The sequence below is a fragment of the Carassius carassius genome, chromosome 48, assembly GCF_963082965.1.
Source record: "Carassius carassius chromosome 48, fCarCar2.1, whole genome shotgun sequence".
In the NCBI taxonomy this organism is placed as follows: Eukaryota; Metazoa; Chordata; class Actinopteri; order Cypriniformes; family Cyprinidae; genus Carassius; species Carassius carassius.
This window is the reverse complement of record NC_081802.1, coordinates 22086538-22230716: the sequence shown is the minus strand read 5'-3', so window position 1 is coordinate 22230716 and position 144179 is coordinate 22086538. Positions and strand designations below refer to the sequence as shown.

Sequence of the window (144179 nt, the reverse complement as noted above, 5' to 3'; positions counted from 1 at the left end):
AGTTTTTCAAGCGTTTGTCAACGAGATCTTCAGAGACCTGCTCAATCGGAGTGTAATTGTATACATTGACGACATCCTGATTTATTCAGACAACCTTGAAACGCACGTTCAGGATGTGCGAGCTGTTCTCAAGCGCCTCATCGAGCACCAGTTGTATGCGAAGATACAGAAATGCGAGTTTCATCAGACTCGGATCTCGTTCTTGGGTTACATCATCAGAGCAGACGGAGTCGTAATGGATGACAACAAGGTACAAGCGGTGGTTAACTGGCCTCGACCCACGTCAGTGAAAGAGCTACAGCGCTTCTTGGGCTTCGCTAATTTTTACCGCCGATTTATCCGAAATTTCAGCATGGTTGTGGCTCCTCTCACTTCTTTGCTCCAAGGAGGAGGAGGACGTTTCAGCTGGTCTTCGGAATGCACTGTGGCGTTTGAAAGTTTGAAGAAGAGATTCACCACATCACCCATTCTCCATCACCCAGATCCCGAGAGAGAGTTTATTGTGGAGGTGGATGCTTCTAACACGGGCGTGGGTGCCATCCTGTCACAACGTCATGGTAATCCAGCTAAAATGTATCCCTGTGCCTTTTATTCTCGTAAACTCAATGCAGCAGAGCGCAACTACGATGTGGGCGATCGAGAGCTTCTGGCGATGAAGACCGCTTTTGAAGAGTGGAGGCATTGGCCAGAGGAGGGCGTAGCAGACCGTTCCATGACAGGAACAGCATGATTCTAATGATTTATGGAAGAATGATTCTAATGATTTATGGAAGAACATTACCAAACATAAATATTATCTACCCAGCATAAAAAGACAATCTCACAGGGATGTCCTCTCTAGACTCTTTCCAACAGATTATTCACAATCTGCTTAGTACATGAGTACCAAAAATACACATTTGGCAACATGATGGTCTTCAAAGAGAAGATTCCAGTCAAACCGCAAGCACCCATAAATACAGGGTGTTGATTTACTGTTATCTCCTGGAAAGAACGGCATGGTGAGTGATTTAATAATGCTGGTACGAGTGTGAAATCAAAAACAGATGAAAGCGATGATGACCTGATGCGGCTTTAAAGGAAGATGTTATGTTGCCTGTGTATGGAACAGGAAGCTCTGAAAAAGTGTTAATGCGGACCCAGCCTCAGAAACATAACCTACAATGTTCTGTCATGTTTTTTCTTATAGAAAGCCAGAAGGATTTCGGTTCATATATTCTGAGACGGTTTCCTGAAGTTTGTGCCCATAACGAGATTAAAGATGAGAAAAAAGCCACAGTTAAGGTGTGTCTCATTGATTTACAGTAGCCTATATTGTCTTTGCCTAGGAGTCTAGAAGTCTAATTTAGGGGCCATTTATTTATTTATTTTATTTTTCAAGTACATGTGAGTATCCAGTGGTGGATGTATAGATACTCTCATGTCATTTGTTTTTTTTCTGAAAATGTCTTGATTTTTAATGTACTTAGATTTTAAAGTAAAAAGTACTGATCAGTGAAACATGTTCATTTATTTTGCAATTGTATATAATTAATCCCAAAATAAGGAAGCTTAGTTGAAAGACATTGAATGAAATCTAAAAATAAGAAAACAATTTATTTGTTACGAAAACATAATCTGTCATATATTAAATTTAAATACATTGAGTTACTGATAATAATATTGTGAAAGCAAGTCAAAATAAGTCAAGTCAAGTCACCTTTATTTATATAGCGCTTTAAACAAAATACATTGCGTCAAAGCAACTGAACAACATTCATTAGGAAAACAGTGTGTCAATAATGCAAAATGATAGTTAAAGGCAGTTGATCATTGAATTCAGTGATGTCATCTCTGTTCAGTTAAATAGTGTCTGTGCAGTTATTTGCAATCAAGTCAACGATATCGCTGTAGATGAAGTGACCCCAACTAAGCAAGCCAGAGGTGACAGCAGCCAGGAACCGAAACTCCATCGGTGACAGAGTGGAGAAAAAAACCTTGGGAGAAACCAGGCTCAGTTGGGGGGCCAGTTCTCCTCTGACCAGACGAAACCAGTAGTTTAATTCCAGGCTGCAGCAAAGTCAGATTGTGCAGAAGAATCATCTGTTTCCTGTGGTCTTGTCCTGGTGGTCCTCTGAGACAAGGTCTTTACAGGGGATCTGTATCTGGGGCTCTAGTTGTCCTGGTCTCCGCTGTCTTTCAGGGCTGTATAGGTCCTTTCTAGGTGCTGATCCACCATCTGGTCTGGATACGTACTGGATCCGGGTGACTGCATTGACCCTCTGATCTGGACACAGACTGGATCTGGTGGCTACGGTGACCTCGGAACAAGAGAGAAACAGACAAATATTAGCGTAGATGCCATTCTTCTAATGATGTAGCAAGTAAATAGGGTGTTATGGGAAGTGGTTCCGGTTTCGGTTTACCTAATTAATGCAGCCTAAAAATCCTTTAACGGATTTGGATATTAAAAGCATATTAGTATGTTATGTGTAAGCCAGGTTAAAGAGATGGGTCTTTAATCTAGATTTAAACTGCAAGAGTTTGTCTGCCTCCCGAACAATGTTAGGTAGGTTATTCCAGAGTTTAGGCGCCAAATATGAAAAGGATCTGCCGCCCGCAGTTGATTTTGATATTCTAGGTATTATCAAATTGCCTGAGTTTTGAGAACGTAGCGGACGTAGAGGATTATAATGTAAAAGGAGCTCATTCAAATACTGAGGTGCTAAACCATTCAGGGCTTTATAAGTAATAAGCAATATTTTAAAATCTATACGATGTTTGATAGGGAGCCAGTGCAGTGTTGACAGGACCAGGCTAATATGGTCATACTTCCTGGTTCTAGTAAGAACTCTTGCTGCTGCATTTTGGACTAGCTGTAGTTTGTTTACTAAGCGTGCAGAAAAACCACCCAATAAAGCATTACAATAATATAACCTTGAGGTCATAAATACATGGATTAGCATTTCTGCATTTGACATTGAGAGCATAGGCCGTAATTTAGATATATTTTTGAGATGGAAAAATGCAGTTTTACAAATGCTAGAAACGTGGCTTTCTAAGGAAAGATTGCGATCAAATAGCACACCTAGGTTCCTAACTGATGACGAAGAATTGACAGAGCAGCCATCAAGTCTTAGACAGTGTTCTAGGTTATTACAAGCAGAGTTTTTAGGTCCTATAATTAACAGAAATTACTCGTCATCCAGTTTTTTATATCGACTATGCATTTCATTAGTTTTTCAAATTGGTGTGTTTCACCAGGCTGCAAAGAAATATAGAGCTGAGTATCATCAGCATAACAGTGAAAGCTAACACCATGTTTCCTGATGATATCTCCCAAGGGTAACATATAAAGCGTGAAGAGTAGCGGCCCTAGTACTGAGCCTTGAGGTACTCCATACTGCACTTGTGATCGATATGATACACTAAGTAGACATCCAAAAGGCCCTTTTTACCGCCGCACGTACCGCCGCGGCGGTGGTATAAAGTGCATTTGCAGCCTTTGACCGCTGAGTGGCGCTTTAACCACAAGTTATCAAACAAGCGCATCAAAGCACATTTTTGCTAATAGACATCAGTTTTGCCTCACTGATGTGTTAGATTTGATGGCTTCAGTCAGGGAAAATGAAAGAAAAACACTGTAGTTAAAATATTTAATATTTAATATCCACAGACGAAGGTTTGGTACTTATGAAGTTATGTGCATCTCTTAGAACGAATTCAAGCAGGATGTCAAGCCTGTGCCTGAACCTGTAATTATATTTTCTCTAATCTACATGGTATTAAACCATATTTTAGATTTGACACATTTAAAAGGTGTGCAGTATTATTTATATTATATTATGCGTTATATTATTCAAAAGAAATTGTGGTTTACTTTGCATCGGAGCATTAAAAGTGGTAGCCTATTTTAGGGGGGTTGGCTACATGGATTAATATGCAAAATGTCAATAAAAGGATTACTTTATCACAGAATCACTTCATCTACAGCGATATCGTTGACTTGATTGCAAATAAATGCACAGACACTATTTAATTGAACAGAGATGACATAACTGAATTCAATGATGAACTGCCTTTAACTATCATTTTTTCATCATTGACACTGTTTTCCTAATGAATGTTGTTCAGTTGCTTTGACGCAATGTATTTTGTTTAAAGCGCTATATAAATAAAGGTGACTTTGACTTTGACTTTGACAGAATATCTGTTTTCGGCGGCACTCGTTTAGTTTAAAAGTAGACATGTCAAGTTTTCTATAGATATCTCTCTCATGTCTCTTGGTTGAGTATTCACGGAGTTACAGTTCATTTTAATGACGTGTTTGTAAATGAAGATCAGCGCAGACAAAGGCTGCAGACAGCACACCTTGTTTGTGTGATGGTAATGAATGTGATAGGAAGCAAAAGCAGTGTGAACATATATTTATTGACGACAAATACGGTGAACACAAACTCCGTGAAGACAATGATGAACTCCGTGGGTGATGATGTTATCTCTCGGCTGGGTGGCGCAGTGGCTTGATGGCTGGTGATGATGTGGCGTGAATCTCCCGTGATGAATACAATCCAGTGACGATCAACGGCGAAATAAACAATCCAACACGAACAAGACCAAGACAACCCAACAAGACAGTCCAACATCTGGAACAACTATCAGACAAGGAAGGAGAGAATGAGGTGAGTATATGTAGCTGACGGTAATGTGAGACACCTGGTGCGGGGACTGATTAGCAGCTGATTCCAATGAGCATGATGTAACCACATGAAAGAAACCAAATCACAGGACCTGAGAACACAGCCGATCCATGCACCGTGACAGTACCCCCTCTCTTAGGAACGTCCCCTGACGTTCCCAGCCTCCTGTACCTGTTGATTGAAATCATCAATAAGAGAGTGATCCAATATATCTCTAGCAGGAACCCAACTTCTCTCCTCCGGACCGTAACCTTCCCAGTCCACCAAGTACTGGAATCCGCGTCCCCTCCGTCTAGAGTCCAGAATACGATTGACCGAATAGGTTGGTTCCCCGTCTACGAGCCGCGGCGGTGGGGGAACCGGGGCAGGCGGATTAATACGAGCAAAAAATACAGGTTTAATTTTTGATACATGGAACACGGGATGAATCCTCCTGTACGCTGGAGGAAGATTGAGGCGGACTGCCACCGGACTAATGATCTTGGTGACAGAAAACGGGCCAATAAATTTGGGAGCAAGTTTATTAGCAACGGATCGGAGAGGAATGTTCTTGGTAGAAAGCCACACTTTGGAACCAACGACGTATACGGGAGGCCTCGACCGGTGGCGATCGGCTTTGGCCTTGGTGCGCGCTCCCACCTGGACCAGAGTCTCACGGGCTCTGGTCCATGTGCGACGGCACCTCTGGACGAAGGCGTGAGCGGAAGGGACCGCGACTTCGGATTCCAGACTGGGAAAAATAGGTGGCTGGTACCCTATACTACATTCAAATGGGGACAGGCCCGTGGCAGACACTGGTAAGGAATTGTGTGCGTACTCCACCATCGACAGCTGCTGACACCAGGAGGAAGGATTTCGAGCGACCATACATCGTAGTGTTCTCTCCAAATCTTGGTTGGCTCTCTCAGTTTGCCCATTGCTTTGAGGATGGAACCCCGAAGAGAGACTAACAGTGGCCCCCAGAAGTTTACAAAACTCTCGCCAAAATTTGGACACAAACTGGGGTCCTCTGTCAGAGACCACGTCTATCGGGAGGCCATGTAACCGAAAGACGTGATCAATGACTGTTACCGCTGTCTCCTTGGCTGAAGGTAATTTGGGCAAGGGGATGAAATGAACCGCCTTCGAGAACCGGTCCACCACGGTCAAAACTACCGTGTTACCCAGAGAGGGTGGGAGGGCGGTGACAAAATCTAGCGCAATGTGGGACCAGGGTCTCGAAGGGATTGGCAGCGGTTGTAGGAGCCCATCTGGGGGTCTGTTAGAAGTCTTACCAGTGGCACAAACTGAGCAAGCCAAAACAAAACTGCGAACATCACGAGCCATGAGTGGCCACCAAAATCTTTGCTTGACCAAATGTAAGGTGCGACTTACCCCTGGATGACATGCCACATTGGAACAATGACCCCATTGGATAACTTCGGACCGAAGACTTTCTGGCACAAACAAACGGTTAGGTGGGCAACCGGCCGGAGGCGTTACCCCATGTAAGGCTGTCTTTACCTTCGATTCGACCTCCCAACTGAGAGTAGAAACAATAAGTGTCTCAGAAAAAATACTCTCGGGAGTGGACGGGCGATCGGAGCGGTCAAAAATTCGAGATAAAGAATCGGGTTTGATGTTTTTGGAACCCAGGCGGTACGAAAGTGTAAAATCAAAACGTCCGAAAAAAAGTGCCCACCTAGCCTGCCTAGAGTTTAGTCTTTTGGCAGTTCTGATGTATTCTAGATTCTTATGATCGGTCCAAACCATGAAGGGTACCCCTGACCCCTCCAACCAATGACGCCATTCCTCCAATGCCAGCTTGACTGCCAACAGCTCTCTGTTACCAATATCGTAATTTGACTCTGCTGGCGACAAACGATGAGAGAAAAACGCGCAGGGATGCATCTTGTCGTCCGAGGGTGAGCGCTGTGAAAGCACCGCACCTACCCCCACCTCTGACGCGTCGACCTCTACCACGAACTGGCGTGACGGATCAGGGGTAACAAGGATGGGGGCCGAAACAAAGCGGCGTTTGAGGTTGGCAAACGCAGCTTCCGCTGCGTCTGACCACCTGAACGCCGTTCTGGGAGAGGTCAAGGCAGTCAGAGGCGCGGCTAGTTGGCTGTAATTGCGAATAAAACGCCGGTAAAAATTGGCGAACCCCAGAAACCTTTGTAGGGCCTTACGGGAATCTGGACTTGGCCAATCTACCACAGCCTTGATCTTCTCGGGATCCATGCGCATACCCTCGGCTGACACGATGTACCCTAGAAAAGGAACAGACTGTGCATGAAAGTCGCATTTCTCCGCCTTGACAAAAAGCCCATTCTCTAACAGCCTCTGAAGCACTCGTCTGACGTGTTGAACATGTTCCTGGAGAGAAGAAGAAAAAATCAATATGTCGTCCAGGTAGACATATATGAACTGATCGACCATATCTCTCAACACATCATTAACGAGTGCCTGAAAGACACCTGGGGAGTTGGACAAGCCGAAGGGCATGACCAAGTACTCAAAGTGCCCCCTGGGGGTATTAAAGGCAGTCTTCCATTCATCTCCCCTCCTGATGCGAACCAAATGATAAGCGTTTCTTAAGTCCAATTTAGTGAAGATCGATGCTCCCTGCAACCTCTCGAAGGCTGAAGATATCAACGGCAAAGGATAAGTATTCTTTATCGTGATATTATTCAGCCCTCTGTAATCAATACAAGGTCGCAGAGATCCATCTTTCTTCCCCACAAAAAAGAACCCCGCCCCCGCTGGAGAAGAGGAGGATCGAATGAACCCGGCTGCTAGAGAATCAGAAATGTATTTCTCCATAGCCTCTCTCTCAGGAATAGAAAGTGAGTATAACTTGCCCTTAGGCGGAGACGTACCTGGCAGTAATTCTATAGCACAGTCATAGGGACGATGAGGAGGGAGAGAAGCAGCCCGAGACTTACTGAACACTTCCTTCAGGTCGAGGTACTCCGCGGGCACGTTACACAGATCCGCCGCCTTCTCCTGCAACACAGACTCAGATACAGACGGACAGGCAGACACAAGACAAGACTCATGACATTTAATGCTCCACTCAGACACCGATTTCAGCTGCCAATCAATCCGGGGGTTGTGTTTGATGAGCCAGGGATGTCCTAAGACCACGGGTGCGTGGGATGAGTCCAGGATGTAAAAGGAGATGCTCTCACGGTGGTTACCAGATACCGTGAGAGTGATGGGTTCCATGATGGTGGTGATGGTGGGAAGCGTCTGACCATTGAGTGCGTGGACTGCAATAGAACTGGTGAGGGGGAGGAGGGGAACATGATTTTGATGCGCAAAAGTAGAATCCATAAAGTTACCTTCAGCCCCTGAATCCAACAGTGCAGTGCAGTGCAGGTCCAGACGATGCCATCTAAGCCTGACCGGGAGGAGCGTGGAGGTAGATCTGAACGAGGACTTGATAGCGGAGATCCCACCCGACAGTAGCCCCTTCCTTACTGCCGGGCTGGCCCTTTTACCGGGCAGCTAAAGGCGAAATGTCCCGCCGCCCCGCAGTACAGGCAAAGGCCGTGAGATCTCCGCCTCTCCCTCTCCTCCCGAGTCAACCGAGCTCGACCCACCTGCATGGGCTCGTGATCCTGGAATGGGCCGACCGCGTCGTTGCCACTGGCTCGAACTGGAGGTCCCTCCCCAGGGGGAAACCGAGCGGTTAAACACCACCGCTCGGTTCGGGAGAGTCGAGCGTCTACCCGTAGTGCCAGATCGATGAGGCCGTTGAGATCAGCGGGTAGATCCAGGGCGTAGATCTCACGTTGGACACGGTCAGCCAGCCCATGCAGGAACATGTCCCACTGCGCCTCCTCGTTCCATCGGCACTCCGCCGCCAGGGTGCGAAACTCGATAGAAACTTCTGAGACGGATCTCTCCCCCTGTTTGAGATCCGTCAAACGCCGCGCGGCCTCTCTTCCAGTGGCCGCGCGGTCAAACACCCGCTTCATCTCGGCGGAGAGCGCCGAGAACGAGGCACAACACGGATCTTGGTTCTCCCATACCGCCGTGCCCCACAGTGCCGCCTTCCCCGTTAACAGTGTGAGCGCGAACGCCACTTTGCTTACCTCACTGGTAAACGTGCGAGGTTGCAATGAAAAGTGCATGGAGCACCTAGTGAGGAAAGCCCGGCAGAAGTTTGGCTCACCGCTGTAAAGCTCTGGTGGGGGAAGGCGGGGTTCGGGTGACTGGGCAGCCCCGGATGGTTCCTGGTGGGCGGGCGGCATGGGTGGTGGGGTTGGCGCAGTGGGTTGTTGCCAGTTCTGCATCCGCTGGGTGAGCTCAGATACCTGCGCCACAAGAGCTCGGATCGCTGTTCCCGTATCCGCCGAGCTCTTCTCCTGGGTCTCCAGCCGAGAGATGCAGAAACGTAAAGCCTCCTCAGCCGTGAGTGGGGTGGAGCCTGCTGCTTCCATAAGTGGTCTGATAGTTCTGTGATGGTAATGAATGTGATAGGAAGCAAAAGCAGTGTGAACATATATTTATTGACGACAAATACGGTGAACACAAACTCCGTGAAGACAATGATGAACTCCGTGGGTGATGATGTTATCTCTCGGCTGGGTGGCGCAGTGGCTTGATGGCTGGTGATGACGTGGCGTGAATCTCCCGTGATGAATACAATCCAGTGATGATCAACGGCGAAATAAACAATCCAACACGAACAAGACCAAGACAACCCAACAAGACAGTCCAACATCCGGAACAACTATCAGACAAGGAAGGAGAGAATGAGGTGAGTATATGTAGCTGACGGTAATGTGAGACACCTGGTGCGGGGACTGATTAGCAGCTGATTCCAATGAGCATGATGTAACCACATGAAAGAAACCAAATCACAGGACCTGAGAACACAGCCGATCCATGCACCGTGACAGTTTGTTATCTTTATTTTATAAGTGCACAAAGTTTTGTTGTTATTATGTCTGTATCCAAAAAAAAAGTAGACCCTTTACAGATTCGATTGATGTATTGCTCTTATCTGTACGATTACAACTGAAAGTGTAATTTAAGTTCTTTTCGGGGTTATCAGGAGAAAATGACTCATAACGCGTATCCGCGTTAATCGACTCCAGAGGGTTAATAAAACAACATCTTTGAAGCTCTAAAGAATTAATAAAACTTCCTCACAATTAAACTCAAGTTCTCTCATTATAATCAACAACATTCACACGAAGTAAAAAAAAAGCTTTAATAATTGACAACAAAAGTAATTTTAAAGGGAACCTTCTTTACTTGTTTTTAAAGTAGGGTAATATCATATAGCCTAAAAAAAAATCCCTGTTTTTTTTTTTATTTTAGAAAAAAAATCAGATTTATGATTTAAACCGATTTTTAAATCAATATTCAAATGATGAAGAAATTTTACAAAACAAGTTTTAATATAGTTCTTTATCATTCATTTAGCAGTCAAATTTATAACTGCAACAAGAGGATAAAAAAAACAGTACTGTTATTACCTTAATGCTGGAAAGATGCTATTTTTTTATACTAGCCCATCATGCATCTAACATCCACTCAGCTTTAAGAGCTGTTCAGATTAAAACTGCCAGCTCCGCAGTGAGTCAGTGTCATGGACGGAGGACCTGTTAATATTTTTTCTAGTTTATATTTCAATCTCGTTATGCCACTGGTTTAGATTTTTTATTTATTTATTTTTTTTCTTATAGAACTTATTTGTAAATAGAGCAGTCACTGTCTGTGTCTACACCGGACGCGAAAGTTGTCATCTGTGCCCCACAGCGAAAAGTGTGTCTAAACTTGATGACATCACACTATAGTGTCAAATCATCTGAACGCAGTGTCAGAACAGAACAAGCTAACACCATGTTTCCTGATGATATCTCACAGGGGTAACATGTAAAGCGTGAAGAGTAGTGGCCCTAGTACTGAGCCTTGAGGTACTCCATACTGCACTTGTGATCGATATGATACCTCTTCATTCACTGCTACGAACTGATGGCGGTCATATAAGTACGATTTAAACCATGCTTTTGCACTTCCATTAATACCAACAAAGTGTTCAAGTCTATGCAATAGAATGTCGTGGTCAATTGTGTCAAACGCAGCACTAAGATCCAATAAAAGTAATAGAGAGATACACCCACGATCAGATGATAAAAGCAGATCATTTGTAACTCTAGGGAGAGCAGTCCCAGTACTATGATACGGTCTAAATCCTGACTGGAAATCCTCACATATACCATTTTTCTCTAAGAAGGAATATAATTGTGAGGATACCACCTTTTCTAGTATCTTGGACAGAAAAGGGAGATTCGAGATTGGTCTATAATTAACTAGTTATTTGGGGTCAAGTTGTGGTTTTTTGATGAGAGGCTTAATAACAGCCAGTTTGAAGGTTTTGGGGACATATCCTAATGACAATGAGGAATTAATAATAGTCAGAAGAGGATCTATGACTTCTGGAAGCACCTCTTTTAGGAGCTTAGATGGTATAGGGTCTAACATACATGTTGTTGGTTTAGATGATTTAATAAGTTTATACAATTCTTCCTCTCCTATAGTAGAGAATGAATGGAACTGTTCCTCAGGGGGTCTATAGTGCACTGTCTGATCCGATACTGTAGCTGACGGCTGAATGGTTGCAATTTTATCTCTAATAGTATCGATTTTAGAAGTAAAGTAGTTCATAAAGTCATTACTGCTGTGGTGTTTATCATTTTTGCATTATTGACACTGTTTTCCTAATGAATGTTGTTCAGTTGCTTTGACGCAATGTATTTTGTTTAAAGCGCTATATAAATAAAGGTGACATTGGTGTTGGGAAATGTCAACACTTGTTGAGGCTTTATTTTTCGTTAATTTAGCAACTGTATTGAATAAATACCTGGGGTTATGTTTGTTTTCTTCTAAAAGAGAAGAAAAGTAATCGAATTTAGCAGTTTTTAATGCTTTTACTTTCACTTTCACTTTTCTGTAGGATAGGTTACTTTCCCGCCAAGCAATACGAAATACCTCTAGTTTTGTTTTCCTCCAGCTGCGCTCCTTTTTTCGGGCTGCTCTCTTTAGGGTGCGAGTATGCTCATTATACCATGGTGTCAAACTGTTTTCCTTAACCTTCCTTAAGCATAAAGGAGCAACTGTATTTAAAGTGCTAGAAAAGAGAGAGTCCATTGTTTCTGTTACATCATCAAGTTGTTCTGAGGTTTTGGATATGCTAAGGAGTTTGGATAAATCAGGAAGATAACTTAAAAAGCAGTCTTTTGTGTTAGAAGTGATGGTTCTTCCATACTTGTAACAAGAAGTAGAATTTACAATTTTGGCTATATGAAGTTTGTACAAAACTAAATAATGATCTGAGATATCATCACATCAATTCCATGTGACAGTATTAAATCTAGAGTATGATTTCGACAATGAGTAGGTCCTGAAACGTGTTGTCTAACACCAATAGAGTTCAGAATGTCTATAAATGCTGATCCCAATGCATCTTTTTCATTATCAACATGGATATTAAAATCACCAACTATTAAAACTTCTGCAGCCAGAACTAACTCAGATGTAAAATCACCAAACTCTTTAATAAAGTCTGTATGGTGCCCTGGTGGCCTGTATACAGTAGCCAGTACAAACATAACAGGGGATTTATCATTAACATTTGTTTCTCTGGATAATGTTATATGAAGCACCATTACTTCAAACGAGCTATACTTGAAGCCTGCCCTCTGAGAAATCCTGAAAACGTTGTTATAAATTGAAGCAACACCTCCCCTTTGCCTTTTAGATAACAAAATATCCCATATTATTCAGTGTGATTTGTGAGACGATTCAGCAGGTTCATTGAAAAGAATGAATCAGATTTATTCATGAATCATTTATTAAATATATATTAAGAAAAATACATGAAATATAGTGGTATAAAAAGTATCATATTTGGAATGTAGTGAAATATTGCAATTGTAGTAAAATTTGCCAAAATAAAATACTCTTAATAAAGTACAGATGTCAAACCAAACAAATTTTCATGGTGGTTTTTGTATGGCAATAGTTTGATACCCTAAAATATTGGGGTTTTTCTGTAAAACAGGGAGGGAAAATGTTTGGAAATGTGAATAAATGATGCCCGAATGTGGTGAACTATGCATTTAATGCCTTACAACCGTCATATCGACTTCCATTCAGATACTAATGCTAAAGAGATGATGTCAGTATCAAACCTGTATGTGACCCTTGAAGTTACCCTCAGAGGGATTCCAGTTGACTTGTTGATTTCTGATTTCTTTGTTTGCTGAAGTTTATGCAGCTGAATACTGTGACAGATAATTGCAGCACTGACCGAAAGCGCTGTATTTCCACACATGATCTGTCATCACTGGCAGCGGACACAATAGAAATGTGTGAACGTGTCTCAGTGTGATATCATTATGGTACGGATGGGTGATGCGCTTACCTGATTCATTTTCCACAGAGCAGAATGCAGTTACTTCAATGTGTTTTTCATTAAGTCTCTCATTTCATTCTTAGCTTATTTCCACAGACGATGTACTTCTGTGCAGAGTAATGACTGTGCTTTTTTATGCTTTTCAAGGAACACATTTTGTGATTACTGGCCTGCTTTTTGCCTATAAGTACCATGTGGTAGTGAAGCCCGTCAAGGGACAAGAGCAGTGGTCAGAGGTCATGACCTCTGTTTGCACCCCACTTTGCTCATGAGTGAGTGAAGTGACATTCAGCCAAGTATGGTGACCCATACTCAGAATTTGTGCTCTGCATTTAACCCATGCAAAATGCACACACACAGAGCAGTGAACACACACACACACTGTGAACACACACCCGGAGCAGTGGGCAGCCATTTATGCTGCGGCGCCCGGGGAGCAGTTGGGGGTTCGATGCCTTGCTCAAGGGCACCTAAGTCGTGGTATTGAAGGTGGAGAGAGAACTGTACATGCACTCCCCCCACCCACAATTCCTGCCGGCCCGGGACTCGAACTCACAACCTTTCGATTGGGAGTCCGACTCTCTAACCATTAGGCCACGACTTCCCTCATCACTGATGGGCAGACGAAAAAAACCTGCTGCCTGTGCTAGAGATGGTAAGATGATATCTAGCACAAGAGCATTAAGGGACATGTATGTTAATATCACCAAATTAGCTGGGAGAATCTCACATAATATGTTACATTTGAATCAAAAAATCAAAAGAAAAGAGTTATGCGTGAAGAAATGAAGCCTGATTTATTTATTTAATTTTTTTTTTTGTCTTGTTTTGTTTTGTTTTGTTTTTTTTACAAAAAAAAATATTCCCAGTTTTCATTGATACAAAAAAAAGTAAGTAAATAAATAAATAAAAAAATAAATTGTCTGGATGTTTTACTTTGTTTGTAGTTCTGATTATTTTCAATGGTGATTTCAGCATAAATTAAAGGATTTACAACAATAAAAACAACAAATAATAATAATAATATTTAATGTAATAAAATTATAGAATAAAATAGCATACAATAACAGTATTGTCAGACTGACAAAATCCCCATTATCCTAAAATTTGCCCTCAAAATAGGTTTCATTTTTGAAATGTTAAAAAGTTAAAAAAGCCATGCTTATGACAAAAAAAAATTATGTGATCATTTTCTATACAATGAAAGCATACAGTGTCCGGGAATTTCATATGGAAGCTCATTTCCAACACATAAGAAAAAAGTTATTTGTTAAATCATGATTATGAGATAAAAAGATAAATATTGTGAAATTAAAAGTCATATCTATGAAATAAAACGTCAAAATCATGAGATAGAAGCCATAATAACAAAAGTTTAAATTATAAAGCATAAAAGTCAAAATTATGGCATACTAACTCTTATTAGGATTAAAAATGTCCTAATTATGACATAAAAAGTCCAAATTATTTAATAAAAAGTGCTAATTATTACTTTTCCAGTCATAATTCAACATTCAAAATCTCATGATTTGTAATTCTAATTATTTTGATAGTGATTATTTTGAATCTAAAAGCTTTAAAAGAAGCACAACAATAACAACAACAACATTATTATATTAAATTACATTATTAATAATAATAATAATAATATACAATTAAATAAATGTGACACTCAAAAAAACTATTTTATCTTAAAAGTGATCCTTAAAAAAAGGATTAAAACATTTGTTTTACTTGAGTTTGTAGTGAAATGTGAGCCAGACAGTTTTGACCGAATGTCTGTATTTTAGCATTCATACCAGTGCAATATCTTGTCCTAGAGCACCATCCTCAGGTTAAGGAAGCCCTGCAGCGGACGGAGAAGCTGGGAGCATCATTTCAGCCAGTGAACGGCTCGGTGCAGACCGTGTTCAGATGGCAGGTGTCTCCAGAGAGCACGGGACAGACCCCCATCACTGGATTCCAGCTCTCCTGGGTCAAAGTACCCGCAGCAGCACCAACAGCACACTCATCTCCCAAACTTATATCCTGCCCGCTGTGAGTCACACGTCTGACTGACTAATCATAAACACAACATCTGAGCAGTGCCACACAGCATGAATGTGTCCTGTTGTTATGGTCCTTCAGGATCAGCTGTCACTGTCTGTAGATGCACTGCAGCCACAGAGCGAGTACAGAGTTTGGGTGCAGGCTCTGTCTGGAGCAGGACACGGACCGTCGGTGTCTAAAACCCTCCACACTCCTCATGTGAACTGCTCACTCCTCTGATGTACAGACACCACAGACAAGGTGCAGTCACTGGAATGGAGATAGAAATGTACATTAAGAAATGTTTTAGGGTTATTATACTAGGGCTGTTATCATTAATTAAACCTAAAACCATAAAAAAAAAATATATTTTTTATTAAATGAAATAAAATAAACATGATCTGAAATAAAATAAAATATTTTATTTCAGCTGGTCACGAAGGCAACATAAACTAAACTGGATATAACATTTTAAATAATAAAAATAAATTCTAATAAACTAAATATATGATTTAAAATGTAAACAACAACTAGTATTTCTAGTAAAATAACACTGTTCCATAGAAAACATTGCGTAAACACGTTTTCAGTATGTAGTTTTTTAATTTTTTAGTTATATTATATATACGTTTATAAGTTCATAATATATGTTGCTGTATCTATCCTCCGAATTTATTAAGCAAAAAATTATTGATACAAATTTTTTTCATTAATCCTGAGCTTGACATATTCTATTATCATTTCTATTATTATTTCTAAAAACCATAAAACTTTAAGCAGTTTCATATAATAATAAATAATTTTAGTGTTATTACATTTTCAAAATTACTTCAGAATTGTGAAATGTTAATAATGTTCACAAATTTATGATTGATAACAAGTCATAATATTAAACAAAAGCAACAACCCTGAATACCCTAAGGGATATATGTTTTAATACTTTTAAAAAGTGGAATAAAATAATAATAATTATATAATGAATATGAAGATTACATACCAAGGCATCTGTGTTTAAAAAAGATTTTGTTTTTTTGTTTTTCTATCATCAAATATATACTTGTTTGTCATTGGCAAGGTAAGGCAAGGCAAATTTATTTATATAGCACATTTCATACACAATGGTAATTCAAAGTGCTTTACATAAAATAAAGTAAAAAATCTTTTAATAAATTATTAAATAATCACAAAAATAAAACAAGAAATGTAAAAACTTGACAATGACAATGCAATCATTTTGGGATGCATAAAATACAATTAAAAAATACAGTGCAATCAATTCGGACATCGCACAGTGCTTATTCAATAAATGCAAAGCTAAACAGATGAGTTTTGAATCTAGATTTAAAGAGTGGCTAATGTTTTAGCATATCTGATCTCTTCTGGAAGCTGATTCCAACTGTGGGTGGCATAATAACTAAGAGTGAGTGAAAAGTGTGAAGTGACATTCAGCCAAGTATGGTGACCCATACTCAGAATTTGTGCTCTGCATTTAACCCATCCGAAATGCACACACACAGAGCAGTGAACACACACACACACTGTGAGCACACACCCGGAGCAGTGGGCAGCCATTTATGCTGCGGCACCCGGGGAGCAGTTGGGGGTTCGATGCCTTGCTCAAGGACACCTAAGTCGTGGTATTGAAGGTGGAGAGAGAACTGTACATGCACTCCCCCCACCCACAATTCCTGCCAGCCCAGGACTCGAACTCACAACCTTTCGATTGGGAGTCCGACTCTCTAACCATTAGGCCACGACTTCCCACAGAGCGGACTCCCCTAGATTTTGTGTGAACCCTTGGTATTTCTAACTGACTCGATTCTACTGATCTGAGTGATTTGTTAGGTTTATATTCAGTGAGCATATCTGCAATGTATTTCGGTCCTAGGTGCCACGGTTGGTAAACCGTGATCACTGGGTTTTGCACTTTGTGGGTGAAGTCTGTGTGTTACGCGTCTGCACTGATTTTCACCGTTAATTGTCATCAACAGCAGCTGTCACTCATTACCCTCTCTATATATATGGCTTGTCTCTCGTCTTGTGTTTGTGAGAGTGTTGTTTCATGTTGGTAACTGTTCTTTGCTTCTGTGTTGTTCTGCGTTTGGATGTCTGTGTCTTCCCCCGGAACCTCATCCACTCATCGCACCTTCACAAGCATCACCACTTATCTTCGGCTCGATTCCCCGCAGTTCCTGTGCCATCCTCTCCTGCTGCCAACTCTCCACCACCATCTGGATTACTCACCGCCTTCACCATCTTGGATTGTCGTCTTCCCATCGTTGTTTGTATTCTTGTTTGTTTTGTTTTCATTAAATATTGTTCATACTCGCACTTGTTTCCAGCTTCTCCTTCACCCAGTCGTCACAGAACGCTCTCACCACCATGGAAGCAGCGAGCACCACTTCACTACCTGATTTCATCCATCACAGCGTCAATCGTATGGATCAGCAGCAGTAGAGCATGATAAACATCGGACGCGCGATCCAAGCGCTGGTGGCACAGGTGTCCGAGCTCACCCAGCGGATTCATCAACTCACCTCTCCCACTGCGCTCATGGCACCGCCTGCGCCGCCCGTCTCCCAGGAGACCTCCCAGTACCACTTCCGACCAGAGCCGTGACTTCCGACGCCAGAGAATTATTCCGGTGAGCCAACCTTCTGCAGAACTTTCCTTAATAGGTGTTCCATGCACTTTGCCTTACAGCCCTGCACCTTCGCCACCGAGGAGTCGAAGGTTGCGTTCACCCTGACTCTATTATTCGGCAAAGCCGCCCTATGGGGGATGGCGGTGTGGGAGAACCAACATCCGTGTTGCGCCTCGTTCCACACCCTCTCGGAGGAGATGAGAAGGGTCTTCGATCGAGCCGCGGTCGGCAGGGAAACCGCCCACCAGCTCTCAGACCTACAACCCGAATTCCGGAAAAGTTGGGACGTTTTCTAAATTTTAATAAAATGAAAACGAAAAGACTTTCAAATCACATGAGCCAATATTTTATTCACAATAGAACATAGATAACATAGCAAATGTTTAAACTGAGAAAGTTTACAATTTTATGCACAAAATGAGCTCATTTCAATTTGATTTATGCTACAGGTCTCAAAATAGTTGGGACGGGGCATGTTTACCATGGTGTAGCATCTCGTTTTCTTTTCAAAACAGTTTGAAGACATCTGGGCATTGAGGCTATGAGTTGCTGGAGTTTTGCTGTTGGAATTTGGTCCCATCCTTACCTTATATAGATTTCCAGCTGCTGAAGAGTTCGTGGTCGTCTTTGACGTATTTTCCGTTTAATGATGCGCCAAATGTTCTCTATAGGTGAAAGATCTGGACTGCAGGCAGGCCAGGTTAGCACCCGGACTCTTCTACGACGAAGCCATGCTGTTGTTATAGCTGCAGTATGTGGTTTTGCATTGTCCTGCTGAAATAAACAAGGCCTTCCCTGAAATAGACATTGTTTGGAGGGAAGCATATGTTGCTCTAAAACCTTTATATACCTTTCAGCATTCACAGAGCCTTCCAAAACATGCAAGCTGCCCATACCGTATGCACTTATGCACCCCCATACCATCAGAGATGCTGGCTTTTGAACTGAACGCTGATAAAATGCTGGAAGGTCTCCCTCCTCTTTAGCCCGGAGGACACGGCGTCCGTGATTTCCAACAAGAATGTCAAATTTGGACTCGTCTGACCATAAAACACTATTCCATTTTGAAATAGTCCATTTTAAATGAGCCTTGGCCCACAGGACACGACGGCGCTTCTGGACCATGTTCACATATGGCTTCCTTTTTGCATGATAGAGCTTTAGTTGGCATCTGCTGATGGCACGGCGGATTGTGTTTACCGACAGTGGTTTCTGAAAGTATTCCTGGGCCCATTTAGTAATGTCATTGACACAATCATGCCGATGAGTGATGCAGTGTCGTCTGAGAGCCCGAAGACCACGGGCATCCAATAAAGGTCTCCGGCCTTGTCCCTTACGCACAGAGATTTCTCCAGTTTCTCTGAATCTTTTAATGATGTTATGCACTGTAGATGATGAGATTTGCAAAGCCTTTGCAATTTGACGTTGAGGAACATTGTTTTTAAATTTTTCCACAATTTTTTTACGCAGTCTTTCACAGATTGGAGAGCCTCTGCCCATCTTTACTTCTGAGAGACTCTGCTTCTCTAAGACAAAGCTTTTATAGCTAATCATGTTACAGACCTGATATCAATTAACTTAATTAATCACTAGATGTTCTCCCAGCTGAATCATTTCAAAACTGCTTGCTTTTTTAGCCATTTGTTGCCCCCGTGCCAACTTGACCTGTAGCAGGCATTAAATTTTAAATGAGCTAATTAAGTGGATAAAAGTGTAAAATTTCTCAGTTTAAATATTTGCTACGTTATCTATGTTCTATTGTGAATAAAATATTGGCTCATGTGATTTGAAATTCCTTTAGTTTTCATTTTATTAAAATTTAAAAAACGTCCCAACTTTTCCGGAATTCGGGTTGTACATCAAGGGAAATCTTCTGTCACGGACTACTCCATCCAGTTCCGCACCCTGGCTGCCGCGTGCCAGTGGAACGAGGCGGCGCAGTGGAATCGATTCCTGCATGGGCTGGCCGACCGTGTTCAGAAGGAGATTTACCTCCTCGAGCTGCCTCCTACACTCAACGGACTTATTGCCTGGCTCTTCGAGTTGATGCTCGGATCAACCGCCTGGGTAGACAGACCAGTCCTACACACCATCCCATCTCTCCGGAAAGGGGCCGCTCGAGTCGAGAGAACACGGTCAGTCCCGTCGATGACCACGAACCCATGCAGGTGGGTAGAGCTCGGCTTTCCCGGAGGGAGAGAGAGCGGCGGAGGTCCCAAGGATTGTGTCCATACTGCAGAGGCTCAGGACATTCCATCGATTCCTGCCCTGAGAAAGGAGCCAACCCGGTAGTAAAAATGAGGCTACTATCGGGTGGGATCTCCGCCGGGAAGTCCTCAACCACATCATCGACTCTCCTTCCGGTGAAACTGCAGTGGGAGAATCACACTCACGACTGTCACGCCCTTCTGGACTCTGGAGCCGAAGGTAACTTCATTGACTCTATCCTGGCACGTCACCTGAACATTCCTGTCCTGCCTGTGTCTCTTCCCATCCATGTCACCGCACTCAACGACCAGGAACTGCCTCACATCACCCACTACACTGAACCCATCACTCTGCTCACTTCAGGCAATCATTGCGAAACCATATCCTTTTTTCTCATGGACTCCCCCATAGCTCCCATTGTCTTAGGTCACCCCTGGTTAATGTAACATAATCCACGAGTGGACTGGGGTTCCAACACAGTCACATTGTGGAGTGAAAGTTGTCATGAGTCTTGTCTGGTTTCTGCTTGTCCTGTTGTCCCTGTCTCTGTCTTTCAGAAGGAGAACATGGTATTATCAAACGTGCCCGCAGAGCATCTGGACCTGAAGGAGGTGTTCAGTAAGTCCCGTGCTGCTTCTCTTCCTCCGCATCGTCCCTACGACTGTGCCATAGACTTAGTGCCAGGTAAGTCTCCGTCTAAAGGCAAATTATACTCTCTTACTATTCCAGAGAGGGAGGCCATGGAGAAATGCATTTCTGATTCCTTGGCATCTGGGTTCATCCGCCCTTCCTCTTCTCCAGCGGGGGCGGGATTCTTTTTTGTGGGTAAGAAGGATGGTTCTCTGCGACCTTGTATTGACTACTGAGAGCTGTAATGCTTATCCTTTGGTCCGCATCAGGAAGGGGGATGAATGGAAAACCACCTTTAATACCCCTAGAGGGCACTTTGAAAACTTGGTGATGCCGTTCGGGCTCTCCAACTTGCCAGGGGTTTTCTAAGCACTCGTTAATGACGTGTTGAGAGATATGGTAGATCAGTTTATATATGTTTACCTGGATGACATACTGATTTTTTCTTCATCTCTCCAGGAACACGTTCAACACGTCAGACGAGTGCTCCAGAGATTACTTGAGAATGGTCTTTTTGTCAAGGCGGAGAAATGCGTATTCCATACACAGTCTGTTTCCTTCCTAGGGTATATCGTCTCGTCCGAGGGAATACGTATGGACCCTGACAAGGTTAAGGCTGTGATACATTGGCCATCTACAGATTCCCGTAAGGCCCTACAGCGGTTTCTGGGGTTTGCCAATTTCTATCTGTGTTTTATTCGCAATTTCAGCCAACTAGCCTCACCTCTGACGGCCTTGACCTGTCCCAGTACTCCGTTCAGGTGGTCGGACGCAGCTGAGACTGCATTCACTAACCTCAAAAGCCGCTTCGTTTCGGCTCCCATCCTTGTGGCCCCTGACCCCACACGGCAGTTGGTGGTGGAGGTCGATGCATCAGAGGTGGGGGTGGAGCAGTGTTGTCCCAACCTGCTGCCTCGGATGATAAGGTACATCCTTGCGCGTTTTTCCCATTGTTTATCTCCTGCTGAACGCAATTATGACATTGGTAACAGAGAATTGTTGGCCATCAAATTAGCTTTAGAGGAGTGGCGTCACTGGCTGGAAGGCTCAGGGGTACCTTTCATTGTTTGGATAGTTCATAAGAATTTAGAATACATTAGAACTGCCAAAAGACTCAATTCCAGGCAGGCTCGGTGGGCACTTTTTTTCGGTCGCTTTGATTTTAATTTATCGTACTGCCCGGGTTCCAAAAATGTCAAACCCGATTCTTTATCATGTCTTTTTGATCCCTCCGCCCGCCCGGTGACTCCCGAGTTTATTTTACCTGAGAAAGTAGTGGTCTCAGCACTCGTATGGGAGGTCGAGTCGAAGGTCAAGACGGCCTAAGAAGGGGTAACGCCTCCGCCCGGTTGTCCACCGAACCGTTTATTTGTGCCGGAGGAGTTAAAAGTGGAAGACATTCAGCCAAGTATGGTGACCCATACTCAGAATTTGTGCTCTGCATTTAACCCATCCGAAATGCACACAGACAGAGCAGTGAACACACACACACACTGTGAGCACACACCCGGAGCAGTGGGCAGCCATTTATGCTGCGGCGCCCGGGGGGCAGTTGGGGGTTCGATGCCTTGCTCAAGAGCACCTAAGTCGTGGTAATGAGGGTCGAGAGAGAACTGTACATGCATTCCCCCCACCCACAATTCCTGCCCGCCCGGGACTCGAACTCACAACCTTTCGATTTGGAGTCCGACTCTCTAACCATTAGGCCACGACTTCCCGAAGTCCGAAGTCATTCAGTGGGGTCACTGCTCTAATGTTGCTTGTCATCCAGGGATAAGTCGAACTAATGGGTTAGTTAAACAACGATTCTGGTGGCCACTCATGGCTCGTGACGTCCGCGATTTTATTTTGGCTTGCTCAGTGTGCGCCAGTGGTAAGTCATCTAACCGACCTCCTGATGGGCTCCTTCAACCGCTGTCTGTCCTTTCGAGACCCTGGTCCCACATCGCACTAGATTTTGTTACCGCCCTCCCGCCCTCTAATGGCATGATGGTCGTTTTGACCGTAGTAAACCGGTTCTCGAAGGCGGCACATTTCATTCCCTTGCCCAAATTACCGACAGCCAAGGAGACAGCGGACACTGTCCTAGATCACGTCTTTTGGCTGCATGGCCTCCCAGTAGAATGTGGTTTCTGAGAGGGGATCTCAATTTATATCCAAATTTTGGAAAGAGTTTTTTAAATTGCTAGGAGCGTCAGTTAGCTTGTCTTCGGGTTATCATCTCCAAAGCTTTGTAAACACGCTAGCCGAACAAGCCACGGATACAATAACTACAAGGTCATTCTCAAATCAGAAACCGTGGGTGGACAGATCAATCCGTGCAGCAGTAAACAAACGAACTGCTGCTTACAACGCCGGTCTTCTGTCAGGAAACATGAGCCAGGAAGCCAGGAAAAGACTGTACCATCTGCGACAGCTGAGGAAATTCAGGGTCTCACCAGCAATCCTGAAAACTTTCTATTCTGGGGCTATAGAAAGTGTATTGACTCAGTGCATCTCAGTGTGGTATGGGAACAGCTCCAGTCATGACTGCAAAGCACTGCAGAGAGTTGTGCGCTTAGCTGAGCGCATCTCAGGGTCTGCTCTCCCCTCTCTACAGGACATCTACCTCAAACGCTGCAGAAGTAGAGCTTCTAAAATCACCAAGGACTCCTTCCACCCTAGTAACCATATTTTCACTTTGCTGCCATCTGGTAAGCGCTACCGTTGCCTGATGGCAAAAACCGAGAGACTCAGGAGGAGTTTCTTCCCCCAGGCCATCAGGCTCCTAAACTCTTAACCAGCCCCTTAACATCCTCATGCCTCCACTTAATGTTCACTTTATCTTTTCCATTTTATTCACTACCTCACATAGACACACTGAAAGTGTCACCATGTTTGCACATTTGATTCTTGTACATTCCTGTGTATCTTATATTTAAGACCACAGTAAAATGCATATATGCACATTGTACATCCCTGTACATCTTAATATTTAAGACTTCAGTTTACATTCATGCACATTATTTTGCGTTCTATTTAATTCTACAATATACATCTTTTTTATATTTTATTCTTATATTTTTGTTGTTTACTTTTATTTCATTCTTACATAGCTATATTTATGTATATTTCCATCTGTGTTGTTTTCTTTAATAATTGCACTGTCCATGGAGCGGACCTGACTCACATTTCACTGCTGGTTATGTATGCTATATATAATTTGGTATGTGACAAATAAAACTCTTGAAATCTTGAAATCTTGAAAGTAACGGGCAGTCTGAGCGAGCCAACCAAGATTTAGAGAGGACGTTGCGATGTTTGGTCTCCAAGAATCCTTCTTTCTGGAGCCAACAACTCTCTATGGTGGAGTATGCTCACAATTCGTTACCAGTGTCAGCCACGGGCCTTTCTCCGTTCCAGTGCAGCTTAGGTTACCAGCCACCAGTTTTTCCCAGTCTGGAATCTGAAGTCGCGGTCCCCTCTGCTCACGCATTTTTCCAGAGGTGCCACCGCACCTGGACCAGAGCCCGCGAGACTCTGCTCTGGATGAGGGAGCGCACTAAGGCCAAGGCCGATCGCCACCGGTCAAAGCCTCCCGTTTATGTCGTGGGTCAAAAAGTGTGGCTTTCTACCAATAACATTCCTCTGCGATCCGTATCTAACAAGTTAGCTCCAAAATTTATTGGCCCATTTACTATCACCAAGATCATTAGTCCGGTGACAGTCCGCCTCAAACTACCTCCAGCGTACAGGAGGATACATCCTGCCTTTCATGTGTCCAAAATTAAACCCGTGTTTTATGCACGTATTAATCCGCCTAGTCCGGTTCCCCCGCTGCCGTGTCTCGTAGATGGGGAACCGACATATTCGGTTAATCGTATTCTGGACTCAAGACGGAGGGGGCGAGGATTCCAGTACCTGGTGCACTGGGAAGGTTACGGTCCGGAGGAGAGGAGTTGGGTACCTGCTAGGGACATATTGGATCACTCCCTTATTGATGATTACAATCAGCAGGTAGGCCCTTCTGGGAACTCCAGGAGGCGTTCTTAGAGGGGGGGGGTACTGTCATGGTTGGTAAACCGTGATCTCTGGGTTTTGCACTTTGTGGGTGAAGTCTGTGTGTCACGCGTCTGCACTGATTAGTTTGTGGGTGTCTCCATTAATTGTCATCAGCAGCAGCTGTCACTCATTACCCTCTCTCTATATATGGCTTGTCTCACGTCTTGTGTTTGTGAGAGTGTTGTTTCATGTTGGTAACTGTTGTTTGCTTCTGTGTTGTTCTGCGTTTGGATGTCCGTGTCTTTCCCCGGAACCTCATCCACTCATCGCACCTTCACAAGCATCACCACTTACCTTCGGCTCGATTCCCCGCAGTTCCTGTGCCATCCTCTCCTGCTGCCAACTCTCCACCACCATCTGGATTACTCACCGCCTTCACCATCTTGGATTGTCGTCTTCCCAGTGTTGTTTGTATTCTTGTTTGTTTTGTTTTGTTTTCATTAAATATTGTTCATACTCGCACTTGTTTCCAGCTTCTCCTTCACCCAGTCGTCACACTAGGTCATTGAGTGACTTATAGACGAGTTAAAGTACTTTAAAATCAATCCTAAATGTAACTGGAAGCCAGTGAAAGGACCTGAGAACTGGTGTGATATGCTCAGATTTTCTGGTTCTAGTCAAAATCCTGGCACCAGTGTTCTGGATGAGCTGCAGCTGTCTAATGGTCTTCTTGTGAAGGAGACCGTCAGGGAGATAAAAACAGGAAGCAATAATGCAAGTAGTGGTTTTATTTGTGAGACAAGGAGGAATGCTTTAGTAGATGGCGGGTGACGCAGGGACCTTGATGGCAGCACAGGAAGGTGAGGTGGTGAGTTGAGTGCGTTGGGGAAGAGTGATGAAAGGTCCAAGAGATGATGAATAATCCACATCATAAAACCGGAACAAAACCATGAGACAAAAAGGCAGAACAGGATGAACCAGACATGAATCAAGACAGACTTCAAACAACGATCTGACAAACAAGAGACGAAAGACAGGGCATTAAATAGGCAGTTGGAATTGGGTGCAACACATGAAACAATCAACATGACGTAACATTACGAGCACGAAACAATGCATTCATGAACCGTGACAGTACCCCTTCTCCTAGAGACGCCTCCGGTTGTCCCCAGACTCCCTTACCTGTCGATTGTAATCATCGATAAGGTAGTGCTCCAGGATGTCTCTAGCAGGCACCCAACTTCTCTCCTCCGGACCATAACCCCAGTCCACCAAGTACTGAAATCCGTGTCCCCTCCGTCTTGAGTCCAGAGTATCACGGATTAATCGGAGAATGAAACACAGGCTTTATTTTTTATATATGTAAGGCGGTATTAATTCTCCTGTACGCTGAAGGAAGTTTAAGGTGGACTGCCACTGGACTGATGATCTTGGTGATAGTGAACGGGCCAATGAATTTGGGAGCAAGCTATTGGAAACGGAACGGACAGGAATGTTCTTGGTAGAAAGCCACACTTTTTGACCCCTGACATATACAGGAGGCTTAGACCGGTTGCGATCGGCTTTAGCTTTGGTGCGCGCCCCCACTTGGAGTATTGTCTTGTGGGGATCTAGCCCATGTGCAGTGACATTTCTGGACAAAAGCGTGAACAGAGGAGACCGCGACTTCGGATTCCAGACTGGGAAATATTGGTGGCTTGTATCCTAAACTACACTCTAACAGAGATAGGCCCGTAGCTGATACAGGTAGAAAATCAGAAATATATTTCTCCATAGCCTCCCTTTCAGGGGCAGAAAGTGAATATAATTTGCCTTTAGGCGGAGACTTAACTGATAGTAAATCTATGGCACAGTCATAAGGACGATGTGGAGGAAGAGAAGCAGCACGAGATTTACTGAACACTTCCTTCAGGTCAAGGTACTCTGCGGGCACGTTAGACAAATCCACTGCTTTCTCCTAAAACACAGACACAGAAACAGACGGACAGGCAGACACAAGTCAAGACTCATGACATTTATTGCTCCAGGCCAAAACGGCTCGCAGTTGCCAGTCAGTCTTGGGGTTGTGACGGAGGAGCCAGGGGTGACCAAGAACTATGGGTGCAAGGGGTGAGTCCAATCTTCTCTTTTCGGAGGAGATCCCACCCGATAGTAGCCTCATACTTACTATCGGGCTTGACCTTTTACTGGACAGATGTAAGTGTGATGGCTGGCTCCCCCGCAGTAAAAGCAAAGGCCCTGGGATCTCCGCCTCTCCTTCTCCTCCCGGGACAGCTGAGCTCGCCCTACCTGCATGGGCCCGTGATCGTAGATGGGACTGACCCCATTTTGGCCTGATGGGAGTAGTGCCAGCTAAATAAGTCCATTGAGAGAATTAGGAAGATCCAGTGCATAGATCTCTCTCTGGACGCGGTCAGCCAAGCCATGCAGGAACATGTCCCACTGCGCCTCCTCGTTCCATTTACACTCCGCCACAAAGGTACGGAACTTGATCGAGAAGTCAGAAACAGATCTCTCTACTTGTCACAGGTTTACCTTTTCTATAACCTTTTCGAGGGGCATCTGTGGCCTAATGGTTAGAGAGCCGGACTAGTCACCAGAATGTCGCCAGTTTGAGTCTTGGTGCTGGCAGTAGTTGTAGGTGGTGGGGGAGTAAATGAACTCTTCCACCCTCAATACCCATGGCTGAAGTGCCATTGAGCGAGGCACTGAACCCCCAGTTGCTCCCCAGGTGCTGGATCTATAGCTGCCCACTGCTCCGGGTGTGTGTTCACAGTGTGTTCACTTCTCACTGCTGTGTGTGTGCACTTGGATGGGTTGAATGCAGAGCACCAATTCCGAGTATGGTCTACCATACTTGGGAAATGTCACGACTTTCACTTTCATTTTGCCTATAAAAAGGAAGATTTGATATTGGTCTATAATTGCTCAAAATGGTGTTATCAAGATTGCTCTTTTTCAGAAGGGGTTTAACAACTGCAGTTTTCAGCAAGTTTGGAAATGTCCCAGAAAGAAGTGAGGTGTTCACCACTTCTAAGAGATCTGCTTCTAAACGGTTTAGCACACTTTTGGAAAAAAAGATGTGGGAATTTTGTTAAGATAGCAGATAGATGATTTTAGGTGCTGCACTATTTGTTCCAAATTTTTGCTAGCAATTACTTCAAAAATAGAGAGTATCTTCTTTTTGATATTGTGGTCAAATCTGTCTGACCTCTGCATAACTTGAGCATGTGCTAATCACCTTCCTGATATTGATGATCTTCTCAGAAAAGAATCAAGCAAACTCATTGCATTTGCTTTCAGCTTTTCTGCATTGTCTTTTCATTATCTGTACTGCTGTTGATTTTCTCCAAGCTGATTTCTGTCTGCCATTCCCCTTACTGACTATTTCAGGAGCAATATCATCAATAACATCTACTTTAGAGTTAAAGGAATCAAGGAGAATATCAACAGAGTCTGCAGAATTGCTTGGTGTTGAAGATATAGCCTCCATAAATAGCACACTAGTGTTCTCGTTAATGCATCTCTTTCTGACACAGACAGATCTTGAAACAGTGCAGAGATTAATGGTTTTTAAGTCATTGATAAAAAATTATGAACATAATCTGCTCTTCAGTTGAGTCTGTTTCTGTTTATTTGAAGTCGCAATGGCCTATATACATCAAGTCAAGTCACCTTTATTTACAGTACAGACCAAAAGTTTGGACACACCTTCTCATTCAAAGAGTTTTCTTTATTTTCATGACTATGAAAATTGTAGAGTCACACTAAAGGCATCAAGGGCTATTTGACCAAGAAGGAGAGTGATGGGGTGCTGCGCCAGATGACCTGGCCTCCACAGTCACCGGACCTGAACCCAATTGAGATGGTTTAGGGGTGAGCTGGACCGCAGACTGAAGGTAAAAGGGCCAACAAGTGCTAAGCATCTCTAGGGGTACTACTTCAAGACTGTTGGAAAACCATTTCAGGTGACTACCTCTTGAAGCTCATCAAGAGAATGCCAAGAGCGTGCAAAGCAGTAATCAAAGCAAAAGGTGGCTACTTTGAAGAACCTAGAATATGACACATTTTCAGTTGTTTCACACTTTTTTTATGTATATAATTCCATATATAATTCCACATGTGTTAATTCATAGTTTTGATGCCTTTAGTGTGAATCTACAATTTTCATAGTCATGAAAATAAAGAAAACTCTTTGAATGAGAAGGTGTGTCCAAACTTTTGGTCTGTACTGTATATAGCGCTTTAAACAAAATACATTGCGCCAAAGCAACTGAACAACATTCATTAGGAATGTCAATAATGCAAAATGACAGTTAAAGGCAGTTGAATCAGTGATCTCTGTTCAGTTTAAACAGTGTCTGTGCATTCATTTGCAATCAAGTCAACGATATCGCTGTAAATGACGTGACCCCAACTAAGCAAGCCAGAGACGACAGGAACCAAAACTCCATCGGTGACAGAATGGAGAAAAAAACCTTGGGAGAAACCAGGCTCAGTTGGGGGCCAGTTCTCCTCTGACCAGACGAAATCAGCAGTTCAATTCCAGGCTGCAGCAAAGTCAGATTGTGCAGAAGAATCATCTGTTTCCTGTGGTCTTGTCCTGGTGGTCGTCTGAGATGAGGTCGTTGCAGGGGATCTGTATCTGGGGCTCTAGTTGTCCTGGTCTCCGCTGTCTTTCAGGGCTGTAGAGGTCCTTTCTAGGTGCTGATCCACCATTTGGTCTGGATACGTTCTGGATCTTGGTGACTGCAGTGACCCTCTGATCTGGATACAGACTGGATCTGGCAGCTACGGTGACCTCGGAATGATAGAGAAACAGACTAATATTAGCGTAGATGCCATTCTTCTATTGATCTAGCAAGTAGATCAGGTGTTATGGGAAGTGTTCCCAGTTGCGGTTTAGTGATGTGACATTCATTCAGTTTACCTAATTAATGCAGCCTAAAAATCCGGATTTGGATATTAGAAGCATATTAGTGTGTTATGTGTAAGCCAGGTTAAAGAGATGGGTCTTTAATCTAAACTTAAACTGCAAGAGTGTGTCTGCCTCCCAAACAATGTTAGGTAGGTTATTCCAGAGTTTAGGCATCAAATAGGAAAAGGATCTGCCGCCCGCAGTTGATTTTTATATTTGAGGTATTATCAAATTGCCTGAGTTTTGAGAACGCAGCGGACATGGAGGATTATAATGTAACAGGAGCTCATTCAAATACTGAGGTGCTAAACCATTCAGGGCTTTACAAGTAATATTTTAAAGTCTATACGATGTTTGATAGGACCGGGCTAATATGGTCATACTTCCTGGTTCTAGTAAGAACTCTTGCTGCTGCATTTTGGACTAACTGTAGTTTGTATACTAACCGTGCAGAACAACCACCCAATAAAGCATTACTATAATCTAACCTTGAGGTCATAAATGCATGGATTAACAGTTCTGCATTTGACATTGAGAGCATAGGCCGTAATTTAGATATATTTTTGAGATGGAAAATATATCTCTCCTTTTACAAATGACCTGCTCTTATCATCTGATCGTGGTTGTATCTCTCTATTATTTCTATTGGATCTTAGTGCTGCATTTGACACTATTGACTACAATGGAAGTGCATTAGCATGGTTTAAATCGTACTTATATGACTGCCATCAATTCGTAGCAGTGAATGAAGAGGTATCATATCGATCACAAGTGCAGTATAGAGTACCTCAAGGCTCAGTACTAGGGCCGCTACTCTTCACGCTTTATATGTTACCCTTGGGAAATATCATCAGGGAACATGGTGTTAGCTTTCACTGTTATGCTGATGAGACTCATCTCTATATTTCCTAGCGGCCTGGTGAAACACACCAATTTGAAAAACGAATGGAATGCATAGTCGATATAAAAAAAACTGGATGAAGAGTAATTTCTTACTGCTAAATTCTGAAAAAACAGACATATTAATTATAGGACCTAGAAACTCTGCATGTATTAATATGGAACACTGTCTAAGACTTGATGGCTGCTCTGTCAATTCTTTGTCATCAGTTAGGAACCTAGGTGTGCTATTTGATAACAATCTTTCCTCAGAAAGCCGTGTTTCTAGCATTTGTAAAACTGCATTTTCCATCTCAAAAATATATCTAAATTACAGCCTATGCTCTCAATGTCAAATGCAGAAATGTTAATCCATGCATTTATGACCTCAAGGTTAGATTATTGTAATGCTTTACTGGGTGGTTGTTCTGCACGCTTAGTATACAAACTACAGCTAGTCCAAAATGCAGCAGCAAGAGTTCTTACTAGAACCAGGAAGTATGACCATATTAGCCCTGTCCTGTCAACACTGCACTGGCTCCCTATCAAACATCGTATAGATTTTAAAATATTGCTTATTACTTATAAAGCCCTGAATGGTTTAGCACCTCAGTATTTGAATGAGCTCCTGTTACATTATAATCCTCCATTTCTCAAAACTCAGGCAATCCTTTTCCTATTTGGTGCCTAAACTCTGGAATAACCTACCTAACATTGTTTGGGAGGCAGACACACTCTTGCAGTTTAAACCTAGATTAAAGACCCATCTCTTTAACCTGGCTTACACATAACATACTTAAATGCTTCTAATATCCAAATCCGTAAAAAAAAATTTTAGGCTGCATTAATTAGGTAAACCAGGAACCGGGAACACTTCCCATAACACCCGGTGTACTTGCTACATCATTAGAAGAATGGCATCTACGCTCATATTAGTCTGTTCATAATGTCATTTTTTTAAGGATTTAAAAAACTAATTTTTCCTCTTATAGTTATGTGAAGATTACAGAAAGCATTTAGTGGCCGTTCCATTTTATTATTCTACAAACATGATGGGAATGTTACTTTTGAATGTTCTCGGAGCGCTTCTGAAACAAAGAGTAGCCTAATGTTGAAGACATGTTGAACAAAATGTTGAACAAAAACAAACACTGAACAAACATCCGGCTGAAACATCATAAAAAATACTTAATAAACTATGCATAAATATCAATTTGATAATTTAAAAAAATAATAACTTTGAATGAACATTATATATTAAAATAACTTGGGCAGTAATTAAATAAATGAAGTAAATAAAAAATTATAATAAAAAAATTAATGGCAGCACAAACAGAAATTTTTTCGTTATTAGACTGAAGAAAACAAAAGCAAGGCTTCATTTATGAATATAGAATATGTTTAGAACAAAGCTACATTTGACAGATTTACTTTTGAAGGGCAGCCGCAAGACTCAAAATATCTAAGCATATTATACTAGACTTATATTAAATATTGTAATAAAGGACATAATAGGTATCCTTTAAATATCATGTATTTTCATTGCTGTGATTACTTGCATAAAAAGTATTCGGTATCTCGTTCCCGCTAGATGCCGCCAAAACGCTTCGGCGCGTGACGTCATCGGCGTGCGACGCGCTCGGTCTGCGACCATAACAACGTCGGATAACCCTGACTTTTATCGATATCATTGATAGTGGAATATTGTTCGAAATTTGTTCGCTCTGTCTTTAAGGTCCCGCACACATCGTCCCTGAGAGAGCGACACACGGTGAGGCTGTGAATCAATGATGCGCGCGACTGTTGGAAAGCCTGGTTTTTGTGTTGTGTTTGATTGCTAAATAAATTATCTATTCAGATCTGAATGATTAATTTTCACTGACTGTCTCACTATAGATAGTTTTCGCTTAGAATTTCCCGAGGGTGTTAGACTTGTATGCATTCATGTTTTCATTCAGTCTGGTTTTCGATCAGAATATTAGTCATATTTTTCTCTAATAAATAAGTAACGTTAAATCAGTCTGATTGCCGGATGATGTCTGCAATCCACTGATTTCACTGCCTAAAAAAAATCACACCAGTACCACGGTAACACTGTTATACACGTACATTGGGATTCACTGAAGTACCATATAAACACCGCACGATTATAATAATCATTCATAATATATATTATGGTGTATATCAAAGACGCAAAGTATTACTATATGATAGCATCACTAAACCATGTTTTATGGTTTACTGTGGTGATACTATATTGATAATGTTATATGAATATGGTTCAGACTTTTTAAAAGTAACGTGATTTCCATTAGTAGAGAGAAAACTAAGAATTGTTTTAAATTGCATATTCAGTGTTTAAAAGAGCTAGGCACATTTGTTTTGCAAAATTTACTTTCAAAGTACTTGTGAGCTTGAAATTGTTTGGAAACGATGGAGCATATGTGGGTCTATATATATAGCATACATTTCTGTGTACTATTTTTAACGAGACCTTGTTATCTACACAGTACTTTTAATGTTATTTCTGCAAAATACTTACTTTTCATTGTTTTATTCTTTGCTATTTTATCAGATTTTTATTTTATTTTTTTTCAGTGTGCAGATTAGAAAAGTACATCCACACTACCAAGAATTCAATTTCCAGGGTCCAGCGTCTGCGTGTGGATGGAGGAGTCCTGCTGAAAACACAAAACAGGTGGAGAGGATCCTGGGAGGGATGGGGTAGGGTTCTCGATGAGGGTCCCGGCAGCAAACTGCTCCGTTAGGGTAGAATCAGGCCCGGGTGAGATGCCTGAGAATGGACGTTCCCGGAGGAAACGGGTGCCGAAGACGTGCGACTGCTGCGGGCCCCACGGCAAGCCCCACGTGCCAGGACACCAGCAAGTGCTGAAGAAACGTGGACGCAAGAAGAAAGAGATGGTGAGCCAAGAGGAGGAAGTGGCGGCAGAGGAGGTGGTGAGCTCGTCGGCAGTGGACTCGATTGTCATTTGTGAAGCGGACACAGCTTCTGAGATGGAGGAGGAACGGTCTCCTAAAGGGAAGCCGGACCTTTCCCAGACTGAAGGTGGGAGTGAAAGCACCATCTTGGTAAACGGCTTGGAGAACAGTGCTCATGCCAACTGTGACACCAAAGAGCTGAGCTCCACCGAGCAGAGCCGTCCCGTTGAGAGCAGTTCTGCCACACTGAATGACTTAACTAAGAACCCCCCCGATTCTTCCTTGATCAGCGCAGAGCCGGACGTTTTCACTCACACTGATGCCATGGAAACTGAGCCGTCCAGCTTGAGCACTAATGTGGACAAGGCTTCCTGGGACCATCACTACTGCAAGCCCCTCGCTGGGCAGAACAAGAACCACTTCAGGGAGGAGACAGGGCAACCGTCTGCAAAGCCTCCGGTCGAATTTACAACGGAGGGCATCATCGAGTGTATTCATGGTAGTGTTCGGATGATTTCAACAGCTTCGGTTGATTTCTGGTGTCATGATCTAGTTACTGAACATGCTTTTTATCTCCCAGAATTCCTGGAGCAGTTCTATGGGAAATATGGAAGCTTCACCCCATTAAGGGATTCTGACGTCCTCTATCACCTAAACCAGACATTTCAGTCTGATCTAAATGACAGGCAAGTTTAATCCCTAATGAATCAGTTTTTTTTTACAGTAAGTACAGTACAAAATCAAGTCCAGTTGATGTTGTTTTTGTCAGTGAAAGGAGGAACACAACCTTCAGAGAGACATCAGGAGGTCAAACACATTTTAATTGTGTTTGGATTGAGGTTTGCAGGACTCACAAACAAACCTGTTACCAAAATTTGGTTACTTTTTGGTCAATAATACCTACTCTATTGCTCAAATGTTTGGGGTCAGTGAGACAAAAATCATTCTTTAATTAAGCAAGAACACATTCAATTGATCAAAAGTGACCGTAAAGACTTTTACACTGTATTTTAATCAAAGAACATGAAAAAACGTATCAAAAAAAGTTATAAAATATTCAGTTTTCAATATTGAAAAAAATTTCTCGAGCAGCAAATCATCATATTTTCATGATTTCTGAAGGATCATGTGACACTGGAGTAATGATGCTGAAAATACAGCTACACATCACAGAAATATATTACATTTTACAATATATTCACATAGAAAACATATATTTCAAATTGCAATAATATTTCTCAGTATTACCGTTTTTACTGTGCCTTTGAGCAAATAAATGCAGCCTTGGTGAGCGGAAACTTCTTTCAAAAGCATAAAATATCATACAGACCCCAACATTTTGATTGCTAGTGTACATTTCCAATTAATGTAAGGGTGATTTGATGTGTGTAAAACTGCTTGTCTCTCGAGTTAGCTTACAGTAGATATGTTAGATAAACCACAGTTTGCACATTTCAAAGAATGGAGTTTGTGGTTCTGTTGTTGTAGAAAAGTAATAGAACACCAGTTTGTGCCCAATTTGTGGAAATTAGCCCTAATAGTGCCCTATTTTTTTCTTCATATTTTTTATATCCTGCTACAGGATGAAGCTGATAACAAAAGAAGTGGCCAAGTACAGGGCTGGTCTGGCCTGTGCTCCTATGCGTTTCTTCCAAGTGACCTACAACAAGCACACTTTGACCTTAGATGACCTTTCAACACTTGATGACCAAAACTGGGTCAATGATCAGGTAAGCTTCTTTGAAATCCTTATTTATAAGCAATATTTACTGTAAATTGAAGTCATGCAGGATGTGTTTATTGGATGTTGCAGGTGATTAACATGTATGGAGAACTGATCATGGAAGCTACAAATCATAAGGTAAAAGCATTAATGGCATCCACTGGAGCTCTGTTCTGAATATCAGTACAGCCGAGATCCACTGCAGTGTGTGACCTGAGATTCAGGACAGCAGCAGTGTGTGATATGTCAAAAGGGTCAGTCGTAAGGTGTGTCTAGTCCAATTGTTGATATTGTGGGGGCTAAAATGCCTGTAGTGTAGCAGAAACATGAGCCCAGCTCACATGGCAGACACTCTCTGTTGGATATCGATGTGAATATCCGTGATCAACTTCAACCTCTTGAGAAATCTGTTTGGGGAAATCCTTCACCTTCAGGAGAAATTCCTGTTGGTGTGGAAACCTATTAAATAACTAGATTTCGCCCATGAAAATGTGGAAAACAGTGGTAAATGTGACCACTTATGAATAGTTATAGTTGTAGTTATTTAATACTGGTATGTTTTCTATAGGCTATGCATCACTGGCAAAAAGGTGAAATAAGAAATACTACAATAATAATAATGACGATAATGATATTTGCTTTCTGTATATACAGTATATATATATATATATATAATTTGGAAATCATAGTGTTGTGCCTCTTATTTTTCAAATAAATTCTGATGGTTAAGGTTCATACTGAAAATTAATAGACATTGTTTTCTTTGTCTTTTTCTAGGTTCATTTCTTCAACAGTTTTTTTTACAGACAGTTTGTAGCAAAAGGTTATGAAGGAGTGAAACGATGGACCAAAAAGGTGAATGTCACGACATGCAAAACATAGGGCCCTATGAAATCTGTTTTATTTTTGTGCAAATTCTGTTTTCTCCAAATTTCTCATGGTTAAATAAGATTTTATTAATCAAAAAACATGTATAATTAATTGAAATCATGAAATTTACACAATTTAACAGCAATTTAGCAAAAGTTTTAATAAAAATTACATTTATTATTAATATTTTTTTAATTCAGTTTTATTTTTTTTTACCAGATTCTGTTTTCCATTAATCTTCTAGATTCTGGTTTCATTAAATTTTAATAATCAAAGGCTTCTCAAATTAATTGATTTAAATAAATATTTTGTCTGGTAAATATTCCTTGATGTTTTAATAATCATTTTATTAAAAGTAGCAGCATTATAATTACATTAACAAATACATTTGACAGTTTCTTCAAGTTAAACAGAACTTTTATTTTGACGGTTCCTGTAAAGACCTTTGGGTTTCTTTGTGTTTATATGATGATAGTTTTTCTCACAGGATATAGTAAAATGCTCATGAAGCGACTCAGTTCTAGAGATTATGTCTTCATTCACTCATATATTGAGGCTGCAGAGGCTGAAAATGTCTCGATTCATTCACACACTGCATTCCATGCAGGAATCATTTATAAATAGTATTTTTGCGGCTTAATATTCAGGGACACTAGTCCATATCAGTTTTTGATTTAGTTGTACTAACCTACAACTTTAGCAAACTCTGTGACGTTTGATGTTAGACAGTAAATTCATTTTCTGCATCCCGGAAATCACAGTGCACTAAAAACATCACATACAGATGCAAACATCTCACATCTCATGCATGATAATGAGTCTCCTGTAAGTCTTTCCTAAGTCAACTATTTGTTCTTTTAAACAAATGCCCACCCAAAAATGTAACTTCTGTCATCATTCACTCACCCTCATGTTACTCCAAACCTATGTGACTTTTTTGTGTGCTGTGGAAGAATACTTCCCATTGACGTTTCTCAAAATTCTTCAATTTTGTCTAATTTTTTTTTATTTATTTGATTTTGTGTCCCATTGCTGTTATTTTAAGTAATTGAGGCTTTACAAATGATGAATTATGTCAATTCTAAATAATGCAAAGTGCCTAATGTCTTCTGTCTTGATTTGCCCAGGTTGATCTGTTTTCTAAGACACTGATCCTGATTCCTCTGCACCTGGAGATCCACTGGTCGCTCATATCCCTGGACGTCTCCAAGCAAAGCATCAACATCTTCGACTCCCAGGGCATCCTGTTCAAGTTCGCTGTGGATGTGAGTGCTTCTGAAGGGTGATTCAGACTCAAATCTTCTCAGAGACCTGACATGTGTAACTCTAATCCACAGAACATCCTGAAATACATCCTGGCAGAAGCCAAGGAGAAGAAACAAGACGTCTTTCAGAAGGGCTGGAAGATGGTCATCAACAGGGCCATTCCACAGCAGAAGAACGACAATGACTGTGGGGTTTTTGTCTTGGAGGTAAAAAAAAAATAAAAATGAAAAAAAAAAATGTTTCTGTACAGTAGAACTGGGTGGTTTTATCAAACAAACAGTTCTGTAAACTGCTTTTGGTGTTGAAACTTGAAGAATTTTGTGCTCATTTTTAATATCATGAAATGAAAAAGTACCGTACATATTTTCGAAATACACTATAGATTCTAAGAAAATTTAATCTTTGCACAATATTTTTTTTTTTTTTTAAATGTATGGACTTGGAGCAAATGATTGCGAAAATGTTGATGTTCAGGATTAATAAGATCCTAATGTTACTCTTAAGTTATATAGCTATAATAAAATGACTTCTAATACAAACCCAATTCCAAAAAAGTTGGGAAACTGTACAAATTTTGAGTAAAAAAGCAATGGAATAATTTACAAATCTCATAAACTTATATTTTATTCACAATAGAATATAGATAACATATCAAATGTTGACGAAAAATAGTGGAGCAATATCAGAAAGGAGTTTCTCAGAGAAAAAATGCAAAGAGTTTGAAGTTATCATCATCTACCGTGCATATCATCCAAAGATTCAGAGAATCTGGAACAATCTCTGTGTAAGGGTCAAGGCCTGAAAACCAGACTGGATGCCCGTGATCTTCGGCTCTTAGACGGCACTGCATCACATACAGGAATGAAACTGTAATGGAAATCACAACATGGGATCAGGAATACTTCCAGAAAACATTGTCAGTGAACACAATCCACCGTGCCATTCACCGTTGCCAGCTAAAACTCCATAGGTCAAAAAGAAGCCATATCTTAACATGATCCAGAAGCACAGGTGTTTTCTCTGGGCCCAGGCTCATTTGAAATGGACTGTGACAAAGTTGAAAACTGTTCTGTGTTCAGATGAATCAGAATTTGAAGCTCTTTTTGGAAAACTGGGATGCCATGTCATCCGGACTGAAGAGGAACAGGACAACCCAAGTTGTTATCAGCGCTCAGTTCAGAAGGCTGCATCTCTGATGGTATGGGGTTGCATGAGTGTGTGTGGCATGGGCAGCTTACACATCTGGAAAGGCAACATCAATGCTGAAAGGTATATCCAAGTTCTAGAACAACATATGCTCCCATCCAGACCTCGTCTCTTTCAGGGAACACCTTGCATTTTCCAACATGACAATGCCAGACCACATACTGCATCAATTACAACATCATGGCTGTGTAGAAGAAGGATCCGGGTACTGAAATGGCCAGCCTGCAGTCCAGATCTTTCTCCCATAGAAAACATTTGGTGCATCATAAAGAGGAAGATGCGACAAAGAAGACCTAAGACAGTTGAGCAACTATAAGCCTGTATTACACAAGAATGGGACAACATTCCTGTTCCTAAACTTGGGCAACCTTTCTCCTCAGTCCCCAGATGTTTGCAGACTGTTAAAAGAAGAAGAGGGGATGCCACACAGTGGTAAACATGGCCTTGTGGCCAATCTTTTTTGAGAGGTGTTGATGACACGAAATTTAAAATCAATTTATTTTTCCCTTAAAACGATAAATTTTCTGTTTAAACATTTGATATGTCATCTATGTTGTATTCTGAATAAAATATTGAAATTTGAAACTTCCACATCACTGCATTCTGTTTTTATTCACAATCTGTACAGTGTCCCAACTTTTTTGGAATCGGGTTTGTATATAATAATGTGGTTCTGTTGCCCATCCATTTTCATAACTATTACCTTAAATACATCTTTCATTTGGCAGTACTGCAAGTGCCTGGCGTTCATGAAGCCCCTGCTCTTCACTCAAGAGGACATGCCACGCGTCCGCAAGAGGATCTACAGAGAGCTGTGTGAGCGCAGACTGTCCGACTGTCTAAACCAAGACAAAGCCTCATAGACTCCAGTCTGGATGATGAACGCAACAGGAGGGAAAGGACAAAGAAACCCAAAGTTCTGGACAGGCAAAGCTGGAAGCTCCCGTTATAAGAGCCTGTCCAATCATTCCTGTCAGTTCAGCCACTGAAAAGGCCTGCTGGAGTTTTTCAGGTTGTGTTTACCTCTTCGCATTACATCAGTGGCTCAGAATTGCCTTTCTCCAGTATCCTCAACCTTGAATTTAAGGAAACCTGTGACGACCTCTCAGAGAACCAGGTGGCTGTTCAGAGACGAACGAGAAAATCCTTTTCCATTTTCTGGAATCCACAGATTCAAAACCTCATGCAAGTGTGTGTATGTATATATATATATATATTATTTTTTTTTAAACTAATTTTATTTTACATTTCTTTTGTTCATCTTTGCATTTTATAACACAGCCATAACACAGATTATGTATCAGGTTTCTTTTTGTAAGGAACATAGTTTTTGCTTTGCAGCATGAAACTTGAAGGACTTCTTATAAATGTCACGCCATGTTGAGGAACAAGAAGCATTTATAAAGGCTTTTAATGAATGTACTGTCAAAGACCAGAATTCTACTTGTACAGTCAAGCTTGTAATTTGAAAGCAAATTTTGTGGTGATACCCTTAAAGTCCTGGACCAGATTGCTTTGTTAACATTTCTATGTTCCCAGATGTTCTGTGGTTTAATGAAAAAGCTGCAGGGTTGATGCTTAACATCAGGCTGCTTGCTGTAAGTCGCCAGCATTATTTGGCAAACTGCCGTTCTCACTCCTGAGCACTTTCCCTTGTTTCTCCTCAAATGCGTCAGCGGTTAAAACAGATTTTGTAGCATGTAGATTTGTCATTAATGGAAGTCAGTTAAAGGTCATTTTTAAAATGAGCACAGTGCTGTTGTTGCGTTGGAAGCTGCAGGTTTTTGCCTTTTATTTATACTATTTTTATTTTTTATGAAGACTGATCTGAAAAATATCTAAATCTGCCGTTCTGTCATTGGTTAATACAAAAGCTGAAGACTAAGCTAAGTTTGATTCTTGTGGTTGTGATGCGCTTGAGTCGTTTTCATCTTTTCTGTTTTCTGTGGCGAGTGTTTTTCTACCTTGTGATGCAGTTTGGCACAAAAATGTCAGGATAGTAAATTTATACTGTTGTCAGCTGACCCACCCTTCAAGAGTGATACTGTCATTTAGTTACTTGAACCAACGGATCTTAACCTCAGACTGAGTTTCTGACTACTAGTTCATCATTATTTAAAAATACATAGAACCATGTTGAATAAGCCGCGCTGTGTCTGTCGTTGTGTTTGCAAACGCTTATGAAAGGAGGTGCTTAACCCTCACGAAATGATGATTTCCACCTTAGAAGGTCAGTTTAAATTAGCACATTTTTGCAACCGTTATCAAAATTTGAGACATGTCTAAATAGTTTAGAATCCTTTTTTTTTATAAAAAAAAAAAGTTTTAGAAACACTAGAATGGGTTGTTTAATTGTGCAATGACAAACTGATCCAAGTATTGTAATTACACAATGTTTTTTTGTTTAGTTTTTTTTAAACATCAGTGCTGATTATTTTCCAGTTCACTCTTCTGAGTTGCAGTTAATGTCACCAAACCAGACTAAATTGTACATTTAAGATTGTGGATGCAGTAGATGAATCTAAAGACAAACAGTGGAGCTTTTACAAGGCAGTTTATAAAAACAGTTTATTTAAAGAAAGAAAGCCTATACATTGCAGACTAGACGAATTTGAGGCATGAATATTCCTAAAGCACTAAACTCTAATGTGAACATCACACACACACACACACACCTGGATCTGTTACTGCGCAGTCCTGTCATAATCCTGTCCATATTCATTTTTAACCTGGAAAAAGCAAACGTTTAAAAAAAATCTGGCAAAAGCCATGTTTAAGACTTCTGCACCAGCTTCCCATAGCCTCCTCTGGCGGGGTCATAGTCCTGCCTGTACTCATCTCTGACCTGGAAACACAAAGAACAGGCTCTGGCTGATAACAGCTGCACACCATCACAATGCACTGAAACACAACACAATGCTAACACTGAGATCGAAAGGCTGAAAATAACATCATAACATCAAGACTGGAAGCATGAAAATACTCTTGGCTTCTGGATGTTTTTTCTTTTTGTGTTTTATCACTTACCTGACCGCCTGACTTGCCCCGGCCGAACTGTCTGCCCTCTTTAAAGCCTGCGTCCCAGTCCGTTCGGATGATCCGGTCATCCAGCCGCGTGCCGTTAATAAACCTCATGGCATTCTCAGCATCAGCACGAGTGTAATATCTTCACATCAGCTGTTAAAGAACTGACTTTCTGTCTTTGAAAACAAGTCTTGGCCGAATGGGATTGTGATCAAATAGTAATTTTAAAGAACTAATATCATAAGAAATTAAATGACTTTATACTAATCTCAAACCACTGATGAGGAATTACAAGCAAAAGTTGTATTTCTTAAAGGTATGGTTCACAAAAAAATAGGGATGCACGATCATGAATTTTCATGGCCGATTCCGATTTCCGATTTTTTTTTAATCTTTAAGCAACAAACAAGAAAAAAGGAGTGTGCATAAACCAGATGTTTATTTGGTATTTAATAGGCTAAACTGGCTTTTGGCTATTGAAAACCATAACCGTAACCATCTGAAATTAACGGCAGTATCTGCACAGTAAGTAGACTACATTCAATGCAAACATAGATGTTACAGACATCAGCATTTAGCTTTTGTTTCTGAATTGGGTTGAAACTACATAGAACTGGCCTTAAATTAAAAGATTAACTGTAGCCATGTGAAATTAAAGGCAACAACTGCATAGTTCTACAATCCAAACAACACAACACACATTCAATAAGAGGTTTCTTAATCAGATTTCAGTATTTTAGTTCGTTTTAAATAAAAAATTTAAAACAAGGTCTTTACCAGTGAAACTAGATAAAAGTATGCTATATAAATATTATTCCAAAAAGTTAAAATCTAATAATGTTGGTGCGAATAAAACAAAGATGCAAAGTGTTTCATCCATCCAATTAAAAAAAAAAATTAAGGTAATGATTTACATCCATTTTTTTACTTGAGCCAATGAAAAATAAATAACTATTGTCTCAAGTTAAAAAAAATATAGATGGAAATCATTACCTTAAACATTTTTAATTCGATGAATGAAACTCAGTGTGCTACAGGAGGTGATTTTAAAATCAAATTCAGTCGATATAATTTTAAGGTAAAATAAATATAATCATCCTATACAGAACTGACCTTTACTTATGGCTTTTTAAACATGTATGCAAGTTCTACTTTACAAATAGAAAAAAAATCAGTTTTGCCACAGTTTAGTCCGTTTTGTTTCTCATCCAACACGTGAGAAGTTGAGCTGAACATCTCTTCATGGTCTACTCGTGTTTAGGGCGTGGACAGGTACAGATATACGCTCGCGCAGCTTCAGTGAGCGCTGGAAAGGGACTCTCAGTCAGCTGTTCACTTCCTGCTATCTGTGCCTCAGACTAGTGGTGGGCGGTACTGCACAATTTGGTATCGATCTGATACCAAATACATATAGGGTCAGTATTGCCGATACTGATACCAATACGATACTTATTACTTAAAAAAAAAAAAAAACCTTTTGTGTAGGGGAGTGCAGTAGGTCTATGTCATTATTTCTGAGGTGAATGAATGATCAATTATTTAGGCAATGTTTTTTATTAATGTATAGAAGTCCACAAAATTATTAGTTATTAGGCACTGTAGAATGAATTCTTTACATCCTTTAAATAAAAAATAAAAAATAAATAAAATTAAAAAAATAAAGAATAAAAAAGTCTCTCTCTTTTTTCTGGTTTGAAAAGCAAATGAAACAAAGTGCACACAATTATTACTGAAGAACAAAAAGAACAAATATACCTGTGCAATTTCATTCCCTGAGCCCCCCTTCTGAATGTGCTATCAGCTTCGCTCACTCTGTTCGCTGCTCCTCGGCGCGTTGTGTCCGTGAGTCACGTGACGACACAACAACGAATCACAGCAGAGCAGCAGGAGGGGGAGGAGTAGCAAAGTGGGCCAGGATGTGAAAGCAGCGTTTGTTCAGGATTGTAGAGGTAGAAGACACGAGCAAAGTATAATGAACGTAGATGAGAGATATTTAAATTAAAATATCGATTCAATTACAATTGTATCGATCCGATACCAATACCGTTGTTGGCATCGATACTATCGATATTTAGATCGATCCGCCCACCCCTACCTCAGACGTGTAGCTCTGCACTTCCAGTGCTGAACGACTGCCCATGTCCTGCGCACAGATTTAGAAATACTTCCACACAAATGGCATAGCGAATGATTACAATGTAGTCTGAGCACGCGGGCGCACTTCCAGAAAAATCGGCCGAAAAGAGACCAAAAACCGTCCGATTGCCGATCGCGGATTTTAAGCAAAAACCGTCCGGTTCCGATTTAAGGCCGGTCAATGTGCATCCCTATAAAATTAACATTTAGTCACTTACCCATAAGCACATTAAATATGATAAACAGCTGCTCAAATATGCAGTTTTTGTGGAAATAAATTCCAATGCAAGGACAGAAATTCATTAAAAGTATCTTAATTTGTCTTTCTGATGGGTTTGATGGCTTTTCCTTTAAAAGTTGCAGCAGCAGCAAAAAAAAAAGAAAAGAAAAAAAGGCAAGTTTGATTTGAATGGCCAGAGAAAGCGTAAAGTAAGTAAAATTATGTGTAAATTATGAAGTTTTTTAAGAGAAAAAGTGAGCCTAACCTTTCTTTAAGACTTGAGAGAGCTGTCAGAGGGAAGATTGAGGGTTGACATGTTCACACAACACAATATAACAGCATTTGACATCCTCTGTTGCTGAAACTGAAGGATACTCGACGAAACAGAAGCCGCAGGCGGTCTTCTTGACCTTGTCGAGGCCGATGATGATCCTCTTGACGTCTCCGCTCTTGGAGAAGAGCTCGTGCACCTGCTCCTCGGTGGTGTAGAAGGACAGGTTCCCCACATACAGCGTGCAGCTCTGCTTCAGCAGCTTCTCCTGCTCGTAACGGTTGCCCTGCGGAGAACACAACTCCAGATCTCCTGTGTGCTCGACTCAATCCCAGCGCTGGGAGCCAGGGACTCCAGCTAACTCTCCGTCTTATACAGTAATCTTTGGGATCACTTTGTTTTTGTTTCGTTTGGTTTTTTTAAATGAAACCTACTTTTATTCAGAAAGGACACAGTAAATTGATAATGTTATAGAATATATCCATTTCAAAACATCAAAGTATACTAAAAAAAATACATCTTTTTAAGTATCAAATCATCAAATTACAATGATTTCTGAAGGACCGTATCAAGTAATGGATGCTGAAAATAGAGCGGTCTTTAAATCAAGTATAAAAGTTATTAAAATAGAAAACAGTACAGTAGTTCACAGTATTGTTTTGATTTGTTTTTTTTCTTTTTTTTTTTTACTATTTTTAATAAATGAATGCAGCCTTTGTGAACATGAGAATCTTCTTTTTAAAAACAAAAACCCTGAATCTAACATACTTTTTTTTTTTTTTAAAGGAACTGTATGCATTAAAACTACTCTATTTGCATAATAGATACACTAATACTTTATATTTATTATCCAAGGGCTGCCTCACAAAAGGTAAACTGTAATGTAGAAGTTTCTTTTAATGCATATGTTATTCATAAACATTTGTTCAATAGCAAAAATGTAATTATACCTGTAATTTTGTATAATAAATAAATAAAAGATACAGAAAAAGAGAAACATAACTATTATATAATGGGGGGAAATAAAAGGTGTCCGAATGTTTGATGCATCCTTATCAAAAGGAAAAATAATGCTCACCTTAAAATGTTGGTCTCTATACTGGCTTATATCCACATATGAGTCGCTGAAAAGAGCATTTAATTTAATAGACATGGTGAAATTAATAAAATAAATTCAGATTCGCAGAAACAGAATCAAATCAGCATGAACCATGAACGCACTGAGAGCGGAAACGCGTCCTTCTTCTTCCTTCAGCTAACCATGATTGAAAAGTGCGTTACCGCCACCTACTGATACTGATACACACACACACACACACACACACAGTTACTATTACATATTAATAATTTTATTTGCTTTTGCCTACTTTAGAACTACTTAAGCTAAGAGCCACCCGACTAAACCATCTTGCATGGCATGGCACAGAAGAAAAAATAAATCTTCCGCATAGAGCTGCACGATTTTGGATAAATTGAGAATTGCAATTGTTTTGATCAAATAGAGATCATGATTCTCTCACGATTCTGAACTAAACAAAATAATGTGTGACAAAATATTATTGCTGCAGTCTATTTAAGAGTTCAATTAATTTGAATGACTTTTTAAACATTTTAATATACACTAGTCCAAACGTTTTTGAACAGTAAGATGTTTTTATGTTTTTTTTAGTAATATTGTGAAATGTTTTTATAATTTAAAATAACTGCTTTCGATGTGAATGTATTTCTATAATATTATTTATTCCTGTGATTTCAAAGCTGTATTTTCAGCATCATTTCTCCAGTCTTCAGTGTCACGTGATCTTCAGAAATCATTTTAATATGCTGATTTGCTGCTCAGAATTATTATTATTGTTATTATCAATTGAAACACTTTACTAGATTTTTTCAGGATTCTTTGATGAATAGAAAGCTCAGCATTTATCTTTCGAGACATTATACACAACAGCATTTAAAAGCTTGAAGTCAGTTTTTTTTTGGTGGGGTGGGGTATAAATTAATATTTTTATTTAGCAAGGATACTTTAAATGTATCAAAAGTCACGATAAAGAAATGTATTACAAAATATTTATATTTCACATAAATGCTGTTCTTCTGAACTTTCTATCAAAGATAGAAACTTTTCTCTTGAATGAATAATGAATATGAATGAATAATAATAAAGTTTTGAGTTGGCATGTCACCATATTCTTATTTGTTAAGATGAATTGGTGAGTTTTTGTTAAATGTGAGCCAACATCATCACAACCAAAACCAAAGACTTAAACTACTTCAGTCTGTGTGCACTGAATATATTTAATACACAAGTTTCACAATTTGAGTTGAATTACTGAAATAAATGAACTTCTCCACAACATTGTAATTTATTGAGAAGCACCTGTATAATCTAATGGTTGGAAGCAGGTTTTTATTTACCACCCATACACAACTCAATATGTTTATATTTAGATAAATATTCTCTTCAATTTATTTCCTTAGACCTTCGTAAACCCTGCAGAAACCCTGATACAATTACTGAACATGCAATGAAGAACTTCTGTCTGTTTATAAAGCTGTTCTCGCTTCAGGTGTCGTATGAATGCATTCCCAGACACATTCATCCAGCATGTTGGCTTTCTCCTTTAATACAACAATTAATCTGACAATTTATTGACTAATTATTTTAGCAATTAGCGATTTAATTACGATTGAATTCTCAGATCCTGTGGCTTCATGTAATAGCAAAGTGGCCACCAGACCAGATAGGGCTGCACAATTAATCGAATTTCTACATTACAGTTACAATTATTGATGCCACAGTTACGTAATCATTCAAAGCGTCAAGTAATCGTTCAAAGTCCACTTATTCTGCATGATAAGATTCCTTATTTTTTCTTTCTACATGTTATCTTAAGGGTTTTTCTATTGTTTTAATTTTAGTTTTAGTATAACACTATAATACCATACATATTTGTATTCATGTTTTGAAAGAAACCAATGCGATGTCTAGTTGACATTTGAGGCTTTATACTATAGAAAAGCACTAAAAGTTTTCAGTTAGGGTTTTCAGCTTGTTTATTTTCATATAAAAATATGGCATGCAGTTGGATCAACATAAAGAAAAATCTAAATACACACATACAAAAAAAGTCTTGGCCAGGTGCAAAATCAAAGGGTAAATACATTTTTTTTTTTAATTGGAAAAAAAGATCTTAACACTGTTACGCTCCCTTTATTCAAGAAGTTAAGAATAGCAACGCTTCGGTCAAAGACCTTCGTCAGGCAAACACACATGCAGTTGGATCAAACAATGGTATGAACATCATTCAATGTAAATTGTGTTCATCATAATTAATAATCACAGATTACAATTTCAAGGGAATGATTGACAACCCTACCACCAGATCTGTTTGATCAATGCTGTGTAGTCAGACTGATTTGATTACGCATTTGTCCGTTTTTCACTGCTCATATAAATGTGATTGTGATGGGTGCAGGTGCAGCTCAGAGACACAATTGTGCATTTCGGTGAGCATGGCACTCTGGAGCAGCCGCTCAACTGGAAGGAGGCCGCACAGCACACACCTCATCCTGTGTTTGGGCTCCAGTTTGAAGGTGAGGAAATAACTGGTGCAGGTTACAGGGATAGTTCACCCCAAAATGAAAATTGGCATCATTCACTCACCCTCATGTTGTTCCAACAAGCCAAAAAGAGTGCATGTAACACCTCTGTTCATCAATTTGCACTGGCTACCAGTAGCTGCTTCCATAAACTCAACGCATTGAGGTTTGCCTACTAAACCACCCCTTTACCTAAATTCAGTACTTTCAGTACCATCAGTACTTACACTACTGTAGAAAAACATGTACCATCAGGATTTTAACATGTTGATACTGACTTGATACCGAAGGATCGGTTCTCTTACGAGAGCTCTCTCGTACTGCGTCTTAGCTAAGACGCTACGGGAAAAGTCTCTTTTCACGAAATACTGAAGCAAAAAATTATCCTTAATTTTGTATTTTTGTAAAGCGCATTTGCAGCAGTACACAGCCATAGGCGAGACGGCTCGTTCGCTCATTGGCTTGTTCTGCGGCAACTGCACAGCCTATCGAGCGCGGGCGGGCTGATGCAACATCAGACCAATAATGTTGGTCCACGCATAACCACGCTTCGCGCCCTTCTTGCCACTTCCCGCCGAAACGGGTGTGGCCCAACCTATAAAAGGAGCTCGAAAAGGCTGACTCACCTGATTTTTCATCTCTTCAGCGAAGCTCACGCATCGCTGGATCACGGAGGAAGCAAGCGCCGTCTGAGAAAGCACATCAGCAGGACGAGCCATTCTGAAGCTGCTGGCATCGCCGCCTTCCACTGCCGTTCCTGCTGCGCTATCCGGCGCCTATATCCTTTCAATCCTGTTATATCCAAGCTGTTCTTTATGTGTGTGTGTGTGTTCGCCCTGCGACACACACTCGTAAAAGAGCTCGCGTCTTTTTTAAGATGCCTTCCTGCGGCTCGTCAGAGCCCCACTCAGCGAGGGTACGTCATCTGTGTCTCCTGCCTGGGTGAAGATCATGCAGCGCTCGCGCTCGCGCTCGCTGACGGCGGATGCCCCCACTGCGAGCTGTTGCCATGGTGACTCTGAGGACTCGCCTGGCCTTTTTCTCTGAGCCTGCATTCTCCGCTGCGCTGAGGCGCCGTAAAAGCATCGCTTCCAGCGGATTCCGGAACCGTCTTCAGCTAAACCGAGCTCGCCGGTTCGCCCTGCTTCACCGGCCCCCCCTGCATCGCTTCCCAGTGGGCAGCGCCCGCTGTTTGCCGGCGCGTCGTCCGAGGAAGTCGATCTCAGGGCCGCGTCGGGGGAAGAGGACACGCGCTCTCTGCTAGCTTCGGGCAGTGAGGGCTGGGCGAGCTCCGAGGATCTCGCGCCTTCTGCTCAGAAGCCCAGCAGACGAGCTGACATCGAGAAGGAGCCGGGGCGAATGCTCATGTTGGCCGCGATGAGTCTCGGCCGCGAGTGGTTTGCACCAGCGCCCCCCCCCCCCCTCTCGTTCCCGGCTGGATGGTATTTCCCTTTCGGATGAGCGTACTTCTCAAAGCCCGCCTCTTTTCTTCCTGAGCTTCACGAAGAGGTGGCGAAGGCTTGGAACTTAGTTGTGAGGCTTAGTTGTGAGGTGACGGAGGTCCTCTCCTTCCTTCAGGAGCTGTTGGATAAGGGCAGAGCCCCATCCACGCTCAAAGTTTATGTGGCTGCCATCGCGGCGTTTTCTGAAACGGCGTCCGGTCAGTCAATAGGAAGGAATGATTTAGTCATCCGGTTCCTCAGAGGAGCTAGGAGGCTGAATCCTCCCAGACCTCCGTCAGTCCCTATGTGGGACCTCGCGGCGGTTTTGGAGGCCTTGAAGGGTCCCCCTTTCAAGCCTATCCAATCGATTAGCCTTCAGCATCTGTCGTTCAAGACAGTATTCTTGTTGGCTCTCGCTTCTGTGAAGCATGTGGGTGATTTGCACGCGCTCTCGGTGAGCCAGTCGTGCTTGGAGTTTGGGCCCAATGACTCAAGAGTCATACTCAAACCTAGGCACGGTTATGTGCCGAAATCCCTCAACACACCGTTTCGGGCTCAGGTTATTGCCCTGTCTGCCCTGCCGGTGTCAGGGGAGGATGGAGACTCAAGTCTTCTTTGCCCTGTCAGGGTTTTAAGAGCTTATGTGTCTCGCTCTGCTGCCTTTCGGCAGACGGAGCAGCTATTTGTCTCGTTCGGTGGGCGTTCCAAGGGAATGGCTGTTTCGAGACAGATGCTATCCAGATGGATAGTTGACGCCATAGCGTTAGCTTACGCTTCCAGGGGCCTTCAGTGCCCGTTGGGCGTCAGAGCACACTCCACAAGAGGCGTCGCCTCGTCGTGGGCGTGGTCTACTGGGATCTCCTTGCAGGATATATGTATGGCGGCAGGTTGGGCCTCGCCGTCTACATTTATCAGGTTCTATAACCTGGAGGTCCCCGCCTTGCAAGCAAGGCTGCTGTCGGTATAGGCGAATCAGGGCCCTGAGGGGAATTCTGAGTTCACGAGCGCTGTGCGCTGCCGACTGTTATATGGGCAGTATTGCGTAAGATCCGCATTGCCACATTGGTCAGGCCTTGCCTCGGCTGTGTGATGTCATATTGCCGCATCTACGGATGCTGCTAGATATGGGACGGAGGGCTTTTTCCCTTTTCTGTCCTGGACTCTCTGTGAGTCCCTCAGGTGACTGTGCACTGTAAATCCTGGGCGTTGCTTCAGGTTTATTTGTGTGTGATCCCTGCGCGCACGACGTTTTACATTGGGTTCCCGTAGCGTCCTAGCTAAGACGCAGTACGAGAGAGCTCTCGTAAGAGAACGTACTCGGTTACTAAACGTAACCTCGGTTCTCTCTAGAAGAGCGAACGAGTACTGCGTTCTCTGCCGTGCGCACGATGCACTCTGGTTCGCTTCGGCGATGACATAAATCAGGTGAGTCAGCCTTTTCGAGCTCCTTTTATAGGTTGGGCCACACCCGTTTCGGCGGGAAATGGCAAGAAGGGCGCGAAGCGCCCTTATTGGTCTGATGTTGCATCAGCCCGCGCTCGATAGGCTGTGCAGTTGCCGCAGAACAAGCCAATGAGCGAACGAGCCGTCTCGCCTATGGCTGTGTACTGCTGCAAATGCGCTTTACAAAAATACAAAATTAAGGATAATTTTTTGCTTCAGTATTTCGTGAAAAGAGACTTTTCCCGTAGCGTCTTAGCTAAGACGCAGTACTCGTTCGCCCTTCTAGAGAGAACCGAGGTTACGTTTAGTAACCGAGTACGTTCTCATGACTTCATCCCTAGTTTAGAGGAAGTGCTCATGACTTCTCCTTGTGTTTTTAAGCTTTTCTGAAAGCAGCAGCAATAAGAGATGTTAAAAGTTTAACATTGCAAAATTTGCCAAAAATTTTTTCCACTTTCACAGTAATGCAGCTGATGTCATGTATTGTGTGTGTGTTCATCAGGTGTTGAAGAAATATTCGTGCTTGTGGTGCATGAATAGACCAGCCAACAAAAGACCAAAGCTGTACATTGTAAATCTACAGGTAATATTTCCTTTCATAAAACCACTCAGTCTCTAGAATTTTCCATAAAATGATACATGACTTTTAATTTATGTGATCTGAATGCCTGCGGTTTTCCTTTTTATTTTAGTGGACACCAAAAGATAACTTGGCCACTCTGAAAATTCATGGGAAGTGTGATGCTGTGATGGGTCTTCTGATGGAGGAGCTGGGTTTGGGAGCTCCACTTTACAACAGGCAAGACCCACTTCAAATGAAATACAAAAAGTTGAATTGCCGAGAGTGTAGATATATGAGGTATAGCTCAGTCAGTTTTCTGTTGGTCAGCACAGCAAATTCACTTGACAAATGTGAACCCTCTGTCAAAATCTTTTACCCTCATTCAAGATTCCTGATCACATGGATTCCTATTATAATGACTGGATTTCACTAATGTGACGGCACCTTTAAGCAGTAAGATAAGAGAACATTGTGATTGTGTCTAAAGACGGTCTCTCTCATGTCAGACTGAGACTAATTTTAGCTGGGGATGTCACAGTTTTTACTAAAATCTCTCCCTCTTCTGTTAAAAGCAGCGATGACAGATTTTTGTAGGCCAGTCTGGAAGTTTATCACCCAATAGGATTTTTCCATGGGTCCGTGGATTGTTGCAGAAAATAAGCTCTGTGACCAACAAAAGTTCATAATTCTTTCACTTACACAACTCCTTTGAAATTTTAAGCCTACGTATATACAATTGCTGCAAGTAGAAAGCAAAATGTAGGCTATAAATGAACTTCAGCACAGTCACATTTTTTCCCTGAAAGTTTGAGTTAGAATAGTTTACAAGAATGCAATTATAAACACAGTGAGGCTGCGAAGGACACTACTGAGTGGAAGTCTCCTGGTTATCGTACTTGTATAACATGGCCTCAAGCCTGATTGCTGTGTGAAGTCACATAGTTTCCTCCAAAACAGCTGTCTGTTGTATTAATATTGCCTGGGATTTTTATGAATAACAGATCACAAGATCCCATCTTCAGCTTGGCTAAACCACTCAGTCCTCAAGAGCAGAAGAGTCACACTCGTGAAGAGATAGCGCCACCTTCTGCTCTGGAGGACGCTTCACGAGACACACAGGCTCAGGGTGAGGCTACAGCGGTTTGGAAGAGGATACTCCAAAGCAAGGAGGAAAAAGAAGACTGTGTAGTTCCTAGTGCTCAGTTGGGTCAGGACTGTGTTCTTTCCCATCACACTCAGCTTGAATACATGTTTCTGATTGGCCATTACGGATTAATGTGATGTTGCTTTTTCCAACCCGCGGGTCCTGCTTTTATGAAATTATTTGGCCCGCCCCGCAAATAAAGTAACATTTCTTGACCCGCCCCGCGCATCGGGGTTATCACGGAAGTTACGTTGCTACTTAGACCTTTGTATTATAACCCTATCAATATAGGCTATATGTAATTGCACTATGATGGTTCGTTTGTGAACAAATCTTTTAGGTGAATGAATCGTTCTCGTTTACGTAATCCACTGACCATAGACAGTAAAAGACTAATTTCTCGTTCAATGAAGTTCCTCCCACAGCAGCGCATGCGCAGCTCGGCGCTATTAGCAGCGCATACGCAGCTCCTGAACAGCTCTGTGAACTGTTTCATCCTATCAAAGAGTTACTCAAGATGTGACGGAGCATGTGACTTGTTGAAGGTAGTGAACGAATACGATCTTCTCGTAGGTGAAAGAGTTGAATGAACTGATACATCTCGTTCGTGAATGAAATGAATGAGAGTATGGGTCAGTGAGCCAAGCATGTAAATCTCGATCAGCAAACAGCAGATACAAAGCGCAGTTATTGGTGCACATACGCTTGTTTTCATATTTGCATACATTTATTTAATGCGATCATGCACACACTAAAGCCAAATCAGTTTTTTTCACAAGTAAATACGTTCGTTGTCTTAAGACATAACACATAAGACACTCTTTTTCGCCAACTGCTGGCGTATTTGTGTAATATGAAGAAATGGTCACTGAACGAATCAGTGAATGAATCATTTTGGTGAACGAACTGAAAATCAACGAATCTCTTGAAAGAATCAAACTTTTCACCACTAAATTTCATGCAACATAAATGGATGTAAAAAAAAAAATTGTTTTTAGTGACCCGCCCCGAAATAAAGTGCCAATTTCTTACCCCGCCCCAACCCGACCCGCGGGTTATGAGACGACCCGCGCATCACTATCTAGCAGCATAGAGCACCCTCTCGCGGCTGGAGACGGTAATGTTTTCTCTTGGTTCATTTCAAATTAATTTTGATAAATAAGTCGCACCTGACTACAAGTCGCAGGACCAGCCAAACTATGAAAAAAAGTGTGACTTATGGTCCAGAAAATACAGTACTTCCAATCTCAGTTTTATAGAATAAGCAATATATGAATCTTATCCCAGCAGTTTTATGATAGTTTTTTTTTCACCTAAAATATAAAATGGTCATTTACTCTCTCATGTTGTTCCGAAATCTGACAGAATGGAATTGTTTCTGTAAAGAACAGCGTGAACATTCTGCTAAACTTCATTGATTGTGTTTCAGATAAGACACGATGTAATGTGTGGATGCGTAAAGGATAGCTTTCACTGTGTTAGACTTTATATTAGTTTACAAGAAGTCACTGTTACTGGATTGAGTAAAAATCTAAGCTTTATTTTCAGTCCACTATTAAAAGAATGAATGAATTTCATTAATGAGTGTTATTAATTGAATGAGTTAGATATACAGATCCTCAGCCAAATATACAATAGAATGTGTAATTTTCAATCGACTGAATTGGTCATGTTAACCCTTAATTTGATGTTATATCCGATTACTACCAGGATTTGCATTTGAACCTTCCCTGTATAAATATAGGATTTTATCTTTACAGAAGAGCAAGAAACCTTTAGCTTTATTATAGTTGTAATAACTTTAACTGAGATCAGTGTTTTGGATGCTGTTTGTGTTTGCTGACTGCTGTAAGTGCCATTACTTGTACATCTTTAATTTTGTATTAATTTCTAGGTTTGTTTTGTCTCTCTCTGTGTGGATTTCTAAATACTACTGTAAAGAAAACTTGAGTATTTGAAGATTTACATGATATACTTTTATTGAAAATAAAGGAAAATCCATCACTTCTTAAAAGATACATTATTCATTTGGCCCCTACATATTTTTTTTTAAACACACAGCATGAAGGGTGAGCTCTTGTTTTTAGCTGCTGGTTTTGAGGTTTTTTATTACATTGATGAGCTCTGGAAAGACTGTGTTCTGGAAATGTCCGCGGTCTGAGTATTTATGTAGATCTGTCTTTAGTCCATCAGCCACTTCCTGTTGCTCTTCCCAGGGCAGGAAGGGGTCATCTGTAGATCCGAACTGAATTAGGTACTGCACGTTTGTTCTTATCTTTTCCCATTCCCATGGCCTGCTGAAATATCCTGAGTGTAATGATGGAAGGCACATTACCACCCAGTCACACTGATGATAACTGATGTTATGGGTGATTTTTACTCAAACTCACCGCTCTCACGTTCATTCTCATCTCCCAGGTCTGATGTGTACGCACCTACCAGAATAACCGCGAAAACTCGGTGCGTTTCTGCATACCTGAGGGCAAGCAATCAGTTTGAAACAAACAGTTTAGAGATGATCATCGTCACAAAAAACATGCATTTAGTCAGACTAGAAAACCGTTGTTTGGTGCTTTCAAACTTCTTTTTAAAAACTGCTGGCAGGGATTGATCATTCAAGTTTAATGCATCCAGTCCATATCAACAGAAAGGGAAGTAAACCAAATAAGCACTGTACATATATAAATACATAGATTAAGTAAGTCCTTATTAATAAGTAATATAAGCACAAATCCAAACCTACTCAAATGTGCGTGTGCTGCCAGGCAGAATCAGTGAGTACCTCATGGCTGCAGCGGCTCCTGAACTGTGTCCGATGATGACCGTTTCTTCATCACATTTCAGCTCCTTCTCCATGAACGGCAGCCAGATGCTCTCTCTGGCAGTCACTGTCGATTCACATATATTATACTAGACATATACCATTCAGATCTCATGTAATATACTTATGTGAGTTTGTACTACCAGGATCCGGCATGTTCTTCAGCGTACAAGATACATCTGGAATCTGCAAAAATGATTTAAAAAATAATCACATAATATTCGACCACTGTAACCATATAAAGGCTGCTATATCATATTCAATATGCAAATGTCTAAAGCCTCTAAATTATCAACATGATCACAATTTTGCTGATAAACCACCTGCAGATCATTGTTCCTGTGTCTTTTTGCTGTGAAACATAACGGATTTTTATAAAGTAAATGTAAGAATAACTTTTATTTTGTCATAAACACTCACTGGATTGAAGCAAAAGATTTACTTGATTAACCATGCATCATTTCTTAGAAAAATCATGTATTATGTTTGTTAGTTTTAACATCAAACTAATGAGGTAGGATTATTTATTCATCTCTCAATCATCATTGTGTTGCAGTGCATTATATGTTTTGCTGTGATTAAGATCTCAATGCTTTACATCACAAGCTATCCGGATTCTCATCTTATAAATGCCAGCAAATGCACCAAATAGCACAGGTTTCCTCCGTTTGGGCATATGATTATTTTTTACCATTCCATGAAAATGATTTTCAGAAAACTGTTTCACATGTCAGGCTTGACAGGGTCGAGTAAGATGAAATGCATCCTGCCTGTCACTTATGACAGCTGAATGATGTCTGTACATAAGGTCATCATACCTCGTTTATTCGTTGCTTTGCCCATCCATACCAGTTACAGTGCTCAATGTTCCCTGCGCCGTTTCCAGGCACAATCACTGCTCTCTTGAGAGGCATTTATAAACGCAAGTTTAGCTGCTCACGCAAAACCCTGCACGGAAGTGAACAGTGCGCGCGCGTGGAGCAGATGCGCGCGCGCGTGGAGCAGAGTGTTCCTCGTGCTGCGCAGCGCCGCCTGAGCACAGTCCTCCGGGCTGCTCTCCACGGGACAGGGGTTTGACCCTGTCACAGTCCACAGGACAGGGGTTTGACCCATAGACTGTATAAAAACAGGTCAAACCTTCAAACACTTCAAACCTTTTCTGTCAACCGAACCCGCAGTCTGAATTGCGAGATATAAACTGGGAATTACGAGAAATACTGTTTAATTAATCTATGAATTATTTATTTGTTTTTTTAGAGATAACAAAGTAAAAATAATAATAAATAAAAAAAAACTAACTAAAATTCTGGAAAGGAAATCACAATTAAATGTATAATTCACAGAATTCACAGTGGCTTATTATTCTAAAAAAAATATATAGGCAAAACTGGAGTCATATTTGATATTTTACCCCTCTTTCTCTCAGCAATAATATTTATGTTATTTGTCAACTTTATTTTTGATTTTTTTGCTGATTGATCAAAGGAGTGGATGCCGGATGGCTCAAACGTCGCAAGGGGCGCAAATGTATGACAAGGTCATTGCGTGGTTGCGATAATACAGTCTATGGTTAAAACCCGATCTCTTCAAAAAGATTTACATACATTTTTTTATGAATAAGGTTACACTAAAACAACAGATCTGGATAGCCTACTGGATTGCAACCTATAGCAAATCTAGTGTTTAATAGATCCAGTTCTAACTTTAAAAAAAAAAACACGTTATTTTGAGCCTTTTCTTAATTTATTAATGTATTTATTTTGTGGCAAAGATCCGTACCAGAGCACTGACGCCCGGGTCATCTGTCATCAGTAATAAACCTCTCCCACTCTGAGTGTGTGTGTGTGTGTGTGTTCGTGCGTGTCACAACAGCCGCTAGCTTTTTCATATCAAAGTCTAATGCTTGGCTAATACGAAGCTGTTAAAGTTCATACTTTTACGTGTTTGTTTGCTATGCAGAAGACGCGTGTATGTCAAGGCGCGTGCGCGTGCGCGTGCGCGTGTATCTGAGTATGAGCTGTATTAATCAGTCGAGTGATTAGTGATCAATGGTGTGAGTGCGCGGCTCTCTCTGGATATCAGCAGATTCGATGCAAAAGAGTGTTGGAGGTGATGAAGGATCAGGGTAAGCACTATTTCCATTATTTATTAATAATAACAAATTTCGGAACTTGGTGATACTAACATTTATTGGCCGATAAAAAATATGTATTCTGACTGACAAGCGGTCAGCTAACAAAAATATGTTCTGAGAACTTTACGTTAACGTTACCATAATGTTAAGAAAACGGTATTTCTTAAAGTTATCTTCACGTTCAAAACGTTCTTGGTTATTGCGAACGTTAGAGAAAACATAAAGACAGCATTCCATTTGATCTTTCTGCAAACATTGTGGGAATGTTACATTTGAATGTCCTCTGAACGTTCTGAAACAATTAGTAAGTTGAAACAATTAAATACGTCAGCGGAACATCCAAATAAAGCGTTTCAGGAAAAACAGGCCACGAGCGATGTTTAAATACCATTTGAAAACAAATTATTAGAGATAAACATTTTGTTAGTGTTACTGGACACATTTTTATTTACTACTTTTGCCAAATTTCTGAGAATATTCCCTGTTAGCTTAGTAGATCTATAACTTCTTCTGGGCAAAATATTTGGCCTTTGGGATGCTCATAGAAAATAATCCTCTGTAATCATCTGTTACACTTGCTAATTAAATATTTCCACATTTTTCCCAAATATGAAAGTCTTTAAAACCACAAGAAAACTTTATATCTTATTATTCACAGATTTGAATCTGCAGTGAAAAAAAATAATCTTATTAAACTCTGAAATATACACACTTTTTGTAGGAGTGTAATTTGTGTTCCAGAAACCGACATCTCTCTCTAAACACACACACACACACACACACGCACACACAGCACTGTTATTCATGTTTGAGCGTTTCTTTCTGAGCTTTTCACAGGCAAAGCCTCCAAACGCAACACGATGTCTGGAATGCTGGATCTCTGCTGTGTTCTGAATTGTAGGAGAAAGGTTTTGTGCTGGTCTCGTAAAGCTTTGCTTGAGGGCTAGGCTTGGTTTGTTAGTTTCTGGCCTCTGCATGTCTTTATGCCACCGGCAGTTGGTGGTTTTTGGTTCTGTGTGATTAGACATGTGAGAGTCTGTCATGACAGCTGCTGCCACGGGTAGGACTATACTTTTATTCCCTGTATATTTAGATACTGCAACAGATGTCTCCGTGACCGAGGGGTTCAGAAGTGTCTATAAAGATATGAGTTGTAAGCCAGAAGGACAGATGAATGATCACTGGTCATGGGACAGCAGATCGCTCACCTGTCCAGTATGTTGGCAGGTGTTTCCTCCGACCCCATGAGTCCAAGGAACAGTCAGTTTCGGTCTGTCCGCAGTGCTTTACGCATGTCTCTGTCTATGAAGGCCGATCAGAGATGACACCCAGATGGGCGAGGAGTGCAGCAAAGCGTGTCGATTGGTAATCCCCACGCTAATGCCATCTGAATGTGTTCAGAATAACCTCCTGACCAGGCCTGATCCTCGCGGTCATCTTCCTGCTGGGATTAGGGACGTTTTCTGTGGTCTTTTCACGGCAGACCCAGGCTGGCTTCTACAAAACACTTGTGATCAGCCTCTTCTCTCCCACACTGCACATCTTACTTTTCCATGTCTCATCGAGAGCCCATGATTATACTGTATGTATTATAATGATCATCTTTTATTTGAATTAAGAGCGCTGTAGATCTTGATTCATACAGTATGTGTCAAAAGTTTAGAATAATTTTCTGTTGCTTTTGTTAAGGATCTCATACAATGCGCACGAAGGCTGTATATATTTGGTTAAAATATAATTTAAAAATGTTAAATATTCCATGAGATGCTTCACAGATTATACATGTTGCAATTTTCCATACAACATAGTTGAAGGGTTAGCTCACCCAAACATTTGTCATAATTTATTCACCCGCATGTCCTTCCAAACCCTTCTGTTCATCTTTAAAACACAACTGGAGATATTTTTATATCACAGGTTTTCTGAACAGACATGCTCACTTAATTTGATCCTAACATATAGACATTGATGAACACGTCCTTGTCATATTTGGTTTGTATGCTAACACTCAAACATGATCGTGTGACATGCAAGGACAGTGAGGTTTGTTTGCTTTACATCAAGCATGCACATTTAGTTTCTGTTCAGCTGTACTTTTACAAAGATGAAGGTCATACAGACTTGAAACGGCAAGGTTGAATAAACAATGACATTTTTGGGTGAACTATTGCTTCAAGAACCGAAAAGTGCTGAAGTGAAAGTTCCCACACAGTGGTTTGTGAATTTCAGGGTTTTCTGATTTTGAGAGAAAGATACTTGTGTTATGTTCATGGGAGGAAGTAAGAGTTTAGACAGAACCAGCAGGCAGAAAACAGGGAGTAACAGGTCAGGTGCTGTCTGTGCACGCTTACTCAAAGCTCAAACTGTTTCTGAGTCTCTATAGTAATAGCATAACTCAAAAACAGACACGACCTTCATCCCCAAGCCAGAAATGATATCAGAATGTTCCTTCACTGCTTACTTAGATTCACACAGACAGACAATACAGCCTCGAGCAAGTCAATGAAAACTCAATATGTAGTTTCTCAAACCTGACGTGACCCGCTTCGTTAAATCTTACATTTAGGCAATTGAGTTTAGAATATCAATATAATGACCGAATGGCAAAATATTCAAGCAGATTGAAAGATTTTTGACCCCTAGATGCCATAGTCCCAAAACATCTCAAGCATTGAGACATACAAAAAACTGTTGTAGGATTCATTTTGAAATGATTTTGACTCCGAAATTGGTAGTAAACACTTTTACAAAGAAATAACATTAAATTAAACGATTGAAGTAGTATTTTTGTAAAACGTACTCAAATATTCCTGTCCTGATAGGGTTTTGTGAAAATGCCATCTAAATTCCCCTGGTTATTTTTTATGAGGCTTGAAGAAATTCATCAGAAATGTTTCTCATGTAAAACAGTTTTTTGTTTAAATCTAAAATTGTGGTTGGGTTGGATTTCTAGACCAATGTTTCAAAAGATATAAATGTTGGACCCTAAAACTGTAACCGGAAATAAACAGACCCTCCTTATTTAGTGAGCAAAAATCAGTTTTTACCATGCCAAAATGTTTTTTTTACTGTTTATTTACTGGTAACCAGACATGTTAGTCACATTGTAGTTTTGAGACATGAGATTCTCTTCACAGTTTTCAGAAAGCAGAACAGATGGAAAGGCCTAGAAACATGGGAAGTGAGTAACTGGGAAATGTGGTGTTACTGAGTCAGCTTTTCTTCCAGCTGTTGAGCGGCTCAGTTTGCACCTCCTGTTCTCACATACTCCCTTTTTCTTGAGCTGCATGCACTCCCTTGTGTCCCGCGGTGTGTAAAAAGAGCCTGCAAACATGATTGCCTCATTCAGCCATGAATCATCAATTAGGACATTTCATTTACACTTTTTCCATGCTTTACTGAAGACGGTAAAATATATAGCCAATAAATGAAGGTAAATGTAATTATAATAAAATATAACTGTCAGTATTTATTTGTTGTTGTAAAGAAGAATGCACATGACTATTTGAGTGCTTTTATTTGTAACATATAATTTAAATTCCTTCGTCATTAATGAGCTGGTGTAGTCTGCTTTGGCTTTCTGCACCTGTTGTCTAAACTGAAGCCATCATGCAGACTGCGGCTCAGCTGGGATTGAGACGCCTGGCATCAACTGACCGGTGGATTTATGCCCAGATAGCTTTGTTGGAGAGGAAGGGACTCACTCGGTCTCTTTGTGATAAAATAAGGGGTTTCTTTAAACCACATGTCCCTTTTTACATTCAAGTAAACTATTGTTGTCATATAAAAACTGAAATCACTTTTCAAGCAAAACATTTCACTGGAAAAAGTTTGCACATCTTGAAATAGTTTTTATTCCGGGGTGAGAATCAATCTGTTGTGAACAAATGTGTTTAATGTAATGAAGCCACTCCCCGTTTCTCTCTCTTAATTAAGGACAAAATTGCCTGGCTATTGATGCGAATTATTTATTATTTTTATAATTGATATTAAGCTTTTAATTTCAGTTCATGTAAAAAATGCCTTGTCAAACGTTCACAACTGCTGTTTATTCTCTTAATTTAACAAACATCTAGTTTTGTTTCTAGTTACAGTAAAGCACTTTTTTTAGGTGATTGTACACAAATATTTATGAAACTTCGTATTTTATATAACAGTAAATGCTGTGAAAATTTGCACCAGTGTGCAACCAATTTGTGGTCATTTTAAACAACTGTTAAACCACAAATTTCAATGCACTGCACGGTTTACTTCCATGTTATGCACAATCCACAAGATCGGGACAAGATTTCTCTAATTTTATACATTTTTTGTAGCAATCAACATTACAGTTTAATGCCAAAGATAGTTTTTGACTTATTATTGAACACAGAGCATTCAGAAGTGATTTGAAAGAAGACTTTAGGATGTTTATACCTTTCTATCTGGCAGTCATGAGGTAAAATATAACACTTCAAGAGATGATTTGTAAGGGACGGTGTGTGATGGCTTTAAAGGGTGAGGCTCTACAGTCGTGATAGCTAGTCCTGCTTCACCAGCATGTTAGTGTGTGTGTGTGTGTGTGTCCAAACATATCTTTGCAGACACCGACACACAGTCATGCACATTTCAAAGCCTATACTCATAAGCACATGATGCCAATAAGACGTTTCATGGAAAAGAAAATATAAAACATTAGAAGAAAAACAAACAACAAGCCTGTGCCCCAAGCCTACGTCTTTATAAATGCATTTAACTTATTACAACCTTTAATCCTTTCATTCATTGCCAGTTCAATTCACACACACACACACACACACATTCATGTTTACAGCAAGTGTAAACGGGTCAGACGTGAGATCGTGAGTTCAGTGTTTCAGATAAACAAATAAAAGTTGAGTGAATATGAACGCTCTGCTTTGAGAGCACTAGTATGAAGACTGCAGACTGACTATGACTTTCAGCATTTATAGCGCTGACGTCTGTACATCAGGGCAAACATCGGAGCAAAAGTGGTGTCCTCCAGCCTTTGCACTGTTCGAGGATGTGAAGATCAATGAAGTGAAGGCTAATTAAAACTCAGAGGCTGTGTTTGGATTGGGAAAAATAGACTAGTGAAGGAAACGTGTGTGTGTGTGTGTGTGTTTCCTGTACAGGTGAGAGAGCAGAGATCAGGAAGCGGCTTCCTGAACTCTCATCTCTGAGTAATAGACTATATTACTGGGTTTCTCTGGACAAGAGCTTCTGTTACTTTAAAGTTTTCAGTATGTAACCATAGATTGCGAAATGAATGCCATACTGATTTCTTGTGTGTTTGTTTTTTGTAATATTTTTTAGAAAAGAAAAGGGTGGCAATGTTTATAGAGTAGTTTCTTCACACATTACACTGGGTTAAAGCAGCTGGAGGGCGACTGCTGTGCGTCAGATGATCTGACACTGGATCAGTTTAGTCTGAGGGGAATAAAAGCAGCATTGATGTGGAATACAGAAGTCATTTAATGTTATTTGCCAGACAACATGTTTTGAGGTTATTGTCTTACACAGAGGTTCTTAACTTTGGCCCTAGAGGTCCACTTTCCTGCAGGTTATGGTCCAGCCTTGATCAGATTCACCTGCCTGTAACTTTCTAGTGATCTTGATGAGCTTGTTCAGGCTCGTTTGATTAGAGTTGGAGCTAAACTCTGTGGGACAGTGGGTCTCGAGGGCTAAAGATGACAACCCCTGGTCTAACAGATCTGAGAGTCTAATTTCTGAACTTGACACTTCTATGAGCTCAAAAAAATACTAATTCAACTAAACATACAACAGACTAGTGAAGTGAATCAAATGAGACTGTCCTTTTGAAGGGTGAGATTGAATGTGTGCCACTAGATGGCAGAAAATGATCAAAGAAAAGTCACTGTGCTCTCATAAAACTTACTACATAATACATGTGCAACACCATTTTGTTGTATATACTGTGCACTGTATTAGTCTAAAATATTTTTTAATTGCAGTTGTGTTATACTACTACTAATAATAAATAATAGTTTGTTTAGATAGTACATGTCTCATACTAAATACACTCAAAAGTGAGTGAGAGAATTTGCCTTATGCTTTGGAAAGGCACTTTATGAATGAAACTTAAATAACAGCTTACTCTTTCTTTCTTTTCTTTCTTTCGTACTCCTTTTAAACCCACACAAAATAAATAAACGAGTTTAAAATAAACATGAACTGTAATAACATGCAATATTAAAGACTCTCAGCTAGACGTCATTTTCAGCGCGTCAACATTTATCATTTTAATTTTAACTGTTAAAATATAAAAAAATTAATAAAAGGAATAACTATATAGATGTCTTTATTAAAAAAAATATATGTATGTATATATATATATATATATATATATATATATATATATATATATTAGTAATTTTATTGTATGTTTTTGTCATTTTTATACAAGTTTAACTAAAAATGAAAACAGAAAATGCTAATTAATTTAAAATATTAACTAATAACTACATTGATATCTCAGTACTGCTAAAATAGCACTGCTTGATATATATATATATATATACAGTACAGAACAAAAGTTTGGACACACCTTCTCATTCAAAGAGTTTTCTTTATTTTCATGACTATGAAAATTGTAGAGTCACACTGAAGGCATCAAGGGCTATTTGAGCAAGAAGGAGAGTGATGGGGTGCTGCGCCAGATGACCTGGCCTCCACAGTCACCGGACCTGAACCCAATCGAGATGGTTTAGGGGTGAGCTGGACCGCAGACTGAAGGTAAAAGGGCCAACAAGTGCTAAGCATCTCTCGGGGAACTCCTTCAAGACTGTTGGAAGACCATTTCAGGTGACTACCTCTTGAAGCTCATCAAGAGAAAGCCAAGAGCGTGCAAAGCAGTAATCAAAGCAAAAGGTGGCTACTGAAAATATGTCATATTGTAGGTTCTTCACTTTTTTCTTTTGTATATAATTCCACATGTGTTAATTCATAGTTTTGATGCCTTCAGTGTGAATCTACAATTTTCATAGTCATGAAAATAAAGAAAACTCTTTGAATGAGGTGTGTCCAAACTTTTGGTCTGTACTGTATATATATATATATATATATATATTTTTTTTTTTTTTTTCTTTATGAATACTCAGATTCTCTCATAAATGTTGCATTACAGAAGTTAAAGTGATTGCAAAAGGAAATTGACTTTAATGGAAAGTGCACTGTTCCAGATTTCTGCTCAGATTTTGTTTGTGAGGTTGTTCACATTTTTAATTGATGCCCGTATTACACACATTCTTAGACTCACCAACATGTCTAAAGCACAGCACAAAATCAAAATGGAAGTTTTTGGCTGTTAGTATTTATCTATAAGTGTGTCCCAAAATAATGACAAAATTTGCATTTAGAAGATACAGTATATGCATTCAATATTTACAGTCTCTCTCTTCCACCAATATGGATCAACAATTTTGATGATGTCATTCTGCATTTCAAAAAGCTCCCAATGTTGAAATAATCTTTCATATGATTTAGAGGTAAGCAGGCTCTCAAATGTTGACTGTTGAGTTAAAATAATGTAATAAAAACAAATGAATTCCACCTCACCGTTCACATTTAAAGAGTTAGTTCACCCAAAAATCTAAATTATGTCATTAATAACTCACCTTCATTTCGTCCAAACCCAGTAAGACTTCCGTTCATCTTCTGAACACAGTTTAAGATATTTTCAATTTAGTCTGAGGACTTTCTGTCCCTCCATTGAAGCTGTGTGTACGGTCTACTGTCCATTAGGGCTGCACGATATTGGGAAAAAATTACATTGCGATATTTTATTTTTCTGCGATATATATTGCGATAAGAAATCTAATCTAATTTTTTCTTAAAAACAAAAATGGGGTGAGCACACTTACATTCTCATTTTAAATGATTTAAACATCGACACCATCGTGTCAAGTTATTAATATGCACGAGGGAGAGAGAGCAAGACAGCGCTCATGTTGTTTTAAGACTGTGAGTGTGCGGCCGGGGCTCGCTCTCTCTCTCTCTCGCTCTCTCTCTCTCTCTCTCTCTCTCTCTCTCTCTCTCTCTCTCTCTCTCTCTCTCTCTCTCTCTCACTTGCGGTGTACGCTGGGAGAATTTGGGTGTGTGTGGGGGATTCGTAAGGGGAGAGGGTGACTGTTATTTACTTTTTTTTTTCATCTTTAAAATTTGGGGTATAACAGTTGATTTGAAAAGTAGATTAAGTTGAGTTTAGTCTTTTTTTTTTTTGGGACGTTGTTGGTATGGCGTCGTTCCCGGTTGGGGGAGAGCCACCGCCACCTGTGTCTCTGCGTAATGGAATCAGGTGTGTTCCCGCGGCAGATGTGGAAGACGTGCTAGTCGTGGTCGGAGAGCAGATCGACTTTGAGAACATTTCTTCGGCTTCGAGTATGAATAAGGCCGTTTTGTAAAGGAGGAAGAGATAGCTAATCGCCTCATTACCAACGGAATTGTGGTAAGTGGCGATTTTATTAATGTTTTACCGCCGATTACGCCGACGACACGTATAACTATCTCGAACGTGCCCCCATTCATTCATAATGATGAGATTAAGCAGGGATTAGTTAGTTATGGAAAGTTTGCTAGCGCAATTAAAATGGTTCCACTTCGCTGTAAAAATGCAGCATTAAAGCATGTTATGTCGTTTAGGCTGCAGGTGTTCATGTTTTTGAATGAGCAGGAATTAGATATTTCTTTCAGAGTATGGCATGAAGGAAAGGCATACATGGTGTATGCAAACTCTGGAAGTATGAAGTGTTTTGAGTGTGGAGATGTGGGCCATAAAAGGATGGCGTGTTCACATAAAGCTCAAAGTGAGGAGGCTGCAGGCCCTAGTGATGCTGCTGATGTAGCAAATGGATCTCAGACCGCAAAACAGTCTCATGCTGGAGAGACTAGTGACGGTAGAGCTCAAAGTGCTAAGCAAACTGATGATGTTGTTGACAATGATGATAATGAGTTTAGTGAGAAAGGTGAAAAATCTGGTTTGTCCAAACAAAATGAAAAGGCTGAAGTTAATGGAACTGTGGACAATGAAGTGGCAGGGATATCTGGATGTGTTGAAATGTCTGAGGATAAAGAGATAAGAGATGATGATTCGGTCTCTGATATTTCTGAGATAGGTTCACAGGTTTTGGATGATACGTACACATTGCAGGAAATTAATAACTTTTTGGATGCAACATTTGGAAAAGTAGTGGAAGTTAAGGATTTTTTTCCAGACACGGATAAATTCATTGGGTCTGTATTATCGCTGCAGAAAACAGTCAGTTATGAAGCTTTAGATAAAAAAAAAAAGATTTCGTCTGAAGAAAATGATAACAAGGTTAAGGAAGGATAAAATGCATGCTTTTAAAAAAGTAAAATGAAGAAGTTGCACCTGGTGATTTCTAAACTTTGTGTGTCATATTTGTACCTGTCCTGTCTCTTTTACTTATTTCTTATGGGACTTTTAAGGGTGGGCTCCTTGAATATAAATGGAGGTAGAGATAGGACAAAATTGGCAATGATTTCAGAGTTTTTTTTAAATTAACCGGGTTGATGTAGCTTTTTTACAAGAAACACATACTGATAATGACAATGAAAATGAATGGAGCATGTGGTGGGAAGGGAAGATCACTTTAAGTCATGGGACAAATAACAGTGCAGGGGTAGCTATTTTATTTTCGAAAAATATTAATGTTAATGTTCTAACTGTAGATGAGGTTATAAAAGGTAGACTTTTGTTAACTAAAATTGAGGTTGGAGGAATGGAACTTGTTCATGAATGTTTATGCCCCAAATAATGGGTCTGAGAGGATGGATTTTTTTATGAAAATGACAAGGTTAATTAAGACAATTGATAGTAATGTGTGTATTGTTGTGGGAGGAGATTGGAATTGCACCACAGACTTTACAATTGATAGAAATGGAGAAGAGCCACACAGTCAATCAAGCATGATGTTGACAAAAGCATTGAATGAATTTGAATTAATAGATGTGTGGAGAATGATAAATAAAAGAGCTAGACAATATACCTGGCTTAAAGTAAATGATAATAGAGTCAGTGGTGCAAGATTAGATAGATTTTATTTGGGTAAAGTATGGAATAATAGGGTGATGAATACTTCTATTTTACCTAATGGTTTTTCAGACCATCACATGGTTATTTTTGACTTTAATTTAAAAAATATGTCAAAACCTATTTATTACTGGCATTTTAATGCTAAATTGCTGCAAGACATTCATTTTTGTGATTCATTTGTTTTATTCTGGAAGAACTGGAAAACGAGGAAAAGTTCATTTGAGAATCTCAATCAGTGGTGGGATGTGGGTAAAGTTAACATAAGGATGTTGTGTCAGAATTATTCATCTCATATTGGATCAGTGAAAAGACTACAAAGAGACATTGAACTTTTGGAACAGGACATTTTTAATAATAATAATGAACTTGTGCATGATGATCCTCTGCAAAAGAAAAATAAAGAGCTTGGGACTTTTCTACAAGAGCAAGTAAAGACAGCTCTAATAAGGGCAAGATTTTGCTCTATTAAAGACATGGACACCCCTAGCACATATTTTTTCAATCTTGAAAAGAAAAGTACAACACAGAAGCAAATGTATCATCTTCGTCGTCATGATGGTTCTATAACAACGGATCCTGCTGAAATAAGGAAGATGTCTGTGGATTTCTACTCACAATTATATGCTTCTGAAAACTAACCATGAAAGCGCTGAAGATCTACTTAGTGATCTACCAAAGATTGAGAGTGAACAAAGAAAGACTTTGGATGAGAACATTACTTTTCAAGAGCTTACAGAGGCAATGCAGCAGTTGTCCACAGGTAGATCCCCAGGAATTGTTGGATTGACTGCCGAATTCTACCAATGTTTTTGGGGTATTTTAGGAGAAGATTATTATGAGGTACTGTCTGAATGTTGCCAAAGTAAGATACTTCCCACAAGTTGTAGTCGGGCAGTACTTTCATTACTTCCAAAAAAAGGAGATCTGGGACTTTTAAGAAATTGGAGACCAGTGTCATTGTTGTGTGTTGACTACAAAATATTCTCAAAATGTTTGGCTAACAGGTTAAAGTGTTATCTGGGTTTATTGGTGCAGAAGGATCAGACGTACTGCATTCCTGAAAGATCTATAATTGACAATATCTGCTTATTACATGATGTTATTGAATTAAGTCAATTAAACAATTCTGAAATGTGTGTTCTTTCTCTAGATCAGGAGAAAGCATTTGATATAGTTGACCATGGGTATCTCTATAATGTTTTACAGCATTTTGGCTTTGGTGAAAATTTTATTTCATATATTCAATTGTTGTATTCAAATGCAGTTGTTCTTGTAAAAGCTGGTGGTGGGTTAAGTGCACCAATACCTGTTTCTAGAGGAATTAGACAAGGCTGTCCACTTTCAGGACAGTTGTATAGTCTTGTCATTGAACCTCTTTTGTGCAGGTTAAGGAGAAATCTCAATGGAGTTTTAATCCCAAATGGAGACATAAGTTCTATAGTGTCTGTATCGGCTTATGCTGATGACGTTACTGTTTTTATTAAAGGCCAGGATGATGTTACAGTTTTAACGAAGAACATTGAGCAATATGAGAAGGCATCCTCAGCTAGATTAAATTGGGGGAAAAGTGAGGGTTTTATTATTGGACAGTGGATGGGGAAAAGACCTCCACAGCTTCCTGGTGGTTTAAAATGGGGCAGGGAAGGGCTAAAAGTTTTAGGTGTGTATTTAGGGAATAGTCAATTTCAGATGAAGAATTGGGAGGGAATGCTGGAGAAAGTGATTGCCCTATTGTCTAAATGGAAATGGCTATTACCACAGTTGTCCTATAGAGGGCGAGTTTTGGTTATTAATAACCTAGCTGCCTCTACACTGTGGCACAGGTTTATTGTTATGGAGCCACCTGATGAACTAGTCTGCCGTATACAAAGAGCATTGGTGGATTTCTTCTGGAGTGGGCAGCACTGGATCCGGGCAGCAGCACTGTATTTGTCTGTCCAGGAAGGTGTCCAGGGGTTGGTGGATGTGAGGAGTCGTATCAGTGCCTTCAGGATACAGGCAGCACAGAGACTCCTCTATCATAAGGACTTGACTTGGGCCCAAACTGCTTGTGCTTTGCTACAGAGAGCAGGAGGACTGGGATTGGATAAACATTTATTCCTAATAAAACTGGAGGAGGTGAGCTTGTCTGAGCTTACCCCCTTTTATAAGGCTATGTTAAAGGTCTGGAGAACTGTTTTTAAAGTGGAGCGGGACATTGATCCTAATGGACAATGGGTCACTGAAGAACCCTTGTTTTTTAATCCAATGATCCAGACAAGGATGTTATCTTCTGTGAGTATACGAACATGCCTACTAAGGAATAACATTGTAAAACTGGGGCACCTCTTGGATAATAATGGATGGAGATCGGCAGAGACCCTCAGAGAGGTGACAGGATTACGGTCACTAAGACTTACAGCAAAATTAATGGAGGAAATTTTGAATGTAATACCAAGCAGCTACAGAGAGATCATCGCAAGAAAGAAGACAAATGAGAAAGGATTCCCAAAGATAAAAATAACTCCCGCAAGTAAGGAAGATCTGGAAGGTGTGGACGTTGGTTCAATTTTGTCTTTTGAGGTTCCTCAAATAGAACTCTTCGAGTCTACATCAAAGAAGGCCATTTATCACATTACGGTGAAGATCATACATCAGGAATCACTCAGGAGAGTAAAAGCCTCTGGCTGGCCAGGACTGTTGACACCAGAGTTCCTCGTGAGGGACAGATGGAGAGCACTGTATAAACCTCCAGTGGAGAAGCGAACAGCTGATCTACAATGGAGGATTATTCACAGGAAAATAGCTACAGACAGACATGTGGCACACTTGAATCCAGCAGTGGGTGGGTAATGTAGGTTTTGTGGAGAAGAGGAGGATTTAGAACATGTGTTTTTAAGATGTGAAAGGCTACAGAGTCTTTTTAACCTTCTTAAGGAATGGTTCAGGGAATTTAACGAGGCTTTTTCGGATAAAGTATTTATTGGAGGGTTAAAGTATGCATTTTTGATAAGGAAGAAAGTGTGTTTATTGAGTTATTTGATTGGGACTGCAAAATTGGCAGTGTGGAAGACTAGGAAGAACAAATGCTTACAATTGGCATCTACGGATCCTGAAGTTATGTTTAGGAAATTAGTAGCAGGAAGGCTTAAAGTAGAGTATGCATATTATAATATGGTTAATAATGTAAGGAGTTTTATTGAAATATGGTGTGATGATGATGTTTTATGCACTATTTATGATGATGCGATGGTTTTGAACTTTTAATTTTATTTTTATTTTGTTATATACATCTGTTGGTTTATATATAATCTAATTTAATTATGTAGAATTATTTTAGAATGAGTATATGAATGTATGAGTTTTGAAATGTAAAATAAAAGAATTTTTGAACCTTTCTCTCTCGCGCGCTCTCTCTCTCGCGCGCTCTCTCGCACACGCGTACTCTCACATTCTTGCGCTCTCTCTCACTCTCACGCACGCGCTCTCTCTCACACGCTCTCTCTCTCGCGCTCTCTCTTGCGCTCACTCTCGCGCACGCGCTCTCTCTCTCGCGCTCTCTCTCACTCTCGCGCTTTCTCTCTCTCTCGTGCTCTCTCTCACTCTCTCTCTCTCTCTCTCGCGCTCTCTCACAATCTCGCGCTCTCTCTCTCTGCCGTTAAACTGACAGGACTTAAATACTATGATGGTTAAGCTGTACAATTAATCCGCGAATCACATTCGTCAAGGGCCGGGGATCAGCTGGCCCGTACGGTTAATGAATAACGGATCAACTAAGCCAGCCTACATCAAACATCCTGCGATGTGACTATCGTGGATTCGTACATTGCGATATCGATGCTTAAACTACACATCGTGCAGCCCTAATGTACATGTCCAGAAAGGTAAGAAAAACATCATCAAAGTAGTCCATGTGACATCAGAGGATCAGTTAGAATTTTTTGAAGCATCGAAAATACATTTTGGTCCAAAAATGGCAAAAGCGACAACTTTATTCAGCATTATCTTCACTTCCATGTATGTTGTGAGCGAGTTCAAAACAAAGCAGTTTGTGATATCCGCTTCACGAACGAATCACTCGATGTAACCAGATCTTTTTGAACCAGTTCACCAAATCGAACTGAATCGTTTTAAACATTTCGCGTCTCCAATACGCATTAATCCACAAATGACTTAAGTTGTTAACTTTTTTTTTATGTGGCTGACGCTCCCTCTGAGTTCAAACAAACCAATATCCCAGAGTAATTCATGTACTCAAACAGTACACTGACTGAACTGCTGTGAAGAGAGAACTGAAGATGAACACCGAGCCGAGCCAGATAATGGACGAAACACTGACTCGTTCTCGAGTCAAGAAATGGTTGCATCGGTTTTCGGATCACCATTACTTCTTTCTGACAGTTCGATTCAATAAACCGGTTGAAGAAAACGGTTCATCGGTTCTTTTGCGCTCGACGTAATGGCGTCATTGGCGATGACTGCAAGCCTTCGGTTTACCCGCGCTCATAACACTAGCTCAGAATCGATCACCAAAAGAATCAGTTCGGTTCAGACACTCTGTGTGTCGGTCTGCTTCACGCTGAATCACACATGCGCAGTTTCATCAGCTCCTCGGTTCTCGAATCGGACGCGAGAACGAGTCAGTCTGTTGTTCGTTATCTGGCTCGGCTCTGTGTTCATCTTCAGTTCTCTCTTCACAGCAGTTCAGTCAGTGTACTGCTTAAAACGATTCAGTTCGATTTGGTGAACTGGTTCAAAAAGATCCGGTTACATCGAATGATTCGTTAGCGAACCGGATATCACAAACTGCTTTGTTTTGAACTCTCTCACAACAGACCCGAAGAGAAGACAATGCTGAATAAAGTGATAGTTTTTGGTATTTTTGGACCAAAATGTATTTTCGATGCTTAAAAAAATTCTAACTGACCCTCTGATGTCACATGGACTACTTTGATGATGTTTTTCTTACCTTTCTGGACATGGACAGTATACCGTACACACAGCTTCAATGGAGGGACTGAGAGCTCTCGGACTAAATCTAAAATATCTTAAACTGTGTTCTGAAGATAAACGGAGGTCTCACGGGTTTGGAACGACATGAGGGAGAGTCATTAATGACATCATTTAGATTTTTGGTTGAACTATCCCTTTAAGGCAGCATCAGATAAGTATCCGGTTTATTTCCACGTGTCAAATATAAATTTTTTGCCGTTAACAGGGTTATAAATATGGCTCAATGTCTCAATTTTGTTACTTTTAACAAAGTCCTGAAAGTGTTAATGAGTCAGGCTCTCATAATTAGACCTGCTGTGCATCTGTGCTTAACACAGGAAACCCAATCATGTACATGTATTCAGTGGTTCGTCCTGCCTACGTCTTACAAAGCACATCAGTGTCTGTCTGAGACTAATCTTGGCAAGTTTCCATGAGGCGGATTTGATTACAGCATTGTATTTTTAGCAGATCAGTATTGATCAGACCAGGTCTGCTGTGTGTGTGTGTGTGTGTGTGTGTAGCAGGTGCAGTCTAATGTCAATTAAGTTAAAGATGCTGTACATTATGTCCTGATAGTACAGTTTAAATACTACCACAGACAATCTGCAAACCTTCAGAAGTTGAATGTTGATCCATATATTTGCACCTCAGAGTTTGTCTTCTGATATATAAATAAATCAGCCATGAGAGGCCGTTTGATACGGTGATCTGTTCAGAGACATAATCACTTTAGCTTCCACACGTTTGAGCTTCCCTTTACCATATTTGATGACCTGCATGTATGAACAGCAAAAAATGTGCAGCAAAGATCCTAAATTAAATCTGTTCATCATACACAGTCCAAGAAGTCTTAATTGGTGTCTATTTCTTTTACAATTTCTTATTGTTCATTGTTCTTTATTGTTTTCTTAACATTTTGAAAAATAGCTTGCATTGATTTTCAGTGAATTGACAAAAATGAGAGTATTACAAATGAGATGATTTAAAAAGATCTTCGTTTTTGTTCTGAGCGTGAACTAAAGTTTGGAATGGGTGAGCAAATGATGACTGAGTGTTCATTTTTGAATAACTATCCATTTAACTTGGTGGATAAAGAAATCATGGCACCTCTGAATGGTGTATACCAAATAAAGTCAGTACACTGAATTTGGTGTAGGGTTGACAAAGTTTTTAACCATTAATTTAAACCATTTACAGAACTTGCTAATAAATCTCTCAAAATAATTACAAAGAAATGCCAGGTAACACATTTTATTAAATGTGACATTTTCAAGTTAAGACTTGAGAAAGAAATTTTCTTTTTGCCTTTTGAAACTTTGCAAAACTAATTTTTACCATGATAAAAAAATAACATAAACCAGAGATTAATTAGTGAAACTGACTGTAACAAACAGTGAAGAGCTCTTTTTCTCTACATGCAGTTGTTATGGTTGATTATTACTTAATACTTAACGCTCTTGAATTTTGACCGTTTCATGTTCTCAGCAGTCAATAATTCTCAACACAAATCTGGTTCATCCTTGTCGCGTGGGAATCTAAATTTAATGTAGTATGGTTCATATTTTTTTTTACCATGTACTAATTGGAATTGTTTTAAACTTTAATGGCATCTGTAGCTTCTCCATAAGCATGTGTCCTTTGGCTCATAACATGAAGATCGTTCTGTGTGTGAGAGTGTGGATGAAGTTATAATGCTGTCGCACCAGTAGCTTGAAGAAACGAACTCAAGGATCAGTCGGGAGTGGGACAATGTGTCCGTCTCAGTGGGAGGCATCTTTAAATGCTGATAAAGTGAGGAGGTAAAGGCCAGAGGCAGGAATGTGAGCCAAGGCTCCTGCCAAAGCAGACCTTTCTAAAATAATAATAAAAATAGTTTCAAATTAGTTTTGTAGCAGGGGACCAGGAAAACCAAACACACATGTGAATTAGTGTTTGATATTTATTTTATGTTTTGATTTTCCCAGTTTACCGCTAAGAATTTTCCATTGGCTTTTGAACTTTTGCAGAAAACAAAAGTTTATGATTCTTGCATGTTTTGTACAAATGAACACCCCTTTTATGCATTTTGAAGCCTGAATTCAATTGGCAGAAGTAAAAAGTTAAATGTAGACTAGAGACACACTACACTAAGCTAATGGTTTTACTAAAAAGCTAAGTATGCACAGTTATTAGCTGATACCTTATTCTTAAATTGGTCATATACTGGACAATAAATTGATATATCAGTCTGTCATTAGTGGTAAATTCATATTTTCTTAATAAAATTAGGCATTCTATCAGTTTTCCAACCTCACGTGTGTGATAACCGTGGATGCAAGTTCAGATATTTGGAGAAACATGAGCTAAAAAGCTGTTTCTCAGCACCTTGTCACAAGAGGCCAGTGGCACAAAACACAGTGTCTGTCATTACCTGAGGTTCTGGGTCAGAAGAAGGTCATTCAGCCTGTCCCATCTGCCACATAGAGACTGTTCATCTGTTTACAAAACTGCAATGAAAGGAGGTGCAGGTGAAAAGCCCTATCATCTTTCAGTTTCTGGATGGTTTCGGTTGTCTAAAGTGATTTTCCATCATTCAGCAGCTCATCTGTCATGTATTTTACCTGCCTTAAGGTGCGGTCACATTGGCGAAATTTTCACATAACACAGGCAAAAATAAAATTTGATTTAGCAATTCCTTAATCAGAAGTTACTTTCAAACCAAGCAGTTTGCTGTTGATCAGTGTAATGAATTACTGTGACCAAAATGACTTCCTACTTGGACAGTTTTCAGCCACAAACATTTTTATTTCAGACAATTTAACCAAACACCAATTCAAAAAGTCCATTAACCTCAGGATGACCGATGAAGTGATGAAATGCCAACTCGCTTCCAAAAATAGGTCGTTCCTGCAGTGCCCTGTTGAAATGGCTGGATTTCATACTGTGAAACTTCATCAAACAACCTGAACCTCACCTTTAGACTGCATTGTCTGACTGTCTGTGTTGGTCTCTGAGCTTGATCTGATCATCACTCCATCCATGTGATCCTGTTTCTGTGTTGTTTTCTCCCACCAGGCCGATGTTGCAGAGGAAGGAGTCGTTTTCTCTCCTCTCGTCATCAGAGAAGTGGCTCTTCAGTGGGGTGAGTTCAGATGATATGTTGTTCTTGTGGTTCATTTACAGGAAGAGTGCATATGCAACAATAAGTGTTCTTCCTCTGAGTTTTGAAAACAATTGGTTTGCAGCGTTCTCTAACATAGTAGTGCACAGCTCCTAATCCTGATCCAAAATCACATTCAAAATGTGATCTGTCGGGTTTACACCATGTCCAGGGTTGGGAAACAGTTTAATAGTGTATTTTTAGATTATAATTTGTCTGTGTGTTTTTGTCCATACAATGGTCTAATGTTGTGCACAATATTCTTCAAAACATCCTCTCTTCCATTCCACTAAAGAAAGGGTTTTAAATGACATAAGGGATAGTAAATAATGACTGCATTTTTAAGTGAACTATGCGTTTAGCCTAAATGGCATGTGTTTTCATATGGTAAGACAAATGATGTCTGCTTAAATCAATTTCTGGGAGCAAATATTGTCAACTAATAAAACAGTTAATTTTCAGCTTTATAATGCGAGTCTGTAAGGTGGGAGAATATCTGTCCTTTCATTTTCTCCATGATGTCTCTTCTTATAAGTAACTTTCCAAACCACATTTACCAGTGATAACCTTGTGAAACAAATGAATGCCATACTGAAACAAAACACCAACATGACTAACTTTCCTCATTTCCAGATGAAAACATTAACTTGCCTTCAGAACCAGCAAAACAACCTGGGTAAAAAATTAATCATGACTAGATCAACACATGAACTGCTAGACCAGCACAGCCATGAAAATTCATACTGGCTTTTTCAGCAGGCTTGTGCTTTTCAAAATTACTTTTAATAAAGCTTTACATCAATATTTTTAAGTTTTTTAGTGTGTTAATTACGCATAAATGTACAAAAAATAATAGAAATTCTTGTCGTGTCGCTGTATCAATGTCTGACGGTTCAGACTCTATAAAGTCTCCCTTCCTTTGAGCTGTCACATAAACAATCACTCAGAAATATGAGACTGATATATCTTGGACATTTCAGTTAAAAACCACAAGGTCAGCTACTGTGATTCCACTGTGATGAAGACATTTTGGGTTCATGACTTAATGAGATGGCAATATGGCTTGGCTGATAATTACAGAGAAAGCAGTGATGCTGCGGTTTTTCATCTGGCTCCCTTATTTCACTCAACATTAGTGTCTTAAACTGTGCTCATAGGGCAATATACTAATACTGCAATCTAAATTCAGAAATCTTAATATAAAAATTTGGCATCAAATTCTTCCAAGACCAAGCGATGTCAACAGGTCATCAGTCGCTAGCTCCAGGTTTCTTTGCTGTCTGGCCACTAGCGGTACCAGGATTTTTATTGTAGGTGGGCCTCCAGAAAACTGGATGGGCCAGTTAAAATAAGACCCCCACCCCCCACCCCCCCCAAAAAACGGGTTCCCCTTCATCTCCGTTTCAGCGCTTTTCTGCGGCACTGAGGAGAGCAACTTGTATCGCTGTCCTCAGCTCAGTGCTGAAGCGGACAAAGAAACACACCTTAATTGTTGGCAGTAAGCAAACTTCATTTATCTCTTTTGAACGTTCAATACACAAAAAGACTGAAACTGAATTATGTTTTTGGAGGTTCTGTTTCTCTCTCCATTTATTTACCCAACACGGCGGGCAGGTAACGGTCCAAAATTATTTAACTGTTTCTTATAAAATCAGAATGACAATGCTGAATTTAAAATAAAATAAGCTGCTTAGTTTTGTTTTAAGTTTCATATTAGCAAAACTGTCTGTCTTGAATGAATGACGTCCGCTTGGCTGAGAAGCTTTCACTCAAAGCTTTCCTCTGGCTGTTATTGGATGAACTGCTAGAATGAAAATCACTCCCTACTCATAGGCCTGGGCCAAAATGGGTGGGCCCGGACCTATGGTAGCACCGCGGCTGTGTCTGGTGCTATACTGTCCTTATTGCTTTCATAGCTTTGTACTTGCAGTATTTCTATTTTTATTTATCCTAGAAAAAGAAACATCTGAGACACAGTTAATAGTTTAATGAAACGTAATTAAGCCTTCTTTTATTAAAGAGTCACATCTTCTTCAGTGATCATCTTCTCACAGTCAACTCTTTAAGAAACTAGCTCTTGTCTCGGGCCAGCTGATGCCACAGTGACAGAAGTCCATTCAAAACAAGGCAGAGATGTATTTATGAATGTGACTTTTAAACATTCTCAAAAAGGGGGACCGGAAATGTAGATACACTCTTATATTTGATATTTTGTCTCAATGAGGCATTTTTATGTGCTTTTTAGTGTTTCCTTCATAAGTGCCCAATGACACAGCACTCAAGATAATTTATAACCGAGAAATGGCCAAATCATCAGTTTATGCTAAAGTTAGCGTTATCTCTTTATTTGACTTTGTATAAAGGCGAGTCTTTAATGAAAACAATACTTACAGATGAAAATGCAAAACAATCTGGCCTGCAGACTCATTTTTAGCCTTCAAAACAATTGTTAATGCTCTGCATGAACAAACATTAATTCAGTCAAGTCACCTTTATTTATTTAGCGCTTTAAACAAAATACATTGCGTCAAAGCAACTGAACAACATTCATTAGGAAAACAGTGTCAATAATGCAAAAATGATAGTTAAAGGCAGTTCATCATTGAATTCAGTGATGTCATCTCTGTTCAATTAAATAGTGTCTGTGCATTTATTTGCAATCAAGTCAACGATATCGCTGTAGATGAAGTGTCCCCAACTAAGCAAGCCAGAGGCGACAGCGGCAAGGAACCGAAACTCCATCGGTGACAGAATGGAGAAAAAAACCTTGGGAGAAACCAGGCTCAGTTGGGGGGCCAGTTCTCCTCTGACCAGACGAAACCAGTAGTTCAATTCCAGGCTGCAGCAAAGTCAGATTGTGCAGAAGAATCATCTGTTTCCTGTGGTCTTGTCCTGGTGGTCCTCTGAGACAAGGTCTTTACAGGGGATCTGTATCTGGGGCTCTAGTTGTCCTGGTCTCCACTGTCTTTCAGGGATGTAGAGGTCCTTTCTAGGTGCTGATCCAGCATCTGGTCTGGATACGTACTGGATCCGGGTGACTGCAGTGACCCTCTGATCTGGATACAGACTGGATCTGGTGGCCACGGTGACCTCGGAACAAGAGAGAAACAGACAAATATTAGCGTAGATGCCATTCTTCTAATGATGTAGCAAGTACATAGGGTGTTATGGGAAGTGTTCCCGGTTCCGGTTTACCTAATTAATGCAGCCTAAAAATCCTTTAACGGATTTGGATATTAAAAGCATATTAGTATGTGTAAGCCAGGTTAAAGAGATGGGTCTTTAATCTAGATTTAAACTGCAAGAGTGTGTCTGCCTCCCGAACAATGTTAGGTAGGTTATTCCAGAGTTTAGGCGCCAAATAGGAAAAGGATCTGCCGCCCGCAGTTGATTTTGATATTCTAGGTATTATCAAATTGCCTGAGTTTTGAGAACGTAGCGGATGTAGAGGATTATAATGTAAAAGGAGCTCATTCAAATACTGAGGTGCTAAACCATTCAGGGCTTTATAAGTAATAAGCAATATTTAAAAATCTATACGATGTTTGATAGGGAGCCAGTGCAGTGTTGACAGGACCAGGCTAATATGGTCATACTTCCTGGTTCTACTTCCTGACTCTTGCTGCTGCATTTTGGACTAGCTGTAGTGTGTTTACTAAGCGTGCAGAACAACCACCCAATAAAACATTACAATAATCTAACCTTGAGGTCATAAATACATGGATTAACATTACTGCATTTGACATTGAGAGCATAGGCCGTAATTTAGATATATATTTGAGATGGAAAAATGCAGTTTTACAAATGCTAGAAACTTGGCTTTCTAAGGAAAGATTGCAATCAAATAGCACACCTAGGTTCCTAACTGTGGAAGTTGTGGCCTAGTGGTTAGCGAATCGGACTCGCAATCGAAGGGTTGTGAGTACGAGTCTCGGGCTGGCAGGAATTGTGGGTGGGTGGAGTGCATGTACAGTTCTCTCTCCACCCTCAATACCACGACTTAGGTGCCCTTGAGCAAGGCATTGAACCCCCAACTGCTCCCCGGGCGCCGCAGCATAAATGGCTGCCCACTGCTCCGGGTGTGTGTTCACAGTGTGTGTGTGTGTTCCCTGCTCTGTGTGTGTGTACTTGGCTGAATGTCACTTCACTTCACTTTCACTAACTTATGACTAAGAATTGACAGAGCAACCATCAAGTCTTAGACAGTGTTTTAGGTTATTGCAAGCAGAGTTTTTAGGTCCTATAATTAACACCTCTGTTTTTTCAGAATTTAGCAATAAGAAATTACTCGTCATCCATTAGTTTTTCAAATTGGTGTGTTTCACCGGGATGCAAAGAAATATATAGATGAGTATCATCAGCATAACAGTGAAAACTAACACCATGTTTCCTGATGATATCTCCCAAGGGTAACATATAAAGCGTGAAGAGTAGCGGCCCTAGTACTGAGCCTTGAGGTACTCCATACTGCACTTGTGATCGATATGATACTCATTCACTGCTACGAACTGATGGCGGTCATATAAGAATGATTTAAACCATGCTAATGCACTTCCACTGATGCCAACAAAGTGTTCAAGTCTATGCAAAAGAATGTTGTGGTCAATTGTGTCAAACGCAGCACTAAGATCCAATAAAACTAATAGAGAGATACACCCACGATCAGATGATAAGAGCAGATCATTTGTAACTCTGAGAGCAGTCTCAGTACTATGATATGGTCTAAATCCTGACTGGAAATCCTCACATATACCATTTTTCTCTAAGAAGGAATATGAGGATACCACCTTTTCTAGTATCTTGGACAGAAAAGGGAGATTCAAGATTGGTCTATAATTAACTAGTTCTTTGGGGTCAAGTTGTGTTTTTTTGATTAGAGGCTTAATAACAGACTGTGAAAGAATCTCATTAGGCCTTTCTCCTTTGGGTTCTGGCAACCTCTACATTTGTTTCTTCTCTTTCTGTCGGAGTGGATGCTGGGAGCGAGTGCGTGTGTGAGACACGTGTGGGAGAGCGTCTGGCATTTTTCAGTTTCGTTTAAGCTTTATATTGCCTTTTCGTTTTTCTTTATTTATTTTTCTATTTTCCTACACCTCTTAAAACACTTTTTTTAGGGTAGGTTTTTGTTGTCATTTCGTGTGGGGTGTGAGTGTGAGGCAACATGACGTCCACCCCCGCGGGGGTAGCGTCGCCTCTTAGCTTCCGGAATGGCTTCAGGTGTACACCGGAGGCGAACACGTCTACACTGTAAAAAATCAGAAGTTGAGCAAACTTAAAAATTTAAGGCAACCAGCTTCAGCAGATTTTTGAGTTTACTCAACTTAAAGTTCAAGTAGTTGTACACACCTTTCTGCATGTTTAATCAACATAATATAATAAAGGTCCCGTTCTTCGTGATACCATGTTTTAAACTTTAGTTCGTGTGTAATGTTGTTGTTAGAGTATAAATAATATCTGTAAAATTCTAAAGCTCAAAGTTCAATGCCAAGCGAGATTTTATTTAACAGAATTCACCTACAACGAACGACCCGTTTGGACTACATCCCTCTAGTTCCTGCGGTAATGACGTCACTAAAACAGTTTTTTGACTAACCTCCCCCCACACGAATTCACAAAAAGGGGGCGTGGTCTTTTGCGCTCCGACGGAGAAGAGGAAGGGCTGCGTTTGTGTTTGTCGCCATGTCGTCGAAACGCTGATATTTTTTTTATCTCGGAGTCCAATCACCTTTGTTTGGCCTTCCCAGGAACGCTGTACTTAGAGATTAATGGTTACAATTTATGTTTAACTCAGTTCCCGTAAAATTATAATCCACATGTAAAACTATGTGCAGCACATTTTGCTGAGGACAACTTCCTCAATCTCAATCAGTTTGTTTAGCTGTTTAGCTTTGTTAACTGGATGTTAGGGCTGTGCAAAAAATCGAATGTGATTTTTCATGCGCATCTCGTCAGTAAAAACGCTCCTTTGATTATAATTACATCTCAAGCAGATCCTGTCCACTTGCTTCTCAAAACTAGCCCAATCGCGTTTCCAGGAGGGCAGCCTGCGCTCAGCTGCTGTCGAATAACAACACAGTTGTTTATTACAACCTGTTATAAATGTAAAATGAAGAGGTAAATAATGTTAAACAGGACACCTGTTTGTCAAATTTATCTAAGAGAGTCTGCATGTCTTTTCCCAATAGTGCTTGATCAGTCGTGGAGAAAGTGAGTCCAAGGAATCAAGAAACGTGTTTCTCAGATCAACTCGAGTGACTCTGTAGAATTCTGGACATATCTGAAAAATACATGTATACATGCCATAAAAGGACATGGTTAAAATGATAGATCATCCAAAGAAATAAAATTCTGTCATCATCGATTCACCCTCATGTTGTTCCAAACCTTCATTACTTTCTTTCTTGTATGAAACATAAGACGATATTTTGAAAGATGTTGGCAGCCAAACAGTTGTTGGTCCCCAATGACTTCCTTAAGTATGAAAAAATACCATGGAAGTCAGTGGGGACAAACAACTGTTTGGTTGCCAACATGTTTCATAAGTATCTTTGTGTTCCTCAGAAAAAAGAAACTCATACAGGGTTGAAACAACATGAGGGTGAGTAATTTTCATTTTTGGGTGCACTATCCCTTTTATTAGAACTATACACAATATCTAAGCTTGCGCTTCCCTGTGTATTGTCTTTTACAGTCAAAACCGCTAACTGAATTATGTGATCTTGTACCATAATTGTAACATTGTACACCTGTTACCGATCAACCTTAAAAATAAATAAGCAAATAAAAATAAAAACAATTTACCTGTTGTGGGATGAAGAGTCCTGGCCATTTTTTTATGACCTCACCAACAAGTGGCTGCTCTTCAACTATTTCTTTTCTTCGGAGTGAAAATGTGATTTCCATCTTTGAGCTGATGAATGTCGTATTAAAATGACGTTTCTTCATTTCTTCTTGTAAAGCTTTCTGCTCTGCTTCAAGAGTGTCAATGGTATAATCAGGTATAAAATTCACCTCTGATCTTCTGGCTATCTTTAAAGGTGCTTGGTCTTTGCTCCATCCCCCTTCTGGTTGATCATGACCTCTGTGCAGCCTGCTGATCTTAACTTGGATCGATAATTACCTAACTTGTATTTTATGCTGACAGTCCATCCATCATACCCTGTTCCGGGGCCTGGATCCTTCAGGCATGGGTATTTTGCTGTTAGTGCTGAGGCCACAGACTCGATTTCTTTTGTGATTGGATATGCCTTATAAGAAAAAAAACGGCCTGGGCGATTTTGTCCAAGATTTCCATTCTCATATCTCTGGAAACATTAAGAAGCATCTTGTTTTTTTTTTCATACACCTCATTTCCTTTTACAAGCCGTATCTCTACATCATAAGAAAATGCTGGAATGGGGAATGGGTAGGGGCATCGCTCTGCAATCTCTCGTTGCATCAACACAGTTGAGGAATAGGTTGGGGGCAGGAATAGGTGAAACACTAGCATTGTCCTGGGAGGATGTGGAAGGCAACTCTTTCGATTATTGAAGATAATTTTTAAGACTGCCTTATTGGGGGGGGGGGGGGGTTCTGTAATTTAAATTGCAGAACTCTGGGTCCTCAAATTGAATCTCAAAACCATTTTGAAGTTGAAGTTTCTCTTTAAATATTTGTTTTAGCTGGTCAACTGACTCTAGGTTTTCTGAAATCTGCAACCTTCTAATGTTATCAGGGGCCAGGATAACTCGTAGCAACATTTCCAAGAAACTGAGACAAGAAAAAAAATTAAACATGGCACAATTTAAATAATTTCAATGTAGTAAAAACCTCTAAAGAGCAGTCAGCATTTTCCCTCCAACCATGTATGCTGTCAACGGGTAATGATCATTCAGATCTTGAGGTTCAAGCACTATAAAATCTGTTTCCACTATCTCAAAGCATCTGTAGTGCTCAACATACCGAGCGAAAAAGCATCTGGCACAGGAAAGACACTTTGCTGCAGTCCACTAGAATGTGCATTATTGTCTGAAACTCTAGCAAACCACTGCACTCCCCAGCTGATAAAACCATGCCTTCCTTGTAGTGGATCCCTTGAAATTTCACACTAGAAGCTAGAGATACCATTTCTTTATGTGGATATGTTTTACTTCACTTTACTTTTGACTGCTGCATTGAAAGTATTTATTTTAACAACTTTCAGTTGTTCAACATGCAGAGGAGGAGAGAAACTTGGACCATCAAAGTAGTAAGCCATTGTGAGCTGATGTTTTGTGGCCAAGGTAACAAGAATATTCTTGAAATTGTGCACATCATGCACAACCTTTTTAAAAAAGCTGTGCTTAGACTCTAATAATGTTCAGCATAATGATGCTTGGGCTTTAGTGGCATTTCTGGAAATGTTTTGAGCAGCAAGTCCCTGTGATCATTTAGTTTTCTCTGTAAAAAAACACAAAGATGCATCGGATAACTTTGGTGATACAACAAACTCAACAATTTCTCTTAAATCCATCAAAATCTCCCAAGGAGCTGCATTTTCAGGCACAAGGTCTCCAATTATAAGTTGCAACAGACGTAGCAGGGCCCAATTTTCGTGCCCATTCCAACCTATGCTTCCCTTTTTGAGGCTGGCTATGTCAATTGTCTTTGGCTTGTTCACTCTATCAGAATCCTTAAAAGGAAAAGTCTTGATCTGTGTGTTAAGAACGTTGAGTGTGAAGTATTTTTGGGAAATCAACTGCTTCAAACAAACACACAGCTCAACTGGGACAATTCCCTCAAAAAATTTATGCAGGACTTCAGGCGGAAAGCCGGTCACTGCATGAAAGAATGACAAATTCTCACTCTGAATGCATTCTTTTTTAATGCCAAGAAGACTTGTTTTCCCATCGCTTTTCTGAAGTTCATTTAAAGTGAGATTGTGCTGTTCAGCTCTTCTCAGTTCAAAATGACTGCAATCTTTAGTCTGTATCTCCTTTTTGCTAGCTAGGCAAAACCGACAAAAGTGTTCAACACAAAAGCTTTCTTGAAAGCCAGCTAGTCCATGTGCTGCAGGATTGTCAGCACAAACACAAAATAGTGTTCCTTTCAACTGGTCATCAAATGCTTTCACATTTACACCATCCCGTTCAAGAGTTCTTAAATCCTTTAAAAAAGGATCGAAGAATTTGTCAAAGCCAAATTGTTTCACATCATCAGTTTTCCCTAATAGAGCAAGCTGAATTGTGGAAAGACTTGAGCGGAACTGGGCTGGCAAATTAAGTACCACCCAATACACTGCTGTTATTTTGTGGATTTTTTTTGACATTCCAAATTCCTACGTCATCAATATAAGCACCTTAAGTATTCATTTCTTCTGTATTCAGTTGAAAGACTTCCCCCTTTTCTGGTGCTTGTGAACAGTGGATTTAAATAAAAAATTGCACTGATTATCTCATCAACAACTAGATCATCAGTGAGCACTTCATTCTTTCTCAGAATGTTTTTGATTGACTGTTTTGCTGCACACTCAGTCAATGAAACAGTATCACTCAATTCACAAAGTATTTACCTGTCAGTTTCATGAGGATGGCTGTCTCCAGGAAATAACTGGGCAGTTTGTTGCTCACTGTCTTCTGGTTCTGCATTTTGAATAACAATATTTCCTCTGAAGTCTGTAATGGTAAAGTTACGATGTTTCCGACTTCTGTGACCACTGAATGATGAAATCAGATTTGTTTGAAAATCACAGTGGCTAAAAGGGCACCTTACAGTTTCATGTTTTTTTAAACGGCTCCTAATATATTTGAAGTAATCAGGTGTTTTACAAATGTCCTTAAAGTCACACAATTCACAATTAAATGTTAAGGGTCTCTCACGTGAACACAATTGCTTGTGTGATCTTGAAAGGTGAGACTTTAACACTCCTGTTGTTTTAAAAGAGCAGGCGCAATCTGTGTAAAGGCAGGGTAGTTGGCGATTTCTTCCCTGATAGTGGCGCAATCTGTAATGCTTCAAAAGGACCTCCTGAGCAGGGTGTTCAAATTTGCATCTCTTGCACTGCATCATCCCAATGAGAAAAAAATAAACAATACAATGGTAGAATTAATTCTTTGGTCAAAAACATGAGATTTTATATATATTATATTTTTGTTATATATAATTTTTTTAAATCAAGGAATACATTAATTTATTGCCAGAGAACAACTTAAAATACCATCATAAAGCAAACAAGAACACAAATATTAAATGTCAAATTTTAAAAACCAACTATGAATTTAAGATTTAAAATAGCTCCTAAATTATTTGCCTTTTTAAAAACACAGAAAAATACAGATTCAGATTTATAGTACACAGATTTATAGCTAAACAAATACTTTGCATTGAACAAGCACATAAAGGTCAATTAATTTAAATGAAGAAAATGCATACAACAGTACCTGACAGAGCGATTGCACGGTCTAAATAAAAAAAAGAAAATACACCGGCGGCGTCTGACTCAATGCAACTCGAGGATGAAGCAGGAACGGTCGCTGTTGGACAGTGTTTTCTCTACTTCCTGTTGGCCTTCTGTAGCTAATCGTAGCTCCGTGTAGCTGTTTTTATTTTGTTTTTTTCTCTAGAATCTTTATCTTACTATCACTCTCTGTTTTTTAAAGTGGTAAAATATAACTTAATTCACACCATATTTCTGATATTATCGATCAATCTTATCAGATTAACTTTGATCGTTCACTTTTATTTTATTTCCGTGAGTGCAGTACACCTGCAAAGCGTTAGCACTCGTTAGCTTGTCATTAGCGTTTTCATTCGAACCTATCGCTGTTTTCTTTTCTCCTCTCCCTCGCTCCAGTTTTTCACAAGTTCATCAAACAACCGCAGTAAGAATTTTCATCAAGCACGGTGAGTAATGGCTTCTCCTATTATTGTTTCTTGCACCTCTTGCCACATGTACAGTTTATCTATCTCTGTCGCTGATGAGGGATTCACATGTGATAAATGCAGGGAAATAGTTAGGCTGACAGAGAAGGTTTCAGAATTAGAGACACGCATCCAAACTTTAATTGAGGATAGTAAAAATGTTAGGGCTCTAGATACGGCTTTGGATGCGTCTAGCTCAGGGATTCCTGTACATTGTTCGGTTCCGGAAACAGAGCCCCAGCAGCAGGGCAACTGGGTGACGGTGAGGCAGCGTAGTCGTGGGTCAAAACACCGCTCTTCTGTTCCGATCAAAACATTAAACAGGTTCTCCTCACTCAGTGATGCACCCACTGAGAAACCTGATGAAAGTGCTCTAGTTATTGGTGATTCTATTGTACGGAACGTGAATATAGAGACACCAGCCACCATAGTCAAATGTTTACCGGGAGCCAGAGCGCCTGACATCTTGGCAAATTTAAAAGTGCTGGCTAATGCTAAATGTAAATACAGTAAGATTGTTATTCATGCCGGCGCTAATGATGTTCAACTTCGCCAGTCGGAGATCACTAAAAATAACATTAAAGAGGTGTGTGAACACTGTAATATGCTCTGGTCCCCTCCCTGCTTACCATGGTGATGAGATGCATAGCAGATTGTCATCACTCAATGGCTGGATGTCTAAGTGGTGCCCACAGAATAACATAAGTTTCATAGACAATTGGACGAGCTTTTGGGGCAGACCTGACCTATTAAAAGAGATGGTCTTCATCCCTCCTGGGGTGGCGCCACTCTTCTCTCTAGAAATATGGCAAATAGTCTTAGTGTTTATACTTGACTAACTAACAGGTCAGGAAGCAGACAGACTGGCTAAACCGACCGTCTGCTAGCTGCCTCCCGTCACAGAGGTCAGTTAATTCTCAGCACATTAGAGACTCTTTCACCTAGATATCACACTATAGAGACTGTGTCTGTTCCCCGAACTAGAAAATACAAAAAACGTCCAAATCAAGTTAAGATTAACAATTTAATTGAGGTTCAACAAATAAAAAACAGAAGCAATATGGATAAACAAATGATAAAGCTTGGATATCAGATCCCTTTCTACGAAAACACTTTTTGTAAATAATATGATCACTGATCATAATATAGATGTACTCTGTTTGACTGAAACCTGGCTAAAACCTGATGATTACATTATTTTAAATGAGTCCACCCCCCAAGATTACTGTTATAAACATGAGCCACGTCTAAAAGGCAAAGGTGGAGGTGTTGCTTCAATTTATAACAACGTTTTCAGGATTTCTCAGAGGGCAGGCTACAAGTATAACTCGTTTGAAGTAATGATACTTCATATAACATTATCCAAAGAAACAAATGTTAATGATAAATCCCCTGTTATGTTTGTACTGGCTACTGTATACAGGCCACCAGGGCACCATACAGACTTTATTAAAGAGTTTGGTGATTTTACATCCAAGTTAGTTCTGGCTGCAGATAAAGTTTTAATAGTTGGTGATTTTAATATCCATGTTGATAATGAAAACGATGCATTGGGATCAGCATTTATAGACATTCTGAACTCTATTGGTGTTAGACAACACGTTTCAGGACCTACTCATTGTCGAAATCATACTCTAGATTTAATACTGTCACATGGAATTGATGTTGATGGTGTTGAAATTATTCAGCCAAGTGATGATATCTCAGATCATTATTTAGTTCTTTGCAAAATTCATATAGCCAAAATTGTAAATTCTACTTCTTGTTACAAGTATGGAAGAACCATCACTTCTAACACAAAAGACTGCTTTTTAAGTTATCTTCCTGATGTATCCAAATTCCTTGATGCTTGATGCTGTAACAGAAACTATGGACTCTCTCTTTTCTAGCACTTTAAATAAAGTTGCTCCTTTACGCTTAAGGAAGGTTAAGGAAAACAGTTTGACACCATGGTATAATGAGCATACTCGCACCCTAAAGAGAGCAGCCCGAAAAATGGAGCGCAGCTGGAGGAAAACAAAACTAGAGGTATTTCGTATTGCTTGGCGGGAAAGTAACACATCCTACAGAAAAGCATTAAAAACTGCTAGATCCGATTACTTTTCTTCTCTTTTAGAAGAAAACAAACATAACCCCAGGTATTTATTCAATACAGTGGCTAAATTAACGAAAAATAAAGCCTCAACAAGTGTTGACATTTCCCAACACCACAGCAGTAATGACTTTATGAACTACTTTACTTCTAAAATCGATACTATTAGAGATAAAATTGCAACCATTCAGCCGTCAGCTACAGTATCACATCAGACAGTGCACTATAGACCCCCTGAGGAACAGTTCCACTCATTCTCTACCATAGGAGAGGAAGAATTGTATAAACTTGTTAAATCATCTAAACCAACAACATGTATGTTAGACCCTATACCATCTAAGCTCCTGAAAGAGGTGCTTCTAGAAGTCATAGATCCTCTTCTGACTATTATTAATTCCTCATTGTCATTAGGACATGTCCCCAAAACCTTCAAACTGGCTGTTATTAAGCCTCTCATCAAAAAACCACAACTTGACCCCAAAGAACTAGTTAATTATAGACCAATCTCGAATCTCCCTTTTCTGTCCAAGATACTAGAAAAGGTGGTATCCACACAATTATATTCCTTCTTAGAGAAAAATGGTATATGTGAGGATTTCCAGTCAGGATTTGGACCGTATCATAGTACTGAGACTGCTCTTCTTAGAGTTACAAATGATCTGCTCTTATCATCTGATCGTGGGTGTATCTCTCTATTAGTTTTATTGGATCTTAGTGCTGCGTTTGACACAATTGACCACAACATTCTTTTGCATAGACTTGAATACTTTGTTGGCATCAGTGGAAGTGCATTAGCATGGTTTAAATCGTACTTATATGACCGCCATCAGTTCGTAGCAGTGAATGAAGATGTATCCTATCGATCACAAGTGCAGTATGGAGTACCTCAAGGCTCAGTACTAGGGCCGCTACTCTTCACGCTTTATATGTTACCCTTGGGAGATATCATCAGGAAACATGGTGTTAGCTTTCACTGTTATGCTGATGATACTCAGCTCTATATTTCTTCGCAGCCCGGTGAAACACACCAATTTGAAAAACTAATGGATTGCATAGTCGATATAAAAAACTGGATGACAAGTAATTTCTTACTGCTAAATTCTGAAAAAACAGAGGTGTTAATTATATGACCTAAAAACTCTGCTTGTAATAACCTAGAACACTGTCTAAGACTTGATGGTTGCTCTGTCAATTCTTCGTCATCAGTTAGGAACCTAGGTGTGCTACTTGATCGCAATCTTTCCTTAGAAAGCCACGTTTCTAGCATTTGTAAAACTGCATTTTTCCATCTCAAAAATGTATCTAAATTACGGCCTATGCTCTCAATGTCAAATGCAGAAATGTTAATCCATGCATTTATGACCTCAAGGTTAGATTATTGTAATGCTTTATTGGGTGGTTGTTCTGCACGCTTAGTAAACAAACTACAGCTAGTCCAAAATGCAGCAGCAAGAGTTCTTACTAGAACCAGGAAGTATGACCATATTAGCCCGGTCCTGTCAACACTGCACTGGCTCCCTATCAAGCATCGCATAGATTTTAAAATATTGCTTATTACTTATAAAGCCCTGAATGGTTTAGCACCTCAGTATTTGAATGAGCTCCTTTTAAATTATAATCCTCTACGTCCGCTACGTTCTCAAAACTCAGGCAATTTGATAATACCTAGAATATCAAAATCAACTGCAGGCGGCAGATCCTTTTCCTATTTGGCGCCCAAACTCTGGAATAACCTACCTAACATTGTTCGGGAGGCAGACACACTCTTGCAGTTTAAATCTAGATTAAAGACCCATCTCTTTAACCTGGCATACACATACCATACTAATATGCTTTTATTATCCAAATCCGTTAAAGGATTTTTAGGCTGCATTAATTAGGTAAACCGGAACCGGAAACACTTCCCATAACAACCTATGTACTTGCTACATCATTAGAAGAATGGCATCTACGCTAATATTTGTCTGTTTCTCTCTTGTTCCGAGGTCACCGTGGCCACCAGATCCAGTCTGTGTCCAGATCAGAGGGTCACTGCAGTCACCCGGATCCAGTACGTATCCAGACCAGATGCTGGATCAGCACCTAGAAAGGACCTCTACATCCCTGAAAGACAGCGGAGACCAGGACAACTAGAGCCCCAGATACAGATCCCCTGTAAAGACCTTGTCTCATAGGACCACCAGGACAAGACCACAGGAAACAGATGATTCTTCTGCACAATCTGACTTTGCTGCAGCCTGGAATTGAACTACTGGTTTCGTCTGGTCAGAGGAGAACTGGCCCCCCAACTGAGCCTGGTTTCTCCCAAGGTTTTTTTCTCCATTCTGTCACCGATGGAGTTTCGGTTCCTTGCCGCTGTCACCTCTGGCTTGCTTAGTTGGGGACACTTCATCTACAGCGATATCGTTGACTTGATTGCAAATAAATGCACAGACACTATTTAACTGAACAGAGATGACATAACTGAATCCAATGATGAACTGCCTTTAACTATCATTTTTGCATTATTGACACTGTTTTCCTAATGAATGTTGTTCAGTTGCTTTGACGCAATGTATTTTGTTTAAAGCGCTATATAAATAAAGGTGACATTGACATTGACATTGAAACCTGAAATGACTCACTTGCCGCCAATGTTGTACAGAAGCACATATTGTGAACAAATTTCATTAAAATCATATCGTACTCCAATAACGTTACAAAAAAAACACAAAAAAAACAAGTGACAAGTACCCAGTGATCACATTCGCCAATGGAATAACATTAAACGGGCACCGCCTGAGCCATCTCTAAGTCAGCTTCTGTAATAAAAAAACTAATTTTGAAGGGTATATTATCGTAATTTATTATACAAAGAATAGCACCTAAATTACCAGAGCGATTACGTTAATGTTAAATTACACTGTCGGAAAAAACAGGCTCCGTCTGACCTGAGGCAACTCGGGGAAAATTGAACTAACTTGAAGTCAACTATGTTATAAAGAAATGCATATTGTTAACAAATTTAATTCAAATCATATATTGAATAGATACACAAAGAACCATCACTTACCAGAGTGATAGATTAACCTTACGGACCAACGTTCAACGGGCGCCGCTTGAGACGACTCTAAAACAAAAGGAAATACGGTGTACAAAATCATTGAATTATGTTGAACAAACATAATTCAAGTCCCATGATAAATATTACATATTATAATAACAGCAACTAACGTTACCAGAGCGGTTACACTGTCGAGGAGGAAAAAAAAAGGTGCCGTCAGACCGGAGGCATCTCATAAAACCAGGCGGGAAAATTGAACTGAATAATTTGCCGCCAACTATGTTGTACAGAAAGGCATATTGTGATCAAATTTCATTTAAATCGTATCATGAATTGATACACATAGAACTACACTTACCGGAGTGATCACAATGATGGAACAAACCAGCGCTGCTTGAGGCAATTCGAAAATGAAGCGGGAGAAATGAAAATGGCGTTGTATATAAAAAGAAATTGATCGAACTGCGCATGCTCATCAGCCTTTGTGGGCAATACTAATAACCAACTTAGTTGTTAGTTGTTCCAACTTTAAATATTCGGTAAAACAAATTGATCAAAATTTCTATTTTACTTAATTTTCTGTGTTATCTCAACTTTTTTAATGTTAAATTGTTGTATAAACTTTAAAAAGTGATTTTGTAAAACAAAATAAAAGTTGGATTTTTTACAGTGTATTGAGGCTGTTCTCCTTGCTGTCGGAGCCAAAGTTGGTCATGAAAATATTAGTTCGGCTTCAAGAATGAATAAGGCAGTAGTCGTTTTTTTTTAATTGAAAATCGGGTGAAAACCTTGATTGAAAGTGGAATATGGATCAATGAAACGTACGTGCCTATTACACCATTGTCGGCACTGGCAACTAAGATTGTCATCTCTAATGTACCCCCGTTCGTTGGTAATGAGAGAATGAGAGTGCTGTAAAATAAATTTTTTCGGGTTGTAAGAACGCTGCACTTAAACATGTGCTATCTTTTAGAAGACATGTTTTTGAGCTCTCCCACAAAAACGCTCGATGTGTCTTTCCGGGCATCTCATGGAGAAGGCTCATATATGGTGTATGCTAGTACGGAGACTTTACGGTGCTATGAGTGCGGGGATTTCGGGCACAAACGGTTCACTTGACTGTACAAAGCGCGTAATCATGAAGAGCAAGGCTCGACTGAAGGCCCAGTCAATAGGCTGCAGATTGCGACGGAAAATACACCGCTACAACCTGAAAAGGCAGATACTATCACTGAGGTAAGGCAAAGCGCTTCTGATAATATTGTGAATCATGCTGAGCTTCCAAGTTGTAGCAATGTTGTTAGTAAGGGAGATGTTTGTGGTGATCCAGAAAAAATGATCCAGGAAAATGAGACGCATGATGGGCAAAGTGAAGAATTTGATGATTTGTCAGAAACGTCGGTAGAAAGCTGTAGAGATGATGATTCATGTGCTGACTTTGATGTGGCTAATTGCGGGAGTGATTTGTATTCGGTTGAGCAGATTAATGCATTCTTGGACGAGACAAAGGGTAAAAAAGTTGAAATTGGTAACTTTTTTCCAGATTTAGATAAATTTGTGTTATCTGTTATGAAAGCAAGACAAGAATGTAGCCTAGAAGTGTTATCTCAGCAGAAAAGGTTTAGATTAAAAAAAATACTTAACTTATTAGGCAAGGAGCAAAACACCGGGCAGTGAAGTGTAGACTTAAATAAATAAGTGCACAATGGGTTTCAGTCTTTGGTTTTCTTCTCATACTACTGTTTTTTTCTATTTCCTTTTCCTATCTTATTATGGATGTCCTAAGAGTGGGGTCTCTTAATGTAAATGGGATTAGGGATAGAAATAAATGGCTATTACTAAAAGAAAGTATAAAACTAAAAGAGATTAATGTGATGTTTCTACAAGCAACACACAGCGATGTAAATAATGAGGTAGATTGGGGTTTGTGGTCTGATGCTAAATTTGTTCTTAGTCATGGAACAAATTTAGGTGCAGGTGTGGCAATATTGTTTTCTGCTGATTTAAATGTAAGAATTTTATCTATTAATGAATTAGAAAATGTGCGGCTTCTTTTAATTAAAGCTAAAATAAAAGATAGAAGTTTTGTCTTTGTTAATATTTATGCACCAAATATTGGTAAGGACAGAATTAAGCTTTTTGAGATGCTAAAAAATACTCTTTTATCCCTTTCACAAGAGGAATTTTTAAATATTCGGGGAGACTTTAATTGCACCCTTGACTTTGTTATTGATAGGAATGGAGAAGAACCAAAAAAAAAATTTCAACTTTAATAAGATGTGTAATCATACTAATTATATGCATTATTCCATTACGTACACCTGATGGAAATCTGACCTCAGATCCTTTGGAAATGAGGAGACTGGCTGTTGATTTCTATGTGGACTTGTATGCTAAAGAATGCACCGGAAACGTTGTTGCAGATGAACTTCTTAATAACTTACCTATGCTGGATGAAGGAAATGCAAAGAACTCAGACTCTGATCTAACGTTTGAGGAAGTTACAAAAGCAGTGAATCAACTCTCATCTGGTCGTGCACCAGGAATCGATGGAATTCCAGCAGAATTTAAAAAACTTTTTGGGGGATAATTGGAAGAGACTTTTTACAAGTTTTACAGGAAAGTTACAAAACAAAGGTTCTACCGAAAAGTTTTTAACGAGCAGTGCTCTCTCTGATTCCTAAGAAGGGAGATCTTTGTTTGCTAAAAAACTGAAGACCAGTTGCTGTTTTATGTTCTGATTATAAAATTTTGTCAAAGTGACTTAAATGTGTTCTTGATGTGTTAATACAGAAAGATCAAACATATTGTATACCCAAAAGGTCTATCTATGACAATTTGTTTTTAATGAGAGATATTATGGATTTTGCAAGAATATACAATGTGGATTTTGGTCTGCTTTCTCTAGATCAGGATAAAGCTTTTGATCGTGTGGACCATAATTACCTTTTCAAGGTTCTTGAGTGTTATGGGTTTGGAGAACATTTTTTATCATGGATAAGAATATTATATACTGATGCTGTAAGTATGGTTAAAATTGGAGGAGGTTTAAGTGTACCAATTCTAATGAAAAGAGGGATAAGACAAGGGTGCCCTATGTCTGGTCCGTTATATGCTTTGGCAATAGAGCCTCTACTCTGTTTATTAAGAACTAAATTAACAGGTATTTTAGTAAGTGAGAAGCCAGAAGCTGAAGCTATTAAGCTCTCAACCTATGCAGATGAAATAACTGTTATGGTCAGAAATAAATATGATATTCAGGTATTAAAGGAAGCTTTAAAGATTTATGAAGGGGCTTCATCAGCGAAACTTAATTGGGGGGAAAACAGAGGCATGATGGTGTGGCTCTGAAAGAAGCTCTTTACCTGAACTCCCGGAAAATGTAAAGTGGGGGAAGACAGGTATTAAATTCTTAGGAGTATATCTTGGAAAAGAGGAATATAGGTTGAAAAATCGGGAAGGATTAGTAGAGAGAGTGCTTGCTAAGTTGTCTAAATGGAAATGGCTGCTACCCCAGTTATCCTATAGGGGAAGAGTCCTGATAGCTAATAATGTTATTGCTTCCACCCTTTGGCATAAGTTGATGGTTTTGGATCCTCCAAGAAACATAATTGAAGACATTCAAAAGAATCTTAAGTTTTTCTGGTCAGGACAACACTGGTTAAAAGCTGCCGTCCTCTATCTTTCAATTTATGAGGAAGGACAAGGACTAATTTACATTTTTTCTAGGATTGCTGTTTTCCGTTTGCAAGTAGCCCAGCGTCTTTTGTATTAGCAGCATCAGCAGTGGATGGATGCTGCATGTGCTCTGCTGCGGAAAAACAGAAGAATGGGTCTGTATAAGCTATTATTTGTCATGTCCCTTGAAAGAGTAGTTTCAGAAGGATTGACTATTTTATCAGGGTGTGTTGCAAGCTTGGCAGACGTTATCCTTTTCAAGAGAATGGGATGAATCCAATCACTGGGTATATGAAGAGCCTCTGTTTTGTAATCCACTTATCTCTGTTGAGTTGCTGTGTTCTGCCACTGTTAGGTCGGCAATGTTGAAAGCAGGAGTTTCCAAAATATGCCATCTTCGAAGGGGACTGAACTGGATACCTGCAGAGGTTTTGACACGTATGGTGGGATTCAGGTCTGAACGCATAATTGAGAAGTTGTTACATGATCTTGAGGAGGTCTTCCCTGTTCCAATAAGGGATTTTATGAAAGTTTCTCATGTGGAGAATTGTAATGAGGTAAAGCTTGGTTTCCTGAATTGCATGTTTGCATAAAAAAGGAAGACAATTACTGTCTTTGGACACACCGTAACTGAATCTTTTTAGTATTTTGAACAGACAAACACTTTAAAAAGCATGTGTAAAAACCATTAACTATCAACATCTCAAAAATGTTAGAGATATTAAATGGACAACAGTGTTTGAATCAGGCTCGTCCCCGAAAGGTAGCTGGCGGTCCCTGTACAAAAGACCCATTGAAAAGAAGGTGGGTGATCTTCAGTGGAGAGTTGTACATGGGATTTTAGCTACAAACAGACACAAAGCACTCAGATGATGAGGGTTGTCCTTTTTGTGGGGTGTCTGAAACTGTTTTCCCTATTTTTATTGAATGTCCACGTTTGGATCAAATTTTGGGCTTAATGGAAAGCTGGAGTGTACAGTTTACAGGACATTTTAATCAAGAATTGTTTATTTTTGGTCCTAAATATTTAAAACAAAAAAAATCTAAAGTTGTTTTATTAAATTTCTTATATGGTGCAACAAAGTTGGCAATCTGGTGTACAATGTGTACAAAAATAAAGTAGAAGGGAGGGAAAATGTGGATGCTGTTCTGATGATGAGAGGGTGTATAACGCAAAGACTAATTATGGAATATGCTTTTTATAGCCTCATTAATGATGTCAATTGTTTTTTTCATGTGTGGGGTGTTAATGGTTTTTTATGTGAAGCTGATGATCAGGGAGATTTAGTGTTTCATTTTTGAGTGTTTAAGGTTTTTATATTTATTTTTTTATATTTATTTATCTTTTTATTTTTATAAAAAAAATTTAATGTGAAAATTGTAAATATATGTATGTTTAAATCATTTTTAATTTAGAAATATAGGTCTCTCTCTCTCTCTCTCTCTCTCTCTCTCTCTCTCTGTCATATGAAGTTTCCAGTATTGTAGGGTGATACGGTTAGCTTCAGTCTGTTGTTCATCTCTGAACAGCTGGTGATCACATTACTGTCCACTGTAGATGGATTCTGATGGTACTGTCGGTAATATCCTCATGTAGTAATGCTGGTACAGTAAACACGGTTTCATTCAGTTGTTAGTCTGTGTTCTCTGGCAGTGTTGAAGTGAAGTGAGTTATGTAATCAGATTACTTCTCCAAGTAATTAAAGTAATGCATTCCTTTTAAAGTTTTCTAGAAAATGAGTTTTTCAAATAATTAAGGCCAGTTACTTATTTCCCCATGTATTGACTAAAAGCTGTCCTGTCCTCATGTTGAGAGAAATCAGGAGTGAGTGCAGAGGAGTTGAGTGAACATGATCTTACTGTAATTCTAGACTAAATATGAAAATGCATTTACTCCTCTCACCTACACAAAAACAGATTCAGTAATCCTCAAAATGAATAAAAACAGCTAAATGCAAACTCAGAATATGATGCAAAGCTGCAATATGAGTCCCATTCTGCAATATTAATCCCATTTTATTAACCAGTGTCTGTACTGCTGACCTTCGATGATCCAATTCAACCATAGGAATAAACAAAAATTACATTAGATAAAATTTACTCTCTTTTTTTTTTATTGCTGAAGAGCGTTAAACTTTCTTCTCCTCATATACTTCATGCAATCCAGTATGGCAGCACAGCTGAAAGGCGTGTACAGGCGTGAATTAAAATTTTCTTCAGCCTAAGGCTTATTCATTTCATTTTTGGTGTGAAAGAACTTTTACATTTGCCAATAATATATATTTTTATATAAAAAACAAATAAACAAGTCCAGCTCAGATGAGAAAAAAAACTGCTTGAAGCTGCGTGTAATATTGAGACAAGAAGGGTTTGTCCAAAACTATTGTGAGTCCAAGCTGATCATAGAGACCATTAGATAAGTAGATGTGGCATTTCAATTCAATTCAGCTGTACAGTGATGTTGTGTTCGAATAAAGGGTTGGCTGTAATTTGTGTACCAGTGACAGGAGAGGATGTCTACCTTTATGATTGTGCCCAGTGAGGTTGTGTAGAGAAGAGGAGGGGACTTAACACTGAACCTTGAGGCATCCCAGACTCAGACAGCCTTCCTCGCCAGGAAAGGGATCCTCCAAAAACCACTGAAGAGTTTCATTGTCAGACAGTGAGTCTGTCTCTGTGGAAGGTCTGTGTTTGAAATATGCTTAGATATAAACAGACTAACACAGTATGAATCTTTCTAAAGTTGTTTTTATAGAATGTGTATTATGAAGTGCTATACAAATAAAATTAGCTTGAAAGACAATTAGTATTAGTAATATTATCTTGGACTGAACTGAGCTGAATGATGACACTATTTAGAGCTGCTTATACGTAGCTGAACTGATGAACATTGCAACATTGACACTGTTATTGAACTGTTATTATTAACCTGAGCTGATTATTGACACTATTGTCTTTCATAGAGTTGAATTATAGCTAAAATTGTATCCTCTTCATAATTTATTCATTTTGTGACGTTAACACTGTTATTTTCCTGTTTTAATACTGAAAAGCTACTTTGAAACAATTTGTATTATACAATCTGTTATATAAAGAAATGTCACTTGTATCGTCAGTATTCACAATTAAGACTTAAAATAGCCAGCAACAATTATTTTCATGTTTGGACAGAAACAAAAAAAATCTAAGAAAATCCCCCTGGTAATTCATGTATGTTCATCACGTAAACATGATCAATTTCAGCATGCCTTAAAATCAACATCAGATACACAGCACACTCCTTCAACAGGAAATACTTAAAGGAAGACCATTCGCTTCCACAGTGTGTTTAGCAGGGATTTTCTGGCTTCCTGTTATGTAAGTGTACACAAACCTATTCTGCAGTGGCAGTATAGGTACAACTCAACTAAGTATTAAATTGATCATTTATTTAAAAATATTAAGTAGCAATAACTCTTTTTAGCATTGATAATTGGATCATATGTTTATTGAGCAGCAAATCGGCATATTAGAATGATTTCTGAAGGATCATGTGACACTGAAGAGACTGTAGTAGTGCTGAAATTTCATCTTTGATCACAGCAATAAATTGCATTATAAAATATATTCAAACATAAAACTGTTCTTTTAAGTTTTAATCACATTTCACTGCTGATCAAATTAATGCAGCCTTGGTGAGCAGAAGAGACCGATACAGAAATATATACCAGTAGTGTTTTACATTTAGGATTATTCTTTATTATTCAGACAATAATTGTTTCAAAGAGAAAATGTTAACTTTCTAGTGTTGAAGTCCAGTTGGTGTGCTTTAAGAGAGTAACTAAAATGAAACGTGTATTCTGCTGGCTTTAATTGCAAGAACTTTATCACAATCCATAACAAGGGTTTGAGTAGCTCTGGATAAAGTGGATGAGGAGGGTGGAAAAGCGATTGTGTACTATTCTTCCCTGCAACAGGATGCTGTTCCTCTCACTGAAGGGGTGTTTGACGCCACCCGGCCTCAAACAAACACAAGCAGAGATGTGGTCTGAGAGCTCGCGCCCCTGCTTGGGCCTGATATAGCGCCGACACACTTCCCCCTGAACATCCTGTTTGCTGCTCTCCTGTGTACTGACACACACACACACACATCTGTAGACACACATGGCTGAGGATTAGACAGGTGACAGTGGTCCACGGTGGGAAATTGTAAAGGTGTTTTCGGGGTGTTGTAGGTCTGAGGAATTCTGCTGTGAAGCCCAATGATGGGGTGCTGCCTTTTCATCCATCAGAAGGTGAGCGAACATCATATCACTCACTGGCTGCTCTTTCATAAGTAATGAATGTGGATGACATAACACAGGTCATTTTGATTTGGGAATTTCATATTTCGATATCTCTGACTTCTGATTGCAGATTTGGTATCTTGGCAAATGTAAGCACAGTCTGGGACATTGTTCTCAATACACTATAAAAGGAGAAACGTAATTACTGGGGTCATTTATTCGGGAGAAACACCAGGGTTATTGTCATTAACTAAAACTAAATCATTGGAGAAATTGTTAATTGAAATAAGTTTTTAAGAGGTTTTACAGCTAAATGCCAAAGCAAAATTTCACATTTTCATGTAGTTTGTTGAAGCTTTAAAGTAACCGAAACTAGAACTGAAATAAAAATGTATAATAATAATAATAATATTAATAAAAAAAACAACAAACTCAATTTGCTCTCCATTTCATCTGTGAAATTAAAGAACTTGCTTTACTTCCTACAGGGCATCTGATGTTATGTAAACCTGAGTATGTTTACGTATTTTTCTTTCTCTATAAATTGTTGTTATTAATTTTTTGTTTAAAGTATTTGATTAATTTTTAATAACTGACTGTATTAAATAAGGGATAAAAGATGTTGATTATTTTTGTTTTTGTGTTGTTTGTTTAGAGTTGGTCTACATATGGAAGCGGTTGTGATTTTTTTTGTTGTTGTTACATAACTGTTGCAACTCTTACATTGATTCACCTAAACGTTATATTTCTAAATGCATTGTATTCTTTGCTTTGTATTTACTATGTTCAGAAGGATTTTGATTGTTTTTTGGGTGAATAATGAACACTTTCCCTAACTTCAGTTGCATGATGACTTTCTTTGTCATTGAGTGGAATCAGAGGATGAAAGCAGCAGTACACTTCATGTGAATGTTTCTTCAGCAGGTTTGGGGGGGGGGGGGGGGGAAGAATCGCTCAAATGTGCTGCAGTTTGTGTCGAAGTGATGTTATATATTGTTTTCTGTAAAGCTGTTGTTTTTTATAACTGATGAACTTTGCATCATTGATACTGTTATTGAACTAAACTGAATCAACACTGAACTTAACTGAGCTTTCTTTATAGAGACGCTTTACAACTTAGGCATAGCTTGCCCTTTATTAAAAATGTTGTCATAATTTACTCACTCTCATGTTGTTCCAAACCAGTTTGAATTTCTTAATTCTGCTGAACACAAAAGACATTTAACAGAATGTTGGTAACCAAACAGTTACTGTATTTTTGCTTTGTAACTATGTACGTCTAGTAGCATCTGTTTGGTTACCAACATTCTTTCAAATATCTTGTTTCATGTTCAACATTTGTTCATTAGGATGGTATATACAACATAAAACAAGAATAGATATACAACAGGAAACCAGATCAGCCAGTTTATTTAAAAGATCTCAACCAGATGATTGATTTGTTCCAATGAGAGCAAAGCCAGATGTTATGACTTTCAGTGCATAAATACTTTATTTATGAACTCAATATTAATCCAATATGGCAGGGATAGGCAACTCCGGTTCTGGAGGGCCACTATCCTGCAGAGTTTAGCTTCAGCCCTCATAAAAACTCACCTGCCTGTATCTATCTAGTAATCCCGAAAACACTGATTGCCTTGTTCAGGTGTGTTTAATTAGGGTTGGAGCTAAACTCTGCAGGATAGTGGCCCTCCAGGACCGGAGTTGCCTATCCCTGCAATATGGATTCAAAAGACTTAAGTCAGGGTTCCTCAAATCTGGCCCACGAGATCCATTTTCCTGCAGAGTTTAGATCTAACCCTAATCAAACACACCCGAGCATGCTAATCAGTATCTTCAGGATCATTAGAAAATCACAGGCAGGTGAGTTTGATTAGGGTTGGAGCTAAACTCTGAAGTGTATTGGCCCTCCAGGGAAAGATTTGAGGAACCCTGACTTAAGTCATGTGGGCTTCTTCTATGTGTTATGATGTTGTGTATACGTGCGTGGTGCTTTTTCATCATTGTTATTTTATGGAAAAGAGTGACCAGTACATTATTTTAAAATGATTATTTGTAAATGTTATTTTTATTATTTAAAATATTTCCTTTTGTGTAGTTCACAGATAGAAGAAATTCAGACGGTTATGAAACTTTTTGAATTTAATTTTTTATTATATTTTTACACTATTTAAAAAAAATACTAGGTAGTATAGGAAATTTTCTACATAATCAGTACCACAGAATTTCATTCTGAATCTACTGTAATTATTATACTGTCGTCTTCGTGCTTTTAAACTAAGAGACCTGAATCTAATTGGCACTAGTTCTTCAGCTGTACATGATGGAGATACAGTGGGTGTTGTTCGTGGGTCGTGAGCAGCAGCCTTTCACCTGCTCTATTGTTCACACTTCAGGATGTAGATAATAATCACTCCCGATGCTGCTTGTTGTCATGGAGAATAAACGGTTATGGAGCAACAATAACAAAGCTGCCCAATGCCCATCGGTTTGACCAGTCAAAGATTGATAGAATCAATTTAGATAAAGATGAGCTCTAATTGACCGTGTACAACAACAGCTGGTCTTAAATGTGTCAAATGCATTTAAAGTGAACAGCCTCTCATTAACTTGAGTTCACTGTAAAAATGGTTTATTAAAGGGGTCCTATTATGCTTTTTCACTATTTCAACTTTAGTTAGTATTTAATGTTGCTGTTTGGTTACAATCATTTGGGTTTAAATCACGCTCAAATTAATTTGATTTTGATCCAATATTTTCACTTATCTATGATAAGGAGCGTGACATTTCCTGACCAGGTGCCGAGTACTGCCAATCACAACACACACTGGTCCAGCTAACCAATCAAGACAGACACTTACCCAGCTAACCAATCACGACACACACAGACCCAGCTAACCAATCACGACACACACTTACCCAGCTAACCAATCACGACACACACTGACCCAGCCAACCAATCACGACACACACTGACCCAGCCAACCAATCACGACACACACTGACCCAGCCAACCAATCACGACACACACTGACCCAGCCAACCAATCATGACACACACAGACCCAGCTAACCAATCACGACACACACAGACCCACCTAACCAATCACGACACACACTGACCCAGCTAACCAATCACGACACACACTGACCCAGCTAACCAATCACGACACACACAGACCCAGCTAACCAATCACGACACACACTGACCCAGCTAACCAATCACGACACACACAGACCCAGCTAACCAATCACGACACACACAGACCCAGCTAACCAATCACGACACAAACTGACCGAGCTAACCAATCACGACACACACTGACCCAGACACACACAGACCCAGCTAACCAATCACGACACACACTGACCCAGCTAACCAATCACGACACACACTGACCCAGCTAACCAATCACGACACACACTGACCCAGCTAACCAATCACGACACAGACTGACCCAGCTAACCAATCACGACACAGACTGACCCAGCTAACCAATCACGACACAGACTGACCCAGCTAACCAATCACGACACAGACTGACCCAGCTAACCAATCACAACACACACTGACCCAGCTAACCAATCACGACACAGACTGACCCAGCTAACCAATCACGACACACACTTACCCAGCTAACCAATCACGACACACACTGACCCAGCCAACCAATCACGACACACACTGACCCAGCCAACCAATCACGACACACACTGACCCAGCTAACCAATCACGACACACACTGACCCAGCTAACCAATCACGACACACACTGACCCAGCTAACCAATCACGGCACACACTGACCCAGCTAACCAATCACGACACAGACTGACCCAGCTAACCAATCACGACACAGACTGACCCAGCTAACCAATCACAACACACACTGGTCCAGCTAACCAATCAAGACAGACACTTACCCAGCTAACCAATCACGACACACACAGACCCAGCTAACCAATCACAACACACACTTACCCAGCTAACCAATCACGACACACACTGACCCAGCCAACCAATCACGACACACACTGACCCAGCCAACCAATCACGACACACACTGACCCAGCCAACCAATCACGACACACACTGACCCAGCCAACCAATCATGACACACACAGACCCAGCTAACCAATCACGACACACACAGACCCACCTAACCAATCACGACACACACTGACCCAGCTAACCAATCACGACACACACTGACCCAGCTAACCAATCACGACACACACAGACCCAGCTAACCAGTCACGACACACACTGACCCAGCTAACCAATCACGACACACACAGACCCAGCTAACCAATCACGACACACACTGACCGAGCTAACCAATCACGACACACACTAACCCAGACACACACAGACCCAGCTAACCAATCACGACACACACTGACCCAGCTAACCAATCACGACACACACTGACCCAGCTAACCAATCACGACACACACTGACCCAGCTAACCAATCACGACACAGACTGACCCAGCTAACCAATCACGACACAGACTGACCCAGCTAACCAATCACGACACAGACTGACCCAGCTAACCAATCACGACACAGACTGACCCAGCTAACCAATCACAACACACACTGACCCAGCTAACCAATCACGACACAGACTGACCCAGCTAACCAATCACGACACACACTAACCCAGACACACACTGACCCAGCTAACCAATCACGACACACACTGACCCAGCTAACCAATCACGACACACTGACCCAGCTAACCAATCACAACACACACTGACCCAGCTAACCAATCACGACACACACTGACCCAGCTAATCAATCACGACACAGACTGTCCCAGCTAACCAATCACGACACACACTGACCCAGACACACACTGACCGAGCTAACCAATCACGACACAGACTGACCGAGCTAACCAATCACGACACAGACTGACCCAGCTAACCAATCACGACACAGACTGACCCAGCTAACCAATCACGACACACACTGACCCAGCTAACCAATCACGACACACACTGACCCAGCTAACCAATCACGACACAGACTGACCCAGCTAACCAATCACGACACACACTAACCCAGCTAACCAATCACGACACACACTAACCCAGACACACACTGACCCAGCTAACCAATCACGACACACACTGACCCAGCTAACCAATCACGACACACTGACCCAGCTAACCAATCACAACACACACTGACCCAGCTAACCAATCACGACACACACTGACCCAGCTAATCAATCACGACACAGACTGTCCCAGCTAACTAATCACGACACACACTGACCCAGACACACACTGACCGAGCTAACCAATCACGACACAGACTGACCGAGCTAACCAATCACGACACAGACTGACCCAGCTAACCAATCACGACACACACTGACCCAGCTAACCAATCACGACACACACTGACCCAGCTAACCAATCACGACACACACTGACCCAGCTAACCAATCACGACACACACTAACCCAGACACACACTGACCCAGCTAACCAATCACGACACACACTGACCCAGACACACACTGACCCAGCTAACCAATCATGACACAGACTGACCCAGCTAACCAATCACGACACACACTGACCCAGCTAACCAATCACGACACACACTGACCCAGACACACACTGACCCAGCTAACCAATCATGACACAGACTGACCCAGCTAACCAATCACGACACACACTGACCCAGCTAACCAATCACAACACATTTCGTATTCAAGAAGGGGGGGCCTTCATTTGATACAGGAACTATTTATGCCAGACTGGGGAGAGAGGTGTTGTAATATTGTGAAATATGTGAAAAATTTTGTTTTTCGAACAACCTAGTATGGGAGTCCGTTCTAGTACACCCCCAAAACAAAATCAAGACTTTATAAAAGAGCATAATAGGACCACTTCAACAGTGAGTTCAAGCTTACTGAATACATTCAGCTGAAAGATTGATTTGCTTTGAAAGAATTATTGTAAGACTGTCAATATTTCTCATGTTCTTTTTGCTAAACTTGTTCATTGCTAATGCCATGCATTAAAATGCATGTTTTAAAAGGGTCCTATGACGTTGCTAAAAATAACATAATTTTGTGTATTTGGTGTAATGCAAAGTATTTATGTGGTTTAAAGGTTAGAAAAACACATTATTTTCCACATAATGTACATTATTCTTTCTCCCCTATGCCCCGCCTTTCGGAAACAAAGCTCATCGTTCTGAAAAAGAGAGGTGTATGCTGATTGGCCAGCTATTCAGTGCATTGTGATTGGCTCAATACCTCAAGCGTGTGATGGAAATGTTACGTCCCTTAACACTGTGATGTTGTGCATGACAAGACGAAACCAATGAAGCCTATTACAAATGAGGCATTTGTTGTATCCAGTGAGGACATAATTACTGGTTATAATAACTTATACTTACACGTCGGGTAAACATAAAACCATGTCTGCATTTGTGATTGGAGAAACAAAAAGCACTACTCTACACTGCTCAAAACTCATGTTTGAATCATCAGTGTCCTTTACGATCATCAAATCAGGCTGTGATACGCCAGACTGTCCTAGCAAAGTTGGAATTGCCCCACTTTTATAGAAACCGCTACTGGCATTGTAGTCTTCTCTCCCAGAATCAGGAAACAGTCCTACGCAAAATGAGCTGCACACATCTGAATATTTTGGTTGGACCATTCTGGAATAGTGTTGTAAATACAACTTCATGACTGATTTCTAGTCGTGTCCTCTTTTGGAAGACCAAACAACGTAGTTTCGCTTTCACAACGAAACACACAGCGTCTACGACATGGTGCTGGTGGCAACAGCGAGAATAAAAGTTACATCTTCTTTCTTTATGTGAACATCTGGGCGGCGTTATGCAGATCTTCCCACATAGTGATGTAGATGTGGGGGCATATCAGAACGAGCCGTTTTAGGACTGTGTGGCACAGTCTTAACTTTTATAAAGAATATCTCTTTGGATTTCAGACTTTAGTCTTTGCAAAGGGAAAGGAAAGGAAAAAATTAAATTGCATCATATAATCCCTTAAAAAGACCATAATCATTAATGTCTTTCAAAGTTGTCTTTATAATAACTTTATATTGTCTATTAATAGCAAGTAAACTAAAGTAAACATTGACTAAAAAAATGTTTTTAGTTTAAGGTGATTCTTTAATTGGTTTTTTGTTTAGCTAATTTATATATTTTTTTTAAATATTACCCTTCATTTTCATTAATCTGCCTTAATAAATTTGTATTTTTCTCAGTGTATAGACACTACTCACATTATCTCTAGAAATGTTGCAATGTGAATTTTCATTTATTACTTTTTTTAATTCAGACATTTCAACATGGTGAACCTATGAGCTCCGTCTTGTGTTATTGTGTGAAATTCATCTATATAACAATTTTAAAATAATGAAATCATTCGGATCACTACTACAGAACTGTTCAACTGCTCATCATTTGTGTCTTTACAGAAGAATAGGAAGCAGAGGAAGAGAGATGTGGATTCACTCAGTCTGTGCAGCTTGGACATCAATGTGAGTTACACAAATATGTATATGTAGACCTACAGTACCCACAATGCCCTGCACTATGATAAAAACATTATTTACTCTCCATTATCCATCGTATGTGCTGCAGTGCTGCAGGGATGACATGTTTTTATAGGCCAAATCCCAGAAAAAACAGTTAGTATTTTAGCACTTCTGGTTTCATCATCCTGAAGTTAAGGTTTTTTTTGTTTAGTTTCTTTTGTACACAGAACCTTTTGTTGATCACATAGCTTATTTTCTGAGGTACTCCAAAAGCCACTGGAAGAATGGCCTACAAAAAATGTCACTGCAGCTCTATATTGCACCGTGGTACCTTGGCAATTATTAATTAAAATAGCATGAAAATGGGGTTAAAGGCATGTAATTGAAAGCTATTAATAGAAGTGTATGATTGCATGTTTTTGCTTTTTTGGCCACTATGAGTTGTGACTGCAGAGTTCATGCAAGTGAGGAATACAACTTCTGAATGTCCCTCTCAGTAAAACGACAGCACGCATCTCTCTGAAAACAGCTGTTTAATGAGTGTTGTGTTGTGGTTATAGACACAAGAGCTCAAGTGACTCTTTACATTCATATGCACTTTTAGATACAAGGGTTTCGAAGGAGGTTTTATCAATAATGCCATAGAAGAATTTAGGTTTGACTTTTCAGAAGCTTTCAGTGTGAAAAACCTTTCAATAATCTAAACAAATGTTTCCCATTAGAAAGAAACTTTTGTGGAATGGAAAGGTTCTTCATGAACCACAGATGCCTTCATGTTTTAAGAGTGTGTTGTATGACACTGAAGGAGGTTTAGTTCTGTTCTGTCAGTGTACTGTAACTCTGCATGAAACAGACACACTGAGATAAAGGAACAATGTTTCAGAACTCGTGACTATCTGGGGTGTTGTTTCTGAATGTACTATTCCTCTAAAATACTTAATTTTTCTCTTAATATTCTCCTGGTTGGTTTATGCAGGAGTTTTATGTGGTGGCATATCTGTCTCCTCACCATCCTGGAAACTGTCCAGCCGTATCTTATGTTTAAGACCGATGGTTTAGTGCAGATTAACTTATAAAACTGTTAGAATTGGCATGAGCCAGCATTTATCTGAATGGTTTGTTAGATTCTCCAGGTATAATTTTTCTTTAAATTGCCAGTTTTAAAGCCAACATCTATTTTACAGCGCCTATACAGTAGGCCAACCGTTTTTGACATACCTTACAGCATCAGTATTTATTTGCTCAAAGATGATAATTTAATAGGAACTCAGGAAGATGAAATGTCAATATGATAGCATTTACTGTATGGAACATTGAAATATGAAATCGATATTTTGGCATAACTCTAAAAATGAACCCATTACATACAATTCACTGCAGATTCTTTTGGAAAAGAAGACTTTTTGTCATCCTTTATTAAACAGATTATGCTAACAGAAGCCGATTACAGAGTTCTCTGTAATGAACAAATTAGAAGTTCTAATATTTTCCTGACCTAAATATTTAAAAAGATCGATGCTATGTGAAAATAAGTAATTAGTTCCACAGAATTAGAGAGCAACCATGAAAAAAAATTGTTACATCATTATCAATTAATAAATGCATATTTTCAGTTAGTTCCTAATAGATTTTGACCCAGCTCCATGTGTAAACTGGCTTGGTAACTCGCCTGATACAGCAGTGCACTTGAGGAGCGCTCTGGTACAAAACCTTTCAAAAGGTACAAAACTTACTAAAGCGAGCAAAAATGGCACGGTTGCTTTAGCAAATATGTTTTTATCACACGTTTGATTTAACACTGTTAGTTAGGCTATGGGTAGGGTCTAGTGTAGGGGTGGACAATGGAAAAAATATATCACAGTTTTTTTTTATTTTTTTTTTTTAGAAGTATCACGATTCACGATTTTATCACAATTCTTTGTCATGCTGGTTTTACTATTGTGCAAGTTGTCTGAGCATCACAGCCCAACTAATTTCCATATTATAAAGACAAAGCCTTTCAAGGTAACAAAAGAATGGCAGATATTTAGGCCAAAGAGGGTGAAAATAAAAATCTTTGTTCTTATTCTTTTAATGACAAAGATACACATTACAACTACACATAATATAAAGAAAATAAAACAAACAGTGCTTTATTTTCAGGTACGATAGCTGTATTTGGCATGAGCATTCAAGAAATTGAATGAACAAATATAAAAACAAAACAACAAATAAACTGATTCCTAAAGCAATTGTATTAAATTAGTATTTTTTTCTTTGTGTTTTGTTGTTTTATTAAAGTTAAAGGAATAGTTCACCCAAAAGTAAAAATGATGTCAGTTGTGCTGAACACAAAAGAAGATATTATGTTTGGGTAACCCAACAGTTGCTGGTCCACAGTGACTTCCAGAGTATGTTTTGCTACTATCAAATTCAGTGTGGACCAGCAACTGTTTGGTTACCCAAACATAATATCTTCTTTTGTGTTCAGCACAAGAAAGAAATGAATACAGGTATGGGACAACGTGACAGTGAGTAAATAATGACTGAAATGAAATTTTAGGGTGATCTATCCCTTGACAGTAATGACAGTAGGCTGCATGTTTAATAGGCCTGCATGCATCTAATCTACAGGCATGTATACGTTCAGGAGCCAGAACTGCAGCTGATAGACTGTGCGCTGTAGCATGATACCATGATATTTCTTCAGAAGTAGATCGTGGAGACATTTTTATCATCCATGATCAAAAATCGTCATATCGCACACCCCTAGTCTAGTGTATGTGGTATGTAATTTCCAAATGTGATGGAGCATTACACTTTTAATGCCAGTCACTTGACATTTAATTTGTGAGGTGGAGTGATACTTACAACAACAGATGTAATTTCCTACTTAAACACCACTCTCTGGTCATTACACATTGAAAGTGGCACGAATCGTGCAAGTAGCAACAATATAATATAATTTTTGCAGACATTTCAGCACAGGCTCATAAAGTATAAAACATGTTTCTTTGATCTCTATCTGACAAAAACATCATAATTTTGATTAATACCCGAAGCGTTCACATTCATACTTCTAATGATGCATGCTCTCTTCTGTCTGATTTTTTTATGGTGTAGCGTCTCTGTTTGATTGATTTCAGAGCTGGAGGCTTTGAGGTTTCCGCACAGGTCAAAGCACTGTATGGATGTAATAACTGATGAATTGGACATAATTACAACTCATTTGCTTTAGTTATTGAAGGGGTCTGATGGGTTTATATCTGCAGTCATCAGAGAGACAACCCACAATGCAATGCTTTGAGAGCTGATGCCAGGTGAACAGCTCCAGTAATGACAAATTAACTTAAACTTAAGTGTATCGCCAAACACTCCTGGAATCTGATTTGAGGCATGTGTTTTTCCCCTTCTATCCCAGACTGCACAAAAGCATGAGGTCTGAACCAAAGGATCTGGTTTCTCTCTTGACAGCTCTGAGTGGGTTATTCTGGGAAGGAGGGATTGTGACGGATGTGTCGTGATGTCAGTGTGGGGAATTCTGTCACTGGCCATTGTTTTCATGTTTGGGTGCACTCCCTTACCCGTACATGTGACTCAAGCTTAAAATTAGTATTATTTCTACTGGACAATTCATCACTCCAATCACTGACAGGAGTCACTTTTCGGGTCTGGCCCACATATTAAAGCTTGGGAAGTCAAAGGAAGTTAAAACAAAAGCCTTGGCAGTCTTATTATTAAAAACTATTAATAATATATATTTCATAAAAAAAAATCATCGATTCCTTAAAAAAAAACTGCTATTTGCCAAGGCAGCATTTCTCATTTTGATCTAGTGTACTTTGAAGTTTTAAAATAACTAAAACTAAAAACAAAAATGTAATAAAAACTATACAGACATATTTAAATAAAATGAATAATAAAAAAGACAAAAACACATAACAACTTTTAACTAAAATGAAAAAGAAAACAGAAAATATAAAATAATAATCTATATCATTCCCCTTTCAAAAAGGTAATTATTTAAATTCCTTTTTAATAGCATTTTATAATGTTTTCAAGCTAAACAAAATAACCTGGTGATTGAGATCAGAAATCTGTTTTTCTTGATATGATATCAGCTCATATAACATTTAAGTTTGTGGACTCCCAAGTCCTTGTGTGTATTCATTTTACAGTGTTTTGTTGGTTTTGTTTACGCAATATTCAAGCGATGCCATAGAAGAACCATTTTTGGTTCCACAAGGAACCATTCAGTCAAAGGTTCTTTAAAGAAGCATCTCTTTCTTACTTTTTTTGTAATCTGTGGCGAAATAAGATTCTTCAAAGAACCTTTTGTGAAACAGAAAGGTTCTTTATGGAACCATTTAGACAAAAACATTCTTCTGTGGCATCGCGAAGCACCTTTATTTTTTAAGAGTGTATACTTTTTGTCCTGACACTGAGACTGCGTGTCAAAGCAGATTTTCATTCACTCTGGTTTGCCTGGGCTGTCAGTGACCAGAGGAGACTGGAGCCACGTGCCTGCCTGACATGTGTTAAGCTGAGCCAGATCCTGCCAGTGCTACACAATAGCTTGGCCAATACTGAAAGAGCCTGCGGTCACTGCTTCGCTGCTACTGCCCTTGTTTATTGTGAAGCCAATTGTGGTTCTTCTGGTGTGGAAAACAAGTTATTGATCACTATCAAGGGCCATTGAGGTGGTTTCACTGCATGCATTGATATGGGTCACTGAGGGCATTCATCTTAACTGGACAATAGTGCTGTGAGAAATGAGCCTGACACAGACAGTCGCTCCTGTGCTCATGTCCAACAGCCTGGACATTTATTTTAAAAAGAAACCATTTTAGTTTCTCACGGTCTTGTTTTTCCTTAACTTTATTTGTGTAGTCATTTAGTCACACAGTTTTGCTAATCACATCACTAGCCATTTTAGCTTGCTAGCCTTTGTGTGTGTGTGTGTGTGTGTGTGTGTGTGTGTGTGTGTGTGTGTGAGTTCACTGCGTGCACGTGGTTGGGTTAAATGCAGAGCACAAATCCCGAGTATGGGTCACTATACTTGGCCACACATAACTTCACTTCACTCCTAAGAGGTAACAATATCTATGAAATTAAGTAATACTATTATTAAGATTTGTAAAATTTTAGATAACATTTACATTTAGTAATTTAGCAGATGCTTTTATCCAAAGCAACTTACAAATGAGGACAATGGAAGCAATCAAATTCAACAAAAGAGCAATGAAATGCAACTGCTATAAAAAGTCTGTTAGCTTAACGCAGTACACGTAGCAAGGGCTTTTAAATAATATACTAAATAAAGAAAAACAGATAGAATAGAAAAAGAATAGAGCAAGCTAGTGTTAGAGATCTTTTCTGCTGTGTTTAATTTTATAATAAATTTAAATAAAACAGCTAGAATGCAAAGAGATTAGAAAGCTAGTTCATTTTTTTAGTTTTTTTAGATTAGGGAATACATAATTACTATTATCTAATTGTTGTAGTGGTTATGTTTAGGTATTGGGTAGGGTTAAGGTATTAATATGTGCTTTATAAGTGCTAATAAAAAGTCAATATTCGAGTAATATGGATAATAAAACCTGGATAATAATATTAAATAGTGTTTCTTAATCTAAAGTCTAACCAATATACATTTTAGATTTCTTATGCATGCTTTCAATAACACCTGGTTTAGAAGCAATGTTTTAGTCTTCATTTCCCACATTTCATGAATAGGTGGTTCCATTTTGAGCCTCCAATATATCCAATCTGGACAAAAAAAAGATTGTTGACTGTCTTTAATGACTATTTACACCTGAACATAGGCGTGTGTTTTTGTTTTTAGACAAAAAAAAGAAAGCTGTCACAAAGACAGAAAACTTGTCCATCAGGAGAACCAGTGGTGCTGTCAAATGTCTGATAAAGTTTAAATATATCTTAAGAAGATTGTACCTACACACACTGGTAACCTGTCTCTACACTCTCTGAAAAACAGGTTCAAAAGCTGTCACTGGTGTGTGTGTGGGGGGGGGGGGTACCTTTGTATCTGAGGGTGCATATTCCTACCTCAAATATCCAGAATATTACCTGAAAGGTATAAAAGTGTCTCGTTTTTAAAGGTTATGCCCCTGTGACAGCTTTTTTTGAGGGTGTATAATGTGAAATAGGACATATCCGTAAAATGGCATTTTTGTTCCCCTTAGATCAGACTACTCATATAATCAGTCCCTACAGGATTTTGTGATTGCAAGAATCACAGTATTAGCTAATCAAAATCCATATATCAGATGCCAGATAGATTGATCAAAACATGCCATACCTGTTTCATGAAAGACCCTGTAAAGACGACCGCAACCTGATGAAACGTTTGAACATGGCCATTTTTTTTATCTGCAAGATATCTCTCTCCTCTGTAATGTTTAAAACATTCATGCTATTTAGTCATGTTTTGTGTGAAAGTTTCCCTTATAAGCAAATGAGAACAGGGTTAAGGCCGGAAGTCGACATGCACATGTGCACGTATCACCAAAGTTCAGAGACCCTGTCTTGTAGACAGAACCAATTAAAATACTCGGTCTGGTGTGGGGGGGCCAGCATTGTGTGAGAGTTAATTGCTAAGAAATGAATGGGTCGACTGAGTCCAGATCAGCCGACATTTCACACAAATCACAGTGAATCCTACAAAACAACCACTACTGAATGGACTGAAGAAGAGACTGAGCTGACGTTTTTGTGAAGTTTTATATTTTAACATACTGTACATCAGTGACACTTTTGTTCATTTCACATCAAAACAGTAACACAAAGGTATTTTCACTACTGTTTTCATCACCATCTCTGGTGATTCAAAAGGAATTTTGTTCTGTGTGTTTAAATTCATAAAAAATGCTCCTGAAGTGAACTCCAGTTCTGACATTGCAGGTCCATCGTCATATGAAACTGCCCCATGGTTGACAAGAGGTTAAATGCAATGTCTGCTGACCTAGATTGAGAAAGGTGAAGTGACATTTACTGCACCCTTTGAAGGGCACTTGACGAAGCTGAACCCTTTCAATGAATGTTGATCTCCTCTGACACCCGACTGTGCCCTACTTTCACAAAAACATTCCAATATTCATGTCCAAATCTCTGATTCCCAATCCTTGATTCTCTATATATAAAATTGAGTGTGTTTTTTCCAGCTTGGAAATTGTAGTTGAATAACTAATTGGATGCGTAGACTTCAAAGATTTCCAATCAGGTTCAGATTGGAAGAAAGGCCAGAGCTTTGAAAAGCACCGTGAGCAGCAGAGCTTTTCACATCAAAGATGTTTGGCCATGATCAAACGTTCAGAGATTGTAACTCTGTCGTCATCAGGTTGTGTTCATCTTTACAGGGTCTTTCATGGTACAGTATGGAGAGATGGTAGCTTGCCGTTTGATCAGATGAAAACAACACACAGATTATAAAGTGCATGCTGTTTTATGAAGTCACGTTACAACGGTTTGTGAACCAGTTCAACAGGTTCATTGGAAAGATTCAGCTCGATCGATCTGTCTCAGAGGAGGTGGTGATTTCATCAGTTCAAAATGACAAGGAATGATATGTTTTTATGAAATGTAGTGGACTAAAAAGTATAATATTATGCGTTATAATCTATTAAAGTAAAATTATAATATCAAATGCTCAATATGATAAAAAGTCAGAATATGCTTTAAGACTTTTATGTCTACTTAAGGGTTAGTTCATCCAAAAATGAACAAAGGCCTCCTGTAGCGAATTGATGCCTTTTTGTAAGAATAATATCCATATTCAAAATGTAATAATCACTTGAATCTAGCTCGCGCTCTGAGTTGTAAAGGAAGCAGTTCTGGGGGAATGACGTATGAGGTCAGCTTTGCACACGCGCCTCTCAGAAATTAGGAACGCGGAAACACAGGGGAGAGAGTTTAACACAAAACTATGGTCACTAATTAGAAGTGCAAATCGAGGATTTGTAAAGAAGAATATCAGAAGATTTCTATAAAAGCCAAGAGGAGACTGGTTTTTGCTAAAGTAAGGAAACTTTGCTTCCTTTGCTCCTGTTAGGAATCTTGGTTTTCACGAGACTCACCGGCGCATGTGAAGCGCTGACCTCATATATCATCCTCCCTGAACTGCTTTGTTTACAATAGGGCTGTGCGATTAATCGAAATCGAAATAAAATCACGATTTAATTGTGTGCGATTTTCCGCAGCCCCAACCTCCCGCAGTATGTTATCTGAACCAATCAGGATGCAGCGCACCTAAGTGGAGCGCGAGAACAGCGCAGACTGGGCATGTGCCTGACTCCAGGTTCACACACTCTGTCTGTGATGCGTAGCCTTTTTTTTTTTTCGAGCCCATGTTAACGGATCAGAACGTTCACACTGCACGCGGTAAAAGATGAGAACAGAAAAGGTTATAAATAGAAAGGTGCGGAAAGGTTTAATATCTTGCGCGTGAGCACAGAGAGAGTTGTGAGTGCACGAGAGGAGACACCTTGTAAGGCATGTTGTATGAACCTTTTTTTTCCAGTATAACCCATGAATTGCACATGTGCAGAGGTCAGTAGTTGCGGGTCACCAGCAGAAGCAGTTTGGGGTTATTTGAGTGGCACCTCGTTGAGTGAACGTCAAAGGCGACTGTTTGTTTACCGTCAGTGTTTTGGCTGCCGTTCATCTGAGCGGCCGCTAACCCCTCGCTACTCTTCCCTTCGCCTGATAGCTGCACAATCACAGGAACCGCTCAGCCGGGACAGAACAAAACCCCTCAAACTGTACACTGTTTCCTGCTGCTGCTCACTGAAACAGCAGCACTGGTGAAGACTAACTGAAGGCTGCTTAATTACTGAATACAGCATGCTGGATCTAGATCAGATTCAAACTGACCCCAGAAGAGGTCAAGAGGTTCACGTCTTTACACCTTAAGGCAGAGGTTTTCAGTCTTTCAGATGCCACAGACCACTACATATGTATAATCAATCCTCATATGAGGCACACACATCCTGACAATGAAATAGTAGATATATCTTCATGTATAAAGACCTAATTTATTCTTTTGCAAGGTTTTGCACATGTTTTTAAAGTAAATTTTAAATATGGATTTAAGTTAAATCTACTTAACTAAGTTATGTAAAATTAGCAAAGGAAAATGTTACATTTAACGTGGTCAATTAGAATTTGATAAGTAATTTCTACTTCATTATTTCTAGTTTACTCTGCAATACTCTTCACTCAGTCATGGTTTGTAAACCTCACTCAAACACTGTAGCACTGAAAAAACATGCTATTAAAGCATGTGGTTAATTTACAAACATGTAAGGTAAGCAAGGTAATGGCCTGTTATCCTTTTTAAAATGTCTACTCAACACAGTTATTAAATGAACACACAGACCTCAGGACTTGGTACACAATAAACAATGACTGTAACAATCAGTGGATAGTGTTTGAATTGGTCATTTTGAGTAGAAAATTAACTTCAGATGTCACAAAACGGCAAGTTTCTAAAGCTAACAATAAAAGCAACCATAAAACAGTGTAAACTGAACTAGAAAACTAGTGAAAATGTAATGTTATTAATTATTCATGCCCCAGTGCATGATGGGAACAACTGGATCATAACTTTGATATTAACTTAAAGAATCCTTGTAAACCCATTCCAAGTAAAATATACTTATTACTTCAAACTTTAATTTCTACACACTTAAATTGAGTTCTAATATAGAATTAACCGTTTTATTTTCTAATTCTTGCATGAACTAAATTAATGTAGAAATTACATTTGTTTTTCCACAGTATTTACTTCACCACAAAATCATTATCAGTGTGTGGAAAATTAATAATTATAAATGTGTGTAATATATTTAGCCTCTTTTCGATGATATTTTCCTCCTTTCACTGTACTGATAGATGTATTATTTAAATCTGCTTTTAAATATTTATTTTAATATATTGTTATTATTGACTGATTGATTTTGATAAGTTTTTTATAATTTTAGTCATTATTTTTATTTAGTTTAATCTTAGCAATCTTAATCTATTTTTTATGTATTAAACGTCCTTAATTTCATTTTATAATAAAATATTAGTTCTCTTACGAGAGCTCTCTCGTACTGCGTCTTAGCTAAGAAGCTACGGGGAAAAGTCTCTTTTCACGAAATACTGAAGCAAAAAATTATCCTTAATTTTGTATTTTTGTAAAGCGCATTTGCAGCAGTACACAGCCATAGGCGAGACGGCTCGTTCGCTCATTGGCTTGTTCTGCGGCAACTGCACAGCCTATCGAGCGCAGGCTGATGCAACATCAGACCAATAAGGGCGCTTCGCGCCCTTCTTGCCACTTCCCGCCGAAACGGGTGTGGCCCAACCTATAAAAGGAGCTCGAAAAGGCTGACTCACCTGATTTTTCATCTCTTCAGCGAAGCTCACGCATCGCTGGATCACGGAGGAAGCAAGCGCCGTCTGGAAGAGCATATCAGCAGGACGAGCCATTCTGAAGCTGCTGGCATCGCCGCCTTCCGCCTTTCGCGCTGCTCAGAGGCCCAGCAGACGGGGGGATATCGATAAGGAGCTGATGCGTGTACTCTCGCTGGCCGCGGCGAGCCTCGACCTCGAGTGGTCTGCACCAGCGCCCCCTTCACGTTCCCGGCTGGATGGTAGCTATCTTCCGGATGAGCGCTCTTCCTCAAGCTCAAAGCACGCCCCTTTTCTTCCTGAGCTTCACGAAGAAGTGGCGAAAGCTTGGGACGCTGCATTCTCGGCGAGAATCCGCTCATCTGTTTCGCCAGCATTCTCCACACTGGACGGTGCTAAGAACAGAGGCTACCTGTCACTTCCGCCGGTGGAACAGGCTATAGCAGCGCACCCTCTGCTGGACGGCGGACTAAGGCGGCGTTGCCATCCAAAGCCTGCCGCATGACGTCATCGCTGCTCGCACGGATATTCGCTGTGGCGCGACCGTGTCGCTCAAACTGTCAAAAGATGCTGGGTCTCATGGCCTCAGCATCTCCGGTTCTGCGGCTTGGACTGCTCCGCATGCGCCCCTTGCAGTTCTGGCTGAAGGCTCGGGTGCCGCGCAGAGCGTGGGCATCTGGCCGGCTACATTTCAAGGTCGATCAGAGCTCATGTGTTGCGGCTCTAGCACCTTGGACAGCGAACGGCTGGTACCGATCAGGTGTAAGCCTGGGGACTTCCCCGAGTGTGAAAATGGTATCAACGGACGCCTCCACTTCGGGATGGGGAGCGCTGCTCGAAGGCAGACCGTCCTTTGGCCTATGGTCAGAATGGGAAAAGCTCCATCATATCAACTGCCTGGAAATGCTGGCAGTGGAGAACGCGCTGACGCGCTTTTGTCCCCATATCAAGGATCACCACGTCGTAGTCCGTTCAGCCAACATGTCCGTGGTGTCCTACATAAATCGCCAGGGGGGTCTCGGGTCCCGAAACCTGTGCAGGCTGACAGAACGCCTCCTGGTTTGGGCTCAGTGCAACGTGCGCTCGCTGAGAGCAGTGCATGTGCCTGGACTGCAGAATCTGGGTCCAGACAGGCTGTCCAGAGGCAATGTTCCTACGGGCGAATGGTCTCCACACCCGCAAACAGTCCGGCTGTTGTGGGAGAGATTTGGCATGGCGGAGGTGGACCTCTTTGCGTCCCACGAAAACGCTCACTGCCCCGTGTTCTTTTCCAAGAACGAAAGCGCACTGTCACGGAGATGGCCGTGCTGCCCGCTTTATGCATTCCCTCCCGTCTCCCTCCTTCCGCAGGTGATAGAACGGGTGAGAGAAACGAGATGTTCAATACTGCTTGTAGCACCTCTTTGGAAGAACCAACCATGGTTCCCAGATTTGATGCAGTTAGCAGATGTCGCCCCGTGGCCGGTACCGTTGAGGAGGGACCTCCTCTCGCAGGCCAGGGGCTCGATTTGGCACCCTCAACTGGAGTTGTGGTCCCTCCATGTGTGGGCGCTCAACGGTTACCCGCTGATCTCGCAGTGGGAGTGCTAAATACCATCACTCAGGCTAGAGCTCCATCGACACGACGTCTGTATGCCTCGAAGTGGTCGGTGTTCTCCAGCTGGTGCACAGCTCGAGGTTATTCACCCCTTAGTTGTGAGGTGACGGAGGTCCTCTCCTTCCTACCGGAGCTGTTGGATAAGGGCAGAGCCCCATCCACGCTCAAAATTTATGTGGTTGCCATCGCGGCGTTTTCTGAAACGACGTCCGGTCAGTCAATAGGAAGGAACGATTTAGTCATCCGGTTCCTCAGAGGAGCTAGGAGGCTGAATCCTCCCAGACCTCCGTCAGTCCCTATGTGGGACCTCGCAGCGGTTTTGGAGGCCTTGAAGGGTCCCCCTTTTGAGCCTATCCAATCGGTTAGCCTTCAGCATCTGTCGTTCAAGACAGTATTCTTGTTGGCTCTCGCTTCTGTGAAGCGTGTGGGTGATTTGCACGCGCTCTCTGTGAGCCAGTCGTGCTTGGAGTTTGGGCCCAATGACTCAAGGGTCATACTCAAACCTAGGCACGGTTATGTGCCGAAATCCCTCAACACACCGTTTCGGGGAGGGGAGGAGACTCGAGTCTTCTTTGCCCAGTCAGGGTTTTAAGAGCTTATGTGTCTCGCTCTGCTGCCTTTCGGCAGACGGAGCAGCTGTTTGTCTCGTTCGGTGGACGTTCCAAGGGAATGGCTGTTTCGAGACAGACTCTATCCAGATGGATAGTTGACGCCATAGCGTTAGCTTACGCTTCCAGGGGCCTTCAGTGCCCGTTGGGCGTCAGAGCACACTCCACAAGAGGCGTCGCCTCGTCATGGGCGTGGTCTACTGGGATCTCCTTGCAGGATATATGTATGGCGGCAGGTTGGGCCTCGCCGTCTACATTTATCAGGATCTATAACCTGGAGGTCCCCGCCTTGCCAGCAAGGCTGTTGTCGGTATAGTCAAATTAGGGCCCTGAGGGGAATTCTGAGTTCACGAGCGCTGTGCGCTGCCGACTGTTATATGGGCAGTATTGCGTAAGACCCGCATTGCCACATTGGTCAGGCCTTGCCTCGGCTGTGTGATGTCATATTGCCGCATCTACGGATGCTGCTAGATATAGGACGGAGGGCTTTTTTCCTTTTCTGTCCTGGACTCTCTGTGAGTCCCTCAGGTGACTGTGCACTGTAAATCCTGGGCGTTGCTTCAGGTTTATTGGTGTGTGATCCCTGCGCGCACAGCGTTTTACATCGGGTTCCCGTAGCGTCTTAGCTAAGACGCAGTACGAGAGAGCTCTCGTAAGAGAGCGTACTCGGTTACTAAACGTAACCTCGGTTCTCTCTAGAAGAGCGAACGAGTACTGCGTTCTCTGCCGTGCGTACGATTCACTCTGGTTCGCTTCGGCGATGAAATAAATCAGGTGAGTCAGCCTTTTCGAGCTCCTTTTATAGGTTGGGCCACACCCGTTTCGGCGGGAAGTGGCAAGAAGGGCGCGAATCGCCCTTATTGGTCTGATGTTGCATCAGCCCGTGCTCGATAGGCTGTGCAGTTGCCGCAGAACAAGCCAATGAGCGAACGAGCCGTCTCGCCTATGGCTGTGTACTGCTGCAAAAGCGCTTTACAAAAATACAAAATTAAGGATAATTTTTTGCTTCAGTATTTCGTGAAAAGAGACTTTTCCCCGTAGCGTCTTAGCTAAGACGCAGTACTCGTTCGCTCTTCTAGAGAGAACCGAGGTTACGTTAAGTAACCGAGTACGTTTTTCTTTTTAATATTTTATTTCTAGTGCATTTCTTTCATTCTCACTACTGTACTGTAAGATTTTTTTTATTTATTCTATTTCTTTATTTGTATTTATTTAAATGTACCTCGTCAATGGCAGGGTGAGTGGAGACTGTTCATTTCATGTTTCCTCAACAGTTGATTACATGATCACAGATTGAGATCCATTCTTTTTCAGAGCGTTCACAGTCAAAACACTAACACCCCATCAGACCACAGTCAAGTTACTGTTTACCTAAAGAGGACAACAAATATGAACATACATTCACAGCCCAGTAAGCTGTACAACATTAGAGAGAATTACAGATGGGCACAAAACAGCACAGAAAAATGTGACCGCAATTGGCCATCCAAAAGTTTGTCTACTTATAGACATTTTTCTAGGCAGAATTTATCCTCACAATCAAGATGGTGTCAATCTGGCGGTGGAGAACAGAAGTTATATATTTAAATATTTGTCCAATTTATCTAACCTCACATTCTCTAAGAAAATCCATAAAACAACACAAGAAAATGAAAAATGGTTTTGATTTAGAATCCGTAAATTCTAACAACTTCTGGGACAACTGGAATCACTTGCATAAAAAACATCATGAACATCCAGCCATACAAAACAGAGACACCTGGAAAAGTCACTTTGAACAACTTTATAGTGAAATTACAATGAACCCAGAACAAACCCAAAAATATGAAAAAAATTATTAATATGGAACATACAATTGGTAATTAACCAAACCCATTAGACTACCCCATTACAGAAAACAAACTGATTGATTAAAATCCAAGCCCTTAAAAGCAAAAAAACACAAAAAAAAAACAAGTGTGCCAGATGGTTTCCTCAAAGAAATGCTCAAGAACACAGAGCACAAATTAAGATTGACCCTACTAAAACGGTTCTGAGTGGTACTGAGTACTGAGAGGCATCTGTGTGAGCAGTAATCTGGGGAAACTGTTCTGTAACATCATCAACACAAGACTTGTACACTTCCTCACCGAGCACAATGTCCTCAGCAAAAGTCAGATTGGATTCTTACCAAATTATTGAACATCAGACCCCATCTTCACGTTACACACCCTGATTGACAAATACATCAACCAAAACAAAACCAAAATATTTGCTTGCTTGTAGATTTCCAGAAGGCCTTTGACTCAATTGGGCATGAATTCTGCTGTCAAAACTTCTAGAATCAGGTATTGGGGTTAAAACATACAATATTATAAAAACCATGTATTCAAAGAATCAATGCACTATTAAAATTGGAAATAAACGGAACAGAATTTTTCAGTCAAGGGCGGGGTGTGAGGCAGGGCTGTCCACTATCACCGACCCTCTTCAATATCTACATTAATGAATTGGTAACACTCCTAGAACAATCAGCAGCACCCGGCCTCACACTACATGACTCCAACATAAAGCTCTTGCTGTTTGCAGATGATCTGGTTCTGCTGTCTCCAACAGAAGAGGTTCTACAGAAGAACCTAGATCTGTCAGACCTGGGCCCTGACCATTAATCCTAACAAAACTACAGTACTAACATTCCAGAAAAGACCCAGAGTTCAGGGAAAGAGACACTACTTCACCTTTGGTATGACCAAAATTGAAAATGCAACAAACTATACATACCTCGGGCTGAAAATAAATGCAACTGGTAGAGAAAGCAAGAAGGGCCTTTTGATGCCATCAATAAATCTATCCAAATTAAAATACCAATTCGAATCTGGCTCAAAATATTCCAATCAGTCATAGAACCTATTGCTTTATATGGCAGTGAAGTGTGGGGTCCTCTTCTAAATCACCAATTTGAAAAATGGGACAAAAATCCGATTGAAACCCTGCATGCTGAGTTCTGTAAGAGTATCCTCAGAGTCCAGAGGAACGCTACGAACAACGCATGCAGGGCAGAATTAGGCCAATACCCTCTACTAATGCACATTGAGAAACCAGCCATCACATTCTGGAACACCTAAAAATGAGCGACCCCAACTCTTACCATTTTAAAGCCCTTAAAAACCATGAAGTGAACCCTGAAAAAAGTCCCCTGATTCAGATGATCCTGAAGCTGCAAAAACAAACTAACACAACTAACAACAGCCAGCTTCAGGAATCTGAAATATCCATCCACTAAATTTGGTCCAACCAAATTATAAAAGCACAAAAAGTTATCTAACCTATTGGACTGAAACAACAGAAAAAAAAAGTAAACTTGAATGTTATTTGGCCCTAAATAGACTACACAACTGCAGAATATCTGAGTACAGTGAAAGAGTGTAAATGAAGAAGACAGATGACGAGGACGGAGCAGTCATACTATAGAGACGGACCGATATCCACAGCACTGGTTGGCCAGAGAGAGACGGATCTGCTCTTACTGTAGTCATGGGGAAGTGGAGACAGACACACACTTCCTCACCAGCTGAGAAGAACTGTGACGAAATTAGAAATACATTTTATCCCAAATTTGAAATTATTTACCGACTTCAAAATGTTAAACAAAAAACTCAACTTCAATATTTATTAGGTGAAAAACAAGATTGTATCTTACTAGTAGCGGAATACATTGATGCCTTTCACAAAAAGAGGGAAGAGCCAACAAATCAGTGATGTGCCTACACAGACACACACACACACACACACAAACCACATTGAATTATAAATTGTTTGTAGAATTTTTAAGTATTATTTGTTCTTTTTAAATGTGTATATATATGCATGTTTTTGTTGCATATACATCTGTTCTAAATTCAATAACTATGCTTTGGCAATACATTGCAACAATTTTCAAGCCAATAAAGCATATATTGAATTAAACCTGAACTGAATTGAATTAAATCTTTATTTAAATTTGTATTTGTTTTATTATTTGTATATATTTAGCTGAATTTACTTTGTTTAAAGTAATTTGTTCTTGTTGCATCATAACTCTTTACGCGTTTTTACAACGTTTCACATTTTAACCAATCAAGAAATTTATGAATAGAGCAGCCAATCAGAAGCGTTCAGATGAGTCATGATCAGGGCTCATGCATGCTTACTGAATTCTGCTCTCTCACCATACACAAATTGCAGATTTAAGTAAGATATTCATTCATCAAACGTTGTATACAACCTCACTGATTATAAAGGGATTTTTTTCTTTGCTTAAAATCCCGCTTGACTGAAATCAGTACTAATACTATTATTTGATGATGTAAATGTTCTGTGCCAAGATAAATATTTTGAGCTCTTCAGACAGTATAGTTTATGTTCATATCCCTTCTCGAGTCATACGTGGTTTGAGTGAAATCTCTCCGTGCGCGTTCACTTTGCGCGTCCAGCTGGAGTGGAACTTTACTAGCGCGCACCCGTGTTCTCTCTCTCTCCCTCTCTCTCTCTCTCTCGCTCGCTCGAGGATGCTGCTGTAGTCCAGTAGTGTCCGCAGAGCTGGCGGGATCGCGTGTGTTATTCACTCCGCCGCGTCAGTATGGTGGCGAAGGATTACCCGATGATTTACCTGCTGATCAAGCGCGCAGACTGCGGCGTGGACGAGCCGAGCGGCCGCGGTGTGATGAGGAGCGAGCTGGAGGTGAGATGCGCGCGCTATCCTGCTTTTATACAGTCTATGGGACGAATGCAGTGAACAGCTGGCCTCAGGAAATAAGTCTAATGCTAATAATAAAAATAACAATACTATTTATTACTTTAACCATAGCCATAATAATGAATGTATACATTATTCGTGAGCAAGCATTTTTATTCAGTATTATGAGATATATATTTTTTTAATACTAAAGCTTAGCCAATAGTTTGCTATTTTGCACTGTTGTGGCTTCTAAAAATGTGTATTTGTTTCCACGTAGAGCTTTATTTGAGTTGTTTTGGTTATTACAATGTGTTATCATACTTACAAAGTGTTTAATTATTACCAGACTGGCATGTGCCTGCTTCATTTATAATCACATCTGCACATTGACTTGATCAAAGTAATGTTACCCTGAGTAAGACTGGTGTTTGAAACATGATTTATGACTCATTTTTCTCAGAAGCAGAAGTCAGATTGTGTTCAGTTTCATGGCATGGTTCAGTGTGGTGAAGTTAAGCAGATGTGTGTGGTGTGTGGTTTCTGCATCTGTAGGTCAGCACTTGGCTTTTCCGCATCATTTCTTCACAAACTGCTAATGCTTTTGCTGTGTTGTGTGTCCAGATGCATCAGCAAAGTGCTGTTTGAAAGGCTGCTGTGAGGCTGAGAAACTCCTAGAATGCAGTACTGGTGTTTTTATCTGTCCCTCCTGTTGTTTTTGAGTTAAACAGACATGATTTTAGTGTGAAGTCAGCCAAACACAGAGGGTGGTTTATTCAAAGTGTGTTTAAACCACTATAGCGGCCGAAGAGATGTTAGATCGTATGGTTGACTGGACAAAAAACCCAAAAGTCATGGTGAATGAAGTGATAGGTTTTTTGTTTGTTTTTGGATGATGATGATAAATAATAAACTTTGTGTTGCTCTGCTGACTTCACATGCAAAAGCATACACAACACAATGTGCAGTCACGACTATATCTGAGGTTTTTTACATTTTATAATGAATTTGTTGTTATTCTGCATATATTTGAGAGCGAGACAAAGTATCACCATTAGTGCGCTAGCTACAGATTCTCATGAAATCCATCTTTTTGAAATGCAAACTAATTCTCTACCTATAAAATAAATGGGGTTGAATTTGATTTGTTTATCCCTTCATTTTATCATTCTTACAGTACTCGGGAAGCTCTGTCTATTCTTAAATAGCGAAGTTTCTCCATGTTGACTTGAGTTGCACTGGCTCTTTTGTACTGAGTTGTACAGATCAGTCATGTCTCTGAACATGTGGGATTGTGGTTATGTTCCAGTGTCTCTCGCAGGTCCCTGGATCACTTCACACAGAGAACTGCGTTTATTTGAAGAACAGGGAGGTCTGTGACACTATCAGTTGACATTCTCGTTCATCACAATGACAGTTGCTCAGCTGGAAGCACACAGTCTGCATGCTGTCGCTTTTGCTGTGTCAATGCTCAGTAATAGTTTTATACATTCTTGGATAAGGATTTAAAATTCACAGGAAATGCATTGACACGGGGAAAAGTGAATGAGTAGGCTGACCCAGTTCTGCTTTTTATAAGGTTAGTGTGATTTCAGCTGCGAGGCTGAGCTTGAATATCCTTGCTGTCCTTCATCTCTGGTATCGTTGTGGTTGTGATCTCTGTGCTTTGACTGCAGAAAAGGTTGATTGCAAGCTGTTTTACTGATGCTTCCATGAGACCATCGTCTTTCAGCAAATTTGCAAGCAATATATCTGGTTGTCATGACCATAAATTCACACAAAAAAAGTATAAATATCTACATAAAATGATATATATTGATATAACTGTTTTACTTTTTAATCATCAGTATTGAATCACAAACTTTGTTGCACTTTTAATAAATCCCCAGGCAGCAGGTTGGTCTTTTCCCCACCGGCAGCCATATCACCCTGGAGCCCAAGACCGGTTGCCCAATGAAGCGAAGCAGGGCTGAGCTGGTCAGTACCTGGATGGAGACTCCTGGGAACACTAGGTTACTGCTGGGTGAGGTGCTCACCCTCTGGTCTGTGTGGGTCTAGCCGCAAACTCTATGGGCGCCGTCATTACTGCGTGCCTGCGAAGTGTGACGTTGTGACACTTTCCGGTGCCCTCTAATGAAAGCGGATCCTGGTCATTAAAGAAAATGTCTGGTAAAAGGGAAGATTGGGTAGATGATGTCAGGCAGTGGCCAAAGCTTACTGATAAAGGTAATTATTGACAACATAATGTAAAAATATGTAATGTAATTAAGAAGTGTATTAACTGATGACAACAGTAACATCTGCTACAGCCGCCTACGGGACCAACACGCTACTTCTGCTACTTCCTTAGCAGCAAGGGAGTGTTTCGCCGGATTTGTGTATACTGTCAACAAGCACCGTCCTTCTGATGAGACGTTAAGCCGAGGTCCTGACTAGGGGTGTGCACGGATAGTCGAACATTTGAATATTCGTTCTGCTCTAATTATTCGATAAATAAAAATGATATTCGAATTTCGCTATATTTTTGCTTGCCATAAAAAATTAAAATAAAAAAACTCACTTTCTGTGATTCTCCATGGCATATTTGAAGATGTATGCAAGCAAAAAATAATTAATGAATGAATAAGAACTGCTATCTTCTACAGTACTTCAAATATGCCGTGGAGAATTACAGAAAGTGACCGAATTCAAGAACATTTTTGCGGCATCTCTCAAGCAACGAATAAACACCGCTAACTTGGAGAACGCAGTGAAAACTCCTCTTCTCGCGTCCGCCCTAGACCCTCGGCACAAACATCTCAGGTTTCTGGATGAAAACATGAGAAGTAAAAAACTTTTTTCAACATTATCAGAACATTTTCCTTGATGCGAGTGGTGCGGATGCAGCCGCTGTCACCAACGATGAATAGGATGCAATGGCCACTCGTCGGAAAAGGCTGAGCCAGTTTTTCAGCGATGATTACAGCCGAGACGAGTGGGAACAGTTCTTGCTGGAGCCATGTATTCCACCAGATGTGAGGATCCCATTCAGTGGTGAAACGAAAACATGAAGTGCTTCACAAAACTTATTCGCTTAGCTTGTTTTTTGTGAGTCCCAACAACGTCTGTGCCGTCAGAGCGCGTTTTCTCCGCGGCCCTCCTTATTCTTAACAGACTATAAGGAGCCGACATTCCCCCGATCATGTTTACATGCTCGTATTTCTTAACAAGAACATGTAAAACAATACAAAAAAAAAGCAAAAAAGATTTGCTGACAGTTTCAAAGTTAAGTGTAGGCTACGTTCTACAATAGCCTAATTGCTGCATCTTTTTTCTTTTTTTTTTTATCTGTACTTTTGTTTGTTTGCACACATTGTTAAAGGTTTTCTGCTACAAAACTTGACTCAAACTTTCCCACAGAAGCGACTCCCTCTCAGCAGAACACATCAAAAGACATGTGTATAACCATCAATCCTCTTGCTTTCATCTTAATGACTGGAGCTGTAGCTCAAGCCTCTCGTCAGCTGCTCTTTGATTGCTGTGTACAGCTGCACAGACACTTTGACCTGATTCTGGAGCCCATTCCTCGATGGACACATCTGAACTTCTGGTGCCCATGAGAACTGCTTTCAGATTTATGGATGTAGTAGTCAGTATTGTTCTTTAACTCATTGACTTTGGTCCAAAATCTAGAGAGCATGGCACGGCGACACGAAGGCTGTTCTGATAGGGAAGCAAGGCTTGCACCTTCTAAGAGACACATTTGGCCAGCTTCTAAAGGTGCACTCAAGTTAGCAAAATTTAATGGAGAAAAAAGGTCCATTCACAGTAGTGTAGCGATGTATGAACCACAGATAACACAGAAGATATTTTCAATGCAAAGTTTCTGTTGGTCAACATGATAAATTTCCATTAAAAATTAAACCCAATCTCTGTGGTAAAACCTCATACTAAATCCCTAATTGTGCAGGTTACTATTGAAATGCCTGCATTTTGCAATTTGCGGAAGAATGGTAAATGTGTCTGCACTTTAAGACTAAGAAATCAAGAATGCAATGAACTCAGTAAAAATAAAATCATTAAAGTGAACTAAGCAAGAGAAATAATAACAGATGTTTCATTTAATACCAAAAAAGCTGACAGTATAGTTCAGTAGTTCAATATTTGTGTTTGGATGTTTCCTCAAGGTTCAGGTAAAGATGCATAACATTTTGGGCAAATTTCATTGATTTTAATAGGAATCCATGTGATTGGGAAGATGAATACGCTCCCCATGCAGATTTTGCTCATATTCAAGTTGATCACACAAATTCAGAACTCTGTAGCATCTGTGTTTGTGTGGGTTTTGATTGAATTTATGAGTATTTAGCTTACCTCATGTAGTACTGGCCTATAGTAAATGATAGACCCCTTTAATGTGATCATGAGTTTTTAAGGTCATGTCAGTTTGGCTTGTGTGAATGGCAGGGGGGTTGTGTTTGGTCACACAAACTTGGGTAAGTTAACCACTCTACAGCAGGGCGGCTTGGTGTTTTATGTAAGCTCTATTTTGGGAATCCTGTGGGTTTGCTTTCATTCTATAACCCATTAGCTAAACAGGAAAGGGCTTCGGGTGTAAGAGAGGAGACTCAAAGCACATGCTATGAGTCAGATGTCAACACTGCATATCTGTTGAGCGCTTGAACACAGTGGCCAATCAGAGCTGTAAGAATCTGCTCAAAATGCTAGCAGGAAATGCTGGCTGGTTCAGGTAAAGGTACTCACTTTTGACAACACTGATTTGTTATAAAACAGATTTAATCTGGAGGGGGACCTACTATTGTTTAAATTTTTACTAATTAATAAACTGGTAAAATTCTATGAATTCAGTTGATTAGACATGCTTTTTGTAATGGAAAACAATGTGGGAGAAAATAAAAAATAATTTGAGACAATATAAAACAAATTTCACAGGGCCTTATTGATTTATCTTTTTAAAAAAATCAGTCTTTATGTTATTATTAATCCCAATTTTATTTTCCAGTCTGTTTCTGAACATTCATGACTCAAAGGATCCAGTTGTAGTTAGGAGCAGTTTTCTGGACCAGCGTAATCCCTAGACCATGATGCATTGATCCTGTACAAATCAGGCCGCATGTCTGGGAGGAACATTCAGACCTACAGTATAAACGCATGTTGAGCAATCATATTATAGTGCAGGGATGCACTGGTACAGAACATTTGGCCAGTAGCCATATCTACCATTATGCATCTGGTCAAATAAGGCAGAATCATATTAGCAAACCTGAGAGAGTCAGAGATGTCAACTCAAAGCTTCTGCAATTTGGTTATTTATATACAGTGTATTATACATTTAGGCTGCTTTTTTTCAAATATCAGTTTATAATACTTAGCATGAGACATGTAAGTGTCTATATGGGTACCCAGAGAGCAAAGGGATACTAGAGGGAATCTGTGGCCTAAAAATGGCTTATATATTGTACATATGCATGTGTTTGTTCTAGAACTACTACCTGAACGACTCAAATTTATTTAATGCAATAGATTTGTGTGTGTGTGTGTGTGTGTGTGTGTGTGTGTGCTCCAGACTCCACTATGGCTGTCCTACATAGATACGATAAGGCTTACTGCTGATTGTGTTGATGAACAGACAATGAACAGACATTGAAAGCTTTGATATGATAACAGTGGTTGTCTTCATGTTTTGCATGTGCTGCCTCATTTCAGTCCTGAATCTTGATAATTGTCTAGTCGTCTTGTTAGTGTTGTAAGCAATGGACGCTGGAAAATTTGAGACGTTTTTATTCAAACATTTCCAAATATTTATTTATGCACAGCGAGAATAACATGGAAAATATTTGTTATAGGGGTCATATCATTTTAAGTGGTTCAAATGTTGGTAAGTAGGTTGCTTCACCACTTTAAATTTTCCTTGTTTTACAAGCGATTACCTTCTTTGTAATGGTTTTGCAAAACCACCATCTTGCATCATGGCCCACAACAAATTTTGGTTGTATAGATGTTTATGGGATATTTCAGCATAGCAGGGTTGTAGCTAGAACACATTACAAGGTACATGAACATGAGTATATTTGATGAGGGACTAGATAAGAAGCTGAAATTGTTCTATGACCGAATTAAATTCATTGTGACATGCAATCTGCGTTGAGCTCTTTTGTAAGAGTTTCCATATCTAGAAGCAACTATTGACTCGGAGAAATCTATGACTGGTAAGAAGAAGACTTCCACAGACCTTTTAATCATAGTCTTATTTGAGTATGCCTCACATTATGCTACAGGGTGGTTTGGTGGGAGATTCACTAGCTGTGGGTGTGAGGTGCTCATCTGCTGTGTTTGTGATCTTCAGGAGCCCAGCAGCAAGCGTGTGAAGCCTCTGTCTCGAGTGACGTCTCTGGCGAGTCTCCTCCCTCCAGTCAAAGCTGCTCCGCTCAAACGCATCGGACAGACGCTGCAGGTACAGACCCGACTGCAGGATCTGCTCCATTAACCTGTAGGAACTTTTTATAGATGTGCTAGAGTTTCATCCATTCTGCTCTGGTGGTGTAATGCTTATAAGTTGTGTTCAAATAATCAAAGTCAATATACAAAATAACAAGAAATAGAATATTAAAACACCAGAACCATATTAATTGGCATAGTATTTGCTGCATGATTATAACAACTGAAACATTTATACTGATTTGATGCTGTTGAGAATTGACTGAGAGACAACTTTATCAAAGTTTCCTGTTCTGGTTATGTTTTTAGGCACAGCTTAGTGTTCATTAGCGAGTTTATTAACCCTGTAAAGCTTGACATATGAAAAGTTTTTTTCCCTGTTCTCCCGTCTCCTCAGCGCTCCATCAGCTTCCGCAATGACTGCAGACCGGAGATCATTGCACCGCGGCCGTGGAGCCGGCAGATCGCACCAGCTATCACCAAACGCCGCGACAGCAAGCTGTGGAGCGAGACATTCGATGTGGGCCTGGGACATATGCTGTCCTCCAAAGAGATCAAGAGACAAGAGGTGACTTCACCAATGTCCAAACCCACACTCAAATCTGATTGGTCGGTGGACCTTCCAGAATGAAATGGAAAATTAAATATTCAACAGAAATTATTTTTCCAATAAATATCCTGTAGTGATTCCAGTGGAACCCCAATCATTTTTGATGCAGTTTTAACCACCTTTGTCCCAAGATTCAATTCACTTGAAGTAGCCCTTCCAAACAACACTGTAATATTACCTGTCAGTATACTCTCAATTGTACAACTGTAATTTTTAAAAAAAATATTTAGTGACATACCATATTTCTTAAGACACCTCAAGAAGTAAAGCCTCTGGTGTTGCCTTCTTAATGGCACAGGTGATGTGGAAAGACCATGAAAGGGAGTCTGAAATATGAATGCCTAAAAACTTAAAAGTATTAACAATTTCAACTGCAGAGTTATTGATGTAGACAGGTGTATGTGTGGGTTTATTTCTTCTAAAATCTATGATGACCTCCTTAGTTTTCCCCACATTCAGGGACAGATTATTTCTCCGGCACCACATGATCAAATTACTCACCTCATCCCTATAGGCAGTTTCATTATTGCTGTCAATAATCCTACCACTGTAGTATCGTCTGCAAAATTCACAGTACTATTTGTGGGATATTTTGCAATACAGTCATAAGTATACAGACTATATAATAAAGGACTAAGACAGCAGCCTTGAGGTGCTCCGGTATTGAACACTATTGGGGCTGAGTATGTAGTGCCTACTCTAACTGTCTGAGAACGGCCTGTTAGAAAGTCCTGTATCCACCTGCAGATGGAAGTACAGAGGCCCAGGTCTCACAGATGAGGTATTAAAACGGATGTTGTTGAAGGCACTGCTATAATCAACAAACAGCATCCTGACATACGTATCCCTACCCTCTAGATGTTGAAGTGCAGAATGTAAAACCAATGATCGTCCACAGCTCTATTTGATCTATATGCAGATTGTAATGGATCAGTGAAGACAGGAATGCAGTTGTTAATATATGGTTTCACAAGCAGTTCAAAGCACTTCATTATCACAGAAGTCAAGGCTACAGGTCTAAAATCATTCATACAGGTGGCAGTTGTTTTCTTAGGCACAGGAATTATTATTGATTTTTTTTAAACAATTCGGAACCATACAAAAAGAGAGTGACAGGTTAAAGATATCAGTAAAAACAGATGCAAGTTGACTACAACATGTCCTTAAGACACGCAGAGTAATGCCATCATGCCCAGAAGCCTTCCCAATTTTCACAGCTTTAAAAACTTTACAAGTATCGGCAACTGAGACCTGATATGCTTGACTGCCAAGGGTAACCCCATCGGGAGAGGATATGTCTGTGTGTGTGTGTGTTCCCATATGAAGGTACTTTAACATGCACATCCCCAGTTGGAGATGTTCCCTGCGTCAATGCCTCAGCAGTGCATTCAAAAATGAGCATAAAAGTTGTTCAAGTCATTTGGGAAAGAAGCAGAGCTTATGACGCCGCTAGGTTTGGCCTTATAGCTGGTGACCACTTGTAGGCCTTGCCAAACACGCCTAGAGTCCCCTTCAGAAAAATATCGCTCTATCTTCTCCCGATGTAGTTTTTTAGCAGATTTAATTGTATTCCTAAGCTCGTATCTCGCGATCTTGTAACGAGCATCATCCCCGGATTTAAAAGCAACTGTCCTCTCATGCAATTTCCCGCGAACATTTTTGTTTACCCACGGTTTTTCATTAGGGTAAACACAGAAAGTACGTGTGGGAATACAACTGTCCACACAGAATTGAACATAATCCGTAACTGCTTCAGTGTACTCATGCAAGGTAGCAGAATCACAAAAAACTGACCAGTCAGTACAATCGAAACAATCTTGCAACATAAGCTCACCTTCAGCAGTCCAGCGCTGTACTGTCCTCACAGTGGGTTTCTCCCTTTTTATCTCTTGCTTGTACATGGGGAGCAGTAGTACAGAGGAATGATCTGATTTCCCAAAGTGCGGCCGGGGGATAGATTTATAAGCTCCCTTGATGATTGAATAACAGTGGTCAAGAGTTTTGTTTCCTCTGGTTACACAGCTGACGTGTTGATAATATTTCGGTAGCACTGACTTCAAATTACAATGGTTAAAGTCCCCGGCTACTATGGAGAGAGCTTGCGGATGCAGCCTCACACACCTGTTGACAGCGTCACAGAGTTTATCCAAAGCTGCCTTGGCGTTAGCTTGGGGAGGTATGTATACTGCAGTGAGTAAAACTGATGGAAATTCTCGTGGTGTGTAAAACAGCCGACATTTGATGGTAAGCTGTTCAAGGACCGGTGAACAGGAGTTAGAAATCACTTCCGCGTCAGTGTACCACGAGTTGTTTACCAAAAAGCACACACCCCCACCTTTCGATTTACCGGTCGTGTCCTTAGCTCGGTCTGAACGTAATACAGAGAAACCATCCAAGTGTACAGCACTGTCAGGATAATCCGATGTTAGCCATGTCTCAGTAAAACAGAACACACAGCAATTTCCCCGATCTCGCTGGACACTAACACGGCAGCGAAGCTCATCCATCTTATTGCTGATAGATTGCATGTTTGCCAGCAGCATGCTTGGTATTGGAGGCCGTGTAGGTCGATTCCGTAGCCTCACCTTCCTCTCTTTCGCACATATCGCCTTTGATTTCCAGAGCGCCAGTTTTCTCATCTTTTGTCAATATCCACAGGTATCATAGATGTTATAGACAGTTTTGGAACATTTTGTCTAATGTTCAATAGAGTCTGTCAATCTTAAGTAATAGAGGAGGACATAGGCTGTATTATCAAACTAATAAATAAAGTTAAAACTAACACTAAGCGTAGCGTGAGAGAGGCTCGTAGCGTGTCGCCATACATCAGCGCCATTTGTAGAGTTCATATATTACATATACTTATAAGTTACTCTTTCTCTTGTTGTTTCTTTCCTGTCATCTGTTCGTCAGGCCATCTTTGAGCTGTCTCAGGGAGAACAGGACCTGATTGAAGACTTGAAGCTGGCCAAGATGGTACACTCTGCTTTTCCCATCACTTCATTCAGCATGAAAACCTTTGAGTCCTGGTTTTACCTAGAGCTGGGTGATATGGCCAAAAACTCTTATCTCTGTATTTTTGGCTGAAACGTGAAATAAAGTAAATATCTATGTATTCTTTAAATTTTCTATTTTGAAATAGAATAAACACAAGCACAGATTAATTTCATTATATTTTTAATTACTCCATTACTGTTATCTCCTATCACACTACTGTATATGACACAATTTGATGACACACTCCTATTCTGTTGCGCTCCGTCTGTTTGGCGCTCGTTCACTGAACTCTGTGAAGTTTAGCAGAGAATCGCATGCAGAAGGCTCCAGACAGCAGAATGGAAATATTTCCATGACTTTCTAACATTAATCCTCTGGAGTCTAAGGGTATTTTTGGGGCCTGGAGAAGTTTTGTCATGCCCTGACATTTGTGCTTTTTTCAGTTTCTTATAAATATCTAAATGGGTAAAGTCTAATCTCACTGTAATCAGCACAAACTGGGCTATAATAATGTGAAATGCTTGTATGTACATGATTGTGTTTTTGAGAAAAAAAATGTTATGCATGGTTAGTGAAAAACTAAAAATGTTAAAAAACTTGAATAAGGCAAAAAAACACATAAAGAACAATGGTTCCCGGGATTTTTGAGAACTGGAGCTTGTAGCCTAGAATTTTTCTTTCTAAATCATGTGAAAATCATCTTGTTTACTCACTTACAGAAAACAATATATTGATTTAAATTTTCTAAGACACTTTTTGTTGGTAAAAGTCATATGCGAGTAGGCGTCAACTACCATGAATATCATTGTGATTTACACCTGAGAAGACAAAGGCCTGCATAATGAGCCTCTCAGTCATCTGTGCCACTGTGAGTGAGGAGTTACAAGAAAGAATGCAAGAACAAAATAAATCTATATAATTTTATGTTTGTAGTTTATTTAGAATATATTTAATTATCCCACAACATAATTTAATATCCACTTGGGGGAGCAGTTAAACAGTTTATTAGAAACAATCAAAGCTGACTTTCAAACAAATTGTTTGGCATCCTTACTCCAGTCACACAATCCTTCAGAAATCCTTTTAACAATCTTATTTTCTACAAAAAAAAAAAAAAACATTTGTTGTTATTATTATCATCATTATTATTAATGTTGAAAAGAGCTGAGAATATTTTTCTGGTTTTTTAGGGGGAATAAATTGAAAGAAAAACATTGTTTTTACATTTGTTACAGTTATTTATTTGTTACATTTATATTATTTACATCAAGCTTTTGAATGGTATATATTGTATATTGTTATTGAAACTTCATAATGTTTCACTTGATTATACATTTAGTCAGGAATTATAGTTTGGGAAAAGTCTTTGGAAAAAGTCTAACTAGTAAAATGTTTACACGTTATGTGAAAACTAGTACAAGTATATAAATAAATAAAAAGAGACTTACTCATGTTTATGATCTCTGCTGAATAAAGTGCTTCATTCTTTTTTTTTCTGAGGAAATCCAAATCCTCAAATCCTCAACCACATCACATCTTTTTGGGGTGAATTATGTCTTATTCCTCTCATCGCGAAGCAAACAGTAAAATAAACACTTGAAGAACAGTCTCGCTGCTTTTTCTTCTGTTATGGGCGTATCAAGCCGCGCGCTTCAGTTTGAATCTGAATAGCGCGTTCAGCGCGGGGGCGTGGTCACATTTAGATATAATGAAGGGAGACATGAAAAACAGACATCGCGTTGTTTTCATATGGATTACTTTAACACAGAATATCTGTTTTCAGCAGCACTTATTTAGTTTAAAAGTAGACATGTCAAGCTTTCTATAGATATCTCTCTCATGTCTCTTCGTTGAGTATTCACGGAGTTACAGTTCATTTTAATGACGTGTTTGTAAAAGAAGATCAGTGCAGACAAAGGCTGCAGACAGCACACCTTGTTTGTTATCTTTATTTTATAAGTGCACAAAGTTTTGTTGTTATTATGTCTGTATCCAAAAAAAGTAGACCCTTTACAGATTTGATTGATGTATTGCTCTTATCTGTACGATTAAAACTGAAGATGGAGAATATATAGCTGTGAAATGTAAGTTCTGCATCTCAAACACATTAAAGGGATAGTTCACCCTAAAATGAAAATTTGATGTTTATCTGCTTACCCCCAGGACATCCAAGATGTAGATGACGTTGTTTCTTCAGTAGAACACAAACCAAGATTTTTAACTCAAACCATTGCATTCTGTCAGTCATAAAATGTAAGTGGATGGGAAACACGGCTAAAACATACAATAAGAAAAAAACACATACACACAACCAAATTGAACCCTGCGTCTCGTGACAATACATTGACATGTGAAGACACAAAACGACTGGTCTGTGCAAGAAACTGAACAGTATTTAAATAGTTTTTAACCTCTGGTTCACACAATGTCTGAACTGTTAGAGCTCTCCTGAGTGTGTTCTCAGCAGCAGGTGCTCAGAGAGAGTTTCTGACAGATCGAATATCACGTGAATCATGTTTAGGACTAATTGTATGATGCATTTCACCCTCACTCTGTATCCTCTGCTGTTATATCCATATATAAGCTCTTGCCTCATACCATATTGCCTGTTAAAAATATAAAATACAAACTCGATATACCGCCCAGCCCTAGTTTAACACCGGCTCGTAAATTCACCAGAATGGATATTTGATAATTATAATAGTTTTCACATTAAACTTGAAACCCTCAAGCATTTGTTTTGGTGGAGAATCTTTAAGTCAGTGTTTACTGTGAACAGTAATTTGAGTGTCTTCTGTCTGATGTGTGATCTCATCTCAGGCGTATCGTGACCCCATGCTGAAGCTGTCTATTATGACCGAACACGAGCTCAATCAGATCTTCGGCACGCTGGACTCCCTCATTCCTCTGCACGAAGGTGAGCGTGAAGTCAATGTGTTCTCATCTGTGTGTGTTTCAGTGTGGCACAACGTGACACATTGCCAGCTACAAGTATCTGTTCATTAAAACTGAAAATGAAAAGCTGTGCATGGGACACAACCACATCAAATCAGAAAACATGTAACAGAAATTGCACTGTACGCTAGTCATAATACCATTTGACTGCTTAAGCAAAAGGAGAATATGGATTTATTGTTTTTTTAAATGCTTTTAATTATGTGAGATGAAAAACATGCCATCAGTGCCGTTGTTTCTTCATCACAAGACATAAAGTTGCTCTTCTTCACACTCTCCAGCCGAACTGCTGAAAACATCACAACTTTCGAGAAGCCACTTCATGACCCTAAACCAATGCACTTGCATCTCTCATCTGTTCTAGCTTGTCTCTTAGCTTTCTAAGAAATGTGGCATATACGGCAAATATTGTTGGCTCTGTGACTAATTGCTCATGCTCCTCTAGTGTTGCATTTTGTATCAAAGCATCTGCTAAATGCATAATTATGTAGATCAGTTCACAAAAATGAGCTCACATGAGATTGTCTCCTTTCCCTGAATTTCTAAAAACAATATTTTGATTGAAATATGAACAGATTTGATATAGACCAGTCCTTTGTCAACGTCATGGGTTGCATCGCACGCTGAAGTGGTGAAAAACGAGCTAAGCTGTTTCTCTGATCTTGTAGATTTGCTGAGTCGACTCAGAGAAGCCAGAAAACCGGACGGCTCGACAGATCACATGGGCCATATTCTAGTAGACTGGGTAAGATGCTCTCCCTGCTACGCTATTTATACAGCTGTATGAAGTTCTCTCTATCTGATGAAAAGATTTGAGCTGCTGATTTTACAACACGTGGTTTTTATTGGTCGTGTGTCTGCTAGAAATGAGGTGCATTTTTTTATGTGTGAGTTTGTTTTGTGTGGAACAACCTGAACGTCAGGTAGTGTGTGTGTGTGTGTGTGTGTGTGTGTGATCAGACCCTGAATAAGTCTCTTTCTTTCTGGTTGTAGCTCCCTTGTCTTGAAACCTACACCAGTTACTGCAGTAACCAGGTGGCAGCCAAAGCACTGCTGGACCATAAGAAGCAGGAGCATCGGGTGCACGACTTCCTCCAGCGCTGTCTGGAGTCGCCCTTCAGCCGCAAACTGGACCTCTGGAGCTTCCTGGACATCCCCCGCAGTCGCCTGGTCAAGTACCCGCTGCTGCTGCGAGAGATCCTCAAACACACGCCGAACGAGCACCCCGACCGCCAGAACCTCCATCATGCTGTGAGTCTCTGTCACCTTCACTAGACATACACTGCAACTATAAATGAAAGAAAACATCACCTCCTCCTGTGTCTCTTTTCTTAACCGCTCTGTCTTTCATAGATGAACATGATTCAGAGCATCGTGGCGGATATTAACACTCAGACGGGCGAGTCGGAGTGCCGTTACTATAAAGAGCGCTTGCTGTATCTGGAAAGCGGTCAGAGAGATCTGCTGATCGACAGCTCACGCATCCTCAGCTGCCACGGACAGCTCAAGAACAACAGAGGAGTCGTAAGAGCTTCAGTCATTTCTCTCTCTGTTCGTGAGTTAGGTCATTTATTAGTCAGGTGTCACTGAAGAAACCCCAAAAACTGTCCTTGCTTTCCTGAACAACAAGGTCTTATATAAATAGGATATATACTGTCAGTCAAAAACTAGCATGGACAGAAGCCAGGCAATCTTGGAGAAGTTTATTGCAGATCCAGCAAGTCAAGTCACCTTTATTTATATAGCGCTTTATACAAAATACATTGCGTCAAAGCAACTGAACAACATTCATTAGGAAAACAGTGTCAATAATGAAAAAATGATAGTTAAAGGCAGTTCATCATTGGATTCAGTGATGTCATCTCTGTTCAGTTAAATAGTGTCTGTGCATTTATTTGCAATCAAGTCAACGATATCACTGTAGATGAAGTGACCCCAACTAAGCAAGCCAGAGGCGACAGCGGCAAGGAACCGAAACTCCATCGGTGACAGAATGGAGAAAAAAACCTTGGGAGAAACCAGGCTCAGTTGGGGGGCCAGTTCTCCTCTGACCAGACGAAACCAGTAGTTCAATTCCAGGCTGCAGCAAAGTCAGATTGTGCAGAAGAATCATCTGTTTCCTGTGGTCTTGTCCTGGTGCTCCTCTGAGACAAGGTCTTCACAGGGGATCTGTATCTGGGGCTCTAGTTGTCCTGGTCTCCGCTGTCTTTCAGGGATGTAGAGGTCCTTTCTAGGTGCTGATCCACCATCTGGTCTGGATACGTACTGGATCCGGGTGACTGCAGTGACCCTCTGATCTGGACACAGACTGGATCTGGTGGCCACGGTGACCTCGAAACAAGAGAGAAACAGACAAATATTAGCGTAGATGCCATTCTTCTAATGATGTAGTTAGTACATAGGGTGTTATGGGAAGTGTTTCCGGTTCCGGTTTACCTAATTAATGCAGCCTAAAAATCCTTTAACGGATTTGGATAATAAAAGCATATTAGTATGTTATGTGTAGTCCAGGTTAAAGAGATGGGTCTTTAATCTAGATTTAAACTGCAAGAGTGTGTCTGCCTCCCGAACAATGTTAGGTAGGTTATTCCAGAGTTTAGGTGCCAAATAGGAAAAGGATCTGCCGCCTGCAGTTGATTTTGATATTCTAGGTATTATCAAATTGCCTGAGTTTTGAGAACGTAGCGGACGTAGAGGATTATAATGTAAAAGGAGCTCATTCAAATACTGAGGTGCTAAACCATTCAGGGCTTTATAAGTAATAAGCAATATTTTAAAATCTATACGATGTTTGATAGGGAGCCAGTGCAGTGTTGACAGGACCGGGCTAATATGGTCATACTTCCTGGTTCTAGTAAGAACTCTTGCTGCTGCATTTTGGACTAGCTGTAGTTTGTTTACTAAGCGTGCAGAACAACCACCCAATAAAGCATTACAATAATCTAACCTTGAGGTCATAAATGCGTGGATTAACATTTCTGCATTTGAGCAAGTGGGAATGAACTCTCAAAACTAACATCTTACCACCAATGATGTAAATTTATGTCCTCATTCTATGATGCATAATTAATTCAGTGATTAGTTAATGTACCATATATAAAATAAAATTGGTTGTTTTGCATTTCAGTCTAACTTTTTTTTTTAAACTTTTTAAATTTTTGATGGGCAGAACTAAATTAAAGAACTGCAGACTGGATAAATATGGATTACAGTTTCAGTATTTGGCATTTTTCAGCATCCAAAAATAACCAAAATAATTAGTCTAAACCTTTGATCTGGATGTTTTTAATAGCAAGTAAACAATTGAATTATTAATCTATTAATTTAAAAAAAGTCTCAAAGGTTGTCAGTTCTGACTGTGGGTCAGTAGCAACACTTGATCCTCAGTAACTCAAGAAATAAATAGAGTAAATATAAAATGATACGGTCAAATATTTACATTTGCAGTGAAACCAATATTTTCTCTCATGCTTTCTTTACCTTTTTTATTTCAAAATATAATGGGTTTATACGGTACATGGACTTAAGATCACTTCCCTACCCAGACGTTCATCTGCCTACAGAACTCATTTCACTGCTTCAGTGTCAAATAAACTAAAGTTAATGAATACATTTGCATCACATGTTATTGCGGTTCTCCATTTCTCTGTCTCTGCAGAAGCTGCATGTGTTCCTGTTTCAGGACGTGTTGGTGGTCACCCGGGCCGTCACCCAGAATGAGCAGCTGTGCTATCAGCTTCACCAGCAGCCCATCCCCGTCAGAGATCTGGAGTGGGAAGACCTGCAGGACGGAGAGATCCGCCTCGGAGGATCCATCAGAGGAGCCTTCAGCAACAGCGAGCGCAGTGAGTGCCAAACTCAGCAGGGCTTGGGCCAAGAATGCACCAACCTCACACTAGATACACCAGATATTTAACATCTAGTGGGGATACAGAGAAGTTCAGAGAAAATGAACTGTCACTTTTTCACAGTGTGTGTATATTTATATAATATTTTTAGGAAGAGGGTCCTTCACAAGGGGATAGTTAAACAATACAGGTCATAAGTTTGGCATTTATCAATTATTTGATCAAAAATACAGCGAAACAGTAATATTCATCTTCACCTTTATTTCTATAGCACTTTATACAATACAGATTTCCAAATCAGCTTTACAGTGTGATTCATTGACGCAAACAGAATTCAGCTCTAAAAAGACAATGTCATGAAATATGTTTTGTAATTATATTTTAAATAATGTAAACTATTTAAGTGCTGAATTTGCTCACATATGACATACTGTTTGTTGATCAGTTATCAATTCTTATTGGCGCTGTTTTAATTCATTATTAATAATGGTTCTTATTAGTATTGGAAACCGTCTTTGCTACTTTGAAACTGTGATTATGGATTCTTTGAATAATAAAAAGTTAAAAAGAACACCATTAATTTGAAAAGGAAATTGGCCAATTTAATGTGTCCTTACTAAATCGTTTTATTATTATTATTATTATTATTGTAGATCTTACTTGAACTGCCACTCATATGTTTGGGTTATCACAGTTTCCACACAAATATCAAGCAGTAGAATATATTCCAATTGAAAACCTTTTAAATCATATTAATATTTAACAATATTACTGTTTTAACTGTATTTTTGATAAAATAATTACAGCTTTGGTGAGCATGAGACTTCTTTCAAAAACATTTAAAACGATCTTAATTATCCCAAACCTTTGACCAGTACTGTATCTGGATTCTGTGGGGTCAAGGATCCCCGTCTTAATCTACTTGTGCTTCACACAGGTCAGAACTATACAGGTGCATCTCAATACATCAGAATGTCATGGAAAAGATCATTTATTTCAGTAATTCAACTCAAACTGTGAAACTAAATGAACACTCTGAATTTGAGTGAACTTCACAAGGAATGGACTGAGGCTGGGGTCAAGGAATCAAGAGCCACCACACACAGACGTGTCCAAGGAATTTGCTGAACCACAGACAACGTCAGAGGCGTCTTACGTGGGCTAAGGAGAAGAAGAACTGGACTGTTGCACAGTGGTCCAAAGTCCTCTTTTCAGATGAGAGCAAGTTTTGTATTTCATTTGGAAACCAAGGTCCTAGAGTCTGGAGGAAAGGTGGAGAAGCTCATAGCCCAAGTTGCTTGAAGTCCAGTGTTAAGTTTCCACAGTCTGTGATGATTTGGGGTGCAATGTCATCTGCTGGTGTTGGTGCACTGTTTTTTGAAAACCAAAGTCACTGAACCCGTTAACCAATAAATCTTGGAGCACTTCATGCTTCCTTCTGCTGAGCAGCTTTTTGAAGATGCTGATTTCATTTTCCAGCAGGATTTAGCAGCTGCCCACACTGCACCAAAAGCACCAAAAGTTGGTTAAATGACCATGGTGTTGGTGTGCTTGACTGGCCAGCAAACTCACCAGACCTGAACCCCAGAGAGAATCTATGAGCTATTGTCAAGAGGAAGATGAGAAACAAGAGACCAAACAATGCAGATGAGCTGAAGGCCACTGTCAAAGAAACCTGGGCTTCCAGACCACCTCAGCAGTGCCACAAACTGATCACCTCCATGCCACGCTGAATTGAGGCAGTAATTAAAGCAAAAGGAGCCTCTACGAAGTATATATTGTGTACATGTACAGTAAATGAACATAATTTCCAGAAGGCCAACAATTAAATAAAAGATTTTTTTTCTATTGGTCTTATGAAGTATTATAATTTGTTGAGAAAGTGAATTGTTGGGTTTTTGTTAAATGCAACCCAAAATCATCACAATTAAAAGAACCAAAGACTTAAATTATTTCACTCTGTGTGCACTGAATTTATTTAATACACGAGTTTCACAATTTGAGTTGAATAAATTAAATAAATTAACTTTTCCAAGACATTCTCATTTATTGAGATGCACCTGTAGATGCCAAAACAGCTGCTCTGAACATGTCCATCTCTGTTTGTCTCCATCTAGCCAAGAACTTTTTCCGGGTGGTGTTTCGCAGCGGAGGACAGCTGCAGACGCTCTGCTTCCAGGCCAGCGATGCCTTCAATAAACAGCAGTGGCTTAACTGCATTCGACAGGCCAAAGAAGCTGTGTGCTGTGCAGAATCTGAGCCACAGTTCCCTTCAGCGCAGACAGCATGCCAGGACAGAGCGAGGCCGTGCTCGGACTACAGTATGATGGACACCACTGACACCAGCGTGGATCTGACCATCGAGTGCCCTCCAATGCACCTGACAGATGTAACCGTCACCCCTGTGAAAGTGTGACCGTCACCCCTGTGAAAGTGTGACTGCCACGCTGCACAGAAACATGTGCTTTTCTGCTTAACCAGCGATCCTCATCAGTATTGTGCTACAGAAATGTCTCAGTTTAAAGGAAGCACTTCTCTGAATCTGACACTGCTGTCAATGGTTCTTGTGTGTTATTCTTGTGCCTTTCATTCACTGTGCGGTTTTGTGGCAATCCATTCTTTCAGAAACTGACACTGAGGAGCATCTGTCTGCTTTTCCACTACCTGTAAGACTGGGGCCACGATTCACTTTAATCACACTGTCTGTGCAAGAAAAGAGTTACATTGGTGTATAAGGTGAAATATTGTTCAGGTGTTTAATGCACATTCAGTAATCACTAATAAAAAACGACCAGTCGAATGTTTTCACTATAGTCACGAGTAAAGGGCTGAACCTATAGTACACACATTCATCTCATAGTATGTCCAGGCACTGCAAGATTAAAGCATTTCTGCATCGATGTCAGAGCCAGATCCGGTATTGAGGAATCCACAAACAAACTCTATAAAGCACTTTGATTTTGAAAGTAGCTCAACTCTGGACAGCTTGAGTTGTTTCCTGATCCTGCGGAGCTGGGACTTCATCAGTTGTTCTGTAGCAGTTTGCTGGAAAACACTAGCGTAAACGCGAACTAAAGGGAAAGTCTCTTGTGCCATGCAGATCAGCTGAATCTCTTTCAGTGTTTTTGTGTGCGCCAAAACTGACCACTGATGCTGTCTTTGCCCAGACGTTCAGGTT

The 144179-nt window shown here is 40.0% G+C and overlaps 4 protein-coding genes and 1 pseudogene across 5 annotated transcripts; 3 read left to right on the top strand and 2 right to left on the bottom strand.

Moving 5' to 3' along the window:
* Positions 1-31965: 31965 nt before the first annotated feature.
* Positions 31966-39333, top strand: LOC132131134 (sentrin-specific protease 5-like). The gene is made up of 9 exons (XM_059543095.1): positions 31966-32154; positions 32982-33822; positions 33904-34009; positions 34906-35053; positions 35137-35184; positions 35824-35901; positions 37044-37181; positions 37254-37388; positions 39117-39333. Exons 2-9 carry the CDS (start codon positions 33120-33122, stop codon positions 39249-39251), a joined length of 1491 nt encoding a protein of 496 aa, XP_059399078.1. The 5' UTR covers positions 31966-32154; positions 32982-33119; the 3' UTR covers positions 39252-39333.
* A 1607-nt stretch (positions 39334-40940) lies between these two features.
* On the bottom strand, positions 40941-45306 carry LOC132131245 (nuclear cap-binding protein subunit 2). Of its 2 annotated transcripts, XR_009428859.1 has the most exons (5): positions 45118-45306; positions 44144-44325; positions 41416-41554; positions 41062-41233; positions 40941-41016 (listed from the first exon to the last, which is right to left on the bottom strand). XR_009428859.1 is itself a non-coding variant. In XM_059543267.1 (4 exons), the coding sequence occupies exons 1-4, from the start codon at positions 45190-45192 to the stop codon at positions 41162-41164; spliced, it is 468 nt and encodes a 155-aa protein (XP_059399250.1). In that variant the 5' UTR covers positions 45193-45305; the 3' UTR covers positions 40941-41161. The 2 variants fall into 2 exon arrangements, 1 of the variants encoding a protein (XP_059399250.1); XM_059543267.1 differs by having other exon boundaries at positions 40941-41233; positions 45118-45305.
* A 2093-nt stretch (positions 45307-47399) lies between these two features.
* Positions 47400-52275, top strand: LOC132131861 (NAD-dependent protein deacetylase sirtuin-7-like; annotated as a pseudogene).
* Positions 52276-54291: 2016 nt separating this feature from the next.
* Positions 54292-56033, bottom strand: rbbp9 (retinoblastoma binding protein 9). Its single transcript, XM_059543219.1, has 5 exons — positions 55870-56033; positions 55195-55237; positions 55013-55118; positions 54621-54706; positions 54292-54537 (listed from the first exon to the last, which is right to left on the bottom strand). Exons 1-5 carry the CDS (start codon positions 55963-55965, stop codon positions 54314-54316), a joined length of 555 nt encoding a protein of 184 aa, XP_059399202.1. The 5' UTR covers positions 55966-56033; the 3' UTR covers positions 54292-54313.
* Positions 56034-56906: 873 nt separating this feature from the next.
* Positions 56907-143417, top strand: LOC132131684 (rho guanine nucleotide exchange factor 3-like). The gene is made up of 12 exons (XM_059543748.1): positions 56907-57176; positions 75289-75355; positions 106804-106866; positions 130500-130607; positions 130989-131159; positions 134115-134177; positions 137019-137115; positions 137822-137898; positions 138147-138404; positions 138507-138677; positions 140812-140998; positions 143119-143417. Exons 1-12 carry the CDS (start codon positions 57142-57144, stop codon positions 143415-143417), a joined length of 1596 nt encoding a protein of 531 aa, XP_059399731.1. The 5' UTR covers positions 56907-57141.
* Positions 143418-144179: the final 762 nt, after the last annotated feature.

Excerpts from the sequence above, each read along its gene's own strand:
- LOC132131134 (XM_059543095.1), top strand. The coding sequence starts at position 33,120 with ATGAGGGTCCCGGCAGCAAACTGCTCCGTTAGGGTAGAATCAGGCCCG. Across the intron at positions 33,823-33,903 it reads CATCATCGAGTGTATTCATG|AATTCCTGGAGCAGTTCTAT; the intron begins GTAGTGTTCGGA and ends TTTATCTCCCAG. Across the intron at positions 35,902-37,043 it reads TGAAACGATGGACCAAAAAG|GTTGATCTGTTTTCTAAGAC; the intron begins GTGAATGTCACG and ends TGATTTGCCCAG.
- LOC132131245 (XM_059543267.1), bottom strand. The coding sequence starts at position 45,192 with ATGTCTATTAAATTAAATGCTCTTTTCAGCGACTCATATGTGGATATA. Across the intron at positions 44,326-45,117 it reads ATAGAGACCAACATTTTAAG|GGCAACCGTTACGAGCAGGA; the intron begins GTGAGCATTATT and ends TGTTCTCCGCAG. Across the intron at positions 41,234-41,415 it reads GGGGCAAGTCAGGCGGTCAG|GTCAGAGATGAGTACAGGCA; the intron begins GTAAGTGATAAA and ends TTGTGTTTCCAG.
- rbbp9 (XM_059543219.1), bottom strand. The coding sequence starts at position 55,965 with ATGCCTCTCAAGAGAGCAGTGATTGTGCCTGGAAACGGCGCAGGGAAC. Across the intron at positions 55,238-55,869 it reads CAAAGCAACGAATAAACGAG|ATTCCAGATGTATCTTGTAC; the intron begins GTATGATGACCT and ends TCATTTTTGCAG. Across the intron at positions 54,538-54,620 it reads TGAGAATGAACGTGAGAGCG|GATATTTCAGCAGGCCATGG; the intron begins GTGAGTTTGAGT and ends CATTACACTCAG.
- LOC132131684 (XM_059543748.1), top strand. The coding sequence starts at position 57,142 with ATGCAAAAGAGTGTTGGAGGTGATGAAGGATCAGG. Across the intron at positions 131,160-134,114 it reads AAGAGATCAAGAGACAAGAG|GCCATCTTTGAGCTGTCTCA; the intron begins GTGACTTCACCA and ends TCTGTTCGTCAG. Across the intron at positions 137,899-138,146 it reads GCCATATTCTAGTAGACTGG|CTCCCTTGTCTTGAAACCTA; the intron begins GTAAGATGCTCT and ends TTCTGGTTGTAG.